General features: G+C 39.0%; 2 protein-coding genes and 2 long non-coding RNA genes across 9 annotated transcripts; 3 read left to right on the forward strand and 1 right to left on the reverse strand.

Moving 5' to 3' along the window:
- The first annotated feature begins 16501 nt into the window (after positions 1–16501).
- On the forward strand, positions 16502–21014 carry LOC129725991 (syntaxin-18). 2 transcript variants are annotated; one of them, XM_055682501.1, is made up of 3 exons: positions 16502–17319; positions 17372–17512; positions 20635–21014. In XM_055682501.1, the coding sequence occupies exons 1-3, from the start codon at positions 16639–16641 to the stop codon at positions 20821–20823; spliced, it is 1011 nt and encodes a 336-aa protein (XP_055538476.1). In that variant the 5' UTR covers positions 16502–16638; the 3' UTR covers positions 20824–21014. The 2 variants fall into 2 exon arrangements, with proteins under 2 accessions (XP_055538476.1, XP_055538477.1); XM_055682502.1 differs by having other exon boundaries at positions 16504–17319; positions 17372–17491.
- On the reverse strand, positions 17902–24684 carry LOC129725994 (uncharacterized). Its single transcript, XR_008728223.1, has 2 exons — positions 21148–24684; positions 17902–18380 (listed from the first exon to the last, which is right to left on the reverse strand). It is a non-coding gene; the product is annotated as an uncharacterized LOC129725994 (long non-coding RNA).
- Positions 24685–27988: 3304 nt separating this feature from the next.
- LOC129723387 (uncharacterized) lies at positions 27989–32235 on the forward strand. 2 transcript variants are annotated; one of them, XR_008727756.1, is made up of 5 exons: positions 27989–29689; positions 29748–29847; positions 29930–30080; positions 30213–30272; positions 30330–32235. It is a non-coding gene; the product is annotated as an uncharacterized LOC129723387 (long non-coding RNA). The 2 variants fall into 2 exon arrangements; XR_008727755.1 differs by having other exon boundaries at positions 27989–29847.
- A 12129-nt stretch (positions 32236–44364) lies between these two features.
- Positions 44365–121530, forward strand: LOC129723870 (serine/threonine-protein phosphatase PP1-gamma catalytic subunit B). 4 transcript variants are annotated; one of them, XM_055678338.1, is made up of 4 exons: positions 44365–44677; positions 44816–44947; positions 64498–64714; positions 121368–121530. In XM_055678338.1, exons 1-4 carry the CDS (start codon positions 44623–44625, stop codon positions 121513–121515), a joined length of 552 nt encoding a protein of 183 aa, XP_055534313.1. In that variant the 5' UTR covers positions 44365–44622; the 3' UTR covers positions 121516–121530. The 4 variants fall into 4 exon arrangements, with proteins under 4 accessions (XP_055534313.1, XP_055534316.1, XP_055534314.1 ...); XM_055678341.1 differs by lacking the exon at positions 121368–121530 and adding an exon at positions 95314–95350 and having other exon boundaries at positions 44367–44677; XM_055678339.1 differs by lacking the exon at positions 121368–121530 and adding an exon at positions 80400–80563 and having other exon boundaries at positions 44367–44677.
- Positions 121531–131226: the final 9696 nt, after the last annotated feature.

Here is a 131226-nt window from a genome sequence, read left to right on the forward strand (position 1 = left end):
AGAAGATGAGGACACCAAAGACACATGTACTGACTCCAACGATGTGACTGTGCTCCCTCCACGACAATCTTCAAATCCACCTAGGTCACAGGTGTTGAGGCGCAGTGGAAGGGAGCACGTGTTTCCAGGCAAGTATAAAGATTTCAACGTTCAGAGCAAAGGTCTTACCGTCAATCCTAATCCCCAGGTCAAACCCGATGTGTTGCTTGAAGTAGATGGTTCCAGTGATGAAGACAACGATCATCATCCCAAACAATGCTTGGCGTTGGATGCTAACCATGGATCAGGCGCAGTCGATGAACCAAAAAACTATAGGGAGGCGATGGCTTCGCCATGCGCAAAGAACTGGAAGCAGGCAATGGCGGAGGAATTGGAGTCGATTAACGCCAATAATACCTGGACGTTGGCTGATCTCCATCCAGGACGAAAAGCTGTAGGATGCAAGTGGGTGTACAAGCTTAAGCGAGACATCAACGGAGAAGTAGTTCGATTCAAAGCTCGTTTGGTTGCCCAAGGCTTTAGCCAACAGTATGGATCTGATTACGACGAAGTATTCGCTCCGGTAGTGCAGCAAACCACTTTCCGGACGTTGATGGCAGTCGCAGCAAAAAAGAACATGGCCGTGAAGCAGTACGATGTCAAGACCGCATTCCTGAATGGCGATCTTGAGGAGGAGATATACATGCGGCAGCCGAGCGGATTTATAAAACAAGGAAACGAGCGAAAGGTTTGCCGACTGCATCGTAGCTTGTATGGGCTGAAACAAGCGGCGAGAGCATGGAACCAACGACTGCATGAAGAGTTGAAGCGGCAGCAATTCCAAAGATTTACATCCGATCCGTGTTTATACCTGAAACAGTTGAATGGGCGTTGGGGTTACGTGCTCGTATACGTTGATGACCTGGTGATGGCGAGTGAAGATCTAAAGATGATTGAAGCACTTGTGAGAAGTCTGAAGGGGTCATTCGAGGTCAGCGAATTGGGTGATATCCGCTTTTACCTAGGGATGGAAATTGAAAAAGACCGTCATGGTAATTATTTTTTGAGACAGCAGAAGTACATACGTGAAGTAGTGGAGTCAAGCGGGCTGACGGATGCCAAGATTTCCAAAACTCCGTTAGATCCCGGATATTTCAAAAATGAAAATGAAGGGACTCCATTGGCAAGCAATACCGAATATCAGAAGTTTATTGGAAAGGTTCTGTATATAGCTGTTAACACACGACCTGACATTTCGACCGCTGTATCAATCTTAAGCAGAAAGACGTGTGGCGCATAATGTTTAAGCCGTGGTAATAAAAAACAGATGTGACATAGCAGCTATGAAACTGCATCGTTGGGTCTCGCAACGTGAGCAATAACACCAAGTTAGATTGCCCATGTGCGAACCGCCAACAATGCAATATTCGTCACTCAGCCACGGCCGTTCTCAAATTACCAGGATTCGACAGTACACGACGGGTTACCAACCGTCATAAAATTCAAGTACATGTTACCAGGTCCCTTTTATTTCTCATTCTCTTTTCTTTCCAAAGGCTCTCGCCTAAATCGTATCGAACACCAATTGTGTCTATAGAGAAATAAACCGATTCATTCGAATGTTGACTGCAAACCAAATTAGTCTCTTTCTTTATATAGATGACAAGCCTACATGGCGACCTGTGCCATATCGGACAGGCAAATATATTTTAACAGTGGAACAATTATGTCGAAATAAGTTACGGAAGTGAATCTTGTTATGTTGCAGTATTCACGTCGAAGCAATATTGTCAAACCAAAAGTGGAAGAACCCTAAACAATATAGTGCCGAACAGAATGCAAAATAGTTCTCGAAACGACTACAATGCGGTTTATTACTCAACCCCAACAATAGTGAGTGCCCATGTACACGTTCTCTACATTGCTATCAACAAATGACTTTAAACAACAAGAGCTAAGTGAAAAAGATGGGAAAAACTAACTCTAAACTAGTGCAAAACAATGGAGATCCACAGGTGAATGTACAAAACACCTTGGATATCCATAGCGAGTTCCATGCAGACCACGCGGTGAAAATCACCTTAATATTGTGCGTGGTAGTTATTCAGTTACTAATCACGGTTTATCAAATATACAAGCGCCACACAAGGGCGCAAACACTGAAAATCGCCAGATCAGTGGCGAATATTAATCAGGTATTAAAACGAAAAAGTAAAGACAAACATACCACCGAGTGACGTTGTGACCAAGTGCTGTGCTAAATAACAATCAGTAATCACTGAGGAGTGCGCGGTTAGCAAATGGAAATACAGCAAGCAGATCGTCGCCAATGCTGATATAAAATCTACCCTACTTATCGGGAGCCGGGTGAAGAAGCAAATCGCCGCCGATAGAAAAAAATTAAATCTACACTACAGAGAGCCGTATCTATATCTATATGGGTGAGACAACGATAAATGTAAGTGACAAATTATTTTAATAATACTTAAATGGGAATAGAGAATGATAGGCTAATAATACAAAATAGTTTAGGAGAATTGAGAAAACTACTGAATAATCTAAAGAGAGCTCCTAATAGGAGATACAGAAAAAACACTATAATCCATAAAATAAATCATTCAAGAAATTTCAAAAATAAAATAGGAGACTTATTAACGCTCAATGAAGAAGAGCTCACAATAAGCGAACTAGAATTTTTAATTAGAGCAACACGGTTAACATACGATGAAACGATACAAATTTTAAATAACAAACTAGCCCTCTCATTAGATTGCCCGAGCAAATTTAAAACAGCAACGTTAGGGATAATTTTTTGTAATAAACTAACCAAATTAACCAAAATAAGAATGCCGGTAGTGGACATAAAGCTGGAAACCGCATTGGTTAATACCTATGACGGTTCACCAGCACAGTTAAATGCGTTCCTCGACGCGGTGGCGTTATTTTCCGACACCTTAGAAACTGAATTTGCTGAGGCGAGCGTGGCACAGAAAGCGACGGCACAAACAACCGTAGTTCGTTTCGTTAGAACAAGGCTAACGGGTACTGCCCAGTCAACATTTTCATACGTTTAATAATGATTCGATTCCAATATCCGCACTCCTATATATCATACAAACTCGCATTTGATGCACAAAAACAGCATATGCGTACTATTTTGGAGGCGATATAGTTATTGAGGAATAGTGGTATGCAATTCATCGATATACGTATTTATATAAGATAATTTCCGATTGAAAGTGATTTGTTTGACACTTTCTTACAATTCCAAGCCCTCAATCGTAAATTGGTTAGACTCCACCATGATATACAATATAAACTGAGTTTCTGCGCATAATAATAAACGTTGTATACGATTTCGACTTCGTTTAGATATATTTGCGATAATTTTTACACATTGATATACGATTTGTGGTTGACTGGGTGCTCGCCAGGCAGCGGGTGAATTGAATTCGGGTTATTCGCGTTGAAAGAGATTTCGAAGGCTGTTCGCACCTACGTGAACTCTCGTATGTAATTGTCAAAATGTGCGTGATGACAAAAGTAAAAATAGTTCCTTCTCTCTTTTTCGCACGCAGAAACCAAACAAATATCAGCAACACAGTCAACGCGAATAACCTCCAGGAAATTGTCAATGCGATAAAAACGCGTTGTACACACTTATTCTCGTTTTAATTGTTCAGTAATTTTTATTACGGTCATGTTCAGTAAATTTGAAAAAATACTGATCATTTTGTAATTTCCTCAAAAATAACTGATGTCGGTTAAAGTTTTTACCGAATTACCGTTATACAAAAGGCACTTGACGAGCTTAGCAAAAAACATTGCTGACCTTTTCTGTGAACTAAAGTATGTACTGCACTTTCATAAAGTTCAGTAAATATTTGACGATCTGTCAGCACCTACCTAGGTGTTGCTGAAAACCCTTCAATTGATTTACTGAACTCTTGATGTTTGCTACTATACTGTTCGGCAATTTTTCTGCATCTGTCAAAACGAAACATCAAAAGCCCGTCATTTTGCAAATATTCAGAGTTTCGTAGTTGAGTTTTTAAAGTGTTTCGCGTATGATTTAAAAAAAAAAATTAAAATGGATATACTTTCAAATCTACAAGAAAACGATGTGGAAGTACACGATCTATTCAGGAAGTTATTATTTATCAAATATGTACGTATTTGTGTATTTTAGTTGAATGTTTTATATCATGGCACATCCGCAATTTCACCCAAGATTCTATCTATTACGATTGAGATAATGCAAATCATTTCAGTCAGCATATGGAAATCTTTCCACCACAGGAGAGCACTAGAAGCCTGCAATAAAAAGCCTATATTCATCGTAACATTAAACGTATCAAGTTTTTACTTGAATATGCTGGGAACACCAGTATAATCGATCCAAACAATCCGAAATCTATCTAAACATATAAAAATGCAGCTCTGTCTGTCTGTCTGTCTGATTCATATAGGCTTGGAAACTACTGAACCGATCGGCGTGAAATTTTGTATATAAGGGTTTTAGGGGCCGGTAAAGGTGACTAAGATAGTTCGAGACCCCTCCCTCTTCTGAAAGGGAGGGGTCCCATACAAATGAAACACAAATTTCTGCACTTCTCGAAAACTAACCAAGCAAATGGAACCAAATTTGGCATGTGGATGTTTTTGAGAGTAGCAAATATGTCCATGTTGATTTGATACCCTTCCCTCTCCTGGAAGGGAGGGGAAGGGTATCAAATCAACATATCAAATACAAATGAAACACAAATTTCTGCACATCTCGAGAACTAAACAAGTAAATAGAACCAAATTTGGTAGGTGGATGTACAAATGAAACACGAATTTCGCACAGCTCGAGAACCAATCAACCAAATACAACCAAATTTGGTATTTGAATGTTTTTAGAGGTAACAAATATGTCCATAGTGGTTCGACTCCCCTCCCTCTTCTGTAAGGGAGCGGTTCATAACAAATGAAACACAAATTTCTGCTTATCTCGAGAACCAACCAACTAAATGGAACCAAATTTGGCAGGTGATTGTTTTAGGGGGTAACAAATATATCCATAATGGTTTGACTCCTCCCTCTCTTCTTCAATGGAGGGGTCCCATACAAATGAAACTCAAATTACGCACAGCTCGAGAACCAATCAAGCAAATATAACCATATTTGGCAGGTGAATGTTTTTAGGTGTAACAAACATGTCCATAATGTTTCGACACCCTTCCTTCTTCTGGCATGTCTCTAAATACCATTTCGAAATCCAAGATAGCGACTTCCCGTTTCTGAAAAACAGCGGCAAATTACCAAATACCACCCAACATGGGTATTTCCGGAATTGTTATGATGCACTGAAGCCACAAATCGACCTCAGACATTTCGAATTGTAAAATGGCGACTTCCGGTGTCTGGAAAACAGCCGAAAATGACCAAATACCACCCAATATGAGTGTTTCTTCAACCAGATTGACGCTCAGAGGCCAAAAATTGTCTCCTAGTGCCATTTTGAAATCCAAGATGGCGGCTTCCGGTTTCTGAAATATAGCGGCAAATTACCAAATACCACCCAATATGGGTATTTCCGGGATTATTATGATGCAATGAAGCCACAAATCGACCTCAGACAACATTTTGAATTGTAAGATTGCGATTTCCGGTGTCTGGAAAACAGCCGGAAATAACCAAATACCACTCAATATAAGTGTTTCTTTAACCAGATTGACGCTCAGAGGCCAGAAATTGTTTACAAATGCCATTTTAAAATCCAAGATGGCGACTTCCGGTGTCTGGAAAACTGCTGAAAATGACCAAATAACACCCAATATGGCTGTTTCTTCAACCAGATTGACGCTCAGAGGCCAAAAATTGTCTTCTAATGCCATTTTGAAATCCAAGATGGCGACTTCCGGTTTCTGAATAACAGCGGCAAATGACCAAATACCACCCAATATGGGTATTTCCGGGATTGTTATGACGCACTGAAGCCACAAATCGACCTCAGACAACATTTTGAATTGTACGATGGCGACTTCCGGTTTCTGGAAAACAGCCCAAAATGACCAAATACCACTCAATATGAGTGTTTCTTGACCTAGATTGACGCTCAGAGGCCAGAAATTGTTTCCAAAAATCATTTTAAAATCCAAGATGGCGACTTCCGGTTTCTGAGAAACAGCGGTAAATTGCCAAATACCACCCAATATGGGTATTATCCGGAATTGATATGAAGCCACAAATCGACCTCAGACAACATTTTGAATTGTATGATGGCAACTTTCGGTGTCCGGGAAACAGCCTAAAGTGACCATATCCCACCCAATATGAGTATCTCTGGAACTAGAATGAAGCTGAAAATTGACCTCAGACACCATTATGGATTGTAAGATGGCAACTTCCGGTTTCTAAAAAACGACCAAAAATGGCCGATTTCCATGAGTATCTTCGGAACCCGAATGAAACACAGGAGTAGAATCGACCACATACACCATTTTGAATTCGAAGATGGTGACATCCGGTTTCTGGAAAACAACCTAATTTGACCAAATAACACCCAACATGGGTGTTTTTTATACAGAATGACGCTCAGGGGCCAGAAATTGTCTTCAATGCCATTTTAAAATCCAATATGGCGACTTACGGTTCCTGAAAAATAGCCCAAAGTGACCAAATACCACCCAATATGAGTATCACCGGATCCAGAATGATGCAAGGAGCTAAAAATTTACCTCAGACACCAGTTTGAATTGAAAAATGGCAACTTCTGGGAAACAGCCGAAAATAACCGAATACTACTACATATGGATATGTCCGTAATCGAAATGATGTAAAGAAGCCAAGCATTGACCCTGGACACCATTTTGAATTAGAAGATCACCACTTTCAGTTTCTACAACGAAATACATACGAAAATAACTGAAATGCACCCAATATATATCCGGAATAGAGGTCATGTACAAAAGCCAAAAGTCAAGGATGTTGTCATTCCGATAAAATCAATCATTTCAAACGATATAAGCCAATCGCAAGGAATCAATGAATTTGAAATGTTTAAAATTATTAAATTAAACACTAAAATAGGCGGGACGAAGTTTGCCGGGTCAGCTAGTACCTTTATAAAATTATTCAACGGTTGTAATAGCAGCTTTCACAATGGTCGTATTTATTTTTCTCTTTTCGCTGTACGTTTACAGAACGCTCGGTAATTTTTGACGAATCGTCAGCTTTGTAAATTTACAAAACGCTCGGTAATTCGTGACGAATAGTCAGCATTGTAAATTCCGACTCATGCAGCAATTTTTGATGAACACTTTGTAAATTTTTACTGAGCTATCTTCTATGTTTGACATTTCAGCGAGAATGAAAAATTACTGAACACTCGTCAAGCAAATAAATTACTGAACAGATTGCTGATGGCTCAGCTGTTGAAAACTCGTAAAAAGATTGCTGTGTTCGGTAAAAGAAACTAAGTGTGTACTAGTGATGGGAAATATCGCCCAAAACGGACATCGATAACAATCGATAATTCCGGGGCATTTATCGATATTATCGATAAGTATCGATAATTTGACAGTTAAAGTTTGCATTAAAAATTTTTTTTTCAGATGGTGATGAAAAAAAAAAACTATTTCAGATGGTGATGAAAAAAAACTATGACAGATAATTGAGTTTGATAAATTTCCCATGGAAGGTTATCATGTTAGCTTCCTCACAAAAAATATTACGTCCTTGCGTGCAGCCTTCCGGCAGTTAACCGGAACATTTGCCATGGCGGACGAAAACATGCGTGTAGCCATGTTGTTAAGCTCTTTCTTCGTTTTTTTTATTAATTCCTCCTCCGTTTTTGTGACAAAATTGTTGGAATAGATCTTGCGCTTCAAGTTTGCCCGGAAATTCTCGATGGGAAGCAGGTGGGGACATTGGGCGGATTCGCCGATTTCGGTACCACATCGATATTCAGCCGCTCCATCTCCTCCAACGATCGCTTCGAGTAGTTGGCCGACGTAAAATCTGGCCAGAACACTGTGTCTTCGCGCTTATGGTATTTCTTGATGAACGACGCAACTTCTGTCAGGCACTTAGTACTATCAATTTTTCCGTTCACGGCCAGCCCGGAGCGAAAAAAGAGCAACTTTGACATCCCTTTTTCGCTGATTGTTAGCCACAGCCGCACCTTCTTGGGGAACTTGGTCTGTGAAATCAACTTTACCTCGGTGCTCACTTCCTTCGTGGGGGAGGTAAAATACGAAGAACCTTGCTAGTCGTTGCCATCCAGGGTGCGATAGGTCTAGTCGTCCAATAGCACTGCCACGTCGCGATTTGCCGGGAAAATCGACTTGACCATCTTATTCAACCGCTGTCGCTGCGTCATTGCCTGCCGCTCCGAGACCAGTGGACGGGACTGCCGCTTCCTGCATATATGTCTATGTTCTCCAGATGCTGTTTCACTGTTTTAGAGCAAGCACCAACCTCTCGGCCAAGTGCACGCAGCGATTTAGCCACCTTTCTCTCGGTCTTCGTCTTCAGCATCCTTTGAAGCTTCTTGTCGCTCAGGGTCGTTGGCCGCCCGGAACCGGGCTTTCTTTCGATGCTCTGATCGTTGTCCAATAGTGTCAAGATGTTGTAGATGCCAGAACCGGCATACCCGGCGTCCACAAAGTGCCGTACGATGTCCGTTTTCGACGCGGCGGGGTACCATTCTTCGAACGCGCACACTTCACTTTTTTCGCCATCCCAGTTAGAGTTTGACTGATAGAGCTGTCAATTTTTTTTTTGCTAACTCATGGGTTACTATGATTGATGACGCATGAGTAGTTTCGTCAGTGCGATTAAAGGAAAACCCATGAAAAATCGGAAATTTTTGTCAATTTTTTTACCGCAAACGTTATTCGACAAATGCAATTTTGCTATATAAATTTGTTAAAAACAGAGACAGTGATGGCCCAAACAGAATGGATACGTTTGCGTTGCGTTGACGTCAATGTGACAGTAAATGTATGGGCTAACTGTCAAATTGCCGCAAACGCAGCCGCAACGTATCCATTGTGTTAAGGCCTTGAATGACAAATCTTACGATACTGCAAATGAAAATTCAAACAACCGGACGAGTTAAACAGTTTGTTTTGGAAAGTCTTCGGGTTTTCCGCCAGGAGTGCTTTCTACAAGTAGTTTCAAGCCGAAGTTCATTTTGAAGGTTGTATAATAAGGGAAATAATTGATGCAGGCAAAATTCTGTCAATTTTTAAATGGCCAAAACTTTACAAAAAATGAATCAATTCTGACAAAACAGGTTTCATTTTACTGGAAAACTGTCCTAGTTTCCCGCTTGGAAGCGAAAACACACAAACACTACGACACGGCCCGCTTTACACTGTATATTGAAATTTGTAAGAGTGTGAATCAAACTCGGTAGTTTTTTATGCTCTCTTTTAGATGACAGTTCTCACAGGTGACAAAAAATTCTTACAGCTAACAAAAAATAAATCGTAAGCATCGCACTAATACAAACGCACCTGAAGAACTCTATGCATGTCCATCACATTATAAGAGTTGGCAAGCCAAAGAAAATGCATTTTATTACAATTTCGTATCATTGCTTTTTATGAGATGGTGCAAAAAGTTTGGATATTTTTTCAAAGTACTCCAGTATTAAGTTGTCGAATTCATCTGTTTTTAGGAAACTAAAAACTATAAATACCTTTTTAGTTACCATTATTTCTCAGAAACTCAGTGACACCCGGGGCGAACCTTTACACCACCCCCAACAATGCTAAATCTTGTCGAATAGCAGCACTCAACAAATACCTAGCGGCAAAAGCAACTCCTGGGGTAGGGTAGGTGAGGTCTCCTTTTTTGGTCTCCTCCAGTAGCCTACCGCACTGACTTGGGCTCACCCTTAAATATCGATTATTATCGTTAACGTCAAAAAATTAGCGATAATATCGATGACCAGCATTTATCGATATAATCGATAAGTATCGATAAGTTTCCCATCACTAGTTTCGTCAGTGCGATTAAAGGTAAACCCATGAAAAATCGGCAATTTTTGTCCATGTTTTTTACCGAAAACGTTATTCGACAAATGCAATTTTGCTATATAAATTTGTTAAAAACAGAGACAGTGAAGGCCCAAACAGAATGGATACGTTTGCGTTGCGTTGACGTCAATTTGACAGTAAATGTATGGGCTAACTGTCAAATTGCCGCAAACGCAGCCGCAACGTATCCATTGTGTTAAGGCCTTGAATGACAAATCTCACGATACTGCGAATGAAAATTCAAACAACCGGACGAGTTACACAGTTTGTTTAGGAAAGTCTTCGGGTTTTACGCCGGGAGTGCTTTCTACGAAATAGTTTCTTGCCGAAGTATATTTTGAAGGTTGCATAATAAGAAAAATAATTGAAGCAGGCAAAATTCTGCCAATTTTTAAATGGCCAAAAGTTTCCGAAAAATGAATCGGATTTCTGAATTAACATGGTTTTTTCACGAGGCATGTATCCCTCGCGTAAGGAAACCTGTGTTTGAACCTTTTTCTTATGAATCAATATATCTTAGTAAAAATTATCTGAACTTTCCTTCAAAAATATAAAAATATGAGTTTAAGATCCTACTCTGAAAAAAATATAATTTTAAAAACAAAAAATGATTTTAGAAAATATCGGTGATCTCAGATTTTTTTGAATGAAGTATTTTAGATAGACAATTTAGTTACCTAAAACGTGCTATGCGCAGCGATGGAAACGAAACGATTATGACCCGATTGTCGTTTTGTCCCAAACTGTACAGATTGCGATGTGTTCAAGTAATGAATAAACTTGAATCCTCTCAGTACGTAACAAAATGTTGATGCATTGCTCACTCGGAAATAATAAATACATAACTAGACTATATACAGCTCTTAGAAGAGAATGATCCGCGCAACTCGTTGTGTTTTTTTCTCCGTACGTGGCTCGTCGCACGAGGAAAAACGATAGCAAAAGAGAATAATAAACTTGACTTGTCCCCTTCGCATATCAGTGACGCAGTAGCAATGATGTGGTACGGTGACGACGGGAGGGAGAGTTATTTTAGGCTATCGGACTACTTGGGCAACGATTGTTTTCAGCAGGTTTGCTACACCAATTAATGAAAAACTGCTGGAGTAGTGTGAAACATGATATTATATAATATTTTTTTGTTTTATTCATTTAAAAAAAAGGCTGCTTAAGCAGGTAATACAGAAATTAATAGGTACCAAACTTTGCTATTATTCAATTAACCGAATTATCCTACGTTTAGCTTGCGGTTATGCCGAAGAATTTATCTACCTCTCGTTTTGGTTTTGGCTTGGTGAATGGAACATTTTCCTCATATTAATTTCAGAGGTAGTGCTAAGAGGAGAGAGAGAAGGTGGCTACCTGATATAAATAAATTTAAAAAACGCAAGGTTGGCATAGTTTGCGTGATTGATAGTAGACATTCAAATGCTTGAACCTATCTCCTAAAACTAAATTTTTTTTAGTCGTATTGAACTAAGATTTTTAGTAAACATAGCAATAATTTTTTTCAAGCAACAATAAGTTTCGGGTACCTACGTGTAATATTTTATTTTTTTATCGTTTCCTTTCGGATTGACTTTTTACAAAGACCCACTGCGTTACTTATTGTTACGTAGGAGGGAGGGAGGGAGGGGGGGGTAGTAGAGACAGTTACGTAACTATCATGTTTGCTCAAAATTGAAAATTTCGGAGAGGAGTCAGACTGATTAGTGGTAAGTAATTTTAGGGGGGGGGAGTCATGTCGAACGCTACCTATCGTTACATAGGAGGGGGGGGGGTCTAAAATCTAGATTTTCAGCGTTACGTAATTTGTAATATAACACGTCGATGTTGCACCACCATGTTTCATATCAGAGCAATTCTATCACAAAACCGGGCAATCAATTTAGTCGACCATTGCAAATACAGTGATCACCCGATTATATCACCCCCTTGATGATGTTTGGAGTGATAAAATAGGGAAAGTGATAAAATCGGGAATTTTTTTTATTATTATTTTGTTATAAAAGATGGTAAACCAATAATTTAACACGTAAAATCAGCGATTTTGATTACTACAAGAAATCAAATCATATGAAAAAGCAGTTCTATCCGTCTGTCTGCTTCTCTGATCCTTATAGACGTGGGAACTACTGTACTAATCGGCGTGAAAATTTTTATGTAGGGGTTTTTGAGGCCGGAAAAGGTTATTAGAGTAGCTCGAGACCCCTTCCTCTTCTTAAAGGGAGGGCTTCCATACAAATATAACACAAACTTCTACGTAACTTAAAAACTAATCAAGCAAATGGAACCAAATTTGACATGGTGAGGTTATTAGGAGTAAGAAATATGTCAATGGTCACTTGACACCCCTCCCTCCTCTGGAAGAGAGAGGGCTCTCATATAAGTAAAACATAAATTTCACTACTAGTTCGTAGGATAGGTACTAGTGTTTGCATAAAGCTGTGAAGTTGTTCTCTTAGTGTCATACATATCTCAAGCAGCTCAAAAAATTAGTTTCAGCTATTTTCTAAGGTTACGGAAGAGGGATCAGAAATGACCCAAAATGTGTTTATGTGGTTTACTGATAGCCCTTTCACAAGATATCTCTTCAATACATTTCAAAACACATGAAAATTGAGACTTTTTGTACTTTTTCTTCATTCACCCAGAAGCAGAAACAAATCGATGACGTACGTAACGTATCTAACAGTCACAATCCCTGGCTTTTTGGACCGATAGGCCTGAGCAAAACTAGAGAGGGGAAAAAATCGATGAAGTAGTTGAAACAACACCAATGATTTTAAAAATAAAAATTAATCGAGGATACTGTCTACAGACATTAAAAGACGAAAGTTTGTATCTTAATTGACAGTGGAACTGGCACTTGTAAATAATTGCGAGATTCGGAGATGGTGGACATACAATGTTATATGATGATAAAATTGGGTGAAAAAGGTGATAAAATCGGGGGCAGATAAAATCGGGTACTGATATATTCGGGTGATTACTGTATTTTCATAGCCAAAAAAAATCGGTTTTCGATGGTTTTTGATGCCAAATGACTTAGAAACGCATAAAACGTCGAGAATTGGTGTCATCTGGAAAAAAATTGCAAAAATCGACTCTCTGGGACTTAATCGTTTTTTCAATTGTGGAAGGCGGAGTTAAAAACATTTAGAATTTATTTAATGAAATTGATTGCTAGTCTCTCGAAATAGCCTGTATAATGATATACACTATAAGTAGCATCGAATACATCATAATTCATAATATAGTGAAAAATGAGTATAAAATAAAAAAGCACTTCGGTTCGTTTGATTGGTGTGACGTTTTCGACAAAGTTGTAGATAATAATTCTGTCTTTCCAAAAAAATACATTTAAAAAATCATTTATTGAAAAATAAAATAAGAAGAAAATTAAAAAACAATTATGTATTCAAATGAGCTCATTTTTTAAAAATCTGATTTTTTAATAAAACCTACAAAAGATTGCCAAAACAATGAAACCAGTCCGACCATTCAGAAGTTAAGAAAAAAAAGTTATCGTTTTTCGAAAAAAAAAAAATTTTTTTTTGAAAAAACAAATTGTTTGAATGGTTTTTTCAAAAGGAATATTTTTCTTTTAGAAGGACAAAATATTATCTACAACTTTGCTGAAGACACTATGTCAATCAAACAAACCGTTTCGTCTGTAGACATATTTTTAATTTCCAATAGAGCACTGTATGAGGAATTAAGAATATTTTTACGGTCAAAAAGGTTTATTTGATTGTCATAGTGTACCTGGCAAAGTTGTAAATAATAACTTTGTACTTCCAAAAAAGATGTACCCCGTGAAAAAAAATAGCTTTCTTTCTGATTCCTCCATGACCGGTTTCGTTGTTCAGGTAATCTTTCGAAGTTTTTATAAAAAAAAATCGATTTTTTCAAATGGGCTGTTTTGGATAATTAATTTTTAATTTTCTTTTAATTTGTTTTCAAAAAATCAATAATATGTTTTTACAGTCTATATTTTTTTAGAAGACAAAACTATAAGTTACAACTTTGCCGAAGACGTCACACCGCTCAAACGAACCGTGTTGGCCCTAAAAGTATTTGTAATCATCAATACCATCATAATAGCATTTTTCAATAGCTTTTCAATATGAGTTGTGTTTCAAAAAATTGAACCTATAGCACAAAAGGGCATTTTTTGCCTATGAAAACGACTATGCAAAGTTTCAGTCAATGGGCACGTTCACGTTCTGATGATGTAAACTTGTCAGAAAAAAATCGTTAAAAATCTGTCCACGTGGTATGTGGACGGCCCCTAAATAAAACGAATAAATTGTCTGGTACAGCATTTGCATAAACAAGTACAAGTGTCCTAGAGAGTATATTTTTCAAACAAAATCAAAAAAACATATTCCATCAGTATCCACCGTTTCATGTACTTTCAAGACACTTGGAATAGAAAACATTATTCAAATTCCATGCACCTCCCGTGTGTGATTTTGTAAATGACATGGAAGCATTCAACATTTTCCGCGAGACACAATCTTAATTTTGGTTGAGTTATATTTTTTTGCACAGAGTAGTTTTTTGAAACATTTTGTAAAATTGTTTTGAAATATCTTGCCATTTTATATGGTATTTTTTTCCAATTCAACATTGCCACCCTAACGACAATGATGTAGCAAATGTTATATTTTCAGGAATTTTTCTATTGGTATTGAGTGAAAAGTGATTTTTTTCTTTTTATATTCATTTTTACATAATATTATAAACCACTCTATGTCAAATAAACGAACCACCCTAATGAAACATAATGTTTTCGATACTAGTTATAGTGTATATCATTATACAGGTTATTTCGAAAGACTAGCGATCAATTTCATTAAATAATTTCTTAATATTTTGAACTCCGCCTTCCGTATCTGAAACCGCCATTCTCTACTGCGAAAACTTGCCGAACTTTTTGCGGATATGTTAAACTTTTCTACCTTTTTGTCCATCCTGACACACGTTTTATACAAGCAAGATCTCTAAACCAACTGGGAACTTGAACCTGCCACCAAAACAATCTCATTATGGGAGTAGGAGACAACACACTTTTTTTTCACTCTCTTTTTGACAAAAATCTCAATCATTGGCTGAATGATCATGAATGATCTTTGTTCATCATATGTACATATTGCGACTAACCCCATATACTCAGCTGTGCACATTTAGATACAGATGTTGTTGTTAGCAGTCACGACAAGAGGCGAATAGTGCGAAGGAAGAGAAAGAGAGTACGCCAGCAGGGATACTATATACATGGTGCTCCTTTGCAATCCTCGTAACTCGTCTTACACATAGATCTGCTTGCAAATGTGAGAAGAGTAAATGTATATCGCACACTGACAGAGATGTTAATGCATCACAAAGGAGATTTATATGTATTCAAAAATCGCTAGAAACGATTTTCTTCCATCGCTGGCTATGCGTTGCAAAAATGTACAATTTGACACACATTCTTGAAATCCGAAACATTTTCGGCGTAGGTTGGTCACATCAAGTTCCCAAGTAATACTAATATAATACTGTTTTCCAGTGAAATGAAACCGGTTATCAAAATTGATTCATTTTTCGTAAAGTTCTGGCCATTTGAAATTCGAGAGAATTTTATTTATCCCAATTATTTTGTCTACCCCCTGTATAAATCACACTTACTACTTTGAACTTAAACAGTTCCAAGTTAAACTAAACAATTACCAGAGAATTACCAATAGACTGACGCTATGCTTGTCCATCATATTATAAGAGTTGGCAAGCCAAAGAAAATGCATTTTATTACAATTTCGTATCATTGCTTTTTATGAGATGATGCAGAAAGTTTGGATATTTTTTTAAAGTTCTCCAGTACTAAGTTGTCGAATTCATCTGTTCTTAGGAAACTAAAAACTATAAATACCTAATTAGTTACCATTATTTCTCAGAAACTAAGTGACACCAGGGGAGAACCTTTACACCACCCCCAACGATGCTATTGTGCATGCAGAGAATAATCGGAAGCGACGAGTCGCTCGCCTGACAAGGATTTTCCAGCGAATCTCGTAGTATTTTAATATAATGTAGTCTTTGATTCAACATAAAATGTCTCGAAATATGCGACTGTAATATTTTCTAATAGTTTTGATTGTTTTCTAGTCGCAAAACTATGTCAATTTAATAAAAGAACAATAAAACTGCATGCGCACAGTACAGCGAGAAATAATCATACAAAATGACATCGCTAGAAATCTTCGCGTCGCTGGACTCACCAGCGAATTGCAGAGTAGTGCTGCATCGACAATAAATCTTGTCGAATAGCAGCACCCAACCATACCTAGCGGCAAAAGCAACTCCTGGGGTAGGGTAGGTGAGGTCTTCTTCTTTTGGGTCTCCTCCAGTAACCAGCCGCACTGACTTGTGCTCACCCTTATAATATCGATAATTATCGTTAACGTCAAAAAATTAACGATAATATCGATGTACAGCATTTACCGATATTATCGATAAGTATCGATAAGTTTCCCATCACTAGTCTTTACTAAACTGTAATTTTGATACTTTTTATATTACTTTTTTGAATCACATTTCTAGGGTGCAAAATCATTAAAAACGTTAGAAACTGATTGTAATGGATATTACAATGCTGTTCAAGGCGTCTGTTAAGACGGTTCGTCTGAAATCTTCAGAAGCTTTTGTGTTGCGTGACAAGTCGAGAATATTACAAAAAAATAATACAAAGCTCACAGAAAAGGCTAAACAAATTCGATTCCAAATCACTGAATTGAAAAATCTATTGATTGAAAACCGTGCAGCGTATATGCAACTTGGTCAACACTTAAAAAGCTCTGAACAGATGTCAAATGATGAACGAGATATTATTGATCAAGAATCAGAAAATATAACAAAAATGTGCATGGCGAAATTGATGGAGTTTAAAGCTGATTGTTGTAACGCAATATTCAGTAAACAAATGGCTGAGTTTATGAATTTGGTCATTGAAACTCTAACTAACTACATGAGCTCAGTTCACCATATTGCAAATGAACAACAGCAGTTTCGTATTCAACAGGAACTTGAAATGTTTGGTCTTTTGAAACTCAATTCGGACTATAAATTATCTTCAATTCCATTGAACGTATTAGGCAGCGATTCATGTGATGAAAAAAAACTGTATCTCAAAAACGTCTCTGATAATGTATACCAAAGTAATCCGCGAGAAACCAAGTTGGGCATAAATTTGCAAGAATCTGATCTGACAAATAACAGTTGGATTTTCGAAAACGAAGGGCTTTGTGCGGAAGATATGCAGGTTTGTTGTATGCAGTATAATTATAAAAAAATATTGTAATACGTATTTTTAGATGTTTGAATCGGAAAATATACAATTATACAGTGAATTAAGAGGACTATCTGAAGAGGTTGAACGAATTGAGAGACATGTGCTTGACATTGCACATTTGCAACAAGTTTTTACTGAAAAAGTATGGCAATTTTATTACCCCGTATGGCTCTTGTTACATATTCATACTTAGCATCTGTTGGGCACACCTCGCAGGTTTACCATTGACTTTCGTCTGTTTTTTCACATATTTTTTATCCATTCCATAGTAATTTATTTTCAATACTCACCGATTAGTGACAACTGCCTAAAACGGGGCGAATAGAAACAGTCTGCGATACATCTTGCAGTGTACAAAAAATACTATAATGTATAGAATGAATATAAAAGTTTTAAAACATGGGTCTTGCCTCCCTTTATTAAGGGTGTAACGTCCATTTTGATAAAATAAGTAATTCATTGTTTTATTGTAAAAAATGTTGCATGTTTCTATTCACCCCGCGATGGGGCAAATAGAAACACTCGTTTACTTGTTCTGATAGAAAATTCTAGTTTTAATTTGAAGAAAACAGAACAAATGCATCTTATTTATTGATATGAGAGGCAAGAAAACGATATAAAATATCAAAATAGTGGAAATGTTCGGTTTATTACTTCATGTTTGTTATCTTTCGAATGAATATGTTCTATTAGAGTCCTTATTAGGAACACAAGGACTCGGGGTTGGGTCAAGCATTTCCACCGGTCTGGTATCTTCCAGTACATTTTGTCTTGGTGGAACTGAAACCTTGATTCATATCTCTCGGGTCAGTCCATGTCGAGCATCATGCAGCAGGTAAATCAGACTCATCACGTTTTTGGAAACTAGCGTGGTTGTCTACTGGATTGAAGTCTAAAGGTAACATCCGATTTATCACAGAGTAGTTGATTCTATATTTCGTAACCGCTTGACAAGGAAACAGTTTTTTTGCGTAAAATCTCAACAGCACTAGCCGGAGCGAATACGTTTGGTAAGTCCTGACCATGATGGGCTGAAAATGCACAAAACATGTTCCAGACATTATTTTACATATAAAACATTATAGCATTTCTCAAATCCACATGTTTTGGTACAAAAAATAGCCGCTACGGCGTTGTTTCTATTCGCCCCGTTGATCTGAGAAGCGCGAGTTTTCCACGTTACCACGTTACCTGTTGGTGATGAATACCTTACGGCAATCCTTTAATTCGCCGTAAAAACTTGAAATGCTTAACTACCGACCCAGTATATCACACGAACAAGTTCTAAGTGAAGCAGAATGGCTTCTACAGACAAAGTCTTTTGGTACTCGGAAACGTTCAGAATTGGAGCCCCCATTTTGCATTTTTTTAAGCAAACCGACAGTAGTGCTGCTAACCCAAAAATGGGTTTGCAGGACTTGTTTACTATTGAAATATCCAAGAAAATATTTGTTGCATGGTTTTAAATGTAATCAAAGACTTAAAATTACATTTTTCAAGTTCGGAAGTTTTGTTTCTATTCGCCCCGTTTTAGGTATCGTTTTTTGGAATTCTTCACAAGGTATACAGTTTTAAAAGATTACACCGGCTTTGTTAAATGTCACTGACCCAGTTTACAGGCAGTGGTGGGCACCATTTCGCTAATTAGCGACGCTAAAATTCAGTTAGCGATTTCGTTAATTTTTGAGCTGATTAGCGAAACTGTGAGCGTCGCTAACATTTTGGCCTTCGAAACGCTAATCGCTAATTCGCTAAATTTTGTAGAGAAGCGACAATAGAAATATTTAGAAAAACTGTGGATTGCTGATGGCGTACGTAAATTGCTTCGAAAGATGAACATACTTTAATGCCAAAGTTACTTTTGTCAGTTTTTTACCCTAGAATGGAGTTCCAGTTATCGTACAAGCCACAGGAGCATTTTGAAGAACAAGCACAAGGTCTAGATTGAATTTTCGGCACACCAAGAACTTTGGTAAATTGCAATGCGCTTGAAATTATGACAACTTTGGTTCTACTTTTTCGATTCAGATAATAATTGAATTTTTATGAAAACATTCCTAAGAGTATCTATTTTCAATGCAAGCTAAATAACTTTTGTTATTCTTGTTTTTACAAAATCAAATATGAATACCGTTTCGTGAACCTCTTACTGTAAATAGCTTTAAAAAGTAATTGTTTTCGTTTGTTTAACCAAAAAAGATCAAAGTGGTCCAAATCTTACAAAACACGAGCAATAAATATAGCGATATGACTATTTACATATTAAAAAGTTAGCGATTAGCGAAAGTTCCGCTAATGTGGGTTTAGCGTTTAGCGATTATCGAGCTAAATTTTCTGGTTAGCGACTTAGCGATTAGCGTCGCTAAATTTTCGATTAGCGGTGCCCACCACTGTTTACAGGTTTATGCTGGATTACATATATGTAGTTACAACTTCGGAAAAACTCATATTGTATATCACGCTCAATTACAACACTTTTCATCCACTCCTAACATTATCACTTTGTTTATTCACATTGCTCGATCGGTACCCTTGTTACATTACCGGTTGGCAAATGAATATGTATCGATTCCCGGACACTCGGTAGATACGGAACGCACCGTGAGCCAGTACAACTTGAATAATACAAAGCAAAGCGAAGAAAATCCAAAAAACTGTTTTCCCATATAAAACTTCATACAAGTTTGAAATGCAATGCGCCAAGCGGAGGCAAAACCAATCGACTTCCGATAAATTTAGGATTGTGGGGTGCCCCAAATAAAACAAAAAACTTGGTTCTGGCTTTCTGCTATAAAGTTTCATTTTTCCATATAACGACGCCCCACTTTTATAGCGAATTTCTTTATTCCACTGGGTCAGTGCCAACTAAAGATGGGCGAACGGCTCACGAGCCGTTCGTATGAACCGGTTCGTAGAAATGAGCGAAAGAACGAACGGCTCACGAAAAAGAGCCACGAATCTTTGAGCGCACCAGCACTCATGGGTTCACGCGAACCCGAAGTTTGCCAGAAAACACGAACCGTCAATGCTCGTGAATCATTGTGAACCATGAGCCGTTCATGAGTCGGTTCGGAATGGTGAAAAAGAGCCGTTTCGCCCACCCCTAGTGCCAAACCACGCAGGAATAGAAAAACGATATTGCGATTTAGGGTGCAAAAAAGAGATGCCAGATAGCTCCAGGTGGGCCATGGGAATAAAGAAATTCGCTATAATACACCTCGAATCTGCGAGTGCCCTATTGGTTGAAAAACATATTTTAAGATGATTTTTTTTATTTACATCTAGATATCCTTACAAAAGGCAGATATCGATAGAATTGCCAACACAATCGTGGGTGCGACTGAAAATGTAAGAGATGCCAATGAACAAATAAAACAAGCAATACAGCGTAACGCTGGTCTCAGAGTTTGGGTACTTTTTTTTCTCATCATTATGTCACTAACTTTACTTTTTTTGGACTGGTATAACGAATGAAAATGTTTCACCGAACGTCTGGCGGTAAGAAATCATTTGAAAAGTGTACATAAATGTATGTAGAACCAATAAAGTAGGCTCGCTTGCAAACTGCGTTTGCAATTACGTAGCATCTAGGGGAAACGAGCTATATTTTTAAACCAAGAGTTAGATAAATAAATGTTATAGATGATAAAAGTATTTTCATGTAACCACACTGTCTTTTGCCTAAAAGATGAAGGTAATTCGTGCTGCTGGTTATTCTCGATGAAGGTTTTGAAGAAAAGAAAGAACTAACAATCGAAACAATAAACCTTTGAATTGCGTACCAGATGTTTTGCTTACGTGTATTTTTTTTAAATTACGCGATTAATTATGTCAAAGATGATCTCTGCATTGAGTGACCGAAGTACCGAACTGATAGCACTGAGAAACAAACTTATCAATGCTGAATGGAATAATCGTAATCGTAGGAATAGAGAAACGATATGACGATTTACGATGCAAGAAAGAGATGCCAGATAGGCACTGGTGGTTGAAAAACATATGTGTTGAGATGATTTTTTTATTTGCATATACAGTAACTGTTCGCTAACTGGGCGAAGAGCACTTCCCAGTTATCGAAATTGGCTCGTTAACTAGTATGTCATTTCAAACGTAAATGAACATCGAGGGGGATTTCGATGAACAGCAGGCTAATGCTTCTTCGCGGCAATTTCATAAAAGATTCAAATTTTCAAGTTGATCGCCAGGCATAATGTTCCATTCGGGTTGTTACTGTTTATGTTGCTATTAGATCCTTAAAACGAGTTATCCGAGATGTCTTTAACAGGACGTTTCTTTTCGTTCGCGGTCACTAGTGTTAACGTTTGTAAGTTTGACCTAAAAGTGAGCTTGCTAAACCGAGCGTCAGCAATCTTTATTTACTTTTCGCCAGCATACCGTGCTGCCAGTATTGTGAATGATATTTACAATTAACAAAGAAGTATACTTAGAGGTGTATACTTTTACTGGGTCATTACAACTCTTACCCCTTAAATGTTTACAATGTACAAATGATTTTTAAAAGTGATATTAAGTTTTTACAATTAGAAAATATTTTAAATAATATTTATGATTAAACATTTCATTGTTTTCTTCGATAGCAAACAAAATTCCTTCTATTTTCGCCTTCCTCAATCGATTCGATCTCCTTAAGGTAGGAGTTTTTATTTCTGCTGCTTCATCTCGATCGCCATCCAATGATCCAGAAAATCTCCGGCATTTGATGACTGGTTCCTCAAATCCTCGACAATTTTCTTCTTCGTAAAAACTCGATGAGCGAAAATCTCGCTTGCGACTGTAGCTTCCTTCAGTGCGAGCCTCATCATGACTGCTAGCGTAAGGGAATAGGATTCCGCTCGCCTTAGCAGTTGTGTTCTTTTGTAGCTTAAGCTGGTTACGATGCGCCATGACGACCACGTTTCCAACAGATACCTGAATCACTATCACTGTCCGTGTCATTCATGCCCGCTTTTAGCCGCTCAAACAAATCAGTTATTTTGTCGTCACCGAAACTCAGGTCCTTCTTGTCGTCTATAAATTTAACAGAGTTCTTCTGCATTCTTTTACGCTTAAAACAAGACCTCTTGATGTGGCCCTTAATGCCACAAAAGTCACAGACTAAATCCGCATAACGCCCAGTCCGCTTCCGTTCCGTACTCCTGCTTCGCCACCTCCGTTTATGAACATTACTACGACTTCTGCTCCTACTATGACTCATATTCCTATCATGTAAATCTCTCCGACCTAAACGGCTTTTAACGGATGCAATTTGGCCACCCTGACGATCATTGATCATTCTAGCCCGAGAACCAGCCAACTCCCAGTTGACAATCATCTTCTCTGCCATTGCCAAACTGAGATTGTCCTCGTTCAAGAGCTTTTCTTGGAGTTTTCCATCGGCAACTCCCATGACCAATTTATCGCGGATAGCTGTTTCCCGAAAATCACCAAAGGCACAGAACTCGGCTTGCAGTTTCACCGCAAGCACAAAGTCCTCTGCCCTTTCGTTAGGTCCTTGCACTTTATTATAAAATTTGTATCTTTGAATAAGGTCTGACTCAACCTTATCAAAGCGCTCTCTAAGTTTTTTTAAAAATATCAGCATAAGAAACTAACTTAATTGTTCCGATTAAAACGGTGCCATTATGGCAAGAATTTTCGTCACTATAAGCCATTATCTAACAAAACCAGAGTGCAATTTTGAGTATAATAAAAAGAATGAAAACGCTTACCAGATAAATCCGTTCCTCACCGACACCGCCTAACGGTGTAAAACAAAATAGCTTCGTCGCACAATCCGTCAGATTCGACCGGACACGCTGACTCGATGCTCAATCCTGCTGGTTATAATTCAATTTTAATAAATCGTCTCAAGGAGCTCTTCCGCTCGACTTGCAAAACTTGGCAAATAAAATGCCCGATATTTCCGACAATCTAGATATTTCACGTACACGCCAACTAGTACACCTTTTTTTTTAACCGTGTAAATTGATGCTAAAGGAAAGATGTATATAAAAGAAAAATTAGCAAAATATAAAAAATGCCAGAATAATTTGTTTGAAATAAAACAAATGAATTTCTTTTATTTTAATCAAAATGACAATAGCTTTTATTCTTTTTACTCATACAATATTTCCACGATGGCGTCCTCAAACCCAAGCCACAAGCAAATGTAAGAAAAATGGCTTCACACAAAGCATCCAAAATGCACAATCCAATGGACGCAACAGCAGCTTTAAAACTACTTACGCAGACCGCAGCTTAAAATTGATGAAAACTCGTCAACCATCCGGTCGCAAAACGCGATAAAAAACCACCGGAGTACTGCCACCAAATTCACCGCACGAAAAACTTTTTACTGAAGACGCTAAGAAACTAACTTAATTGTTCCGATTAAAACGGTGCCATTATGGCAAGAATTTTCGTCACTATAAGCCATTATCTAACAAAACCAGAGTGCAATTTTGAGTATAATAAAAAGAATGAAAACGCTTACCAGATAAATCCGTTCCTCACCGACACCGCCTAACGGTGTAAAACAAAATAGCTTCGTCGCACAATCCGTCAGATTCGACCGGACACGCTGACTCGATGCTCAATCCTGCTGGTTATAATTCAATTTTAATAAATCGTCTCAAGGAGCTCTTCCGCTCGACTTGCAAAACTTGGCAAATAAAATGCCCGATATTTCAGACAATCTAGATATTTCACGTACACGCCAACTAGTACACCTTTTTTTTTAACCGTGTAAATTGATGCTAAAGGAATGATGTATATAAAAGAAAAATTAGCAAAATATAAAAAATGCCAGAATAATTTGTTTGAAATAAAACAAATGAATTTCTTTTATTTTAATCAAAATGACAATAGCTTTTATTCTTTTTACTCATACAATATTTCCACGATGGCGTCCTCAAACCCAAGCCACAAGCAAATGTAAGAAAAATGGCTTCACACAAAGCATCCAAAATGCACAATTCAATGGACGCAACAGCAGCTTTAAAACTACTTACGCAGACCGCAGCTTAAAATTGATGAAAACTCGTCAACCATCCGGTCGCAAAACGCGATAAAAAACCACCGGAGTACTGCCACCAAATTCACCGCACGAAAAACTTTTTACTGAAGACGCTGTTTAATTTTACAACAGCAATCATCAACCACCTTTTTTGGCACTTAATTTACCTCGTCGCCACTAAAACGAGTTATCCGAGATGTCTTTAACATGACGTTTCTTTTCGTTCGCGGTCGCTAGTGTTAACGTTTGTAAGTTTGATCTAAAAGTGAGCTTGCTGAACCGATCGTCAGCAATCTTTACTTTTCGCCAGCATACCGTGCTGCCAGTATTGTGAATGATATTTACAATTAACAAAGAAGTATACTTAGAGGTGTATACTTTTACTGGGTCATTACAATCCTAAACTAGAAAGCTAAACTAGAAAGTTAACCGCGAAACCAACAAGAAGCAGTATCATCCTTTAATGTCAGCTTGTTTTTGCTGCTGCATAATACGGTGTTATTTTGTAGCGTACGCTGTCCAGTCGTGTTTCCAAACTTTTCTCGAGCCAAGGAAACGCCATTCACTGTTTGGGAGATCATTTAAAGGCTGGCGGGCCATAGTTATTTCATCTGCCACACTAACACTTGGATAGCCAATGCTGTTTCAATTGGCATCATTCTTGGCGTGTACTCAGAAATTCTGCTGCCAATTATTCAAAATTCGTTCAAGATCTATGGTACACTACATTGAGTCTTAGAAGTGGCCCCATCGATCAAATTTTCATCCACAGCTTCAAGCCGTTTGTCGACTTTATTAGTTATTTCATCAATATGACTGGTGAGCTTATTTGTAAGTAAGTATCCCAAGCGACTCAGTCATGTTAAAGCATCGTCGAAAAGTGTCGTCACGTGGTTGTTGATTTGTCTCACTACTTTTGTAGGAGAGTTCACTTTTTTAACAGATGAAAGCTCCTTTTTTTAGTAATAAGTACAAAACCCGAACAGTTTTTTTGTGGGACAATGGGCTACACACGATGAGACCAGGAAAAGCCCTGGTTTTGGGAGGGAAGCAAAACCTTGCGATATTCGCTCGGTCAAGTGACCCCCGTTCTAAAATCGTAAGTGCAGCCAACTCCTACCGGCTGTTTACTCGACGCGTCCCATGTTTAGAGCCACATTTTGATGCAGGGCTGGAGCGGGCGGGTGGCGGGTCCGGTAGGTTCTCTTCATTGAACATTGTTAATGTTGGGGTTTTACATCACTTTAGATCAATTACGGAGTGCTGACATCTTGGCTATTCTTGAAGTGTGGAGAACTGATAGTGGCCGGCACCCCCTTGCACCGGCTCTGTATTGACTTGATGGTTCGAGCCGAAACCGGGGGGGGGGGGGTTTGTCTCGATAGGCTGGTATTGAAATGTTAAAAATAATAGAATCTTGACTATATCGTAACCTCTCAAACGAAACCACGTGGTATTTCTTTCTGACTTAAAATTTATTGTCGCCACCAATTCAAAAATGGAGCTTTTGCATTTTAGAAATTTAGAATGTACTGAAAGTGTAACAATAAAAATGTAAAAATTTAAGTGAATTTTTGGCACTTGACAAACGGAAAAGCCACGTGGTTAAGGTCGCAAGGGGGGGGGGGTTGACCAAAAGACCACGAAAGACCACGAGGGGGGGGGGTGTAAAAAGTGATCAAAACATGACCACGTGGTTTAGGAACGGCCCCTAAACAGATAACCATTTACACACTTACGCACACAGAGAGCATTAATCATAAATCAAGATTTTCGTACACATACTTGCATGCACAAACACACTAACACCCTTATCCTGCAAGATAATAATATTATTCTTTTTTTCTTTTCATTCTGCATGATGATCCTGAGACTATGAGCTATTAATAAACGAAAAGTAAAGGTCCGAAGTAAAAAAAAAACAGAACACAACATAGGAAAACTTCGAAAATGAAAACGGAACAGTCCAAGTACAGGAGGCTATACTCATCGCTTGCGCACCAAATTTGGAATAAGGCTCCAGGAACTGAGGAAGATGCTAACCATACGAGAATTCTACGTGCTTTAGTAAAGTTTCAGACCTGAAGAAATACGAAGAGGACTTCCGTGGTTTTACTGACACAAAAGACGAATAAACGCGCCCAGAACATCCGATGATTCTTCGTCGGAAACCGATCCCGAATAACAAAACAATCAAGAACAATTAAAGGACACGTGAGTACGGAAATTCTAACACAATAAAAAGGTGAATAGAAATAATAACAATAACAGATTTATATTAACAAACTACGAATGCGCAATTGACTGGAACCATCCCAGCATAATAGTGAATATTCGGTGTAATTCTCATAATAAATTACCCATCTTAAGCAATATAATACTTTAAATGGCCAATTCAGAGTATTGCAATTATTCGCAATTATGCATTTAATTTTTTCACTATGATTTCAAATTTTCCAAAATATTCTCCAAAACATTTTCAAATGCAATTGAATGACGATGGGGGTGGGATTAATAAGTCAATGTACCAGAACCTGGCCGGACATCGCACCTACCCACGGGAGGACCCGGATACGACCACCCATGTGAGTCTAGAGTATCGCACATGCCGACACGTGCAACGGGAAGGATTAAAATAAGTGTATAGACCAGGGGTTATGATATGCTGACTTAGCGGAAAGCACGGGGTATACATTCAACAATGAATGAAAATAAGCTCAACACCCGAACATTTTTTTGTTAAAATAAATAATTATAAAAATTAGGTTATCGCATAATCAAACCTTAAAAACTGTCAAGCCTTATATGACAAGCAACTATATTGTTGAAAATGGTCAATTTCGATTGGTTTGATTGGCCGATATATGATTGCTTTCCCAAGGTCGGTCGACAGAATTATAGGCCTAGTAATTCGGAATGTATTTTTTTTTAAATTAGGGGGTTTTTTGGTTTATTTCATATGGAATATATATAGGCTTTAAGCCCGTTATCCACACTTAATATTAAAATACAATAAATTAAAGACAAAAATACAATCAATTAACACTCATGAAGTTGTCCTCTTAAATATAAACTTAGTCTGCTTTTAAGGATTGCAGGCGACATGTCGATGTTAACAATATGCTGTAGTTCATTAAATGTTCTCATGAATCGGCATGTAGGCTCATGTTGTGAATAATTCCGAGCTCGTTGCGGAGGGTTAAACACTCTTGGATTCCTTAGCGTAACCGTATTGCTATTACGATGTATTCGGGCTGAAAGGGTTCGACTATCAGTCCTTCCTGCTAATACATTGGTGAAAAATACTATGTCAGCAATCCTATGTCGGCAATGTACTGTGTCAATATTAAGTAATGCACACAAGTCCTGATAGGCAGGTAGTTGATCACCATTGCATCTAACGTTCCGTAAGGCAAAACGCACGAACTTTTTTTGAATTCCTTCAATTCGTTGAATATGTAATACATATTGGGGGCGTCAAACAACGCTCGCAAAGTCCACCTTGCTCCGTACTAGCGCTTTGTAAATGGCTAATATAGAATAAGGGTCTTTGAGATTCCGTCCGTACCGTCTCACAAGAGAAAACAATTTCAAGCTGTCTGTTTATCACAATAGATCAAAATGTCTCTGGTCGCAGTGATGAGTCCACACAGAGAAAAAAAAAGCTGTCTGTAACTACATTGTCAATATGATTTGTAAACGAAAGTTGTCGGTCAAATGTGACGCCTAGGTCGCGAACTTTTTCTTTACGTGGTAACCCAGTTCCATTGGAATGATATTTAAACTCGATAGGAGATATTTTACGAGAAAATGTCATAACTGAACATTTTTCAGCGTTAACGTTTAGACCACTATCCGAGCAGAATTGTCCAAAACTTTGCAAGTCCAGTTGTAATTTAAGACAATCGTCATTTGTTTTGACGGGCAAGAAAATTCTCACATCATCAGCATAAATCAGAATCATAGCATTAGTCAATTTGTCTGGGAGCTTGTTCATCACGAGTACGAATAACAGTGGTCCTAAGTGGCTAGAGAATAAACTCGCAAAGATTCGTGGTAACGGATTTCTTCTTTAAAAATCCGTGTTGCACAGAAGAAATGCGTTCAGCGACTACCTCGTAAAGAGAATCGTACACTAGCCGTTCGAAAAGCTTAGGAGTAGCAGATTGGATTGTTATACCACGATAATTCTCTACATACGAGCGAGATCCTTTTTTATGAACAGGTGTGAAGTGAGAAATTTTCCAAATTAAAGGAAAGTAACCGGAAGCCAGTGACGCGTTGAACAAACTGGAGCGACTAAAAGCTCACCTTGGAACTGTTTGAGGAGGCTGTTAGAGAGAGTGTCAGGGCCAGGCGACGAGTTTGTGTCAAGTTTGTGGATTCCATTTTTGACATCAGTTTCAGATACTTGAAATACTTCCAAGCCACTTTCGAAACAAGGTATACGCACAGTTGAAGGCTGCTCTGCAAAGACACTACGGAAATGTTTGGCGAAAAGGCCAGTCGACGATTGAGTATCTGTAGCGGTTGCGCCTCTGTACCTCATATTTTCTGGGATCCCAGAATGTTTCCTTCGATTATTTACGATGTTCCAGAAGGTTTTAGGATTATTTTTCAAATCATGCTGTATTTTATTCAATTCCTCTTGTGTGCAGCTTTGAACATACGCAGCAGTTGTTTATAGAGAGTTACATTTTCGTTTGATCTCGCACGACGCATTTTCTTCAAAGCAGCTCTTTTGCTCTTCATAAGCTCTATCAGCGCTGGAGAAAACCATTCGGGATATTTGTATCATACTTAACACGTTTCATAATCACAGAAGTATGACGGGAAAGAATACCAAATACTGTGAAATAAAACAGTAAGGTATTGAAATCCACCCAGTTATTAACTTTTGCGATATCGCCAACGTCAACGTCAAAAACGCCAATTGATCGAAGAAAATAAACCATTTCTATCGCCTGCGTCTGGTATACCTCGACATTACAAATAAACATTGCTTCCGATATAAAAATGTTATTCCAGTCAGGCTTTCACGCACGCTCGCGACATTTAATGCTTCCAAGTTCAAACACTTTTTGAGCACCACTGGTTTATACTTATCTGATTCATCTGCCCTAATGGTTAATAACATCGCATTGTGATGAATTTCATTTTTAATCACTGGATCCGTCAAAGCCAATTGACAACTAACTGTGTCAGTAGTGAACACCAAATCGAGAAAACAATTATTTTGATTTGGTAAACTACACACTTGCAGCAGTTCAACAGAAAGAAAACTGTCAACAACAGCTATCTCGGCCTGAGAGTTGATTCGGTTTGGTAAGTAAAAAGTATTATTTGAATCAAAATGTATCTAATTCCAATTCAAATTCGGCAGGTTCAAATCACCGACTACAACCACGTCATCATTTGGTCCTATACATTCTGCAATTGATTCAACGAACGAGCAGAAAGAGCGATAACGATGAACACTAGAGGTAGCTGGAATATATCCGCAACACAAATAGAGCGACCCGGTGGCTGCTGAAAGTTTAACACAAAGCGCTTCATTGTTTTCAGCCACTGCGTGTTCTGTGCTGGCAATATGATTGTGGACTGCAATCAAAACACCACCGCCGGATTTTTTAACGCTATTAGAGATGTTTCTATCGCAGCGATATACGGTAAAGTGCGGAGGAAAAAATGACCTATCTATTACAGTTGAATCAAGGTAAGTTTCTGTGAAAGCGAAAACATCTATATCAAGCTCGATTGCGGCCATGTAGACTGTTTTTTGGCGTTCGCTTCCTTTAATGCTGTTCATATTTTGGTAATACACATCTAATATTCGTTTTTTTTGCAGGTTTTTGAGCAGTCAACAAAGTTGTAGAAGCCAATGAGCACGAAGTTGAAACTGGCGCAGGTAAGTTTCCAGAATATTTATCCGTTACAATATTACATGACCGTTGTACTATTTCAGGTGTTTGATTATTACTGCGTACTGGCAAGCGGTGTAAGAAAGTTGTCAGAAGTGGCCTCACTACCCTTACATTCGGCTCGAAATGGCATCGACATAGGTTCATTCACAAATTCCCGAAAATAAATACCTTTTTGCCAGCTCGAGGGCTGCATCGCCTTTTCTTTATATTGCGAATCGATTCCCACTTTGAACGAGACAAACGTCATCCGATTTAAATCGGCATCTCTACGGACCAGTTTCACAACGTCTATAGGGCCTTCGAGTGAACTAACGTAGAAATTTCATCCACAGTGGCTTGTGGTGAGAATCTAGATAGGAACAGCCAGAATTTTTTTACTCGAGGGACAATGGGTATAACCGGGATAGACAAACCGTGTGCTGGCTCTTGATCCCCGCAAAGCATTTTAGGAGCATTATACTCATCGTGTGGAGGGTCCACCAAAATACGGGGTCGTTTCGATGGCCGTCCCTCAGTTCCTGATATTGATTTCAGGGTTGAAGGTGTTATGAGAATCTTTCGTGTAATTCTGGTAATCATGTTTGCATTGCTTCTAATTTCACTCTTTAACTCTTCAAACAACTGATTTTGTTGATTCAACAAAGCATTAAGTGCATCATTAGCGTTACTCAGAGCCTCACGAAAAGTGACATTGCTCATGAGTTTTCGGCAAGCCTGACACATCCAAAAAATCGCGGCACTTGATTTTACCTCTGCCCATATTGCGGAATTGAGCCTCGAACATCCGACGTGGAAGATAGACTTACAGAAACCTTGACAGGTAACAAAATCAGTGTCAGACAGGATAACATTAGCACAAGCGTTGCAAAGATGCTCCATTGTAAAACTCATTTTCACAGTTTTTAATCACACCTGTGGTTGTACTTCGACTAATCGTTATCGTAGACACTATTAAACAAGTTCCAACACTATCAAAAGTTACGAAAACACTGTTTATATCACTAAAAATCTCAAAAAACTGCGGAGGTCGTTTCCTATACGGGTTTGTTTGTAAACAACAAAGTTAGTAGCTTAAGTATTTATGATAAATATTAGTAAATAATGAGTATGTGTGTCCAATCACAAATGGTGACTTCTCAACACTGTTAGGAAAATTGTAATTTTAACTCTTAGGATTTGTTTGCTTTCGCAATTAGGACTTATCACTCGTAGGGATTTAAACTTACTTGTCAAAAAAGGGAAGTTAACTTACAACTAACTTAATTGCTAACTTATTGGCTATCAGAAGAGCTTATCGTAGCAATTGAGGATTGCAACGATTTTTGTCGATAATTGTTAATTATTTTGTTTGACATAGCTTCTAGTGTTTCAACACCAGTAAGTCTATGTAACTCGGGTGTACTTGACTGATCGGTACAGCAGAAAGCATTTCTGGTCTAAAAATTTGTTTGTAAATCAAAAGTTTATTCTTTAAACAAAGTTTAGAATTCCTGTTAATGAGAGGATATAAAAATCTCGTATATTTAATGCACTCTCAATGTGCTCTTTGAATATAAGTTTTGATCGTAAATTACTCCAAAGTAGTTAACCTTGTCAGACCAACTTAAAATAACCCCATTCATTAGCTTAGCTTAGCTTAGGTAGACTGCCCGTAGTTGCACTCCGTGATTGGTCGAATCAACGAAATTGCAATATGAACCAAATAAATGGCGCTTGGGACTAGCATTACATTATCATTGTGTAATTTTCACTGGTTTACAATACTTTTATCACTGACCAATAACGACACCGGCCACGACCAAAAGGTGGTACTACTTCGGAAGGAAAGGGATGGTGATACTCGTTTTGTTTAGAGACCGCGGGTACCACTGCATCTCTACGAGTATCACGGGATAGGAAATGTATTAAAACACAGCTCTGGTAACTTTCTGGTAAATGATGCTATATTACGCGAAACAAAAATTTGAATTCTAAAGTAGGATAAGGTAAGATAAAATCAGGATTTGCAATGGTAGGCAATGCGATCGAAAATTTGTTTTAGTCTCGCGCGCGGATGTATACCCAAATGTATTCGCATTTTATTAGGCTTTTGGGTTATTTGCACCCATTTTTATGCGTATTATTAACCTGAACCAGTGAAAACATTCAGGTTTACGAAAATTAACGTTGTTTTCACGTGTTCACTTGGTAATGTTTTTTTATTGTTTTTCTTGAATTAAATCACAATCGTTCATCATAAGTAGTTTAAAAAACATCATTTATATTTCGAATGTTAAGTTCCCCAGATCCGCTGTATGAAAATGTTTCGAAAAGTTGTTGAACGGAACACAGTTCATACACTTGCTATGCAGAAACAGTGTAAACCAAAAACATCGATAGTTTTTGCATACCATACTGACCAATAATAAAACTTGACAGTGCGCTAAATAAAATCGACCAATCAGAGAGGGGCTTTCACTTTGACAGAACTTTGGGTGATATTTGGTTTCTCTTGTCACATCCTGTCCTACACGCTCCCTAAAATGAATTCAAAAATGAGTAGAAAACAATTCATTTCCATAAAAAGTGGAACAACACGAAAATTGAGTAACTCTGTTGTTATTCAAAATTGTGTAACCATAGCAAAATTGTGCATAAGCAAATACTATGTATTTATTATTCAGAATGATGTATACAATTGAACTCATTTTTTGTGTTTAATGAAACTCATTTAGCTCGTAAAAAATATCAGTTTATGTGAACAAAATTATCCATTTATTGAATTTAAAACTACTCAGTTTTAAAATTAAAACTTACACAGATTTAGATTTTAAAACTACCAAGTTTTTGAATAGAAAAATATTCATTTTTGAATTTAAAACTAACCATGTCCAGAATTCAAAAATACTCAGTTTAAGAATTGAAAACCACTCTGTTTTTAATGCGATGTTAGCGTAGAGAGGGAGATTTGTGCCGGTAAAAGTCAAAACAAAACAAAACTTAGGTTACATTCAGATAGACTGAACGGTGTCAATTTTGAGTAATTGTAGATTGATTTAATAGTAGGTGTATATCACTAAGTGTAATAATACGTCCAAATTGCTCAACGTTGAGTTCACTCTTTTAAACTTTATCTTGGGTGGTTTGATTCGATTGAATTAATATTATTTGAAAATAGAATTTAATTGAAAAACAATCTATAAAATCTATGTTAATATTTATTCAAGAACCTCCTTCTAATTTGGAATCACTGGCTTCATCAATTTTCCTTATTAGTGCCTCCGCTTCAGCTCCATTCTCACAAATTATTATTAATCTTGTTTTTAATTGACGGCTATTATTAACAAACAGATGCACATAAACCGTTCGTCACTTAAAATCACCAACTCAGTGCCAAAACTATCAATATTCACAAATCTTTGCCATTTTCACGAAATCAATTTCATCACTCGGGTTTTCAATTTTTCAACCAGTTTGATTTTTCATCCAATGTTGGGTTCAAACAATTCAACGTTGGCTTTATATCAAAACACCGCCATTGAGTGAGAGCATGTTTAAAATCTATTGAGTTGAAATGACTCAGCGTTCGCATTGCAAAATTACCCAACACGTAAGTTGTATTATGTTTACATTAGCAATACTCAGAGGGAGAGATATGCGAAGAGAGTGTTGTGAGCCAAACGAACATGTCAAAATTCGAGCCAAACGAACAAGAAAGGTAACACATTGAAAGGTATTGCAAAAAGGTTCAATAACGAATATATTTATTTATACACGTTTTCCATGTTTTATTGCTAAAACATGAATTGAAAATGCTCCAAAGTTGCTTCATCACAGTGATTTTTAACTGGTGGTTCACAAACCCTTTGTGTGGTCTACAGAATAATGATGAAAGTATATAAAATTACACATAAACATAAAATTTAACACCTTCACGGTTTTGTGATGTACTTTATTATTCCCCAGGACTTCCAACGTCACCATCAGTTATACGAGCAGAATAAAAAAGTTAGTGAGCATTGCGCTTTGAGAATAGATCTGGCACCTCTGATATGTAAAACCTCATCGGTTGTTTCATCGCTTATCTCTCCCTCTGAGGATCTCTAGTTTACAGCATTTCAGGTAATTTGTACCCACCGGTTGGGTAGATTTTGTTTTCCGTGTACACGTTTGACAGTAGCCAACATACACGCTCGTAAATAATAACTCTAAAATGAGTTACATTTGACGCATTTTCGTAAAAAGTGGAACAACTCTTAAATTGAGTAACTCCACAAATACTCAAAACTGAGTAACACTAGGCGTCTTTAAAATAAGTCATTATTACTCAAAATGAGAGTACGACATTACTCATTTTTTGGGTACAGTTTAGTTTCATTACTGACTAGAAATCCGCCACGGCCAATAAACGACACCACATGTTCATCAATAATTACCTTGTAATAAAAGTAAACAGTGATAATGCCATCTGAGGCGCACACAATCAAAAAACTTTTGTCACAAACTGAAGCACATCGTAATCATCTTTCAAAATGGACGTCGTTATATGCGACGTTACTCAGAAAGAAGTTATATGAAGGGAACCCAAAAAGTGAGTCAAAGTTACTCAAAATCAAAAAGGACTTCTACTCATTTTTTGACGTCTACGAACATCGTTCTAAACTGAGTCAGAGTTGCTCAGTTCATGAGTTATTATTTACGAGCGTGTATCGCACGCAAAGTCGAAAGTTTTTTAATTGTGTGCGCCTCAGATGGCATTATAACTGTTTACTTTTATTACAAGGTAATTATTGATGAACATGTGGTGTCGTTTATTGGCCGTGGCGGATTTCTAGCCAGTAATGAAACTAAACTGTACCCAAAAAATGAGTAATGTCGTACTCAAATTTTGAGTAATAATGACTCATTCTAAAAACGCCTAGTGTTACTCAGTTTTGAGTATTTGTGGAGTTACTCAATTTAAGAGTTGTTCCACTTTTTACGAAAATGCGTCAAATGTTACTCATTTTAGAGTTATTATTTACGAGCGTGCGGGGCTTTATTTAAAAACTAAGGAGAGACAACTGGGTATAGATTTGCATCCACTTTGGGAACCACTCACTGATTGGCTGAAATTGAAAACCCCGAGTGCGTTAAAATTTATCATCAGGCTTGCTGGCAGTGTTGCTGAGCAACATTGTTCGTTGTTTTGATTTATGTTTTTAATGATGTCACCTGTTACAATCTAAAATAATTTAGAGTGAACATTAAAAAAAAGGTACAAAGCTTACAAATACGGGCGTAGTAAGAGATCCGATATGGATCATTACTAAAATCAATTAAAGTTTTAAACATACCTGTTGAGGCATATTGCTTGTGCGGAGAGTACAATTCAGATGGGCCATTGAATGAATCATAATCATTGATGGATGACCCGTTCGATTTTAAGTATATAAAAGATGCAGATTCTCCGGTAACCCTCAGACGGTAGAACTATCGCCTACAGGAGGAATTGTGCATAATGGTGATAAATAGCATTAAAATATTCAAGTATTTTCCGAGTGAATGGCATCACTTACGAAAAATACAACAGGGATCATCGAGGTGGATGAGGAAGAATAGTAAGAAGCCAGATGTCGCCCCTTAGGGAATTAGCAGCAGAAAAAAACTCGCGAATGACGTTGAAAACGAAAGCATGTAATAAACACCTAAGGTGAGACAACTGGGTATAGATTTGCATCCACTTTGGGAATCACTCGCTGATTGGTTGAAATTGAAAACCCCGAGTGCGTTAAAATTTATCATCAGGCTTGCTGGCATTGTTGCTGAAAAACATGCTTCGTTGTTTTGATTTATGTTTTTTATGATGTCACCTGTTATAATCTAAAATATTTTCAAGTACAGTACAAAGTACAAAGCATACAAATACGGGTGTATTGAGAGATCCGACTTGGATCATCACATATCGATTACCAAAATATCTAAAAGTGCGCAAGGAGATAACACGGTTTTGCGTGAAGCATAAGAACAGTATACCGCTGCTCAATATCGGAAGTAAATAGTGTAGTATAGGATTATTTCTACTTTTGAATCCGTTCTGAATTAAGTTTGGAACATACCTGTTGAGGCATATTGCTTGTGCGGAGAGTACAATTCAGATGGGTCAATGAATGAATCATAATCATTGATGGATGACACGTTAGATTTTAAGTATATTAAAGATGCAGATTATCCGGTAACCCTCAGGCGGTAAAACTATCGCCTCAGGAGAAATGGTACATAATGCTGATAAAAAGCATTGAAAACATTCAAGAATTTTCCGAGTGAATGGCATCACTTACGAAAAATACAACAGAGATAATCGAGGTGAGTAAAAAGAGTAAGAAGCCAGATGTCTCCCCTTAGTTTAAAAATAAAGCCCCGAGGCAGGCGCCCAGCAAAACTTCCATATACTTTTCACTTTAGTCGGGAAGACTCTTCACTCATTCAACATAGATAGAGATAGCATGTTGCCATTCTCCTGTGCGAAACTATCGACATTTTTTGTTTACACTGTTTTTACTTACCAAGTGAATGAACAGCGTTTGGTTCAACAACTTTTCGAAACTATATCATACACTAGAGGTGGGCAATCCGCTCACGAACTGATCTAAAGAGCTGGTTCTTCAAAGTGAGTGAGTGATCTATCGCTCTTTTTTAAAGAGCGGTAACTCACCCCTTACTTCAAGCAAAAAGCTGAAGCTGATTTTGTTGATCAGACACCGCAAGCGAGAGCCATATGAATGTTTTACACCCCAAGCGCAAAGCGGCGTGCGACACTGCAATAGAACTCCCATAAAATAGCTGCCACCGGCTGCCTGCTCTCCTATGCATAACCATCCACTAGCCGCGGGAATAAAAAATAAAATCTACTTGCCACAGTTCACACACAGCACACGGGCTGGCTAACGCCGGGACGCAAACGAAAAGTGGAACGAAAAAAGCGAAAGAACTGGTTCACTGATCTTTTGAATCTATGCAGACAATCCGCTCGCGAGCTGATCAGAAAATCAGTTCTTTAAAAGATCGAAATCTTCTGATCGCGAGCGGATTGCCTGCGAGCTGAACAAAAGAGCCATCGGAAGAACCAGTTCTCCTGAGAGCGAAAGATTTCGCTCATTCAAAGAACTGAATCTTTTGATCAGCCTGCGAGCGGATTGCCAGATCAGTGAATCAGTTCTTTCGTTCTTTTCGTTCCACATCCATTCGTGTGCGTACTCGGCGTTAGCCAACCCGTGTACCTGTGTATGGACTGTTGCAAGTTGTTTTTTGCATGCTCTTGCGGCTGGCTGGTGGCTGGGTGATGAGAAATGCAAGTCATGCTATTGTAATTTTGCGCGCGACCTTGCGCTTGGCAAATCGGGTGCTAAGCTTTCACCTGGCTCTCGCTTGACGTGTCTGATAATTGGCTACACTGATAAAAACCAAGAATTATGTAGGAACGAAAAAAGCGAGTGAGCTGTTAAAAAGAACTAGTTCATCTTAGTGAGCGGAACCGCTCTGAACCGCTCACTATAGTGAACCATTTTTCCCACCTCTATCATACACTAGACTGTGTAATGTCTATGAAAATCAACATTCGAAATATTATTCATGTTTTTGAAACTACGTATGATGAACAACAGCAGATTCATTTCTCGAAAAGCAAAAGGAATCCGAAATGAGTTGAAGTTATGACTAGTTCAAAAAAATTGAACATATATCTTTAAAACAATTGAAGATTTAATGAGCTATAGCATTATCAAATGAATTAATTAAAATTAAAATCCAGAACTTGGAAAATCCATGATATTGATATTTTCCTAATAAACATTTTTTGAAACACTGGCAAGCGTCGTGCTGAAAAATGAAAATGTTTCATGAGGGCAATTTTAAACGGAAATAAGAATGACAGAAGCCACTTGTCACGTACACAGAAAAATAAAACTACCCAAATATACGTATTTTTGACGCAAATCAGCCCTTCCGTGCAGTGATAGCATGAAATCGTGCAAAGCTGAACTAAGTAACACTTTTCCAGATTTGAATCCAACCTGAATCTGCTTCCTCTCGATAGTTTGAGTTTTTTTGCACCGCACACTCCGATGGATTGAGTTTAAATGCGTGCAATGCATGCAGTGCACGATGTATCCAACGATGCAGGCGATGATGCGACGCGATGAGTTTTGTTTTTAGATCGAATTTATGCTTTCAAAGGACAATGCAACAAACTGTTGAAGCAGACGCGGCGCGAATTTCATCGCAATTCGATTTTATGCAATTGTTGTTATGCAGGATTGGCCCTGACACAAGTGAAAGAGATTTTTATGGCTGTTCGCACCTACGCGAATTCTCATTTGCAATTGTCAATTTATGTGTTAAAACAAAAGCAAAAATATTTCCCTCCTTCACTTTCGCAAGTAAAAACCAAACCAAACAGAGTCGTCAGGGCCAATTCAAACTAAAATCAAAAACATCATATCAAGAAGACTGACATCTCTGGATCGATCCCATACCAATGACAAGCGTCGAATCAAACAGCGCACTCCATCTATTAAAGGTGGAAGTTTGCTATGACAGTGCTGGTAATTACATCGCTGCGAAGATAGAGTGTGCGTATGTGGTGGTCCAGTCTGTGCGTTTGGCTTGCACTCGCATCGCCAGCACCCACACTAGCATGCGTCAGTTCCACTTTTACTCAACAGATTGCACTGCCAAAACTGTCGCTCAATTTCAGGCAGTGTTCCCAGTCTTCTTGGTATGCTGTTTTTGCTAAAATCCTAAGACAAGACGTAACAGCTGGTCACCGTTACATTCAACCAATTTGAACCGGCTGCTGATTGGCTGAATTCGATAACGCAATCGTCACGTAGAAAATACAACGAGGTTACTTTTCACTGTAAAGCAGTGATGCTGGAGAGTCATAATTTAGCTATTATAATTGTTCATAAATAATGATGTAAAGTATGCAAGGTACATGATATTACCGAGTAATGTATTTCACTGTTATAACTTTAAAAATGCATTGATTAATCGTTAATTACTATTTCGGTTGAAGTCCAAGAAACTTAGAAAGAAAAAATTTGGGTACCAAGAAACCTAGGAAGAAAAAATTTGATAATAGAAGTATGCTTTATTGAACATAAAACAATAAATAAGAATTGAGTATTATTCGCCTATATATTGCAATTTTAATTTGTTTTATTTTCATTGACCTGCAGAAGTTGTTAAAAATAATCATTCTGGCATCAACGGTATGGAACGTTCAAAAAATTTCGACGGGGATGACGGCCGTTACGAAAAGAAAAATAAGAAGAAGCCATCTGTCGCGTCTTGTCTTAGCTAAAATCTAATTCAAGTGTAATGCACTGTTAGTAGGGTTTACGTGCAAACCGAAAATAAATGTGCAAGCAAGTTTTAAAACTCACTTGGATACGAGTGCAAAGTCACATTGCCTACTCTGGGTAAAAGTGATTTATCTACTTTTGAGTACCTTTACGATAGTCATCATTTAGGTGAAATTGAATACCTTGAATCAATAATATCAATATCAAAAACTCAATACGAATTTTTACCCAAACATAGGTGTTCGCATTTTACTAAGCTGTTGCGTGGTTTTCACCAATTTTTATGCGTGTTGAGGATCTTAATAACGACGCGTGTGTACAGGAGGAAATAAATTTTTATTACTAACTGTGTTGCTAGTTTATTTAATCACAACATATCTCTTATCCTTTAATTGGAAGTTTATGATAAATTTAAGCAGTATATCGAGTAACTAGTCAAGAGAATAATCATCAAAAGGTTTAGGGCGCGACACATCTCTGCGGGGTCGTTGCGGTAACATTGACTCTCCGTTATTCGTAGTTCTAGCTGTCTCGTCGCAATTGCCGAGTTCTGCTGATATTTGTTCATTGGATAGCGGACGTAACAGGTTCTTCACATGGGATGTGTTCCGCTTGACGATTTGTCCATTTTCTGTTTGAAGTGTCACACTGTTTCCATAACGCCCGACCACTGTTGCTGGACTCGGAAGGAATCCTGTGGACACCTTGTTCTGTGGAATCAAGTTTTTCATCAATACTTCGTCTCCGACTACTACTGATGACTCTTTCGCCCCGACTTCCTTGTCTCTCACTGTTTTTGCCTGATATTTACACACCTTATCTCGATCTCGCAGTTGTTCGTCGTCTTTGGCATCAGGCTGAAAATGCGGGATCACGTCCCGAAATCTCCTACCAAACATCAATTGCGCGGGCGCTACTCCTGTTATGTAATGCGGTGTTAGAGAGTACATGTATAAATATTCCTGGAGAGCTTCTTTCCAGTCTCTGCCTTGGTGTTTACTTATTTTGATCACTTTGAGGAAAGACCTGTTCTGACGCTCAACTTCCCCGTTTGCACTTGGCCAATAGGGAGTAGTATGAGTTAGTCTAATACCGTTGTCCACGCAATAATCCTGAAGCTCCAAACTAGAGAAGTTTTTCGCATTATCAAAGGTCAATATATTTGGTATATAGTCCCATTCTAGTGAATATCATTTTTAGAAAACGAATGACATCGCCTGATGTAGTTGATTTCATAGGTTCTGCCTCCACAAAGCGACTATACAAATCGATTAGAACAAATACAAAGAAACCGTCAGGTAGGGGCCCTAGAAAGTCACCAGAGAGGTGATACCAAGCAGTTGTAGGTAATTCACGAACGCGTAGCGGTTCAGGTTTATCGCACTGACCAACAAGCTGACATTCGAAACATTCTTTGCATATTTTCTCGGCTGCTGTATCGATACCGGGCCACCAAACTGCGACTCTCAACCTTCGCTTCATCTTTTCGCGACCAGGATGACCGGTATGTGCCAAGCATAATATCGCATCGCGTAAGCATAGCGGTACACAAATTTTATTTCTACGCAGCAAAATTTCACCGACGACACACAACGCGCTTTGAAACGGTGCGTATCCTTTAATGGTATCATCCCATTTGTTAAGCTGTAGTGCTGCCTTTACTTTCTGAATTTCTTCATCTTCGCCTGAAGTTCGGATAATTTCAGCCATTGCTACTGCCACCGGTCTACTTGCCTCCACTATAGCGCATAACTCAGCTTCTGATTTTCTATCAAAAGTTTTGCTGTCCAAAATTTCCGCCAGTCTCGAAACGGGTCTGCTATGTTGATTTCACCAGGAACGTGACGAATAGTGTAACGAAATGCTTGCATCCTTAACACCCACCGTTCTTGTCGCGGATTGGGAGTTGAAGTCATTTTAAAAATATTAATTAGCGGCTTATGATCTGTGAGTACGACGAAATCTAGAACGGTGAGGTACATTCGGAAGCGTTCCGATGCCCAAGCGATTGCTAATGCCTCCTTATCAAGGGTTGAGTACTTTTTCTCTGTTTTCGACAGGCTCTTGCTAGCGTAGCTGATAACACGAGATATTCCGTTGGAAGTCTGTAATAAAACTGCTCCTAGCCCGTTGTCACTAGCATCTGTAACAAGTGTGGTCCGATGTTTTGGGTTATAGTAACCGAGGTACTGGGGGTTGGACAGGGTAGCTTTAATTTTCTCGAAGCAACGTTTCCTTTCGTTAGTCCAAACAAACTTATTACCTTTAACAGTCATTTCTCGCAGCGGTGCTGATGTGTCTGAAAGCTTTGGGATAAACCTGCCAACATAATTAACTAGGCCTAAAAAGCTGCGCATTTCTACAGAATTCTTGGGAGGCCTAAATGACTGAATAGCGTTCACTTTATCATTTGTTGGTAAAATTCCTTTCTCGGACAAAGTGTGACCCATGAAATCAACGGAAGTTTTACAAAACTCGCATTTTTTCATATTGACTGTCAACCCAGCTGCTCTCAGTCTGTCTAAAACGGATTTGAGCTTTGAATCATGTTCCTCTTTGGATTTAGCGTATACGAGGATGTCATCTATGAAAACTTTAACTCCTCTTAGGTCTTTTAACACCTGCTTAATTTCCCGTTGGAAAATTTCGGCAGCGCAACTCATGCCGAACATGAGTCTTTTGTATCGATAATACGCGTTAGGAGTTACAAACGTAGTAATTTCTCGTGATGCAGAAGCCAGTTCGATTTGATGAAAAGCTTTTACCAAATCTATTTTGCTAAAATACTTGCATCCATCCAAGTGCGGCATTATTTCCTCGAATGTTGGCAACGGATGACGTTCTGGGATGATAGCTTCGTTAGCACGTCTCATGTCGACACACAGGCGTACATTTTTTCCACCTTCTTTTGGTGTTACCACTAAAGGAGATGCCCAAGTAATTTTAAGAGGAGCTGGTTCTATAACATCTTGGTCAATAAGGCCTTCTAATTTCTTCTCTACTAGTTGTTGTAGCGGAATAGGCAATCGTCAGCATGGTTGTTGTACCGGTAAGACACTGTCGTTAAGTTGTACATTTATTTGCACATTTTTCAATTTTCCCACCCGTGGTTCCTTGTCTTTAACGCTAAAAACTTCGCCATGAATTTCAAGAACCCCTAGGTCCATTGATGTTTGCTTACTCAACAAATTATCGCCGTTTTCGCTATCTACCACATAAATTTCCCGTTCAACGCTCTTCGTACGCGTTGCACTAACCGCCTTTATGACTCGGTGAATTTTTATTTTTCTGTCTCCGTACACCCGAAGATGATTTCGTAATTTGGCCACTTCGTGGAACTTGCAACCGTTACGTTTTAAGACTTTCCATGTTTTGCGACTGATGACATTTACGTGTGCACCAGAATCTATCACCCAGTTTATTTTAACTCCGCCTGTGAAGCACGTCATTTTTTCGTGATTCGAGTCCATAGTGTAGATCTGCTTAATGTTATTCTCGCTACTTGAATCATCCGAATCGCTGCTGACATCCGAATCACTGCTTTCCTCTCCAAAACGATGTACTTGCATTACACTCTTTTTGTTTGATTTTGTGGAAAGTTTTGAGCTCGATTTTGTTTTACACATTTTACGAAGGTGTCCGACGATTTTACATTTGTCACAAGATTTGTTTCTCGCGGGACAACTTTTGTCGTTCGCAAAATGACCGGAGTTTCCACAGCGAAAACATACATCCTTTTTTTTCATTGTTTTTCTCACGAAGCTAACAGTGCCATCGTCCGTAGTCACACTACTCTTTTTCATTTCAATTTTGTTTCGCTGTATCGTTTCCAGGATTCTAGCTTCTTCTATGATTTCACTGACCAGCATAAGCTTCTTTTTTAAAATTACCTCACGGAGGTCGTCAGAATGAGAATTGTCGAACACTTGCTCTGTTATTCGCATGTCTAGTGCTGCACCATACTCACACAGACGGCCCTGTTCCCGAAGGCGGCCTACGAACTTTTCTACGTCCTCTTTTTGCTTCAAGTTGCGAAAAACGAAACGGTCGTACGGAACGCTCGCTAAGGGCGCAAAGTAATTATCTAGAAGCTTGACTGCTTCGCGGTAAACATCGGATCCCTGGGGCGGTGCAGCGTCATGATTGTCCAGATCATAGAATATATCTTGGACTTGGGTTCCAGCAAAATGTAGCAGATACGACTTTTTTCGAGAAGGAAGAGCGATGCAGTTAACGTCTAAAAACAGTTCTAATGATCGCTTCCATCTTCGCCAACGGGTGCCGATTGACGAAACATCCGATGTATCGAAAGGTAGCAATGTAGCTTTGTTGTTTTCCATTTATTTGGCCTTTTTACGTCCTACCTCGTGTTGCAAACTTTGAGGTTATGTGCACTCACTGACGTGGTTACTACGTAATTTCCAATGAAAACGACGTTTTATCACCGTATCCCCACAGTTACTGAATGGAACCGTTTCCTCCAGAGCGAATTTAATCTTCCTTTTTGCAGAATTGGTCGAATTTCTATCCTCGTCGCCAAAATGTTGAGGATCTTAATAACGACGCGTGTGTACAGGAGGAAAGAACTTTTTATTACTGACTGTGTTGCTAGTTTATTAATCACAACAATGCGTATTTTCAAAAAATTTACGTTAACGCGGTTTACATAAATTTACGTTGTTTTCACGTGTTCGCTTGGTAATGTTTTCTTTGTGTGTAACACGTTTTGCAGATTAGGCCCTTACAGTGATTCACGCTACAAGTAATCGGTCATCACTAGTGTTGGTACTGTTACTCGAAGTTCCTGTTGTGTAGAAAATAGAACTTGATATTTTTTCCGATAGTACTGAAATACACTTTTTAATCATAGCAGCCCAATTATTTAGAATTCCGATTTATCTCTCTCATGTATATCTCTTAAAGAACAAATTGATTTGGTAACGAAAAAAAGTTAAACGAAAGAACTCAAGGTTAGCGATCGTGAGTGAATTACAAAGCGAATTCTTTCAAAATGTCGGACCCTGATGCGTTAAACATAGACCATTTAATTGCTATGCTGCTGGAAGGTGAAAAAAGCGTTTTATTTCTTCAAGCAATTTGTTCAGATTTTCGACAAATCTAAGCGATAGATATGCGAATTTGGTTTATTTTTGTAACAATATATCTGATTCAATCTACTTTGGACATTTTTATTCTGTTTACAGTGCGCGGCGCACGACCTGGCAAAAATGTTCAACTCTCTGAGAATGAAATTCGAGGATTATGCTTGAAATCTAGAGAAATTTTTCTATCACAGCCAATTTTGTTGGAATTAGAAGCACCATTGAAAATTTGCGGTAAGTACATCAAATGAATCTATCCGATAAAAATAGTCCATCATTTCTAACAGAAATTTAAAAGTTTACCCTAAATTAAATATAAATTAACCCCCTAAATAGGGGTCGATAATTTGAACAAAGATAGTTGCTAGTTTTCATATGATGTTGATGAAAAAGCGCGGTATTTAATGTCTGAAAAATGATTTACGCATATATTACTCTGATTATTTCATATCATTTTTGACAAAGTTCGAAACAACTATCTTTTTAAATGCTTCGCTTTTTGCAGGGGCGACTCGTCAATAGGCGCAACCTGTGCATTGCACACTGGGACGTCAGGCACAAAATATATTTCAGAGACAAATTCAATCAATATTTTATTGGTTTTCAGTTTCACTTTCAAAAAATAGTAGCGACTAGATTGACTTGCGTGATTACGCGGACATGATTGTGCTAACTTCCTCACTTTGCGATTTTCAGAATTTTTAGTTGAACAGGCAGATCCAAAAGCCACGAGTCGCCCCTGGCTTTTTAAGATTGGTAGGTATTTACCTATTTCAAAACTATGTTTTCAAAAATTAAGTTTTTTTTATGAAAATAAGTTTTAAATTATTTGTGTTTCTCCAGTAAAGGCATAGATAAATAGCAATGAAACACGATATAACACAATCAGTCGGCCCGCAGTGGCTAGCCATTTTTTCAATGCGTTTGGTACTATTAAATCTATTACAAATGCTGTTTTTTAAAAACCAGCATTTATAATCGATTAAATAGCACCTAACGCATTGAAAAATGGCTAGTCACTACGGGCCGACTGGTTGTGTTATCTTCTGTGTTATTGTTAGTTTATGAGTAAGATTTAACTATGACAACATCGACAATTCGATGCAGATAGTCAACGCTAATATAAACTCAACTATTCACTTAAAATACGGTAAAAAACTAATCCACACCTTGCTTCTCATACGGAGCCACTGCACAGCACTAAACTATTGACTTTCGTTTAAATTTCATAACATCAATTTTATAATGTTACATTTCCCCTGGGCTTGGTGGCTGAGCTCCTATCTCGGGTTCTCATAGCTTTACGGAATTCCAAGATTGAGCCACAAAGCTATTGTATGAGAGCTTTGACAGCCTAAGGGCGCGTGCTCCCGGATGGCGGATGGGAGCTAAGAGAGATGATGAGAGTCAGATACCTGTGTTGTAGTCTTTCCCTTAGTCTTACTCTGATCTCGGCAATCTCCTATGTGAGAAAGTTTCTTGGCAATATCAATTAACACTAGTTCTAAATAATTTTTCTCACACGTGGACCAGACCACTTAGTGCAAGCTCTTTTCTTGCCTATATCCATAAATGCATTACAGTTCCACATGATATTTAGTCACTTATAAGATAAGCTAAGAAAACCTCATCATATCACAAGTATGTTATTCCCATGTTACGAATAAACACAAAAAGGATGCGAATATTGTAGCATCTTATCAATATAAAAAAATTAAAATGTTCTAATCAAAATAAATATGAGTAAATTACAATTAAACACATTTTCTGTCATGTATGTTCAATTAAAAAGAATTAATACTTTTACTAGTTTTTCTGGCGGTGTGACTCTTGCATTTATGGGTGGACTGCATTTAAACGTCATTTTTTACTATTAGTTATATATGCTAATCTGTAGTATTAATTAGTAAACGTGTACGTGGTTTCTTTATCGACAACATCGTTCATGTATTTTTTTCTCTTTCTTTTTTTTATAATAATTTTCACGATTTTATTCCGTAGGGATGGGCGATACTGCCTGAAGTATCGATACCTGAGTACTCGAATACTTTTGCACAAAGCGATACCAAGTATCGGTATAGAAAGAATCGATGCCAAAATACTCGATGCCTTTAACCAAAGTATCGGTACCGTTGGTATCGATACTGGTATCGTCAATCCCCAATAGAAGGCATCGGTGGTATCGGTATCGTTTCAAAGTATCGTTGGCAAAGCATCGATACCGCTACCCATCGCTAGCAACGAGTATCGATGCCAAAATACTCGATACTTCCGTCCAGTGTAATTTTTTTTAATTTTATTTAACTGGACGTGTTTCTCAACAAAAAATATTTTTGTTCAAAATTCAAGTTAGCAAAAGCGAAGCTAACTGTTTCAATTACTGGTGGGAATTTTAGCAGGAATCAGTTCAAGTCTGATCCTTTTTAGTACATTTAGGTGAAAAAGTCGTATCTTAAATCAGTTTAAAATAAATTTGAATAGTCAGGGAAAAAAAATTAGGAACATCAGGGAAAATCAGGGAATATCAGAGAATTTATTTTTGGAAATTGAGTCGCCACCCTGTCATTGTGTTCTTTTCTGGGTCTTCAATTTTTTGAAAACGAAGCCGTTGTGGTATTGAGAATGTATGTGAGAACCTCATCGAGGTTTGATTCACTGATGTTATTTGGTTCACCCTCTGGAAAACTATATTTTGAATTTAATCGATCAGATCAATTCTCTGCTAGCTTGTTGAGCAGTACAGTAGTTTATTTTCGCTCCGTTCGTTTTGTACGTTCGTTCGTAAGTTTGTGTGTTCGCGTTGGGAACCGACGCTACGGTGAACCCTAATATGGGTAAATCAAAAACCAGTTCCAGTACGGGGAGACGGCCCCGCCCTGACAATACGCCTGATCCCGCGGCTAAAAAGCTTTTGGCCAACAACAGATTCGCTGTCCTAGAAAAAGCCACGGATCCCGAAGTAGTGAAGAAGGAGAAAATTCTGCCTTTTTACGTGAAAGGCTTCCCGGAAGGACTACGTGAAGCAATTGTGTTTTATATCGACAAAGGACTGAAATGCACCATCCGCATGTGCACTGAGGGATATAAACTGATGGTTCCGTCGTTAAATCATTACAAGGCGGTGCAAGACATACTGCAGAAACACGAGGTGGAATATTTCTCCCATGACATCGAAGCAGAAAACCCCTCAAGGTTGTTCTCCGCGGTCTTCCTGACATGGAAGTTGACACCCTGTTAGAGGAACTGAAGGCAAATGAACTCAAACCAATCCAGATCCACAAGATGACGCGGCACAACAAAACTCGGAAGTACCGTGATCAATTATATCTCGTAAACCTGGAGAAAAATTCAACGTGCCTGGCAGAGCTGCAGTCCATCCGAGTACTTTTTCACAGCATCGTAGCCTGGGAGCGACACAAACCAGTGCATCGTGACGTCACCCAATGCACTAACTGCTTGCTGTTTGGACACGGGACTAAAAATTGCTATATGGCGTACCGTTGCATCAAATGTGGCCGAACGCACGCCCCCGATGCCTGCCAGCTGATGGAGACCGCCGATTCGGTGTGCGCCAACTGTGGGGCTGCCCACAAAGCAACCAGTAAAACGTGCCCGAAACGCGCAGAGTTCAGCGAGATTCAAAGCGGGCCTCCACTAACAATCAACCAGGTCGCCGAAAGGTGCCCCCAAACAACACGAAGGAGTTCCCTGCCATTTGCTCCCGACACCCGACAACGGCGTACCGTTGCATCAAATGTGGCCAAACGCACGCCCCCGATGCCTGCCAGCTGATGGAGACCGCCGATCCGGTGTGCGCCAACTGTGAGGCTGCCCACAAAGCAACCAGTAGAACGTGTCCGAAACGCGCAGAGTTCATCGAGATTCAAAGCGGGCCTCCACTAACAATCAACCAGGTCGCCGAAAGGTGCCCCCAATCAACACAAAGGAGTTCCTTGCCATTGGCTCCCGACACCCCATACCTCTGTTCGCCCCGCTGCCGCTGAATCCAACTACCAAACCAGTGACAGCTGCCTCTACGTATGCTGAAGCAACGAGATCCGGTAGCCGTTCACCCCCGCCAGGTTTCCAAGGAAACTCGTCCGCAATGACTTTCTCCCAAGCTGCAACTGGCACAACTGACAACGAACCCATGCTCACCATGGAGCAATACGTTTCACTGGTCGTGGAATGCATCAAAACTTTTCGCACTTGCAAAATTAGAGCTGACCAACTGCAATCTGCGGTGATGATCGCTTCCAAGTATGGACCGTGAAATCATCAAGATAGCTAACTGGAACGCTTGCTCCATCAGGAACAAGAATTACGAGCTTGTTGATTTCCTCAATGTAACAAAATAAACATTGCTATCATCACGGAAACGCATCTCAAACATGAGGTGAACATCTTCCTTCCCGATTTCCGATCTGTACGGCTGGATCGAGCATATTCTGGAGGAAGTGTGGCTATTGCTTTTCGGCGTGAAATAAGCTGTCATCTGCTACCGAGTTTTCAACTCAAGGTCATTGAGGCCGTGGGATTGGAAGTAAACACTGAAGTCGGTCCCATTACCATCATCGCAGCCTACTGTCCCAAGCAAGTCCCAACCTAAGAAGCGACATCATCAAACTGACTCGGAGGCAGGGGCAGTTCATCATTGCGGGTGACCTCAGCCCAAAACACCAAACCTGGGGCAACAGTCGACGCAACCAAAACGGCCTGATCCTCTTCAACGATCTACAAGTAGGCCACTACAACATCCTAGGTCCGGCCGCTCCCTCCCACCCGGTTGAGCAGATCCGGAGCACACGCAACCATCGACCTGTTCATCTCCAAATGGACAACATCACCGACCCGGTTGTTCACCAAGAACTCAGCTCGGACCACTTCCCAGTGGTAGTTGAAGTTGGATCCTCTGCTAACCGATTCCAAGTTTCTCGGCGTAACTACCATCGAGTCGATTGGGCGCGGTTCCAGCGATGTGTGTTCAACGCAATTGACTACAGCGTCCAGCTCGAGTCCTCAGAAAACATCGACCAGTGTCTTCAGTCCATCGATGAGGCATTATCCTTGGCCCGGGATCTACATATGTCGGCTTCTAGTCTGGTGAGTAACTCTCTGAACCTAGACAACACAACCAAACGATATATCCAATTCCGTAACACTCTAAGACGACAGTACCAGCGCTCTAGCCAGCCTCACCTGAAGACCAACATCAATCGTCTCAACAAAATCAACAAAGCCAGGTTGGTGGATTTAAGAAACAAACATTTTTTTCATCATCTTCGCTCCCTCCCAGTCCGTGGAAAGCCGTTCTGGAGACTTACCAATATTTTGAAAACCAAACCGAGACCTATTCCCCCTCTATCACCCCCAACACCAACCCCCGGTAATTTCCTTTTAACAGCATCTGAAAAAGCCAATGCACTTGGTCAGCATTTTGTCAACTCTCACAATTTGGGTCATGGCATAGTTAGCCCGCACGAGCATGCCGTCCAGGAAGTAATAACTAGAGTCGTCGATCTTCCATCAATCATTCCCGATGAATCTAAAACATCTGCTGATGAGGTTGTTCGGTCTGGGGAGAACTCTTGCTATAGCAAAGTGGACTGTATTCGGTGGATCGAGCAAAGGGAGCAAGTGTCAATCAATGGACTCTTGGAAGCTCTGAAAAGAACTGGGGTTTGACTTTGCTCCTTGCCGAGGACGAAAAACTATAGCAGAGTTGAACACAGTTGATATTTCTTAACTACTTTTATTTTCTTCTTCTTCCTACTTCTGATGCTTATAGAACGATGGTTAAAACAAAACTGAAAAACTTCACGATGCGACCGCTGCTTTAATAGCGTCGCGCTGGGGGTGGGGTTTGGTGGTCTTCGCTGATTGGTTGTTCGGTCTTTGTTTGAATGAATATCGATGCCACGTGTGTTGTCAGCAGTAACAACATAGCAGTGAATGATCTGTTTTCGGCGGAGACGGAACAGAAGTGTTAGCTGCTATCAAGCGCACCAAGAACATGAAGGCCACCGGTGTCGATGAGGTCCTCAATCTTGAGTTGAAAAACTTGAGTCGAGAATTTTTTGAACACCTGGCACCGATCTTTAATAAGTGTCTGGAGCTCAGCTGTTTTCCGTCTCGCTGGAAGCTAGCTAAAGTGATCCCCATCCACAAACCCGGTAAGGACCCTACCAACGCTTAAAACTATCGTCCCATCAGCCTATTATCGTGCATCTCGAAGTTGTTCGAAAAGTTGATTCTTAGTCGCTTACTGGAATTCGTAAACAAGAATAACATTTTCCTCCCATATAGGAAATCCACTCTTTCCCTCACCAACAAGCTTGCCGTTCACAAGCAAATAATTTTACCAATTATAGAGTACGCTTTGCCTGTCTGGGAGGGCTGCGCTAAAACCCACCATCTTAAACTTCAGATTGTTCAGAATAAAATATTACGTATGATCCTAAACACCCCTCCAAGGACACGAAAATCTGTGATCCATCGCCTGGCTGATCTTCAGGTGCTGGAGGAACGAAGAACAACAACGTTGACTAGGTTCAGAAAGTCCTGCGCCAGGTCACCTCACCAGATCATTCGTGAGCTGGTACCTTAGTTTTAAGTTCATTTTACGTTAGTTATTCGTAGTTAAGTAGGTTATAAAAAAGTTAATTTTTCAATTAAAAACAAGTCCCATAAAGGATGAACTGTAAAATTCTACACAAATAATGTAAATCTATAGAATAAAGTAATCAGCAAACCTCAAAACAAAGATGCAGAGCCTAAAAAGGCTAAACAATTATCATGTAAACCATATGTAACCATATAAAAATTTAAATAAATATACTTTGAGTTAAAAAAAAGAAAGCGTTCATTCAGTTTTTTATCGCGCAACCATTCACATCGTAGCAGCAGTAGCAGAAGATTTATAAAAAGAGAATAAATAGATAGTAGCATAGCAGCAGAGTTTTTTTCCTGCATTCTTCTTCCTTCGGAGCTGAGCAAAAGGCAATTTCCCCAGTTCTTTTCAGGACTAATAAGAGTTAATTTTTGAGCCGATTGCAAACTCCGTTCCCCTCTGGTGTTTACAGTCCACCACAAGACGTTCCGAGTGCGAACATAGCGTTTTGCGTTAACGGTGTTTAAAGAGATTTTAAAAGCTGTTCGCATCCACGCGAACTTTTATATGTATGGTAAGGTGGGGCAAGATGGGTCGCGGAGCAAGATGGGTCAATGCTGTTTTTAAGTGTGAATTAACTTCTTTTGTGATAACACTAATTTTGCATGATGCGTAATGTATTTTCGACTATGTATTGCGTGTTCATAGTTCATTTTTGCATATTGCTTGTTTTTAATAAATAAAATATTTTTTCGCTAAGTTTCTTACGCGATTCAGACTTTTGAAAAAACGTGTTCTCTCGACGTATGCTATATAATTTGAAGGAAACCTTCATTGGAGAAGCGGTTTTGCTCATGATGTACTAAATAATATGCTTTTTAAATGTAAGATAAACATAAATATCACAATCGAGAACTAAATTAATGATTGGGGCAGTATGGGTCACCGAAGGCAAGGCAGTAGAGATCGCATCTCTATTGTTACCGTTTCAGTTTTGAGGCTAGATTTGATGCAAGCGGTGTTGTCACTCTGGAAAAAAAACTTGTATTCCTCCATTAGCTAACAGTAGAGAAGTTCTCCGAAATGCTGTAGAAAATGTATGTGTGTACTGTAGATGTAAACACCGCGCGTTTGATAGTTGATTTCAAAATCGTTGCTTTTCGTAGTAAAATTCGTTCAATAATCGTAATTTTTGTGTTACTGTGTTATTTAAATCAATTGTGATCATATTGTGCTGTGCGACATTGAAAATTGGATTGATACGCCGCTAAAAATCGACACTGAATTCCGCCAAATGTACTATTTCACTAGCCTCTACTTCAACGTTATTAATTGGTGCGAATCAACCGGCAAAGAAGATGTGCAAACAATGCCAATTGGATGTGAACCAGAATAAACCGATACGCTGTGGTTTTTGTGATGCATACTTCCACATTAGCCAACAATGTTGTGGAATTAACAGTCGTACCCACCGGGACCTTTTCACACAAGGTTTATTTGCACTGATTGCCGGACTGAGCTAAATGGTCGAAGTGTTAGACAGTACCTGGAAGACATTTATAATTCCCAGGGTGGTTCTACTGGTGCTTTTTTTTATTCTCGCTAATTTTCCGTCGGCCTAGTTCCGCCACAGTTGTGGCCAATCACCGACGCCCAGGGAGGCGACTCCACACCCAGGACCCTAACTCACGACCCGTTCATTAACGGACCGGCGCCAACGGCTTTACTTCCTCATGCGATGGAAGGCGTGATTCCAGAGATTTTTCGCCCCAGAAAATCTCCCGGTGTCGACTAGGATGGAATCTAGACCAGTTGGGTTGGTTGTGAGTGGATCACGCCACCTCATAACCATCGACAACACCTATGTCGGCGGTGGGATTCGAACCCAGGCGTCGAGCGTGGTTGGCGGAGACGTTACTAACCACACTAGGCCCCCGCTACAAAGTTCTACTGCTGCTACGGATCCCTCGAGAGATTTATCAAATCAAGACTCGACATCTTTGATAACGGATCGCGGAACAAGATCTATCGACCTCAGTGATCTCTCTATCGGCTCTATAGTTTTGGTTATATTTGTCGGGATTTCAGCCACTTATCTCCTCCGATGACGTGCAAAAAATTGTGGCCCGGTGTCTTGATATTTCTTCGCCGTGCGTCGTGATTCGTTTGGTACCGAAAGGGAAGAATGTCTCGAACATGTCGTTCGTTTCATTCAAAATTGGATTGGACCCGTCATTACAAGAACGAGCTCTACTTGCTCCGACTTGGCTAGAAGGACTAGTGTTCAGGGAGTTTATGGATCAGTCAAAAAACTCTCATCGACCAGCAGCCAAACTTGTGGACAACGACCAGACGCCAATTTAATGTGCTGTACATTGGACGGTGGGAACCAACGGGTTCCAATCACAGGGGAGTACCCGTCTCAAAATTTTCCTTCTCAGCCACTCAATCGTCCTTTGTTGCAGCCCGTCGCCTTTGCCCCCGTTCTCGCCCCCACTGACTGTGTCTGGATCTACACTACCAAAACGTCCGAGGTGTAAGGACTAAAATTGACGACCTGCTCCTGGCTGCCACAGACAGCAACTACGACGTCATCATACTGACTGAGACCGGATTGAGTGACTGCATCGACTCCCTGCAAATCTTCGGTTCATCGTACAATGTTTTCCGTTGTGATCGCAGTCGCATTAATAGTAATAAAACGACTTTTGGTGGCGTTTTGATAGCAGTTCATCGTCGTCACACTTCCACTCTAGTACGTACTCGTCATGGCGAAATATTAGAGCAGGTGTTTGTTATATGGTTGGTTGTAATCGGTTGCTGATTGGGGCTGTCTACATTCCACCTGACCACCAGTTGATGGACGAACATCTGTTAACGAGCTATGTGACCACGCCTCGTTTGCTGACCAGGTGCTGATATGCGGAGATTATAATCAACCTCGTTTGCAGTGGTGTAAATCGACTGACGGTAACGTACTTCTGGCTGACACATCGACTATATCTTCGACAAGTGCTACTTTATTAGACGGAATGGAATATTTGCACATGATTCAGGCTAATTGACATCGTAACGAATATGATCACACTCTTGATCTTGTGTTTTGCTCTTCTAACTGCAAGACAACTGTTGACATTGCTGCTGCACCACTGCTGCCCACTGACCCACCTCATCCGCCGTTGGAAATATCTGTTCCTGTTCCACAAACAAACGGGTTGACGATCGGAATCCATTTTGCAATGAGCGCATTCTGAACTCTGGCAAGATTGATTACGGCGCATTACGTGGTTACCTCTCTACTGTTGACTGGGATTGTCTAAATGCTTGTCAGAATGTCAATGATATGGCTGCCAGTTTCTGTTCTTTTGTTCAGCAATGGTTGCAAATAAACGTTCCATCAAAGAGACGACCTTTTTCGTCTGCCTGGGGTACCCCACTGCTACGTGAACTTAAACGCGAAAGAAATGCTTGTTAACGAAAGCATCGCGTGCTACGATCTTCTTACAGCAAAATTGGTTTCCAGCGCGCCAGCAATGCGTATCGAAAGCTGAACTCGGCTTTATACAAAGCTTATGTCATGAAAATGCAGTTTAACCTCCGACGTAACCCGAAAGGTTTCTGGAAATTCGTTAACAGTAAACGAAAAAACTCTACCGTGCCGTGCAACGTGGGCTTTTTTTTCCTGTATGGACTTCCTCACTGCGACCAGAATCGTTGATCTATTGTGAGATATGCCCGGGTGTCTGCTGTATCCCGCACTTCTATTTTTAGCAATACCGCTATTGAGAAGTGACATGCTTATTATAATTTTTGATCAGTGCTTGTGTGTACTGTACTTCCCCTCGTTTTACACGCTTACTGTTCTTCTATACCGAGCCTCCTTCCTCTTGCCAAATATCGCCAATTATAATTCCCTGGAGAAGTTTCGTCGTGCGTCCTTCTGGCCAATTTTTTTTGATAAGAGGGACTTATTTTTGTTAAGAGGAAGTAACGCAAAGGTATTATAGAATTCAGCGTAAAGCAAGGGTAAGTGGTGGGGAGCCTGAGAATAAACTCATACTTTAAGTCCTTTTTGACATCGAATGGCCTGATTCTACTGAGATTCGAACCCACGACCATCCGCTTGACAAAGCGGACTCTGTAACCTTGCGGCTACGCAGCTCCCCACGTGGTTTTGGATGACGTTGAAGCGAAATCTTCTGCCGAATCTTGCGAGCTCTTCGCTAAATTTTTTGCATCGATGTTCGACGAAACTCCTGCCTCTGAACTCGAAGCTGAGTCTGCTGCATCAGACGTTCCTATGGACTGCTTTCATCTGACATCGTTTGTGGTTACTCCTGCAATGGTTATCTCTGCTGCGAAAAAGCTGAAAAGTACAAAGTCTTCGGGACCTGACGGTGATGTACTGTCGCTGTGCTTTTGATTTTGCTGCGTCACTCGCAGCCATTTTCACCCGCTCCCTCAACGATGGAGTTTTTCCCGGAGTTTGGAAGCAATCGTTCATGTTTCCCGTGTTCAAATCTGGCGACAAGAGAAACGTAAGAAATTATCGAGGAATAACAAGCTTATCGGCAGCGTCAAAGCTATTCGAAATAATCGTCAGTGATGTGATCCGTAGCCAGTCAATGAGCTACATCTCTAATGATCAACACGGTTTCATGCCTGGGAGGTCTGTTACCACGAATTTGTTGGATTTCACCAGCACCTGTATTACTGCAATGGAGAACAAAACTCAAGTGGATGTCATCTACACAGATTTGAAGGCGGCTTTCGACAAATTCGATCACAATATACTGTTGGCCAAACTGTCTCGTCTTGGATCTGATCTAAATCTTGGATTAGATCTTATCTGACTGGTCGTGAACTTCGTGTTAAAGTTGAGTCCAGTGTTCTGCAATTCATCCGGAGTGCCCCAAGGCAGCAACTCGGGTCCGTTGTTGTTTACGTTTTTTTGCAGAACCAATTCTGGAGACCGCTTGCACTGTCCGGAATCCTGTTGATTCGTGCTGGATCGATAGAATTGAAGACGTTCAGCGAAGATTTATCCGACTGGCCTTACGTCACCTTCCATGGCGAAATCCTCTAGCTTATCTTGAATATGAAAACAGATGCAAACTTTTAAACATGGACACACTTGAAAAAAGGCGTAAAATTCAACAGGCGTTGTTCGTTGCGAAGTTGATTAATGGAGAAGTTAACTCCCCTTGACTACTTCCCATGCTAGATTTTCGTGTGGCTCAACGTCCTCTCCGGTACCGGTCACTGCTGCAGGAAAGATTCCACCGTACTGCCTATGCATATGATGCGGCGATACCCTCGATGATTCGGACTTTCATGCTTTTGGAGGATCACACTACGACTTCAGTGAAACTTCTAGTCGTTTTAGAAATAAGATTTCACGTTCGACAATTTTGTAAATTTTTATTTATTCATTAAGACACTACCCATGTCAGATGAAATACAGACAAATACAATTTTATTCACTTCTGTTCGAGCGTTTTGATAGAAAATCTTCACTATACTTCACACTTTTTATTCACTTTCACTATTTAATTCTATCACTTTTCACTTTTCACTTGCATATACGTATTTCAACACTTACATAGTGCCGTCGTCAGTGCTTATTTGGACTGTGGAGAAAATAGCGAAACCCCAAGAATTTTATACCTAAGTAGGTAAACGAACGGGGCAAATTTTAACTCAAAGAACGTAAACAACTTGAGTTAGGTAGAGAAATGTGCGGCCTGGTGATCCATGCCTTGTCGGGGGGTTTTCGGTAGAAATTTAAAAAGCCAAGAGAAATGATTACCCTGATCTCTGTTGAGGAGGGTAGCTGGGTTTTGTTTGAAAATTTCTAAACTTTCTGCGACATCTAATTTCCAAGGGGATGTTACTGATCGAACTAGACTAATGACAAACCGGATGTCTAAATTTATTTTAGTTTGGCCATTGTAAACCTTATCACAATGTGGACATGCAACTTTATAAACACCCGCCCTATGTAATTTGTCAATAGTGTCTTTAGTAGACCCCAACTTTGTTTTAATTTGATTATTTCTACTACTGTAGATAATATCGATACCAAATTTTCTAAATTTTTTACGAAGTTGACGTGTAAAATTGACGTCATATTCAACCACTACTCTTTTCCGAACTTCTGTTAGCGGAGTGAGTGTTGTGTGAGATTTCCTATGTTGGATTCGTTTCTTTTTATCATAAATGGCTTGTATGGTTCTTCTATTATATCCATTCTGCTCACCAATATCAAAAATATATTCCATTTCGTTTTTCTTACCTTCATTACTGAGAGGCAAAGATTCCATACGGTGGATCATATGGTGGAAAGAAGCCATTTTATGCTGGGAGGAGTGGTTAGAAGTGTTAGGTATTACCGGCTTAGTATGTGTGGGTTTCTGAAGATTCAGAATTCAAAGTGGTTGGAGTTTTTAACAACGACTACATCTAAAAATGGAAGCCTGTTGTTTTGTTCAATTTCCAAAGTGAACTGGATATTTTTATGAATACCATTCAAAATTCCCAAAAAAAAACTTTCCAAGTCCCCCTGTTGTAAGATACAAAAAATATCATCAACATACCTCCTACCAACGATCTGGTAAGCAGTCTTTTTCATTTAGTTTATTTTCAAAATGTGCCATAAAAAGCTCACATAAGAAAGGTGAAAGAGGATTCCCCATCGGTGCTCCTTTTATTTGTTTGTAAAATTTCCCACGAAATGAAAAATAATTGTCTTTCATGCAAAGTCGAGTTAACTTCAAGTAACTGCGTACTTTAGTTTTCCAAGAGTTGTCACATTGTTGGGAGAGAAGCCAATCTTCCAAAAGATTTATAGCTTCTTTCACTGGAACACTCGGAAAAAGTGCTGTGACATCAAAAGAAATCATTATCTCGCCAGTGTTGATGCCCCCCGATGATTTTAAATTTTCAACAAAATCTCCTGTGCTCTTAACAGATCGACTAGGAAATTTGTTCGGCATTGATTGAAATTCCTTGACTAACCATTTTGCCAATTTTTCCGTTGGTGCCCCCACCGCAGAAACGATTTCTCTCATTTCATTACCAGGTTTATGTACTTTAGGGAGACCCTTTATTCTAGGAAGAGAAGGGTTCGAAACACGAAGATTTTTCAAAGCGTCACCAAAAATAGGTTGGCATCCTTTGATAGTTTTTTCAAAATTTTTCACCATGTCGGCAAGGGGGTTGACTCTCTGTTGCCTGTATGGGCCATTATTATTTTCTCCAACATTTGTTGATCGTAATCATTTTTGTTCAAAATAACAATTTTATTCCCCTTATCAGCTTTTAAATAGAAGACAGGTTTATTACGCAATTCTTTGATTGTCTGTGCTATTATTTACAAGACTTGGACATTTTTTTAAATTATCCAAGAAGGATGTGCGCACTTTACTAATTTGTGCGGTGGAAAAATTGCAACTACCCATCCCACTTTCAATATCAATGATTGTCTGTTCAAAGTTTGGTTTAGAAGAAACAGCAAAGTTGAGGCCTTTGTTCAAAAGATTTTGTTGCTGTTGTGAAAATTCACACGAAGATCGATTGACCACAATTTTCTATATATTTTACCTTAGTTGTCTTTTTACTACTCTTATTTCGTAACAACAACTGGTTTATCTTTTTTGCACCCAATTTTCGTTTTCTTTCCCCCTCACACTGCTCTGCAACTTTTACTCTGGTTAGGAATTCTGGGCACCCAAAGGGAAACTCTTTGACCAGTTTTAAATGAAGGGAGTAGCACTCTAAAGTGACTGAATTTAATTTACTATAATGAAGTTTTATACTATTTGTTATCCATTCCAATTCCATCTTCCTAATGAGAAAAGGAGGAGTTAAAGTTCTAATTTTAATCTCATGACTTTTGGGAGTCAGTCGATATTTGACACATTGCTTTAGAAAAGCTATGTCTTTATGAATTCTTGCTATTTTCTTCCTCAGTCCAAATAAACACTGACGACGGCACTATGTAAGTGTTGAAATACGTATATGCAAGTGAAAAGTGATAGAATTAAATAGTGAAAGTGAATAAAAAGTGTAAAGTGTAGACAAATACAAATACAAAATAATCGGCGATAAAAATTTAACCCTTTTGGCAGTATAACATGGACGAGATGACCCCATATTGTTGTTATCTATGAAGAGAAGGCATTTTTCTTGCTATCCGTAAAATGTTTATTGATATTTCATCATAATTTTGTGCTATTTGAGAGGGTGACCCATCTTGCCCCGCCTTTTTTACAGTGCAAAAAAATGTTTTTTAAAAATTCTGTAAAAGCACTTGATTTTTGTTATTTTTTACCGTAGTTCTATAACATATACATAACATCAATATTATCATCTGAGAAGTAGACCGAAGCTAACTCCAGCTACGAGATATTGAAAATTTGCCTTAGGTGACCCATCTTGCCCCACCTTATTCTAATTATCAAATTGTGCGTGATGATAAAAGCAAACATATTTTCTTCTTGTTCGCCTGCAAAAACTAAACAAATATCAGAAACACCGTCAACGCGAATATTGAAAAACAGATTACATTGCCTCATGGTTAGCACAGTAGCTGGTAGAGCACGAAATGACGAAATTGTTAATCAGATGTTACTCTGATCGATTCTTTCTACCTCCGTTAAACAAGAGTATATACATATGTATATAATAGCGAGCCTAGGATTAATGCGGTGAAACAGCACAGTAGCACATTGAGCACAAAACAGGATTCCCCAACGAACGATTGCGATAGTTTCATCAGCTAACTTGATCGCTCTGGCATCCTATTTTATCAAGGGAAAATGATAGGAAAGTCGGTGTATTCGGAAGCCGGATATTTACTGCAGTGCAGTTTTTTGCATTTGATAATAATGTATTGACATGCCCTGGACTTAGAAGACATGTTAGGAAATTAAGTTAACCCTCTAGTGCCCAAGTTAATTACTAGATGGGTTTCGGTAAAATCACTATGAACCATTATAAACACTTTTCAAGTATTTATTGAAGCTTTTCAGAACTTCGACTGAAGCCCGCCAAATGGCGGTGTTGGGCACTAGAGGGTTAATAACGCAAGGAGCATCAATACAAGATATGATTGTGTATGTAATTGTGTAGAGTAATTAGATTTGTAGTGTTTTGTTTGGCTACACTGAAACACAAACAGTGAGGTCAAGGCGTTACGTCTGTTGTGGTTTTTCCCTTTATCCCAGCCCTGAATGTGAGTGTGTGTGAGTGATATGTGTGTACAGGATTGAGAATGGTTAGCGGTAGAACAGAAACCCTAGCACAGTCTTTTGTAAACCAGTATCGCGAACGGTCGATATAATCTAAACATATAAAAATGCAGCTCTGTCGGTCTGTCTGTCTGTCTGTCTGATTCATATAGGCTTGGAAACTACCGAACCGATCGGCGTGAAATTTTCTATATAAGGGTTTTAGGGGCCGGGAAAGGTGACTAAGATAGTTCGAGACCCCTCCCTCTCCTGCAAGGGAGGGGTCCTATACAAATGAAACACAAATTTCTGCATATCTCGAAAACTAACCAAGCAAATGGAACCAAATTTGGCATGTGGATGTTTTTAGGAGTAACTAATATGTCCATGTTGATTTGACACCCTTCCCTCTTCTGAAAGGGAGGGGTCCCATACGAATGAAACACAAATTTCTGCACATCTCGAAAATTAACCAAGCAAATGGAACCAAATTTGGCATGTGGATGTTTTTGGGAGCAGCAAATATGTCCATGTTGATTCGACACCCTTCCCTCTTCTGGAAGGGAGGGGTCTCATACTAATGAAACACAAATTTCTGCACATCTCGAGAACTAACCAAGTAAATCGAACCAAATTTAGCAAGTGGATGTTTTAGGAGTAGCAAATATGTCCATGTTGATTCGACACCCCTCCCTCTTCTGGAAGGGCAGGGTCCCATACAAATGAAACACTAATTTCTGCACATCTCGAGAACTAACCAAGTAAATAGAACCAAATTTGGTAGGTGGATGTTTTTAGGGGTAAAAAATATATCCATAATGATTTGACACCCCTCCCTCTTCTATAAGGGAGGGGTCCCATACGAATGAAACTCAAATTTCGCACAGTTCGAGAACCAATCAAGCAAATATAACCAAATTTGGCATGTGAATGTTTTTAGGTGTAACAAACATGTCCATAATGTTTCGACACCCTTCCTTCTTCTGGCATATCTCCAAATACCATTTCGAAATCCAAGATGTCGACTCCCCGTTTCTGAAAAACAGCGGCAAAGACCAAATACCACCCAACATGGGTATTTCCGTAATTGTTATGATGCACTGAAGCCACAAATCGACCTCAGATAACATTTCGAATTGTGAGATGGCGACTTCCGGTGTCTGGAAATCAGCCGAAAATGACCAAATACCACCCAATATGGGTGTTTCTTCAACCAGATTGACGCTCAGAGGCCAGAAATTGTTGACAAATGCCATTTTGAAACCCAAGATGGCGACTTCCGGTTTCTGAAAAATAGCGACAAATGACCAAATACCACCCAATATGGGTATTTTCGGGATTGTTATGACGCAGTGAAGCCACAAATCGACCTCAGACAACATTTTGAATTGTAAGATGGCAACTTCCGGTGTCTGGAAAACAGCCGAAAATGACCAATTACCACCCAGTATGATCTTTTCTTTAACCAGATTGACGCACGGAGGCCAGAAGTTGTTCCCAAATGCCATTTTGAAATGCAAGATGGCGACTTCCGGTTTCCAAAAAATAGCGGCAAATGACCAAATAGCAATCAATATGTGTGTTTTCGGAATTGTTATGATGCACTGAAGCCACAAATCGACCTACCAACCTCAGACAACATTTTGAATTGTAAGAAGGCGACTTCCGGTGTCTGGAAAAAAGCCGAAAATAACAAAATACCACTCAATATGCGTATTTCTGGAATTGTTATGATGCACTGAAGCCACAAATCGACCTACCAACCTCAGACAACATTTTGAATTGTAAGATGGCAACTTCTGGTGTCTGGAAATCAGCCGAGAATGATCAAATACCACTCTATATGAGTATTTCTTTAACCAGATTGACGCACGGAGGCCAGAAATTGTTTCCAAACGCCATTTTGAATCCAAGATGGCGACTTCCGGTTTCCGAAAAACAGCGGCAAATGACCAAACACCACCCAATATGAGTGTTTCTTCAACCAGATTGACGCTCAGAGGCCAAAAATTGTCTCCTAATGCCATTTTGAAATTCAAGATGGCAACTTCTGGTTTCTGAAAAAATGACCAAATACCACCCAATATGGGTATTTCCGGGATTGTTATGACGCACTGAAGCCACAAATCGACCTCAGACAACATTTCGAATTGTAAGATGGCGACTTCCGGTGTCTGGAAAACAGCCGAAAATGACCAAATACCACTCAATATGAGTGTTTCTTGACCCAGATTGATGCTCAGAGGCCAGAAATTGTCTCCAAATGCCATTTCGTAATCCAAGATGGCGACTTCCGGTTTCTGAGAAACAACGACAAACTACCAAATACCACCCGATATGGGTATTTCCGGAATTGCTATGATGCACTGAAGCCACAAATCGACCCAAGCCAAGATGGCGACTTCCGGTTTCTGAGAAACAACGACAAATTACCAAATACCACCCAATATAGGTATTTCCGGAATTGCTATGATGTACTGAAGCCACCAATCGACCTCAGACAACATTTTGAATTGTAAGATGGCGACTTCCGTTGTCCGGAAAACAACCTAAAGTGAGCAAATACTACCCAATATGAGTATCTCTGGAACGAGAATGAAGCCGAAAATTGACCTCAGACACCATTATGAATTGTAAGATGGCGACTTCCGGTTTCTAAAAAACGGGTAAAAATGGCCTCGGAACCAGAATGATACACAGGAGCTAGAAATTGGCCAGAAATTGTCTCCAAATGCCATTTTCAAATCCAAGATGGCGACTTTCGGTTCCTGAAAAATAACCCAAAGTGACCAAATACCACCCAATATGAGTATCACCGGATCCAGAATGATGCAAGGAGCTATAAACATTGACCTCAGACACCAGTTTGAATTGAAAAATGGCAACTTCTGGGAAACAGCCGTAAATAACCGAATACTACTACATATGGATATGTCCGTAATCGAAATGATGTAAAGAAGCCAAGCATTGACCCTGGACACCATTTTGAGTTAGAAGATGACCACTTTCAGTTTCTGGAAAACAACGAAAATAACTGAAATGCACCCAATATATATCCGGAATAGAGGTCATGTACAAGAGCCAGAAGTCGAGGATGTTGTCATTCCGATAAAACCAATCATTTCAAACGATAGAAACCAATCGCAAAGAATCAATGAGTTTGAAATGTTTAAAATTATTAAATTAATCACTAAAATGGGCGGGACGAAGTTTGCCGGGTCAGCTAGTCGATAATAAAAGAGACAAAATGTTACATCAGAAAACCACGTGTTTTGAATTTTAATCACTACAGATTAGAAGAAAAATAGTTGACGAATGACTAGAGGACTATATAATCATAATTGCCAATAAAGTTCTAATAAGTCCTCCTCCCGAGGATCGGCGTTCAAATGACAGACAGTTGTTATTTCAGCCGGCTTATTAAGAATTTACTACGAAACTGCCCTCACGAGTCGGGCCGAGAACCAATCAGCAATGTGCTCCAGCCCAGCCACTCGACAAAGAATACGACTCCAAATCAATCCAGACTGGTTGTAGCCACCAAACAGCAATGCGGGATCGTCCCGGTTTAAACGAGACAAAACAGATCCGATAGATTGGACATGATTTTTAATAGCAATAACATCAGCTCTGCGATCAAGAGGCAAATAGATAACGCTGACACTGATTTTGTAAAGCGGCATTGTAACTTATACCCACAACTGTTATGTATGGAATTCAATCAAAAAACTCTAACGGATAGTATAAAATGCAGAAAATATTCTATAATGTTCAGACTATCATGTACATCATAATCAAGAATCCTGTTACGATTTTTTTTTGTGTCAGCGAATTCCTCGAAATTCGTATATCGTTCTATTTCCTTCTTTGAGATTTTTTTATGTGTAATCTGTATTTATAAAATACCTTTATGAACAGCCGACTTTTCTTCATTCTCTTTCTAGGTGACATCCATGGCCAGTATTACGACCTCTTACGTCTGTTTGAATATGGAGGATTTCCACCAGAATCTAATTATTTATTTCTTGGTGATTACGTTGATAGAGGCAAACAATCGCTTGAAACAATTTGCCTTTTACTCGCTTATAAAATTAAATACCCTGAAAACTTTTTTCTGCTTAGAGGAAATCATGAATGCGCCAGCATTAATAGAATATATGGGTAAGCACTACATTATTGCAAATGAAATTTCAACTATACTAAAAAAACGCTGTATCGCTTTAAATACGAATATTGTATTTTATAGCATATTATAGTAATCAGGGTGGCGACTACCGAAAAATATCAGGGGTTTAAATTTTTGATCTGGAAATATCAAGGAATTTAAAAAGTATGGTAAAAAAGCAAAGCAAAGCCTTGGTGCTACATTCCGTATCGGAACTCGACCTTTTGTTTATTATACACAGACTTCGCAGCCAACTGTTGAGTGTACAGGACAATTGCGGGGCTAGCGCTACGATCCTACTGACACTAACAGTCTCTCCCGAGCCGAGACTCGAACATACGACGACTGGCTTGTTAAGCCAGCATCGTACCAGCTGGGAGAGTATGGTAGGGGAGGGTAATTTCGGCGTACACATGCACAAATAATTTACAAAAAAAAAAAAAACAAATGCCAAAGCGTTTTTTGGTTTAATGACTACAAGTTTTGATAGTTTTATTTCTGGTTTTGGTAAGTTTTACAAAAAAATATTACGTTGCACACTAATTTGATGCAGCATCCAGCTAGGCCGATAAATTAGGAGCTATCGCATACGGAGAATCACCAAGGGGTATAGGTTGAAAACTTCACACACTCATACATGTACACAACGCAGAGTCGCCAGCATATGGTGTTAATAAAACCTTGCTGATATGATTTATTTGCGAGATTTATCATTATCATCACAAAGCATTGCGTCGCGTCGAAAGGTTGTCAGTTGTTCTATAATGACGGAAAAGGATATCAATGAATAGTCGTTATTTTATTTCATTTTTATTTGGCGGTAGATGATGGGGCAGTTGGAAACAAAAATAAATAAATATTGTGAGTGATGCATTGGAACCCAAATATAGGTGAGACAACCTCAAGATTTCTTTATTCTCACAAAGTTCATGACACCTTCCAGTTCGTACGGGATGTCATGCTAGGTAGATCTGAATACCAGCGCTGTTTAACCCTGGAAAGAAAGTCATTTTGACTTTTCACTTTCAACAATATCGCTTGTGTTTTTTTAAAACCCGATCCTGATGCTTTTAATTTATCGATGTGTTTACACTGTAATGACCATTAATTGATAATTTAAAAAGAAAAATTTGCATTTTCAATTATTCAAAAGTCGGAAGTCAATTCGACGCATGATTATCCTTTTATGCACATCAAATAAGATTATCTTTTCATTGTTAAATAAAATAAAATAGGGTGTCGAAAACCTGGAAAATCAGAAAATGTTAGGGAATATCAGGGAAAACTGAAAAATATTCAGGGAATAATTTTTAGCCGAGAGGCGATTTTTTTTTTGAACGACACTAGCGAAAAAACTGATTTTTGTAGCATAAAAGGCTTATTCGGGACCACTATGGTTCGGTTTCATATCCAATTGTATACTTTTCTCATAAAATGTAAAATGTTAGCAAAGGGTTATCGAGTTTACTACTCTCCTCATTGCGCCTTGCCTTGCCTTACACACAGACTCTTGTCTCTACTACTCTGGTAAGGGGCCATCCACATTCCACGTGAAAAATTTTGTGGGGGGGGGGGTCTGTGTAATGTCCACGGTCCATACATTTTTTTTAGAATTTATATGGTCAGTTGTCCACGGAGGGGGAGGGGGTGGGGATCAAAATTGTTGAAAATGTCCACGTGGAATATGGATGGCCCTTTACTACAACTGCACAGAACTCAGAAGTGTGTAATTATCATTTTGTAGAAGAGAACAAAGCTTGCACAATATAGTCTGGTCCACGTGTGAAGCGAATTCACCAAAATTATCCACAATAAATGTTGTCATGAATTCTCCCACAAAGGAAACTGCCGAGATCAGAGTAGGAAGGACTACAACATAGGTATCTAACTCACACGATCTTCCTTAGTTGCCATCCGTCATCCGGGAGCACGCGCCCTAGGGCTGTCAAAGCTGATACAACTTTGTGGCTCCATCTTGAAGGGTTTTGTAAAGCTATAAGAACCCAAGATTGGAGCTCAAATTTGAAAGCATTTTATACGTACCCAAAGGTACCAGGCTATTTAAAAAGTTTAACAGTCAAAACAATGATAATGATGGTCCCATCTCTTAGGGGCCATCCACATACCACGTTGACAGATTTATAACGATTTTGACCCCCCCCTTCCCCTCCGTGGACAACTGTCCATATAAATTCTAAAAAAATTGTATGGACCGTGGACATTAGTCAACCCCCCCCCCCAAAGCTGTCCACGTGGTATGTGGATGGCCCCTTACCCCTACAAAGGTTTGACATAGACGATTTATCTATAAGATATTTATTATAAAACAATTGAACCAAATAAGCTAACAAAACGCACTAGTTTTTATCACATATATAAATTTCGTCACAATTGATCAAATACCTTCAGGCGATTCAAAAAGGAAACAAACCCCGAATTAATCCACCTAGCAGGGAGACCCAGCCTTTCGCATTCGAACTTATTATTTGTTCAAATAAATTTACACGAACACTCCATTTCATAGAATTTAATTAACTTTATTTTTTGAAACAATATTTTTTCGGAAAGACAAAATGGCTATCTACAACTTTGCCAAAGACGTCATACCGATCAAACAAACCGTTTTGGTTCAAATCGGGCAACACTGATTATTTGTTATTGTTACTAATATGTTGTTGGATAGATAAAATGTAGAACAATTTTGTAATATGCTAGTTATCACTCTAATTTCATTGCTAAACGGTAAAATTGATAAAAAGTTTCAATGACAATGTCAATTTATTTTTGCTTCCATGAGCTTAGACTGATATGATGTCTCGAAGGTATAAGTTTTCCGAAAAGTTTGAAACAATCCCCACTCTTGAACAATTTCTAAACCTGCTTTCAGAACCTAATAAAAACTGCAGTCAGAACCTAATAAAAACTTGCAGTGGTACACTTTTGTTCGTACATTTCTATTCGTGTGCAATCGAGGAAAAACTGCAATGATGCTGATGGTGATTGAAAGTTTATCTCATAAATATGGTTACCATAAATTACTCAACAAGAATTGTAAATTTTTGCAACGGATATTTATTCAATTTTATCTTCGATATTCACTAAATAATCGTGACCGGATAGTATCGAAAGAGTAAATTCCCAAACATACACATTTATAAAAAAATAAGAGCCTGCGGATTCCTGTAAATTTTTGGTTTACTAAGTAAGATTCATTCAGAATCTCTGTTTACATTTCAGAATTGTAGGATGATATACTGCCGGTAACCGCAAGTCGGTCCCATCTGTAAAAATATGAAATCGAGAAAACAGCTTCGAAAGATATTTTATTCACGCTCAGTTATCACTTATTTAAGATGATTTAAGATGACCATATTCATGCTAAAATATAGCTTGCATACTAGCCTGCACTAATTACGTTGCAAAAACCACTGCATATGTTGTAAGAACAATAAGTGTTGTTTGTCTGGTCTCGCGTCGCGTCGCGTAATGTGCCACTGCAATCATTGAAAAAACATTGAGTGTGACTAACTTTCCGTTACATTCTACACCGAAGAGAAAAGTAACCGCAAGTCAGTCACACTGTCATGTTGATGCTATAGTGCGTCAATCCTTCGCAGCTCGGAAGTTGGTCCATGAGAACCGTTTAAAAAATGTCGGGGTTGGAAAATCTCATGATGTACGGAACCGATGAAAGTTCATCCGGTGAGGATTTGAATGATGAAAATTGAGCCGAGCAGTTAGTTCATCCGCCAACAAATGTCAAGATTATCAAAATCCGTTTGAAGTTCGAGCATCGAGATATCTTGGAACGATTCCCTGGATTCTGATGAAAGTTTTTTTGATACTGAAGATTTTCCGGATATATCCACGAAGAAGCGAACCATGAAAAAATGGACTTGAATTCGTATTAGCAGGAAATTGCTGCATAGAAATTCATCACCAATTCAAACTGAAAAATAATCCCAATAATTGATAATTGTTACTAGATAACTTAATTTTATATAAACGGTCATATCAAACTTCTCTTTTCCACTCCCCATCCATTTTATTGCAACTATTATGCAGGTTTTTTTCTAATTGACTGACTTTCGGTTATTTTTTCTCGGGACTGTCTTGCGGTTACTCTTCATAATGGGACAATTCGACTTGGTATTGATTTCCACTTTTGTTGAACAAACTACTATTTTTTATCGCTAAATCTGAAAATACACTCAAAGATAGGCCAAAATTCGATGCTAACTCAAAATCGACAAAATTACAGATGGGACCGACTTGCGGTTACCGGCAGTATATCATTATTCTAAGCTTTACCATAATAAACGTATATTAGCGTCTTCGTAATACAACGAATGTAGTTGTAGGCAATTACGGTTATCTTACCAAGGCAAATGAAAAAAAAATTCAAGCAACAAACAAACATGGAATTGTTGATTGCTACGATTTTGCTTAACAAATCTTCTTATGTTTGCCAATTAATGAACCTTTGTGAAGACTTCCATATTATTTTGAAAGAAAGATCCATATTATAGATTTGATTTAATCAGAGTCAAATAAGACAAAACCATTCATTATGATAACGTAAGTATTATTGGATTTGGTTTTTGAGGATATAGAGTTAATTCTGACTTTGACGCATTACGAGAAATTCTTGGTACTTCTTCAACAAGCACGATATGCTTGTGCCTTGTCAAATACATGTTGCACGATTCCGAGTTGTGCTCTCGTCGTGTTCGGTCGCAATTTCATTTTGATCTCGATAGTGCCGACCAGTTAATCGCCTTCAAGGTCACCGTGCATTGTATTGCGTGTGCACTCGTTGCCGTTGCCGTCGTCTATTGAAGACAAAAGAACGCATCATCGCCTATTGCTACCGTACGCCACAGACTGTACGTTGTGTCGCTACTGCGAGAGATCCAGTACCCGGCGTACTGCTGTTTGTCTGTACTGGTGCTGCTGTGTGGCTGGAGCGGCTGCAGCTTTTGCTAACGGACTCTTGTGTGAAGGACTGGAGATTGGCATCGCCCGTGCGCTGATTGCGGTGGAGAGCGGCTGCAGAAGATAAGTAGTATTTTTTTTCTTGGTTTTTTCTACAATATTATTTGTTGATTGGCATTTTGCGTGTGTGGCTTACGCGTCCAACATGGACGACGAACGCGGGGATGAAAACCCGCTCGTTCTACCGCCTAGCCCTCCCGGATACAAAGTTCCAAGGGTTAAGAATGGAACCCCGCAGGAAGCTACCCATCGGCTTAAGCAGTATCCGGAGGGCAAAGTTGGTATTGGGGCTGTATTTTTCCGGCCGAAAGTGAAAGCATTGAACACAATGCAAATATGTAAAAATCTGGCACGGTTTACAGCCGTAACTGAAATTACCAAAGTTCGCCCGAATAAGCTGCGTGTTTTGGTGTCCGACCTCAAGCAAGCAAACGAGATTGCTGCTTGTGAGCTCTTCACGCGGGAGTACCACGTGTACATTCCAGCTCGCGTAGCTGAGATTGACGGTGTTGTCAGCGAATCGAGTCTGACTGTCGAGGACCTGTTGAAGGCTGGAAAAGGCCTTTTCAAGGATTCTAGCCTTGAACCTGCCAAGATACTTGAATGTAAGCAATTACATTCAGTATCGCTCGACAAGGGTGTGAAAACTTACACCCCTTCAGACTCTTTTCGCGTGACTTTCGCCGGGTCTGCTCGGCCGAGCTATGTGCTCGTAGACAAGATGCGTCTGCCCCTGCGCTTGTTTGTACCGCGGGTAATGAATTGCCTCAAGTGCAAACAGTTGGGCCATTCGGCCTCCCACTGTGGCAATAAAGCACGTTGTGGCAAGTGCGGAGAGCAACATGCAGATGACGCCTGAAATAAGGGTGCTGAAAAGTGCCTTTATTGTGGGCAGACTCCGCATGAGCTGTCTGCATGTCCCGCGTACAAACAGCGCCAAGACAAGATCAAGCGGTCTCTGAAAGAGCGCTCTAAGCGCACTTTCGCAGAAATGCTCAGAGGCCGCTGCCACCAAACTTGTTTCCCCGAATCTCTTCGAGGTCTTGCCATCCGATGAGTCTGATTCTGACGATTCAGTTGGGGAATCTTCTTTTGTTGAACCCGGGAAATCTAGGAAGAGGAAAAACCTTTCTTCTCCTAGGCTTCCTAGGAAAGGACAGAGAAGGTCTCCATCCGAAGTGACTTATACTAAGAAACAAAAAAGTGCTGTAGAAAATCCGAAGCAAACTCCTCCGGGATTGGCAAAATTGAATTCAAGTAAGGAGTTTCCGGCACTTCCAGGAACATCAAAAAACCCAACTGTTCCTTCTTTTTCGTCCAAGATTCAGCCAGAATCTGGACTGCTCAAGTTTTCAGATATTGTGGACTGGATTTTTGAAAATTTCAACATAACTGATCCTCTTAAAAGTCTTCTGCTGGCATTTCTACCAACAGTTAAAACGTTTTTGAAGCAGTTGCCTGCTAAATGGCCCCTCCTTGCAGCGATCGTATCCTTCGATGGCTAATTCATCGGCTGAGATGAAGGATTCTATCTCTATTTTACAGTGGAATTGTAGAAGTATCATCCCCAAAATTGATTCATTTAAAGTTTTGATTAATAAGCATAAATGCGATACATTTTCCCTCTGTGAAACTTGGCTCACTTCAAATGTAGATCTTAGCTTCTATGATTTTAATATAATTCGCCTCGACTGAGACACTCTTACTTCTGGGAATTAAGAAGTGCTATTCCTTCTTTCGTATTAACCTCCCCACGGTCCCAGGCGTCGAAGCTGTCGCATGTCAAATGACAATACAAGGTAAAGAGCTTTGTATTGCCTCAATATATATTCCTCCCAGAGCACAGGTTGGGCAACGGCTGCTCTTTGATTTAATAGAACTTCTTACCTCGCCACGTTTGATTTTGGGAGATTTTAACTCTCACGGCGTGGCTTGGGGTTCCCCTTCTAATGATAACTGTTCCTCTTTGATCTATAACCTCTGCGATGACTTCGACATGACAATATTAAACAACGGGGATATGACACGCGTTCCGAAACCTCCAGCGCGCCCCAGTGCTTTAGATTTATCTTTATGTTCAACATCGCTACGGTCGGATTGCATATGGAAGGTAGTTTTTGATCCCCACGGTAGCGATCATTTGCCTATTCAAATTTCAATTGATAATGGTTCAACTCGCACGCGATCAGTTGATATTCCGTATGACCTCACACGGAATATCGATTGGAAATTATACGAGGAAATGATATCAGAAGCTGTCGAGTCGATTCAACATCACCCACCACTTGAAGAATACAACCTCCTCGCGGGCTTGATTCTCGACGCCGCGTTGCAAGCCCAAACGAAGAAATATCCCGGCGTGACGATCAAAGAACGGCCTCCCACTCCGTGGTGGGACAAAGAGTGCTCCGATGTCTACACGGAAAAATCCGACGCGTTTAAGGCCTTCTTTTGGGTGAAAGGTCAACCCGACGACTTTAAGCGGTATTTGGAGCTTGAGACCAAGTTCAAAAGCTTGGTCCGAGCAAAGAAACGTGGATATTGGCGCCGGTTCGTAAACGAAACGTCGAGGGAGACATCGATGAGCACTCTTTGGAACACAGCCCGAAGAATGCGAAATCGTATAACGGTCAACGAAAGCGAGGAGTCTTCAAGTCGGTGGATATTTGATTTTGCCAGGAAAGTATGTCCGGACTCTGTTCCTGCGCAAAACTTTGTTCGCGATACGTCTCCGGGCCACGATGCGATAGAATCACCTTTTACGATGGCAGAATTTTCAGTTGCCCTCCTGTCCTGTAACAATAACGCGCCTGGGTTAGATAGAATCAAATTCAACTTGTTGAAGAATCTACCCGGCAATGCCAAGAGGCGCTTGTTGAACTTGTTCAATAAGTTCCTAGAGCAAAACATTGTACCGCAGGATTGGAGGCAAGTGAAGGTGATCGCCATCCAAAAACCGGGAAAACCAGCTTCTGATCACAACTCTTATAGGCCGATTGCAATGCTATCCTGTATCCGGAAATTGATGGAGAAAATGATACTCTGTCGTTTAGACCATTGGGTCGAATCAAACGGTCTACTATCAGATACTCAATTTGGCTTCCGCCGTGCCAAAGGAACGAATGACTGTCTTGCGTTGCTTTCTACTGATATTCAGCTAGCCTATTCTCGCAAAAAACAAATGGCATCTGTGTTCTTGGACATTAAGGGAGCTTTTGATTCCGTTTCTATTGACATTCTTTCGGGTAAGCTTCACCGACAAGGATTTTCACCAATTTTGAACAATTTTTTGCATAATTTGTTGTCCGAAAAGCATATGCATTTTACGCATGGCGATTTGGCAACTTTTCGTATTAGCTACATGGGTCTTCCCCAGGGCTCATGCTTAAGCCCCCTTCTTTACAATTTTTATGTGAATGACATTGACGCATGTCTGGCAAATTTATGCACGATAAGACAACTTGCAGACGACAGCGTGGTCTCTGTTACAGGAGCCAAAGCTGCCGATTTGCAAGGACCATTGCAAGATACCTTGGACAATTTGTCTGCTTGGGCTTTACAGCTAGGTATCGAATTCTCTCCGGAGAAGACTGAGACAGTAGTTTTTTCTAGGAAGCGTGAGCCTGCTCAGCTTCACTTACAGTTAATGGGTGAAACGATTTCTCAGGTTTTGGTATCTAAATATCTTGGTGTCTGGTTCGATTCGAAAGGCACCTGGAGATGTCACGTTCGGTATTTGATGAAAAAATGTCAACAAAGAGTGAATTTTCTCCGGACAATTACTGGATCATGGTGGGGCGCCCACCCAGGAGACCTCATAAGGCTTTTTAAAACAACGATATTGTCGGTGCTTGAGTACGGGTGTTTCTGCTTCCGCTCCGCTGCAAACACCCATTTAATCAAGCTGGAACGATTGCAGTATCGTTGTTTGCGTATTGCCTTAGGTTGCATGCATTCGACTCATACGATGAGTTTGGAAGTTTTGGCGGGCGTTCTCCCATTGAAAGACCGCTTTTGGGATCTGACTTCTCGTATTCTCATCAAATGTGAGGTTTTGAACCCCTTGGTAATTAAAAATTTCGATAGGCTAGTTGAACTTCATTCTCAAACCCGTTTCATGACTGTGTATTTCAATCACATGTCTCAAAGTATAAATCCTTCCTCATACACCTCCAATCGTGTCAACTTATTAGATACTTCTGTTTCTACTGTGTTTTTCGATACATCCATGATGGAAGAAACTCGTGGAATCCCGGATCATTTACGCGTGCAGCAGATCCCTAAAATATTTTATAACAAATATAAAAACATCAACTGCGACAATGCGTTTTATACTGATGGATCACTCTTCAACGGGTCCACTGGCTTCGGTATCTTCAACAATAATTTTACCGCCTCCTACAAGCTCGATAATCCTGCTTCTGTTAACGTCGCAGAATTGGCTGCAATTCAGTATACCTTAGGGATTATTGAAACAATGCCCACGGACCATTACTTTATCTTTACGGACAGTCTCAGTTCTATTGAGGCTCTCCGATCGATGAAGGATGTAAGGCACTCTCCGTATTTCCTGGGAAAAATACGGGAACATCTGAGTGCTTTATCCGGAAAATCTTCTCAGATTACCTTAGTGTGGGTCCCTTCGCATTGTTCCATTCCGGGCAAAGAGAAGGCGGACACTTTGGCTAAGGTGGGCGCAACAAACGGTGATGATGATGATGGTCCCGCCACATACCCCTACAAAGGTTTGAGCTGGACGATTTATCTATAGATAATTAATATAGTCACATTTAAATCAGTTATACAAAAAAAAACGAACTGATTTTACTCCCAGATATAAACTTCTTCAAAAACTGTTAACTTGATTCACATCGGTAGAAATGTGAAAAGCTATAGAGCTACACAAAACTAGCACAGGGTTTTCATGACCTTCAGCCAGACTAACCACAACTACTTCATGATTTTTCTCTAAGCATTGTTAAAGAATCCATTTATATCTTAATTCCGCGCGCGAGGCTCAAACTTATGTAGTCACTTTCTATTATTTTTTAAAGCTACAACAATATAAAGGAAAAAATCCATCATCACCACCGTGACGAACACAGTAGTTTTTGTTAATTCAATACATATTAAAAAAGATCTAATATAAAAAATGAATAAAATTTTACAACACAATCAGATCCGTTCGTAAAAACTTCGTCAGTTACATGCTTCAATAAAACAATAAATAAATAGATAGGTTCCAAAAATAAATAGTTCATCCAAATCAAATCCGTTGTTTAAACTTCGTCAGATAAACTCTCGTCATTTTATAAAAGTTTTAATTTTCGTTCTGTACAACAGGAACTTTCACGTGTGAAATACATTGTCTCTTGAACTCCGCAAGCGTTGGTGCACGTTTAACATGTCTTAGCATCGAATTGAAAAAAATTATACCTTTATAAAACAATGAATTTTGTGAAGCTTTTGTTAGAAAGAAAGGTGTTTTTATTTCATCCGCGTTTCTAGTGTTATATCTATGAAAAACTCTTCCTCTTTCAATTCGATCACACAAATATTGAGGTAGCAAACCATTAATTATTTTAAAAATGAACACCATAGACAAATAAACAATTCGTTGCTTCACGGATAACCATTGCAAAGCGTTCAACATAAAAGCAGAGGAAGGTAATCTTTCACAATTTAAAATCAAACGCATTATTCTATTCTGCAAACGCTGTAACCTCAATAATTGTGTGTTATTGGCCAAAAACAAAAAGGTAGGGCAAAAATCCAAATGTGGAGAGATGATTGACTTGTATAGCTGTATTTTACTACTAATCGTTAATTCGTTTTTCAAACGGCATAGAATTCCATACTTTTTGGCAATTTTTTTGATGACATTGTCAATGTGAGCGTTGAACTTTAGGTTGTCATCAATAATCATGCCAAGATATTTAATCTCCCGAACGCGACCAATTGCCTCATCATCAATCAAAACAGAGACATCGTCATTTACAACGGTGCGCGAGAAAATCATATATTTAGTTTTATCTATATTTAATTTCAATTGCTTATACTTCAACCATCTGTTTAGAGAACGTAAATCTTCGTTCAAGTGTGAAACGGCTTCTTCTACATTCTTAGCTGCAATGAATAATACGGCGTCGTCGGCAAAAAGATTGATATCACAAAAACGTAAAACTCGTCGCATGTCATTTATATACATAATGAATAAAAAGGGCCCTAATACACTTCCCTGTGGAACTCCAAGATCATTCTCCACGGGACTAGATACCGAATCATTAAAAACAGTCCGTTGAGTTCTGTCAGACAAATAGCTCTCAAACCATCTGAATGCAGTACTCGAAATTCCAAAGCGCTTGATTGTGTTCAACAATAAGGGCCTAGAAATTGTCTCAAAAGCGCGTTTTAGATCCAAAAAAAACAGCAAATATTGTGTCTCTATTCTCTAAGTTGTCTTTCCATTTTGCTAGTACTAAGTTCAACGCGGTTTCACACGAATGGCCTTCCCGGTAGCCAGATTGTTCCGGAATTATTAACGAGTTGCTATTTAAATATTCTAACAGCTGACCTTTAACAACAAGTTCTAATATCTTTCCTAACGTGTGTAACATGTTGATGGGACGAAACTCTTCGGCTTTAATCGTTCCAGCAACCTTTTGAATCGGAACAACCAACGATTCTTTCCACACTTTAGGCACGTGCCCAGTTAGCAATGATTCATTAATAAGGTTCAGCAGAGTGTGACCAATAACATTGAAGCAATCTTGAATGACCCCAGCATTTACATTGTCTACTCCAGCCGTTTTACCTAATGAAAAACAAATATTTTTAAGGTCATCCATTGTGATTGGGTGAAAACCATCAAATCTACTATTAACGTTAGTCGGCTGTTTTATTTCATCCGGTTCATCGACCAGTTCAATTGATTGATTGATCAATGAAACACTATTGATGAAATAATCATTGAACTGACTAGCAATTACTTGTTCTGTTTGTTCTAATGTGCCATCAAAAGTTATGGACCGCGGTTTATTATTGCTAGGTTTTAATAAAGATTTCAAAATTTTCCCTAACTCTTTGCTGTTGTATTGATGCTGAATAATCTTCCTCTGTATATATTCACAACGCGTCTTTTTTAACGTTTGTGAATACTTATTACGCGCGATCGTGTACTCCTTCCAATGATCCTGCCTGTTAGACCTACAAAACTTTTTGTACAATTTATCCCTTTTGCGTTTAAGGCGCAAAAGATCAAAATTGTACCAGCTGTTCGAGTTTTTCAGAGAAACTAATTTGTGTTCAACTAATTGATTCGTACACGTTTTCAAGATGTCTGTAAGAACAGCTGCCGAATCATCTAAATTACGGCCCGCGATTGGAAAATCCAAGCTTCTTTCAACAAGATTCGAAACAGTCTGTTTCGAATATTTTCTCCAGCATTTCAATTTTATTAAATCATTGTTATCATTCATTATATCTAATACATTAATCATTAATGTCTCATGATCGGTTATTTTCATATCGGAATTCGTAACTGAACGAATAGAATCAAAATTGGAATAAACATGATCAATCAAAGTTCTACTTCGCTGGGAAATGCGCGTATATTCGTCAACAATTTGTTTTAAATTGAAAGATTCAACTAAGCGCTTCAAATGATTCGAATTTGCATCATCTCGCCAGTTAATATTGAAATCACCAGCCAATATGTTCAATTTACTAATATCAAGAAATTCCTCAAGCCAGTTTTCCAATATTTCAAGGAAACGCTGGTCACTGGTATTAGGAGAATGATATAAAACACCGAAATTACCCAACTTCATGCCACGAATTACTGTAATGCCCAAGAACCAGTTACCATCCTTAGCTTCATTTCTGCAAAGCTCGAACTGAACCGATTCTCTGACATAAATAGCAACACCGCCAGTTTGTCTAGAGTGTGATAAGCAAGCAGCAACGTTATATCCCGGAATACTATATTGATCAAATGCTTCAATATCGACAATATGTGTCTCTGATAAGAACACTAAAAGTGGACGTTTATCTTCAACAACCTGACGTAATGCAACGTAGTTTGTTGTCAACCCTGCAATATTAAAATACAGAAAATCAATGTGATTCACACTCTTCTTGGAACTTGTTTGCTATTTATTGAAACGCAAGCTGCTTTTCTTTTGATTAAAAAGTCTTTTATAAATCACTCACTCTGAACTGAATGCGGCATGGTTGACGTCCAAGTTCATTTTACGCTCTCTATTCATTTTTGAACAATTAACGCATTTCAATACAGTAGACGTGCACTCAGATGTCTTGTGCTTTTGGCTACACCTAGAGCATGTATCACAATTTTTGCAATTGCTTTGTATTAGAAATATTGGCTCTAAATTTCAATTTAATACAGTGTATACTGATTTGAAAGCTGCTTTTGATACGGTCAATCATTCCATTCTTTTGACCAAGTTAAAGAAACTTAGCTGCACTGTGCGCTTCTGTAAATGGATTGGAAACTGTAATTCTCCTTTATTTTCGAATAGTTCAGGAGTATCGCAGGGCAGTAATCTTGGGCCACTGTTATTTTCCATCTTTATTAATGATGTGGCACCACTGATAAATTCCAAGAGTAAATTTTTTTTGCTGACGACTTGAAATTACCCTTAGTTGTCAGGTGCCATGAGGACTGCAAAGAGTTACAAAACTATTGAACTTGTTTAGTGACTGGTGCTCTTGAAACTACTTGTTATTGAGTATTGAGAAATGCTTTGTTATTAGCTACCATCGTACAAAAAATGCTTTGTCCTACGATTACGTGATATCTGGTATAAAACTAAAAAGAGTTGAACAAGTGAATGATCTAGATGTAATACTGTATGAAAAACTCTCATTCAAGCCCCAAATCTCTGTTACTATTGACAAAGTAAATCGTCAGCTGGGTTTTGTATTTAAAATCGCTCGTGGCTTAGTAGACCCGCTCTGCTTCAAATCGTTGTACTGTGCCCTTGTTCGTTAAACGTTGGAATTCGCCAGTATTGTGTGGTGGCCATATCAACAGATTGAATAAACAGGCTAGAAAGAGTCCAAGAAAGAGATATGCTTTGCGAAATCTTGTTTGAAATAGCCCACTGAGTTTGCCTTCTTACGAAGACCGCTGCCACCCGTTGAGGATAAAAATCCTGAATCAACGTCATCGTGTGTCACAAGCCATATTTGTCTGCAAGTTGGTAATTGCTGAATTTGATACTCCTGACCTTTTAGCAGGAATCGGATTCTATGCATCATGTACGTTACGACCCAGAGCTATGCTACAGGAGAATTCCAACCAACACAGTACTCTGCAAACTCGCCAATCACATCGATGATTCGCCAATTCAACGACTTCAGCGATTTAACAATACGTTTATTTGACACGGCACAATACATATAATGTACAACGGAGCCAACTAAATCTTATTTTTTCTAAACTAAATCTAAAGTTTTTATCCCCGCAGCCGACTAGCATGGTTTTTTGGTGGTTCAAAGTGCTGGTATTGCATGTTTTAATGTTCTGCTGAGTCAGGATATCACAAACTGGGACATAGGGTTGTATTACTCGGGCCCTGAGAGAGTCCAAAAGTAGGCTCTTACGCCACAGAATTCAGCACACACCCAAACTACGTCATCAATGTCACGATACCCCAATCCACAAACGCAATGATTACTACTAGTGAGCCCAATACGCAGTAGATGTGCGTCTAACCCGTAGTAGTTGGATATAATCCGAGACATCACGCGAATAAAGTCTCGTCCTACATCCAACCCCCGAAACGAAGGTTTGGTAGATGATACTGTGTAACCACCTTCCCAATCTGCAAGTTTACAAGCGTACTCTGACGTGAAAATTGCAAAAACTCATTGTAGGCAATTGGTCTATCGTAAATATCACCGTTTGTTGCGCCCACCTTAGCCAAAGTATCCGCTTTCTTACTGCCCGGAATGGAACAATGAGAAAGGACTCACACTAAGGTAATCTGAGTAGATTTTTCGGATAAAGCACTCAAATGTTCCCGTATTCAGAAAATACGGAGAGTGCTTTGCATTTTTCATCGATCGGAGAGCCTCAATAGAACTGAGACTGCCCGTAAAGATGAAATAATGATCCGTGGGTATTTTTTCTTTAATCCCTAGGGTGTATTGAATTGCAGCCAATTTTACGACGTAAACAGAAGCAGGATTATCGAGCTTATAAGAGACGGTTAAATTGTTATTAAAGATACCGAAGTTAGTGGACCCGCTATAGAGTTCAATAGTAAACAAGTCATCTAAATTTATTTATGGGTTAAAAAATATAAAAATAGAGGCTCGAGTTCAGGTGCCAAGAAATTTTGCCTATGGAAGCCATTTTGCTCCACTTTGAGCTTGTTCATGTGCTGTACTGGGTCGGTAGTAAAGTATTTAAAGTTTTCATAGTAAATTTGAGGATTGTCCTAAGGTATTTATCAACCTTTTACTTATGTTTCGTGGAAAACTCCCGGTTTACAAATTTACGGGGTAAATAGAAACAACGTCATAGCGAATATGCTTATACAAAAACAAGAAGATTTGAGAAATGCAATCACATTTTCCATGTAAAATGATGCCTGAAACATTTTTGTACATTCTCTCCCCATTTTGGCCACGACTTACGGACAAAACGGTCCAACACAGGAACCAAAACCGGATCCACTCCGTTTGATGCAAGCCGCAAGAATGTCATGTAGTCCCTTCGTCAAGCTGCCACGGAATATGGAATCAATTTTCTCAACTACCATCAGAAGCCAATCCAGCAGACAACCAAGTAATTAGCCCAACAACAAAAGTCTGATTTATTTGCTGAGTGATGCCTGACATGAATCGACAAAGACATTAACAATCCGAAAGAAACGGACCATGTTTCCAGTTCTACCAGCACAAAGTGTTATTAGACGCCGTTTCTAGACGAAGTACAAAAAGACCCTGAATCGGTAGAAATGTTTGACTGAACCCCGAATTCTTCCGTTACTAATGAGGATTCTGTTGGGACATATTTTTTTATGTCGAAGATAGTTGCTTTCTGCTTCCCCGTAATAATGCAGCCCTCGAGAAATTGTTTCCCCTTTTACACTCGATGCCTCCGTCTCATAACCACACCTCCATGAACTTTCGAAACGTCTTATTGGACTCGAAGATTGAAATTGCTTGTTTCACTGAAACATGGCTTAATTCTAATACGAACGATTGCAGTATTGATGTATCCGGTTACTCCATTATAAGAAACGATAGAGTGTATAAGCGCGGTGGCGGGATCGCAGTCTACTATCGAAAGCATCTCACTTGCTCTAAGGTTTTTGGTACGATGCTAACTGAGAGTTCCACGGACAAAACTGAGTGTCTTGCGTTAGAGTTTCGAGTGGGTGACAATAAGGTTCTACTAATGGCCATCTACAATCCTCCGGAGAATGATTGCTCATCTTTCTTGGCTGAGAAGTTGGCTAACATTGCAGTACGCTACGAACATGTATTTCTGGTGCGCAACTTCAATACTGACTTACTACGTTCAAATACTAAACGTACACTTTTCGATGCGATGTTCAACTCTTTTTCCTTGTCATCCGTTAGTGAAGAACCAACATTTTTCCACGATGGAGGGTGCTCTCAGTTAGATCTGTTCCTAACCAACAGTAATGAGAAAGTGTTACGGTTTGGGCAGGTCGGTTTTCCAGCGTTATCTCAGCATGACTTGATATTTGTATCAGTGGATTTTGACATCATTCGACCTACCAACCTGCATTCTTACCGAGACTATGTAAATTTTGACCCACACGTTTTGGCAGATGCTATTCTGTCTATCCCCTGGCATCAGTTTTATGCCATGGAAGACCCTAATGATTCCATAGAATTTTTCAATGCACACCTCAAAAGAGTGCATGATTCTTGCATCCCTCTTCGTTTCAGTAACAGTCACCGTCGGTACAATCCATGGTTCACCGAAAACGTCCATCAATCCCTGCTAGAACGTGACCTAGCGTACAAGGACTGGTTTCAAGCTCCACCAGATTTGAAAAACAATAAGCGTCAACGGTACAAGGAGCTGAGAAATCGCGCCAACACGAAATTCAACCAAGCCAAACAGCAATATCTAAACCGTTTCTTGGATATCAAAATCCCATCAAAAATCCTATGGCGACGCGTTGAAAGTCTTGGTGTTGGAAAAAACAAGCAGTCTCGGCCTTGCGAGTTTGATCCAGATGATGTAAATCGTACTTTCTCAGAAAACTTCACGAACAGTACCCGACAAGCAGCAACCATTTTGGGACCAGCATCGCCGTATAACTTTTGCTTCCAACGTGTGCGCTACTGGGAAATTGTAAACGCCATCTACAATATCAAATCAAATGCTGTTGGGATGGATGGTTTGTCGATTAGCTTTGTTAAGATCATCCTACCGTTAGTTGTGCAACACATTACGCATCTTTTTAACATGTTCATCGAGACTTCAACTATCCCTGATTCCTGGAAGCACGCGAAAGTTTTGTCATTAAAGAAAAAGGCCCATTTAAACAGCATAAACAATCTGCGCCCTATCAGCATACTCTGCGCGTTGTTGAAAGCTTTCGAAAAAAATCTTATAAAACAGATAACTTCCTACATTGAAGCCAATGGTTTGTTGACCGACTGCCAAGCTGGATAACTGGCATTTCAGCTGGCATTCTTAGAACGCTGTACTGCTGTACCTCCTCGGCGCCAACAGCCACCAAACTAACTCTGTTCAAGGCTTTGATCTTACCGCATTTCTTATTTGGTGATGTCCTCCAAGTTCGGCCTAGCGCAAGCTCCTTTGACCGGATACGTGTGGCATTAAACTGTTGTGTGAGGTACGTCTACGGTTTGAGTCGTTACGATCACGTGAGTTACCTGCAAAAAAACCTCGTTGGATGTCCCTTAGAGAATTTCTATGCGCATCGATCATGTGTTTTCCTGTGGAATCTTTTGCGAACGGAATCTCCTGTAATACTGTTCCGTAAGCTTATCCACGGCCGTGGACGTCGGTTGCAAAACCTAGTGATCCCAACCAACAACACGGCTTGTTACGCCAGTTCGATGTTCGTTCGAGGTGTGGTAAACTGGAATTCGTTGCCTACCGCTGTTAAGCGTTCTTCAACAACAATATCGCACGCTAGCCTGGGGGGCTAATGCGGTCTCGATCAACTAGATTAGTTGAGAGAATTCGTTATCGATATTGTTTTCGGCACATTTTGCATGTTGTAGGATAAGTACAACGATACACCGTGCCCCAGTAAATTTCCAGCTCGAAAAGTTCCTCGACCTGATCGGGAATCGAACCCGACCGTGTGGGAAAGCTAGCCGACCAACATCGCTCACCACAGAACCCCGGGGACCACGTTCTTCGTCGGAAGCAAATTTCAAGAGTGGCTGCATCAACTTTTGGAAGCGTGTAATCTAAAGTTTTTACATATTATTAGATTGAGTAGGCTAAGAACAAGTTAAGAATGAGTTTTTTATGCTTAGTTCATACGCATGGTGAAAACGGAGGTAGCAAATTTTTTAAAAGATGTATAATCTTACGCTACTGGACAATAAACAAATATCCATACAATAAGATAAGATACATGAAGTAATAAACCGAACATGTTCGCTATTTGAATACTTTTAACTTTTTTTTGCATTTCATATCAATAAAAAAATTATGTTATTTTTCTTTTTTCTTCGGAGTAAAATTCAAATTTTTCATCAGAACAAGAAAAACGCAGTTGACTGATGAGTGTTTCTATTCGCCCCTTTGTGAACAGAAAACATACAACATTTATTTCAATGAGGAATGGATTATTTATTTATCAAAATGGTAGTTACACCCTTGATAGAGGTAGCCTGGACCCATGTTTTAACCCTTTATAAGGCCGCGGAAACTGCGCTAGGAACCGACAAAAGCTCGGTGTTCGATGCACGGAGAACGAAACCATGTTTTTGTAGCAGACTGGTCAGTGCAGCTCAACTGCAAATGATTTATTTTAGGTTTGGATTAATTTTAAATGTTTCATGATTAACTTACAAATATCAAGTCTCCTTTTCCACTATCTCTTGTATGCACTTTCCTTCCTTCTATCAATCATTCCTATATTAAATTCAACATTATGAATTCTCTACTATCGTATTACATTAGTTTATTACTCACGAGAATTATGTGTTATTTCTATATACTGCTGAAATCGAACTACTAGGTCACAAACTGGCTCACAAAGGATTATTTAATTGTCACGCGTACTGACTTCGACTGTTTCAATTTAACTAGTCATCTCATCTGACGGTTCTGTCTTGATGGTTGGGAGACAGAAGAGAGTGTTAAGTTATTGGTGTAGAGACTGGCAATTTTGTTGTTGTCGCTTGTCATTTAGACTGGAGTAGCTTCAACATTCTCCCCCCGGTGCATCTTGCGGCCCGTCGAGATTGCACTTTCTTCTATATCTAGCAATGCCAGTTTCGTCATTGGGCGTCGTAGTGGACCTTTGGAGGTGCGCACAATTGCCTGTCGAACTCTTCCTTCGCTGTCCTTTATCACCTGAATTATTCGGCCTCGTATCCACTCATTGCGTTTTGCCTCATCGGCAATCAAGACTAGGTTCCCTTCTCTGGCTGGACGAGTCTCGTCGAACCACTTTGTTTGTCTGCGAATTACTGGCAGATACTCGACCAACCAGCGGTTCCAGAAGGTGGTAAGTAGGTTTTGAATTTGCTCCCACATAATCGATAAGAGCTTTGGTTTAGAAATCCCGGTAATAGATACGGGATGTTTCACTCCGCCTGAGCACCCGAGTAGGAAGTGGTTCGGAGTGAGAGCTTCGGACTCTTCAGAATCTAACGGTAGGTAAGTCAGAGGCCGTGAATTCACCAAGCTCTCCGCCTCCACGACTAAAGTCTGCAGCCCTTCATCCAGCTTTCCATCCGAATACGCTTCTGGCATTGCAGTTTTAACCGAGCGAACTAAGCGCTCCCACGCGCCACCCATTTGCGGTGCTCCCGGTGGATTAAACGTCCACTTAGTTGTCGCATTTGTGAAAGTTGCCGAAAGTCCAGTGTTTATCTGTTCGCGAAGCAAACGTTCAGCGCCTTGGAAGTTCGTACCATTGTCACTAAAGAATTCTACTGACGATCCATGGCGACTGACGAATCTCACGACGAAATGCAGGAGGCTGTGGACAGGTCATATGCAATTTCCAAATGCACTGCGCGCACGATGAGGCAGGTAAACAGGGCAACCCATCGTTCAACGCTTGATCGTCTTATTTTCACCGAGAGCGGGCCAAAATAGTCTATTCCGACGTAGCTGAACGGACGAACATGGTAAGCCAACCGAGCTGTCGGTAGCGGAGCCATTATCGGCATTAGTGGTTTGCTTTTGCGGATTTTACAATGCTGACACATCCTAGATACAGTTTTCACTACCGCGCGAAGTCGCGGAATCATGTAAATTTGTCGCATTTCATTAACGACTGTCTCTGAGTTAGCATGGCGATGAATGCGATGATAGTAATCGACTAATAAGATTGTTACCAAGAGATCTTTTGGCAGAAGTATGGGGTATTTTATATCGAACGGCAAACTTTTCGCCTTTCCTGCTCGGCTACTTTGTCGTAGTACGCCGTGCTCATCCATAACTGGCATGAACTGGTAGAGACTACTGTCTTTGTAAATCGGTATGCGTTGGTTTAGCGGTACAGATTCGTTTTGGTTTAGAAGCATTACTTCCTCCGTATATGCTTCATACTGCACTAGCTTGAATATCGTATTCTTGGCCTTTTTTAGTTCGTTTTGCTGAAGATGTTCCGAAAGCTTCAAGCGATCGGACCGAGTGTTGTTCAAAAATCGGAGCGCGTAGCCTATGGCTCTGTGCATCCTCTCCCAGCGACTGAATCGTTCATAGCGGATAACAGAGAAAATCGCTGTGTGAAGCATAACGAACGCTCTTGATTCTTCCGTCGTGGCTATGGAAGAATCCACGGTGTGTGGCCACCTTTCTTCAGGCAGTCGCAGAAAATCTGGCCCCGAAAACTTTTCCTTAGAGCGATTTGCAGCGCTCCTCGGCACGGCCCCATAAGCTAAACTTGAAACTTTACACGCGATTATCTCGGAATAGTGTTTTCCGAAAAATGACTTTGCCGTGATCCTGATTGCGGGAAAACTACTGAACCGATTTCCTTCATCTTTTTTTTTTTTTTTAATTTTCGTTATTAAATTCGCCGGTCCTTGAACGATCGCTTTTTGAAACATCCAGTTACATTCTGCCGCAAAAAACTTTTTAATGCAATTTTTGGCGCTCAAAACGTGCATTTTTTGAAAAAAAAACGTTCGCGTTTGCACTGAAAACAAAATACTCATAAAAGCGATCGTTCAAAGACACGGCACACTTCTAAACTAATGAAATACGGTCTGCCGAGGTGAGATTAAGCCACGGGGGTGAGATTGAGCCAAAACGGGAAATGTTTGTAAGTTAAATTACTTGAGATTCCTAGAACCTAATACCTCAAATTCAATACATTATGAAACGTGACATATTTATTCACAACTTCAAATAAAATATAGATAATATCAGTGAACTGTTTCACTTAAATAATGTTTCAAAGCACAGGGTGAAAAACATGCGCAAATAAAGTTATCCAAAAATGTCCAAGACAAACCAACCCGTTCAAGAAATCTCATCAACTTACTGCTCAGTTGGTACGTTAGGATGTCTTGAATGTGTTGAGGAAATATTATGCATTAAATTTGTGTTGGCTCAGAAAATAACATTTTTCCAAACTGTACACTTTTCTAGCCCTTTTGGGGTGAGATTGTGCCAAGCTTCGATGGACGGTACAATGTACGGAATTCATATTTACGACAAAATTATATCAGTATACACCAAAACACTTGCATTGTTTACATAGGGTGTGTTGTCTAGCCAATGTATTATTTGAAATAATGACTAAAAGCTTGAGAACAGTAAGCTAACAACAACAAATTTACACTGACTGATATTACTTATGGAATGTAACAAAATTTTGTACACCGATTCTAAACGGTGACAAAAAAGTCCGGTCACACTTTTTTGGGGTCGCCTGTAGCCTACACGTTGCCCCTCTCTGGTGCCATCTATATGTCAAATGAAAGAGTTAACTTTGCTACCCAAAGTGGCAGAGTTTCGTTTCTGTGCAGTTTGTTTAGAGTGTTAAGAGCAGCTGTTATCGCTGAATATATGAAAGGGTACAAACCCGGACACATATTCAAACACCTAAAACCGTTCGGAATCAACCGGAAATTCGTGTACCGGACCATAAATCGGTACCTAGAGACCGGAGGCACCAAGGACAAGGCACGATCTGGACGACCAAGGTCTGTGAGAACTCCAAGGCTGAAAAAGATTATACGAGACCGGATTCGCCGAAGTCCCGCCCAATCTGCACGGAAGCTGGCTAGGAACCTTAAAATGAACCGAGAATCAATCCGCCTGCTTCTACGCAAGGATTTAAAACTTACGCCGTACAAAAAACAGGTGGTTCATGGGGTTACCAAAGCTACAAAGGACAAGAGGTACCAACGGTCGCGGGAGTTGCTCGGTTGGCACGCAGATGACGAGATTATTTTTTCGGACGAAAAGCTGTTCGTTTTGGAGCAAACAGTCAATCGCCAAAATGATCGAGTTTGGAGTGTGAGCCTCCAGCAAGCTCCTGCGGACAAGCTGAACGTTTCCCGGTTCCAAAATAAGACGTCAGTGATGGTTTGGGGAGCCATTTGCAAGAGAGGTAAACTGCCTCTTATTTTTATCGATAAAGGGGTCAAAATCAACGCAGCGTACTACCTGGACACGGTTTTGAATAAAAATGTTCTGCCTCAAGCTGAACTTTTGTTTGAAGACGATTACTACTGCTTCCAGCAAGATGGCGCCCCATCCCACACCGCAAAGGTTGTTCAGGCGTGGTGTGAGGAAAACTTGACCGATTTCATTTCGAAGAATGAATGCCCTCCGTCGTCTCCAGATCTAAATCCACTGGATTATTTCGTGTGGGAATACATGATGTCGAAGCTGAACGACTATAAAATAACAAATTTGGAGCAATTCAAGCGAGTTATCACGAAAATCTGGGACGAGATGCCGATGGAGACGACTTTCCGAGACGTCTGAAGCTGGTTCGATCAGAGAAAGGTGGTGTAATTCCGAGTTATCGTCTGTGAAGCATCTTTATGAGTTACTGAATAAAGCTTTGAAAGCCAGATTCAGATTTTCTTCTTATTCTTTGAAATATTGAGATTTTCCTGTGTGACCGGCAGAGGCGACGCGTGACCAAGTGGGCTACCTGTTCAATCAACATTTGCAACACTGAAACGACAGTATCGTGATAACAGTTTCGAAAACTTTTATCTCTCTACATTTATCCGTATGGCAAAGAAATTCTACGGTCTATTATGACCGTGAGTTTTCCGATAATTTTCTCGTAGAATAATGATATCTGCATCATTTCATAGAGTAAAACTTTATCCACATTTATCACATCATAATTCTCAATGATCGGTTTTAGTCGTAAAAAACTCTGGATCCGTCGAAGAACTAGAAAAGTTCGCTCGACGGATGGCGTTGTGATATGCAATGTCAGTATCATTCAGGTTTTGTCCAACGATAATTAAAATTATGTTTATGATCTATTTGCCATGAGTAAAAAACCTATCTTTGTTCAATGCTAAAGCGTTTCCTTTGACGATGTTAAAATTTTAAACTAAATGAAAGCAGCGCGTAAGAAGACAAACGTATACTATGCGGACTATGCGAGGTTCAAGTTTTCGAATGAACACAATGGGTGTAGAGGTTTGAATGAAACTATACATCGACGGAAGAAATCCACCACATTGACAGAAATAATGAATTTATTTGCTCGTTTTTCATTTGCACTACGAAAGCTCTGAAGATGGATCTGCGAACTCTCGCGGCCACGTGGTCTCTCTCAAATTTTAATGACGTCGAGAGAAGAAACAGAAAGGCATAACGAAACAGATTACCAGACACTAAAGAGAGGTGGTGTGTAATGAATGTTTTCTCTCGCTGACATCGGTTTTGTTCAGCAGAAAGTTTGAACCAAAAATGTCATTTTTACGCGAGGCGTCGCATTAGTAGTGGTGAGCATCAATGACTGCGTCTACCCTGCCGCACTTGAAGGTGCAGAGAAGTGTTGAACGACGGTTAGTTCAGGTGAAAGGTCACTATGTAGAAAATAAAATAAGGATGTTCGGGATAACATTGAAATTACAAATAAATTACTCCGATGATTTTTCATCCACTCTCAAATGTGAAAAAATCACTTTTTTTCTGAGATTGTCTACCTGTCCTATGACAACAGGTTGAACAGGTGGACGAGACGCCTCTGGTGACCGGACTTTTTTGTCACCCTGTATATTAACTGATGACTTTTCCAGCGAGGAAGGAGGGTTGTGGGTACGTTTCCAGTGGTTTTGAGATCTCCAATGAAATATACAGTGGTTAATGACATATGATAATTGAAACGAAAAGTCTTCTCAGGCCTTATGTCCTAACGTTTTCTCTTTCTAAGCTACCTGGAGACGCCACTATGTGTATAGAGACTGTCTATAAGCCACGTTCTTATAACTGGCTACTCCAGATATCGATTCAATCCAGTCATACATTTTTCTACAATTCATATGAAACGTAGTTTCTGGTCAACCCCCTGCAGCCCCTTAATAGTCCACGTTGTTTATGGTCGACCCTATATTTACTGTTTTGTCATGTTATTTATGTGAATTATTCGTAGATACAATACTATTCATTTTTCAGGTGTTGAAGTCAACTTTTTGTTTTTGGCACAATCTCACCCCATAGAAGGGGTGAGATTAGGCCAAAGTTCAGTTAATTTTAACAAAATTATAGTTTATTGTAACTTAACCATATTTGCGGCAGTCGTTAACTAATCATTCAAGTGTGCATTGACGTGATTTTGATCAAACTAATTGCCTAAATGTGTACATTACAAGCTAAGGAACAAATGTATCCTTTTTGGCACAATCTCACCCCGGCAGACGGTAACATGAGTTTTTTGATTTCGGTTGACCCGCTGAGTCTCTATCAGGATCACCGCAAGCCTCTGCAAAAAACGGCCATTACTCCAATAACAATTGGTATATCTCAAAATCAAACATAGTTTTTTGTTGTTGATAAACTGCACTTTCAGAAAAATATCACTTTGATGCAATGAAAATGGTGCTATGCACTGAAAAATGAATTTAAACTTCCCTCATTTTTCTCGACCAAAAAGTGTATATAACCCCTTAAGCAAAGTTTATTAACAATATTCTTGGTGCAGCAAAAAAAAATGGTTTTCGTTTGTGGCAATATAGTTGCCATTGCCTTCTAAAAGGTTAAGTTCTATTCATTACGGTACGTTTTGTACACTGCCAAATATAGACTGTCTCTATTCGCCCCGTTTCACGATACTAGAAAATATTTTGGGGATCTGCTGCACGCGTAAATAATTCGGGATTCCACGGGTTTCTTCCATCATGAATGTATCGAAAAAGACAGTAGAATTAGAAGTATCTATTAAGTTGAAATCCAATCGTGATATGGAGGAAGGATTTATACTTTGTGACATGTGATTAAAATACACAGTCATAGAACGGGTTTGAGAATGAAGTTCAACAAGCCTATCGAAATCTTCAATTACCAAGCGGTTCAAAACCTCACCTCTGATTAGAATACGAGTAGTCAGATCCCAGAAGCGGTCTTTTAATGGGAGAACGCCCGCCAAAACTTCCAAACTCATCGTATGGGTCGAATGCGTGCAACCTAAGGCGATACGTAAACAACGCTACAGCTTGATTGAATCGGTGTTTGTAGCGACGCAGGGGAGCAAAAAAACTTGTACTCAAGCACCGACAATATCGTTGTTTGGTAAAGCCTTATAAGGTATCCTGAGTGGGCTCCTCACCATAATCCAGTTATCGTCCGGAGAAAATTCACTCTTTGTTGGTGTTTTTTTATCAGATACCTAATATGACAGCCCCAGGTGCCTGTTAAGTCGAACCAGACGCCGAGATATTTTTATACCAAAACCTGAGAAATCGTTTCACCCATCTGTAAGCGAAGCTGAGCTGGTTCGTGCTTGCTAGAAAAAAACTACTATCTCAGTCTTCTCCGCAGATAATTCGATACCTAGCTGTAGAGCCCAAGCAGACAAATTGTCCAAAGTATCCTGCAGCGGTCCTTGCAAATCGACAGCTCTGGCTCCTGAGATAGAAACCACACTGTCATCTGCAAGTTGCCTTATCGTGCATGAATTTGCAAAACAATCATCGATGTCATTCGCATAAAAATTGTAAAGAGGGGATTTGAGCACGAGCCCCGGGAAAGATTCATATAGCTTATTCGAAATGTTGTCAAATCACCATGCGAAAAATGCATGTGTTTTTCTGACAACAAATTGTGCAAACAATTGTTCAAAATTGGGGAAAATCCTTGTCGGTGAATTTTTTCCCGAAAGGATGTCACTAGAAACGGAATCAAAAGCCCCCTTAATATCCAAGAACGCAGATGCCATTTGTTCTTTGCTGGTATACGCCAGCTGAATTTCTGTTAAAAGCAAGACAATCGTTCCTCTCTTTGGCTCGGCGGAAACCTTTTCCTCACCCAGCATTCATGGAGACCCATATCGTTCTGATGATTAATAAATAAATAAAATATATGCAATCATCAATATCTTCTAGGGTGGTTTACCGGTATAACAAAAACCGGTATATAATAAACACATTTAGACAGAAGCAACAATGAATATCAATTTACCCTTACCAATTTATCAATTTTTGTTTCCTTCTTGTTTGTTCTGCTTGGGTTCAGACGATGTGTTTTTGTGTATCGATAATATGTCAAAAAACCTAAATTAATCCACCTAACGGTGAGACCCAGCCTTTCTCCTTCGAACTTATAATTTGTTAAAATAGATTTACTCCAACACTCAAAAAATACACCTTGATTATTTCTGCTGGACTTGTTATTCATTCTAAACAACAAATTTTTGATAGCCAACAGCACATCTATACCAAACATTTAAAATTTAACATATCATCGGCTTCGTGCAACACTGGCACAACTCAAAATTTTGAATTTTTGAGTTCTTGACGGCAAACGATGCCAAATACTGTTAAGTTTCATCACACGAAATCCCATTTCGAAAATCACAAAAGTTCCAGAGTTATGAGTAGAAGTGCCTTTGCTGCACAAATCGAAATTTCTCCATAAAGTTAGTAAAAATAGAGTTTTAACTTGGACAACGTGAGCACGTAATATGTGCATAGTAGACCCAAAGGTGTTAAATAAGGATTGGTAATCTTAAACTTCAAAGTTTTCTTGAAAATCGAAAAATACTCTTTCGACGCAAATTTTCAAACGCGTTTTTCTCGAAACTATGTTTTTTGAGTTGTGCCAGTGTTGCACGAAACCGACAATATGAATATAAATTAACACATATACATGCAAATAACATTTAATTCTTTCAACTATATGATGCGATCTTGTTTTTGATTGTGGTATAATCGATTTGTACTCATATACTGCTTATAAATATCCAGATTCTTCAAGTCAACGTTAGTTAGTACATTTCAAATAATGTATAATTCAAAGTTGTTTTTTATATATTATTTGAATGATCTTATCAGTGAAATTAAAATTCTTTAACGCAGTTGATATTACTGATCGTTTCTGAGAGGCATCCAATGAATGGCCAAATACCAATCCATATTGGTTCTTGAAACCTGAATTATACCCAGTGGCCAGAATCCGACCTAAAACCCAATTTTCAATCTAGATGACCACTTCTGGTTGCCCGATAATCATAAAATCATAAAATCCATCATAAAATTGCCGAACTGCCTAATCTGGGTATTTCTATGGCAAAGATGGCGACAGTTTCCGATCAACAGCCTAAAGTGACAAATATCATCCAATACGATTTGAAGAAGCGGTTTGATACCCTGAAGCCAGAAATCATCTTCAGACGCCATTATAAATTTCTAGACAGTAGCTTCCGGTTTCTACCAGTCTAAAAGAGACAAACATTACCCAATGTGAGTTTTTCAGTACCCGGGATGATGCTCAGAGACCAGGAATCAGCTTCATACCTTATTTTGAAATCCGAATTTGCGACACCTGTTTTCTTTAAATAAGTCGTGTGATCTTTGAAAGAAGAGATTTTCAATATTTTTACAATTTGACACATAATGGATAAAATAAAAGTCCGATTGCACTGGTCAACACAAGTGTTGCCCCGAAGGTCAAACTAAGAAAAAATGGAAAATCATAGCTTTTCCTGTGATTTTTTTTCTTTCTAGGGCAACTATTATGAGCTTTAGAGCAGCATTTTTTTCGATTTTGTCAACCAGTGTTATAATCAAATTTAATGGGTACCAATAAAGCAACTAAACCTCCAATTTAAAACAAAGATTGTTGAAATCAGTGATGCCATCTTTGGCAAAACGAGTGAATTTGATAAAGTTTTCTGAACACGTTTCTTTTCATAACCTTCGAACTACATGTTCAATCATCATAAAATTCGTTATTTAGGGGTTTTAAAGACAGCCCGTTCATTTGATACCTATTTTGTTTAAATCGGTTGTGTAGTTTCTGAGATAATGGAGTTTCATATTTTACATTTTGATACATAACAGACAAAGTTACAGTCCGATTATAGTAAAATTCAATAGGGTTTTAATCAGGCACCTGGACCTTTCTATTGCAACTAATTTTGTAAAAATCGGTCCATCCATCTCTGAGAAAAGTGGGTGAGTTCAAACAGTCTTAGAAACATATTTCTTGTCATAGCCTGATTTTATATTATTATACATAACGGACAAAGTTAAAGTCCAATAACAATAAAATTCAATAGGGTCTTATGGGGCAACAAGACCTTCCATATGACACTAATTTTGTGAAAATCGGTCCAGCCATCTCTGAGAAAAGTGAGTGAGTTTGAACAGTGTTTGAAACACGTTTCTTTGCATAACTTTTGAACTACATGTCCAATCATTATAAAATTATTTCACAAATGGTTCAAACACAAGCCCGTTCTTTTGATACCAATTTTGTTCAAATCGGTTTTGTAGTTTCTGAGATAATGAAGTTTTGTGATTTTCACATTTTGATACATAACCTCGAAACTAAAAATTCGATTACAATAAAATTCAATAGGGTCTTATGGGGCAACTAGACCTTTCATTTGCAATTAGTTTCATGAAAATCGGTCCAGCCATCTCTGAGAAAATCGAGTGAGATTGGGAGACCGTTACATACATACACACACACATACAGAAAATGCTCAGCTCGTCGAACTAAGTCGATTGATATACGAGATTCGACCCTTTGGAGCACTTTTATACCTTTGGTTTTTTCAGTGATTGCTATACCTTTCTAGGAGAAAGGCAAAACTTTATATCAATCAAGCAAAACATTTATTTTCTAAGTAGAACAGCTAATCTCTTTACACACTTAGACTTACAAAGGCAACTCGTGGGTTTTGAATAGGGGTGTGCGAAACTGGCTTTTCTGGTGTCGAAACGAAACGAAACGAAATTAACCCTTAATTTCGGTTTCGCCAAATTAGTCGAAACGAAATCAAGATGGATTTCGAGTTCTCGAGACGAAACGAAATTGGTCTCTAAATTTCGCGAAATTTCGCGAAATTCCGAAAAATAAAATAATTGTTTCTGAAACATAGCATTACAATGATTTGAAACGTTGGAGCGTACGCTAACGAAGTACCCTTCAGCAGCTGATCGCAAGGTGCTTGCTTACCTGGTCGACGAAAAGTAACGTAGGTATTCAGATATCGATAAACCAACAATGACGAGAAAATCAAAAATGTTAAAAACTAAAATCTTGATGCATTCATTTATTTGTATTGCAGGTAATAGTAGCGCGATAGATACAAATGATAGAAAGGTCAAACTCGAAATGTCTTTGTAAATAATAATTTAATAAACTTCTGAACTGATTATTTTGGTTTGAATGCAACTATGTTTAAAATAGTAATCCTTCTTCATAGCACTTTCATCATTCAAAATCTAAGTTTTGTCCTAGAGCTCGAACTGGAAAACATAAGAGATGGTAGGTAGGTTTTCAACCCTTCCTGTGAAGGTGTCCCTAGCAAAGATAACTTTTCCAAAGAGTTTTTCCCTATGCAAACGTAAAAGCGACGAATCCGATAAGCAATTCCTCGGCGGCCTTCTGATGCATTTCTGCATTCTCTAAAAGCAGCAAAATTCACAGGAATGGTTAAAAAGCTGTAAAACCTTTGGAGGGCAACCATTTTGAGCTTAAGGGCCACTTTTTTCGCTTTTGTCGACCAGTGTTATTGAATTTTTTTTAACACCGTTTAGTCAGACTAGACTAAGTGACATCTTTATCAATTCGAGAAAAACAAAATTTAAGTTAACTATTTTGTAAACTTTGAAGTTTTCAATATGTTTGCACATTTTTTAATATAACTTAGAATTACTTTTTAACTGAGCAGTTCCACAAAAAATGTCCTACTTTCAATGTTTTTTGTCATTTTAGATTTGGCTTAAACTTTGCATAAACGTTTCTATAGGCTGAGAAGCTATTCTGGGAGGATTATTGTGATGATAAATATTTTCGGAGCCAAAAGTTTTTTGATCAGTGTGACGTCTCTGGAAAAGTTTTAGATAGTAATTTTATCTTTCCGATAAAAAAAACTCAAAAAACTCATTTTTTAATGTAAAAGAAACATTAAAATTAATATAAAAAAGCTTATTTTCAAAAATCTTATTTTTTTGTATAAAAATTACAAAAAAAAATACGGAAGCGATGAAGAAATAAAAAAAAAAGTTATATTTTTTCAAAAAAAAAAAAAAAATATTCCAACATGTTTATTTTTGGACGGACAATATTTTTATCTACAACTTTGCCAAAGGCACTATGCCAATCAAACCAACGGTTTCGATTATAAAAATATATCAATTACCCACAGAGTGCCCAATTGGAGATTAAATTATTTTTTCAGCTAAATCGGTTTGTTTGACTGGCATAACTAGTGTCTCTGGTAAGGTTGTAGAGAATAAATTTGTCCTAAAAAACATGCCCTGTGAGTTTCTGCGACACCAAAAATAATAAAATGCATTTGAGACCATTCCTTTTTTTTCTGTGTGGACTCATCACTGCGACCAGAGCTTAGATCTATTGTGATATTGCCCAGGTGTTTTCTGTACTCCGCACTTCATATTATTAGCAGTAACACTATTGAAGTAAGTGATACGCTTATCATTCATATCAGTGCTTGTGTGTAATTACCTTTCTGTTTCAAGCTTACTGCTCTACTATACCGAGCCTCTGTCCATCCTAACAATATCGCCTAGTTATAATTCCCTGGAGAGAACTTTCATATGTTACTCACACCAGTTTTATGATAATAGGGACTTATTTCTGTTAGGAGGAGAGTCAACAGGGGTACTGTAGAATCCAGATTGAAGGAAGGGTACGTGGTGGGGAGCCTGAGAATAAACCCATGCCTAAAGTCCTTTGCCAACCAAATGGCCTGATTCTACTAAGATTCGAACCAACGACCACCCGCTTACCAAAGCGGACTCTGTAACCTTGCGGCTACCTTAAGTACGTGGTCATATTTCGATCCCTTTTATACCCTCCTACCCCCCCGTGGTCTTCCGTGGTCTTTTGTATTGTGATCTTTTTCTGCAAATATATGTACAATAAAGTATGAAAAATTTATAAAAAAAATGAAGGTTTAAGAAAACTGATTATTAGTTATTGCGCAAATTGTAAATAGAATTTTCAGTAATATCATTTTCTCAAACCCAAAATAACAAATAGATAATGGTTGTTTAATTTTTAATAATATTTCATTGTCTTTAACAAATATACTAATTTCTTTACCTGAAAGTAATTTCAAATACGCTATTCTGTTGAGTATATTCAAAATGATTTTTAATTTGTTGTTGAGTATCAAAATAAATAAAATTTGTTTAAGCAGTTTGATCATCTACGATAAATTTTTCGCTTACAGTTATGGTAAATTGTATACTCATCTAGAAATCATCTAGAAAAATATTTAGTTGATAATAAGTGAAACCTTACTTTTAGTGATTTTCAGGTATCGTATTTGTAACTTAGTTTATTTTTAATAAATTACAAAGTTTTTGAATGTCGAACAAAATAAAAACATCTTTCTTTCTTCCTTTAGTTCACGAACATCCAGGTCTTATATATTGTTTTTAAGACCAAAACGTTGATTTTTTTTACCGGTCGATGAGTATTGAAATACACTTCCAGGAAAAATGTCATAAATCCCGACGCATTGCGAAATTAAAATTAAATTAATCTAAAGAAGCAAATGCCATATAAGGCAAAGCCTGTTTTAAACAAAAAAAAATTTTCTTCGTTCGGATAAATTTGAAATATGTTTCAAAAATTTGATTACAGTTAATTGCTGACAACTCTCATACTTTCTGTGATCAAGTCGTGTCAAATAAATTTATTAATTAAAAAATTGCAATAATGAATTATAAGTCAGAAAAAAGACTACGTGGTCTATTCGTTAACCCCCACACCCCCCGCGTGATTTTTCGTGGTCTTTTGACAACCCCTTCTCCCCCCGTCTCCCTCTATATGACTACGTGCTTTGAAATAAACCAAAAATTATTTTTCTTTCAACCAATCAACAGTAAGAATGGAATGTTGTAATGCAACAAACAGATAGTTTTCTTTTTACTCAATTAAGTTATTCGTAATCATCCTCGTTCTCTCGTTCTTTCTAACCTTTCTTTTCTACTACCTTGTAAATTCAGAATCACTTCTATGCTATAATCTCAACTTGTTTTTGACATTGTAAAATTTTGTGTCCCCTAAAACAAGAGTAACATTTCTCAGTTATGTGTTCAACGAGAGCGAACCATGTACTTTTCATTCATTCATTGATAAAGTATATTTTTTTTGGTAACACGTTTAAAATATTTTTGATAAGGTACCTGGCAATTTTGAAACCTATGCTGACTTTGAAGTCAGAGTGAATTCAGGCAATTACAACTGCTTGACACTCTGTCTGCACACTATAAGGCATGATATCTGGTCAGCCTAGTGATAGCAATGAACTATCTGAAAAAACACATTTAAATACACCACGGTGTGCGAAGAGGAGTCTTCTAACACAGAGAAATCCGAAAAAACGCTTGAAAATTTTTACATGTCGAGTAGCATAGAGCATTTGGCCTGTAAGATAGAGCTTCAGAGCAATAGTTTTGACAGAAATTGTTATGCCCCCCTAAACGAAAGACAAAAAGTGACCTCTTTAACCATGTGCGCTGCAAATATAACCACATTTTGATGTACGTAAAAGATGCGTAAAATTTATTCCTACAAACAAATTACTAGATACCTTGTAGCGCATTTGGACGGCTTCATATTGCTCTAATATGACTTCAGTGATGACATGAATTTTATGCTTTGCGTGAATAAAAAATACCTCCCGCATGATGTTACGGTTTTGTCTTTAAAAACAAAAATTACCGGCTGAGAGTTTATTCTTCTATGTCTGACTTAGTAAACCAGATACCTGTTGAGATATATTCAATTTAATTTATAGTCGCAATGAGCACAAACCAAAATAATGTAATAATGTGCATCGGAAATTTGGTTCGAAATTTCGCGAAATTTCGTAATTGCCGAAATTGGAAGTTTAATTTCGCGAAATTTTAGGCGGAATTTAGCGAAATTCAACGAAATTTTTCATCAATTTCGCGAAACCGAAATTTCGCGAAATTTCGGGAAATTTCGAGTTTTGCGAAATTATACGAAATCATTCGAAATCTCGCACAGCCTTAGTTTTGAATTCTGAAAATCATAATTTGGGCAGTAATCACAATCATGTCCGCGAAAATACGCAAGTCATTATTCGTTTTGTACTATTTAAAAGTAAAACTAAAAAAATAATATATAAATATGTTGTCTCCGTGTGCATTACACAGGTTACACCTAGTTATGGACAAATTGCTTTTGACTCAAAGTGTTTACGGGATGAAATAATCAATCAATAAAGAATTTCATCCTAGAAATTACTGATTCTTATCTTGAAAAAGTGAAATTCAAATAGCTGCAGCATGCTCAAAGCTTTCACTAGCAATAACTCTAGCTGAGAAAAATTCTTTCTCAGGTTCAACTGAATTTGGACGAACTGTTTAAGCATAGAACAGAATATAGAAGTATTTACCTTCGATTCCTTCGGATTAGTAAAATGTAAATTCTTGTCTGATCACAATTTTATTTTCTTCTTCATTCATTCACTCTTCTTAACAGTTCCAAACATTGTTTCTCTAAGAATTTTAGAGTTATTCATTAATACAGAACTAAGATTTGCGATGTGAAAGAAAATTGAAATAAACATCTGCATATTTTTTGTTAATATGAGTTTCGAAATTATGTTCTTCGTAATCATATCACTGGATCCATGCATTGAAGTTTTCCAAACACTTAAATTTATCCAGTGGTGTATCTAGATCGTTTACCACAAGAGATCAAAACAATGGTTGCAGTGGTACAAATCTTACAAAAAAATCGTAATGAAGCATAGGTACTAATAAATGCAAAAACATATTTATGCAGCGACACGTCCATAGATGCAACCTGAGACGCTAGGCAAAAAATACATTTCAAATTCGAATTTATGCATATATTTAATTATTTTTCAGTTTTATTTTTAATTTTTATGATTTTCAGAGTTTTGTAGTTGAACAAGTAGGTTCAAAGACCACGAGTCGCCCCTGGTTTGTATTAATCCGAAAAAAATAAAAATACCGGTTTTACCGGTTTTTATTTTTATGAATATGAATACTGAAATACCCACCCTAATATCTTCTCATTATAGCATTTTTAAATAGCTTCCCAAAAATATGTCATGTTCCATAAAATTAAACCAATAGCACAAAATAGCAAGGCAACTCCTGCCTATAAACGTTTATACAAAGTCTCAAGCAAATCAGAAATGATAATTAAAACAAGATATTAAAACTAAGACATTTTTTGGGACTGCTCACGATAAAAAGAATTTCGCGTCATGTATTTGAAACATAGTTATTTCATGTTTTTTGCTTGTGTATGTGTAATTGTATGTTACCCCGGGGTTACCCTACCAGGAATTGTGATATTTTGTATGAAGGAATCTACACCGAACCACGAATTCCTGTACGCACGGTCACACGACCGTGCGGAATCTCTTATACTTAGCGATTAATTTGTGGTTTACATTAGAACTTACGGCTAACCCTAGAGTGTATTTCGCGAGAGACAATTTCCCCTCGCGAAATCACTACCTGTCTTCATTACCCTAATGGCCTTTTCTCGGCCTGTCTCTATTTTGGATCACTTAATTTCAATTCTACTGAGAGTGGGGCGCCGTGCGCTCGTCACGTTTGCTTACGGGTGTCGGTTTTCGTCACCCAAGCCAAGCGGAAGACTTGGCTTCAACAGTAAGCAAGCTCTGACCTACTTTCGCGCACAGCTGAAGGCTGCGCCAACGTCGATAAGAATGCGGTAGGAAACCGGCTTCTTTCCGGGGTTCTAAGTATGTCACCTGATGTGACGGAACTCTGTAGGCATCTACGGGACGCGTGGGGGCCGTTACATCTGCCCCGCCTCCGATGATAGAGCTCCCGTGAAGCGTTGAGCTCTACCGGTAGGTATCGCGGGTTGGCTACTTTTACATACATATATGAGTGGAGTTCGAATTTACATGAATTAACATTATCTCTCGTCACAATTCTTCATAATAGAACTTTCATATCGGCTGCGTGCTGGTGCTGCGTATCGGTGCTCGCTGCTTGGTTGCCGTATTTGGACCTGGGGGGGGGGTGTCCGGCGGTGGAGGTATTCGTCGCCTGGTGATATCGTCATCTGTGTAGTCGGTTGAATACCCGGAGCGCCGTGCGTGCCGTCATAGTGTAGGCTCGCCCGGTCCGCCGCGTTCGAGTTTGTGTTTGTGTGAACTCCTTTGGCGGGGGTTCCGCCCTGCATTTGCCGCGTTTGCTTTCCCACTTGCGCACTCTCCATACTGCGCATGCGGCTGGGTGCCTGGTTGATGCTATTTTACGTTGGGTTGCCCCTGCTATATTATTACGGGGGTCAATAACTCTAGGTAATCCTTACTTGACGTAAATTCAAAGCTTGGCCAGTGGACTCTTTGGGAGCAGTAGAATGTCGGCTGATTTCGTAAGCTTGACCTACTTTTGTCTCAGGGTAGTGTACCTTGCATTGTTTTGCTTGCAAAGTTTCCACTTGTTTTTTCCGTTTGTTTGATGTGTAATGCAAACATGAATTTTGCAATTCAAATGGGGTCGGCCAGGATATTGTCCCCTTGATTTCCGTTGGTGATTTTACTTCGATTGGCAATCTCCCCATGAAGTTTTCTTAGGAAGTTTTCTAATGCGTAACTGATGCTGTCTCGATTAGTCTGAGCTAAACCAGATCGATAACTGATGTCTGGTTAGCTCTCGCCCATTTTTCTTTTTGTTGTCTGGGATCTGTGTTGAATTGGCGGCTTCGCCGCGTTCGCGATTCCTCCCTTGGTCTAGAAACTGGAGGCTGGTGGTTGTTCTCTCCTCGATACGGCTCGAAATACCTCACCCGCCATCGACTCCCACCATCCGGTCTCCTCTTAGCGCCAACTGCTGTTTCTGGCGACTCGGTGGTATCTCCTTGTGGTCTGTAGAGTCCGCAATCGTTATTTCGCTCATCTCGTCGTTTGGCTGCTTGGTGTCTTTTTTTTTATCTTACGTGCTAACCCTGCTAAGCAAGTGGTGCATTTATTTTTTTGCTATCATTTCATCAATTCTTTTTTTTGGTTTGTTACTTCCTTTCCACTTGCTGTCTAAAATTACTTTTCACTCGCGTACGGGCCTCTTGCATTTTATTTTCTGTTCTATGCTTCTACTTACAATCTATGCCCGTAATTTTCTCGATTTTTTTGACAATAAGGTTACCGTCTTCCCCTACTGAATGTGTACAATATTTTCTGATGTGTATATTCTGTTCATCTGGTTTTACAAGAAAAAATAATATTCAAAGGTGCATTCGTTGTTACATTGTTTTGACATCGTTTATGTAAATATTATTATTTTTTTTTTTGGCTTTTTACATTGGATGCTCCGTGGCTCCATTACAATAGTGTTCTTTGTTTTTTTTCTTTTGAAATCGCAAATTCTTCCTATTATTTGCATCTTTATGTTACAATCTCGTGTAACTTGACTTACGGGAACTGGATATATATCTATTTTTTTTTTCTCATAACTCTTTCCAGTATATAACATCAATAACCTTTTTTTTTAATAATATAAGTCTTTTTGCACATAACCAATTATTCTTTCGTCCTGCTATCCTTGTTTCATCATCTTTTCATTAAATGAACCGCATCGGTTAAATATTCATCATTTTTCTTTTTCATATCGACTCTCTTCGTTTTCATGAAAACTTTTTAAACTTGAAATTTAAACTTGGAATATCTTCTCACCATTCATGGTGATAAAACTTTCTTTTCTAATAACTTTGGGTTTTTGACTGACCTCTTTTGTTTTTTCAATTATCAACTCAATTTTCAATTTTCGACTGACCTCTTTTTTTTTCAATTACCGACTTAATTTTCTTAATTCATTCATATAAGCCTTTTTTTCGTCTTTTTTTATACCGTCATACTTACATTTACTCACACTTCTCCTGATATGCAGTAGTCTGCATAATACCTCCCCCCCTTCCGTCCGAAGGTGCGACCGCCCGCTTTAGAGATTCCTGAAAGATAAGAAGGTTAGGAAATAAAAGAAAAATTTCGCACTTCCATTCATACTGGGTCGACTACTCCCTTGTCCGTTCACCTGATACGCATTCATCTCAATCGTTCCGGGTAGTCACTCCCGTTGTTTCCACTCGCCCGATCTTAACTTACAATAGATAGGTGGAACCTTTTAACGCCAGTAGTCCCCTCGTCTGGAAGGTTTAGCCTTCTTGTCCAAAGTCTCTCCTAGTTTTATTGTCGTTCGTTATTTAGGTCATCTCCAATACTTCATTAATCGGTTTTCTTCTCTCATTGGGCCATTAGCCATTTTTAATTAATCAAACCCCGTTCTAATATTCACTATATATTTTTAACATGTTAATATTTGCATTTTACAAAACAAAAAAAAAAACAAATGCTGTTCTAAATTCTTTCAACTCCTTACAATCGCCCTCATTGTTATTTCCCGTTCGTCTTTTATCGGGCCATTGGCCATTTTTTCCTACGTCTGCCTCGCACTAACGAGGTCATCTGTACTCTGTCCATTTATCCCATGCTAAATTCGCATTTTATATAAAAACGTTCCCTGTGTATTATTTACTTCTGTTTTCCGTGTTCCCACACGATAGGTCATTTTTTTGTCTATAAATTCAACCACGTCTTTCCCCAAGTAAACGTCACGCCCTTTTGACACTTGTCCATCAAAGGCTTTTCATAATTTCGGCGACTATTCATATTTCTTCACGCCATTTTATTTCAGTATACTTTTTCATACAGCTTAAAGTGCTTGCTACTATAACTTATTTTATTTCATTTTATTTTATAGCATAGTTTAAGTTCATATAATCAGTCATAATAACGTTTAAGCCGGTTATTATGAACTTTTTCTAAACGATTGCCGTTTCTAATTACTGTGGTCATTTCGCTTGGGAATTCCACTACTTCATAAGGTCCTCTCCACATATTCTGGAGCTTTTGACCTGGTCCACTAAAACTAAATCGCCATACATGGGCTGCCATTCATTTGCCTTTCTGTCATAAACTTGCTTGCGCCTTTCTTTTGAATCCTTTAGGTTGGCCTTCGCGTTTGCGTGGAGGTCAAAAAATATTTTTTTCATCTCTTGTGTATATGTTTCATATGTCAAATTGTCCACTCCATTCCACTTGTAAATGGAGGTGGGAATGCGTGCTGTACGTCCATACAACAATTCGAAAGGGGTGTACCCCGTTGATGAGTTTACTGAAGTATTATACTCAAACGTAAAAAATGGGAGTAATTTATCCCACGTGTGCGGTTTTCCGCCAATAAATTGCCTTAGGTAAGTTTTTAACTTACAATTGATCTTCCCACCAAGTTAGCCTGTGGGTAATATGGGCTAGTGATAATTTTCTTGATCTTCAAAATCTTGCACACATCTTTCATTAGTGTGCTCACAAAATTTGCACCATTATCCGTAACTCATTCTAACGGTGCCCCAAATTTGCATATATAATTTTCCACAAAAGTTTCAGCTACTGTGTAGCTCTCTTGATTCGGCATTGGTGCCGCGATCAAGTATCTAGTCAAATCGTCCTGCATGACTAATCCATATTTGTTCCCGCTATCAGACTCGGGTAACACAACTATATCCATATAAAGTTTATCAAATGGTTCCAAAGCAGTTGTCGTAATCTGCATTGGAATCCTATTGGACTTACAAATTTTGTTCTTCTGGCAGGACTCACACTGCCGCACATAATTCTCAATATCTCGCTTCATAGTGGCCCACGTAAATAGTGTGCCAATTCTTTGGCGCATTCGTCGCGCTCCAAAATCCCCTCCTAAGGGTGCATCGTGAAATTCTTTCAAAATTGTTTCTATCTGATCCGGCGCAACCAGCGTACGCTCGCTATCAGCATTATACAGTATGATTTGCTTCTTTAGCTTACCCGCTATAAATTGAATCATTTGTAGAATCTCCCGTTGTTTGATTTTTCTAAATGATATTAAATGAATTACCCCAGCAGCTTTCACAGCCATGGGACTCCTATTGAAACTTTCTAAAAACAGTGAAAAGAATTTCCGGCAGTCGATTAGTGAATTTCCGCTGCCGTCTAATATAAAACCGCCTACCTTTTTGTCTTTTAATTTGAGTACACCATTTTCTACGTATTCTTTCAGTCCTTTTGACAGCTGATACAGTGTCTGAAGTTCTCTGTATGCCGTCCGATTGTTAAAAATGACAAGACGAGCTTCGATATTCCTCTCATCCAATATCCTCTTCGAGACCTCCATCGTTTCGCTCGGTATCAGGTCATCTGATAATGCCTGTGAAAAATCATCATACGAAATATTGACGAGTTGTTGCTCATCCTCGTCCTCAGCGATGTCCGCAATGTCTATGGCACTCAAATCTTGTGTTGTGCCCTGTGATTCATCTGAAGTGTTTTTCTGCTGCTCTAGCAGGCGTTTCTGCTGGCGCGTAATCATTGCTATCTGCCTGTGGGGAGCACTTTCTTGCCCCTGACATGTCCCATCTGACAAACGTGACAAAAAATCTGCGACTACATTCTCGCTCCCTTGTTTGTACCTGATGCTGCATTCCAAACCCTGCAACTTCAGTCTCAATCTTGTCAGCGTTGGAGATGTCTCTTTGAGCCTCCAAATCGCTATAAGTGGTCTGTGGTCCGTGTAAACGATAAACTTTTGACCAAAAATGTAATGTTTGAAATATTCTATGGCCCATACAATTGCCAGTAGTTCCTATTCTATAATATGGTATCTTGTTTCTGCACCTACAAGTGCACGACTCGCGAATGCGATCGGCCGGTGCATGGATTTTTCGTTTGACAGGACGGCCCCAATAGCATAATTGCAAGCGTCCGTCGTAATAACAAAAGTGTCCTTATAATCTGGACGTACTAAAACAGGCTCTGTAATCAGCGCGTCTCTAAGGAATTCGAACGCTTCTTGGCATTCTTTTCCCCACACAAATTTAACGTCTTTCTTCAACAAATCATTCAGCGGCTTGCGCTTCTCCGCGATGTTGGGGATAAATTTCCCGTAAAAATTCACTGTACCCAAAAACGATCTTATACCTTTCACGTTAGTGGGTGGCTTAAGGCTCTGTATGGCCTGTATATTTGCATTAGTGGGTTTGATGCCGTTCTCGTTAACGACATGTCCCAAGTATTCTAATTCTCTTTTCAGAAATTGGCATTTCGCTGGTTCAATTTTCAAGTTATGCTTACGTAGAGCCCGTAATACTTTACGCAAGTTGTCATTATGCTCGCCGATGGTGTCGCCGAAAACTATAATATCATCGAGGTAAACGAATGCTTTCACATCCCCGATCTCAAACAGAACTGTATTCATCAACTTCTGAGAGGTTGAAGGACTTTTCTTCAACCCCATTGGCATTCGCGTAAATTCAAAATGGCCTTTTGGTGTAGAAAACGCCGTTTTAGCCGCATCTCGGCGATCAATCGGGACTTGGTAAAAGCCCGATTTCAAATCAATGGAGGAAAAATATTTTGCGTTGCCCACATTGCTCAATATCTCATTTATAAGAGGTATTGGGTAAAAAAATGGTCTTGTGACTTCGTTTAACGACCTGAAGTCTACCACAATTCTGTATCTTTTATTACCATCAGCATTTGGTTTCTTCGGTACACATAATACCGGCGCATTCCAGGGACTCGTACTGGGTTTTATAATACCCTGCGCCCTCATTTCATCTATTTCTTTATTTATATGCCTTTTTGTGGCCTCGGGAAACCTGTATTGCCTTTTATTAATAGGCACATCTGATGAAGTTTCGATAGTGTGTACGGCGGCGTCAGTCGTAGTTAATCTGTCGCCTTCGAAAAAGAAAATGTCAGCAAAGCTTTCAACTATATTTTTCATTGTCTTAAATTCCATATCAGGCAAGTGGGCCAAATTTAACACTTGCCGTAGTTTTTCAATTCTTGCAATACCTTTTGACTCTGGTGTCAGCTTGTGCTCCAACAGGTCATAGTCAAGCCTCGAGTCTAGATCTAACTCGGGCATTATTTTTTTTTTTTTGAGTCAAGAAATATGTTCTCCGGCTCTTTATTCTAATATGTTTTTTGCTCCCTATTTGTTTCGTTTTTGTCCACGTCAGCCTCATTGCGGGCTGTGTTGCTAGTATCTCGCAACTCGTTCTGCACAATGACTCTATTTCTGGCTGCCATATAAACATGTCGACTAAGGACTTCCTCTTTGGGCATGCTCCATGGACTCAAGTCGTCCGGACCTCTATTGCCGTGTTTCTTGAACACGATGTAATCAAAATTATTCCCAATTTGAAGCGTATGCTTCTTTAAAAATTCTGCTCCGATTATTCCGTCGCTTGGCAGATTTTCTAATATGTGAAATTGTGTCGGGATTAGGAAGTCTCCGACTATTAAATCCAACGTAATTGTACCTGACGTTCGCACAATGTTGCGGCCGATACCTCCAAGAGTAGTTACATTCTGTGTATTTACCGGTACATTCAAAAGGTTTACAATGCGTGCATTAATTATATTCGTACATGCACCTGTATCTAAGATTAAGTTTAACGTAAATTGGACATTCTGCCTAGCCAGCAGCGTTAACATTAAGCACCCTTTGACATCGTAATAGACGCGCTTAGCCACACAAGCGCTGTTATCTCTTATGTGATTGCTTGCGGTCTCCCAATCTGATATTTTAATGTTGCTGGGTTCATCTGTGCACATACGCCAGTCGACGTCCTGACACAATTCTGCGAAGTCATCGCTGAAATACTCTTGTGCAAACGGATCTTTTATACCTTACGGAGCGTCGTGATTGTTGTAACTGGGCCGATTCCCGCTTTATCTTTCATAATTTATAGTCCTGCGACTGACATGCTTATCTGGTGTGGTTGATTGCGAAAATATTTCTGCTTCTGATACAATGCTTGGGCGCGCCGTCCGGTTTTTGAGCAATTCTAAGCCACGCCATCGCTTTTCAATATCAGAGATATGTTTGATCTCCTGTTCATAATTTTCTAAGTTATTCAGCAGCTCCTCTAAATTCAGCATTTCTCTACCTCCAGCGGCTTCTTTCAATAAGCTATCGTGCAGCCCTGCTATGCAATGTAACCGGAGACTCACTATCATACAAGACTTCCCACTTTTGTTTTCGTATGAGTCGATTTGTCTCTTAATTTCAATTACTCTTCTTTTGTATTCAGGGAAGGTCTCATACACTCCCTGCCTCAACGTTTCTACCTGAATAATTACCGCTCCTATAGACATATTTTCTCCAAATTCCTTGTAAAGATTCTGCTTGACCTGTTGCCAAGTATCTGCTCTTATTTCATGTAATGCGGCAGCTGCTTTGCCTTTCAATTTCAATAAAATTATATAAATCAGAGAAGTGTGTGGCACTCCCTCAGGTATTTTTAGGGCAAAATGCTCAATATGGTAAATGAACGCTTCTAGTTCGTCTACCGATTCGTCATATTCTGGGATGCACCGCATGGCATCTCTTTCTGGGAACGTGTACTACATTTTACAATAAATATTACTCTTCCTGATAAAAGAGATTCTAAAGTTTCCTTAAAATAATAATTACAATTATTGTAAATTATTTCCAAACACTAATAATAAGGATTCCATACTGCTTTAAAATATTATAAAAAAAATTAATAGCACTGTAAAAAATATCCGTCTGTAAAGACAACTGTGAAGGCTCATGTGGCCTTCTTTCTCTTTTTCCTATGTATCACTATCGCTTCTATTAACCAGATGTGATACCAGTGCGCGATCGATTTAAATTTTATTGACGCTATTTCAAAGAATTTGAGTGCCAAGGTGCGAACCATTTGGCGCCGAAACTTCAATGTTTATTTTTAATCATTAAATAAATAGATTCGTTGTTTTGCTTTCGTCTCGATTAGACGCAAATTGTTTATCTCCTTTTGAGTTCGCAAAATAACAATACACGAGTTATCGTACGGGTGTTTTTTTTTGTCGATTAGTTCTTGTGCTGCGCGATAACAATAGCCTGTTATATATCGGCAGAAACATCTGCACACTGGTAGGGGCAGGCTACCCCGCCAGTGATTCGATACGCAGCTGATATATCAGCAAGAATAATTCTCCCGCACCGCTGTTACCCCGCTAGCAGCACGGACCATCATACGATCGAGCGAGTGGAAGTCAACTACAAGTGGCATCTACAAGGTCGCGTGTAGGACACGGCCACTGTGTCACAACACGAAGCTGGATCGTCATTGTTTGTTCTGCGGAGACGCTCGATTAATCCTACTATCAGCCGTGAGGTCGTGACTTAGACGTTCGGTGAAGTATTACCTTTAGAATTTTTACTATTATTATCAATATTATTACTATGTTATAATATTATTATTAATATTATTATTGATATTATTATTGTTATTATTATTATTATCACTATAATTATTATTATTATTATCACTATAATTATTATTATTATTATCACTATAATTATTATTATTATTATTATTATTATTACTATTGTTATTAGTATTAGTATTACTGTCTTTTTTTTTTATTTGATCCATTGTAGATTGAAAAATTGTTTTTAAAATTTAATATCAACTACTTGAACCCCCCCCCCCCATATTCGAATATTTATCGTTTGTGTGCGGTAGAGCGTAACGCTCCCGCAAAATGGACGACATGCAGGTGCAACTTTTCCTGGAAGTGGAAACAAACGGGGAAGAAATTGAAATTTCTCCCATCAGCTCATCCCCACCTTCCCCTGTGCCCTCCCCTTTGCCAAGTCCTGTACCAAGAGTACCGGAAGTACGGGTAAAAGCTTACCCAGATGCCGCTGGCGGTCCCCACGTTGTTTATTTCCGGCCCATAAAGAAGCCATTGAATATTATTCAAATTGGCAAGGACCTGGCAAAACATTTTTCGGCCGTAACCGAGATTACGAGGGTGAGGCCGAACAAACTGCGAGTTGTCGTGAGTAGCTTGAAGCAAGCAAACGAAATTGCTGGCTACGAGCTCTTCACGAGAGAGTATCGCGTGTACATCCCTGCCAAGGATGTAGAAATCGACGGTGTGGTTACCGAGGGGAATCTCACTGTCGATGACATTTTGCGTCATGGAGTTGGCTGTTTTAAAAACCCCTTGATGCAGAGTGTAAAGATACTGGATTGCAGGCAATTGCATTCAGTATCCATTGAAGAAGGGAAGAAGAAATTCCTCCCTTCGGATTCCTTCCGAGTAACATTCGCCGGATCCGCGCTGCCGAACTACGTCCGCTTGGACAGGGTTCGTCTACCTGTACGCCTGTTCGTACCGCGGGTCATGCATTGCCAAAACTGTAAGCAGTTAGGTCACACAGCCACCTACTGCTGCAACAAGGCACGCTGTAGCAAGTGCGTAGGCAATCATGCTGAGAACGCTTGCAGTGGGGATACTGAAAAGTGTCTTTATTGCGAGGAAACTCGGCATGACCTTCCGGCATGTCCCGCGTACAAACAGCGCGAGGAAAAAATTAAGCGTTCCCTCAAGGAACGATCAAAGCGCTCTATTGCAGAAATGCTTAAGAGGGCTGAGCCACCCTCGACAGGAAACATCTTTTCCTTTTTGCCAACCGATGAGGGTACATCTGACGATCCCGTCGAAGGGTGTTCTTATGCCTTGCCAGAGGGATCTAGGAAGAGGAGAATGCTCAACTCTCCTAATCTTTCTCGTAAAGGTCGTAAGATAACCCCTAGCGGAATGACCAATAAGACAACACAAAAAGGAAGCGGTGAAGAAAAACCGAAGCAAGTACCCCCCGGTTTTAATTTCAAATCAAACCAGGAGTACCCACCGCTTCCTGGGGCACCAAAAACCCCTCGTGCACCCATTTCTCGATCAGAAGACATAAAAGAAACAGGGTTCATAAAATTCTCTGATATTGTGGACTGGATATTTAAAACATTCAACATACCAGATCCCCTTCAAAACATTCTTCTTGCCCTTCTCTCTACAGTGAAAACCTTTTTGAAGCAACTCACAGCAACTTGGCCCCTCATTTCAGCTATCGTATCTTTCGATGACTAATACGTCGAAAGAGGTTAGGAATTTTGTCACTGTGTTACAGTGGAACTGCAGAAGTATCATCCCCAAATTTGATTTATTTTCACATTTGATAAACACATACAATTGTGATGCGTCCGCGCTTTGTGAAACTTTTCTCAATTCAAATGACCAACTTAATTTCCACGATTTCAACATCATTCGTCGAGATCGAGACTCACACGGTGGAGGGGTACTTTTAGGGATCAAAAAGTGCTATTCTTTTTTCAGAATCGACCTCCCCTCGATCTCGAATATTGAAGTTGTTGCCATTCAAACGAATATGAATGGAAAAGACCTTTGCCTTGTTTCGTTATATATTCCCCCATCCGCGCGGATTGAACAGAAGCAACTCCTTGATATAGCAGAATTGCTTCCCGCACCTTTTTTGATTTTGGGAGATTTTAACTCTCACTGTTCGCTATGGGGGTCGCTGTACGACGACAACCGATCTTCTTTAATTTGTAACTTGATCGACGACTTCAATATGACACTTTTGAATACTGGGGAAGCGACACGTGTACCTAATCCTCCAGCACGTGAAAGCGTGCTTGACCTATCCCTCTGCTCGACATCACTAGCGTTAGATTGCCAGTGGAAAGTAATCAACGACCCCCACGGTAGTGATCATCTTCCAATCGTTATATCAATTGCTAATGGTTCAACTCCCCCGAACCCAATCAATATTTCCTACGACCTTACACGTAATATTGATTGGAAGCGCTATGAGTCTATTATAGCGGAATCTATCGAGACTCACGAGGAACTTCCTCCGGAGGAAGAATACACGTTCTTAGCTGGCTTGATTATCGACGCCGCGACGCAAGCTCAGACGAAACCGATACCCGGGGTAACGATTAGACAACGCCCTCCCAACAAATGGTGGGACAAAGAGTGCTCTGAGCTGTACGCGCGAAGGTCCGCGGCGTATGAGGACTACTGGGAGTACGGCACTGTCAACCTACTACGAAAGTACGAGGCACTGGGCAGGCAGATGAAGAGCTTAGTAAAGGCGAAAAAACGCGGGTACTGGCGGCGGTTCGTAAACGCGTTGTCGAGGGAAATAGCGATGAGCACTCTTTGGGATACCGCCAGGCGCATGCGGAACCGTGACGTTTCGAATGAGAGTGAGGAGTATTCAGATCGCTGGATACTTGATTTTGCCAAAAAGGTCTGTCCGGACTCTGTACCGGAACAGAAAACCTTTCGCGACGCGTTTATAGTAACTACGGAAGAGCCTCCATTTTCGATGATTGAATTTTCAATGGCTCTCCTGTCGTGCAACAATAAGGCTCCAGGGTTAGATAGAATAAAATTCAACCTGTTGAAGAATCTACCCGACTCTGCAAAAAGACGCTTGTTGAATTTGTTCAACAAGTTTCTTGAGCTAAATATTGTTCCGCATGACTGGAGGGAGGTAAAAGTCATTGCTATTCGGAAACCCGGGAAACCTGCCTCTGATCACAATTCATATAGGCCGATTGCGATGCTCTCTTGCCTCCGGAAATTAATGGAGAAAATGATCCTCTTACGGTTAGACAAATGGATCGAAACAAACGGTTTACTTTCAGATACTCATTTGGCTTTCGCCGGGGCAAAGGGACGAACGATTGCCTAGCGTTGCTTTCTACTGAAATTCAACTCGCATTTGCTCGAAAAGAGCAAATGGCTTCTGCGTTCTTGGATATTAAGGGGGCTTTTGACTCTGTCTCTGTAGAAGTTTTATGCGCGAAACTTCATTCGCAGGGACTTTCACCAAATTTGAATAACTTTTTGCTCAATTTGTTGTCAGAAAAGCATATGTATTTCTCACATGGCGATTCGACAACTTCCCGAATTAGTTACATGGGCCTTCCCCAGGGCTCATGTTTAAGTCCTCTCTTATATAATTTTTACGTCAATGACATCGATGAATGTCTTGCAAATTCATGCACGCTAAGGCAACTTGCAGACGATAGCGTTGTATCCATTACTGGTAGCGAGGCTAGCGATCTGCAAGGACCATTGCAAGAAACCTTAGACAATTTGTCTGATTGGGCTCTTAAGCTGGGTATCGAATTCTCTCCGGAGAAAACTGAGTTGGTCGTTTTTTCTAGGAAGCATAACCCAGCTCAGCTGCAGCTCCTACTAACGGGTAAAACGATCTCTCAGGTTTTAGTCGCTAAATATCTCGGGGTCTGGTTCGACTCTAAATGCACCTGGGCTTGTCATATTAGGTATCTGACACGAAAATGCCAACAGAGGATTAATTTTCTTCGTACGATTACCGGAACCTGGTGGGGAGCCCACCCAGGAGACCTTCTAAGGCTTTACCAAACAACGATATTGTCAGTTCTTGAGTACGGCTGTTTCTGCTTTCGCTCCGCCGCGAACACGCACATTATAAAATTAGAGAGAATACAATATCGTTGTTTGCGTATTGCCTTGGGTTGCATGCAGTCGACCCATACGATGAGTCTTGAAGTGTTAGCGGGTATTTTTCTGTTGAAACATCGTTTTTGGAATCTCTCTTACCGGTTGCTAATTCGATGCACAGTTATGAACCCATTAGTAATTGAAAATTTCGAGAGGTTGGTCGACCTTCAATCTCAATCCAGATTTATGACTTTATATTTTGACTATATGGCTCAAGATATTAATCCTTCTTCATACGATTCCTCCAATGTCGCACTTTTAGGTACTTCTAATAATGCTATATTCTTCGACACCACCATGAAACAAGACATTTCTGGTATCCCGGATCAATTGCGACCCCAAGAGATCCCTGAGATTTTTTCCAATAAGTTTAAACATGTTAGTTATGATAAAAGGTTTTACACTGACGGATCTAATCTGGATGAGTCCACTGGCTTCGGTGTTTTCCACGAAAATTTTACCGCCTCCTACAAACTCGATGCTCCTGCTTCCGTGTACGTCGCAGAACTTGCTGCATTTGCATTATATAGCATTTTGCGTCAGAGAACACTCAACAGTTGGCAATCATCATGGAACTCAGATGAACTGGGACTGGGACGGACATTCCATTTTTCCCAAGGTATCGACGAAAGCATGGTTCAAGGGGTTGGCTGTCGGTCGGGACTTCATTCGCGTGATGTCCAGACTTATGTCCAATCACTACACGTTAAACACGCATCTCTTTCGTATAGGGCTTGTAGACAGTAATCACTGCGTTTGTGGCGATGGCTACCATGACATCGAGCATGTTGTTTGGTCGTGTACCGAATACTGTGGTGTTAGGTCCGAGCTTATAGATTCCCTTCGGGCCCGAGGAAAACAACCGAACGTACCCGTTAGAGACATTCTGGGAAGCGGTGATCTCCAGTACATGACACAGCTATACTGCTTTCTGAAAAACGCTGACATTAAAATTTAAAATTTTCTTTGTCTATTTGTCAGATTAAGGATACAAATATGCTATGCTGAAGACACGGAAACGAAGAGCCCGCATCTATGCTTACACAAATATTTTGAACCCACAACAAACAAGAATACAATTGCTCTACCAGTTGAAAAACAAAGTTCCAAAATAGTTTTAAGTCAAAATTGTATCTCCCCTCCTCTCACCTTAAATCCCCACTAGCTCGTAGTCGGCCGCGAGAATAAAAAAAAGGCCTCCCTCTTTTTCCTGCTAACGTAGAATTAATACGAATTGTACTTGGCTCAGTAAAACAGAAAATGTATCGTGCCGTGTCAAATAAACTAATTTAAACCATTAAATAAATAATTTTAGGTTTTAATAGTAATCAAATGACTATTGAAATAATCATTATTATTTAGTGTAATTAAACCCATTTTACAACTAATCAAAAGTTGTAAATGTTTACATCAGACGGCGTATGGTGCCATTCCTTATTCATGAAATCATATTTTAACCTAGTAGGCTAAAATTCAACCCGCTTGCCATGCACCGTAGCCTTGACCGTGAATTTGCACAGCTGATCACAATACCTAGAGACCTGCCTCAATGTACATACGTGACGTCATCCCCCAGACAATAACGAGCCATGGAAAGAAAAGAGACAGTTTAATAAAACCAAATTAGTACAACTGTCCAAAGTTAATCGTACTTATTGATATCTCACGAGCGCGCTATTCGCTCTCCCGCTCTTATACGGGGTTCTCGCGATCTTCTGTGCACTGCGTTATAATATGCACAACAGGTGACAAATACCTATGCACGTACAAATGCTCTACGGCGACTTTGCATACGTCATAACCGCAGCCATTAAAATAATTAATACAAATATACCCGAGTTATCATGCTCGCGAGAATTCTCGCGCAACCGAAAATGCGACACCTGATCGTGTCTAAGTACCCACTCTCTGAAATGGTACTCGATCGATGCCTCCGGTGTGCCAACCGGTTTGTGATAGGTAAATTTTGCCTTCCGTGTGTGGATCTTTTTAAATTATACCACTGAGCGCGGGCGAAATATCGTTTAAATTAAATGCGCCAGCATACACTCGTTCGGAAGAGATTACCTAACGCTCCTAGTGACGCAAAATTATGCTTCATGAAGCGCCCCAACGATGTAATCAACAAAAATCAAGGTAGAACTCTAAACAAACCAAAGTGGAGAACCGCCGGGGGGAAAAAGAAAACGCCGATGCGCATACTTACTGTATCTTCTCTTCCTGAAAAGAAAAACTTACTACTCACCTACCTCGTTTGACAAATCTCGTAATCTGTTTCTACTTTTCTTCCTGTCTCATTCCTCGATACCAAGGTGACATATTAATATTTTTTTCAAAGTGCCCGTGTAACTTTCAATGTCGACACTCTTTTTTTCATTATTATTCCCTCATTCATTTTTTATTCCAACGATAAATCCTTTCTTTTTTTTTATTTAACGTATATTATTTTTTGGAATAATACTCTTATTTTTTTATTTATTATTATTATTATTTTTTAGTACTTAATTTTTTTTTCCTTTATAAAAATCCTTTCCGCTCCTTTTTTTTTCTTTTCTGGGCTTGTTCAAATTTTTTTTTCCACCTATACCTTTTTTTTGTATCATAAGAGGAAATGTGACACAACGAAAAGAAAATTCTCTAGTTGACCCTTGTACATCCAGACCGTTCCTCCTGAAAACACTTAGGATCGACTACGCGCGAAAAAGACCATGCTTCCGCAAGCATCTATCCTAACGCGTTCTCGGTAATGACTGACGGATTTTTCTCCCTACTAGGCAACCCAGGATATCTCAGCATCGGGCATTTTTCTTTTATGCATAATTTAAAATTTCGTAAGTTACTGTGATGGATCATTCACCGAAAAACTTACACTTTTAACAATTCTAGATTTTTCCGTAAATTGTCGTGATGGATGCATTCATCACAAAAACAAAAACTTTCGCGTTATATCATCCGCATGTTATTCAGAATACAAAGGTAACTTACCCTAGCAGCATACTCATCCTGAAAGTTGTTTTTTTTTTTCGAGTCGTACTACTTTAGTCTTCAAAAGTGCCTTCTAAAGCACGATCCCACTCACTTCACCGTTGTTTAGCTGAGTTCTGTTGAACAGCAAATTACGATCTTGGATTACACCACAGACGAGTTTTTTTTTGTCTCTGCTTCACTTGAGCTTCTTCTTGTCAGCTGTTCCGCTAATCTTCTTTCTTCCAACACACTCCACGCACTACTATACTGCAGAGGGAGAAATTGCAGTTCTAAGCTGAACCGACTTCCACTACTGTTTCTGGCCACTTCTAACTAGTTCCGGGTGTTACAAATATCACACGCGCAATGCGCAGCACTTCCGTGATAAAATATAAGCAGAAACTTCCGCTCGAAACTTTTAAAACACGATTTTCTCCTCAGATAGAATCGAATGATGAATTCGTACAACTTTTGCTTTGTTAGGAATTTTCTCCAGATATATTTTTTTCTTTTATTTTTTTGTTTTGCCTTCTTACCCAACTTCTTTTTTTTTTAAGGGGGGGATTTGTCAGTAGCTTAAGTATTTATGATAAATATTAGTAAATAATGAGTTGTGTGTCCAGTCACAAATGGTGACTTCTCAACACTGTTAGAAATTTGTAATTTTAATTGTTAGGATTTGTTTGCTTTCGCAATTAGGACTTATCATTCGTAGGGATTTAAACCTACTTGTCAGAAAAGGGGAAATAAACTTACAACTAACTTAATTGCTAACTTATTGGCTATATAGAGAGCTTATCGTAGCAATTGAGGATTGCAACGATTTTTGTCGAAAATTGTTAATAATTTTATTTGACATAGCTTCTAATGGTTCAACACCAGTGAGTCTATGTAATTTGAGTGTACTAAACCAAGGAGGACGCTTCAAAATCATTTTCAGAATTTTATTCTGAATCCTTTGGAGCGTTTTCTTCCTTGTTGAACAGCAACTTGACCAGATCGGTACAGCATAAAGCATTGCTGGTCTAAAAATTTGTTTTTAAATCAAAAGTTTGTTCTTTAAACAAAGTTTAGAATTCCTGTTAATGAGAGGATATAAACATCTCGTATATTTGATGCACTTGGCTTGTATACTCTCAATGTGCTCTTTGAAAATAAGTTTTTTATCATAAATTAGTCCCAAGTACTTAACCTTGTCGGACCAACTTAAAATAACCCCATTCATCTTGACAACGTGATTATTGTTTGGCTTGAGGAAAGAAGCCCTAGGCTTATGGGGAAAAATTATTATTTGAGTTTTAGAAGCATTGGGAGAGATTTTCCACTTTTGTAAGTAGGAAGAAAAAATATCTAAACTTCTCTGCAATCGACTGCATATGACACGAAGACTTTTTCCTTTTACGGAAATGCTTGTGTCATCGCAGAACAATGACTTTGTGCATCCTGGAGGCAAATCAGGAAGATCTGAAGTGAATATGTTGTACAGGACTGGACCCAAGACTGAACCTTGAGGTACACCTGCTCTGACAGGAAATCTATCAGATTTTGAATTCTGATAGACAACCTGCAGAGTTCGATCAGTAAGATAATTTTTCAAAATTTTGATTAGGAAAATTGGAAAATTAAAAGTTTGCAATTTCGCAATCAAACCTTTATGTCGAATGCTTTTTCTATGTCTAAAAGAGCAGCTCCAGTGGAATAACCTTCAGATTTGTTAGCTCGTATCATATTAGTAACTCTGAGCAATTGATGACTTGTGGAATGCCCATGGCGAAATCCAAACTGTTCATTTGCAAAAATTGAATTTTCGTTGATGTGTGACATCATTCTGTTAAGAATAATTCTCTCAAACAGTTTACTTATTGAAGAAAGCAAACTGATTGGTCGATAATTTGAAACTTCAGCTGGGTTCTTATCCGGTTTTAAAATGGGAGTAATTTTTGCATTTTTCCATAATTTGGGAAAATATGCAATTTCGAAGCAGCAATTGAAAATTTTCACTAAAAATTCCAATGTGCTCTCAGGGAGATGTTTGATTAGTATATTGAAAATTCCATCGTCACCAGGTGCTTTCAATTTTTGAAATTTTTAATAATTAATTTAATCTCATTCAAGTTAGTTTCAATTATTTCTGCAGGTAAAAAATTCTGGGAAGAAATTAAATCAAATTGACGTGTGACTTCATTTTCAATTGGACTCACAAAATTCAAATTTGAGTTATGAACACTCTCAAACTGCTGAGCAAGTCTTTGAGCCTTTTGTTCATTGGATACAAGGAAACGTTCACCATCTTTTAAAACTGGAATAGGCTTTGAAGGTTTCTTAAGAATCTTCGACAGCTTCCAAAAAGGTTTTGAATATGGTTTCAATTTTTCAACTTTAGTCTCAAAATTTTGATTTCTCAGCAGAGTAAATCTATGTTTAATCTCTTTCTGTAAATCTTTATAAATAGTTTTAAAAACAGGGTCACGAGAACGTTGATATTGACGTCTGCGGACATTTTTCAAACGAATTAGAAGTTGAAGATTTTCGCCAATTATTGGTGAACCAAATTTCACTTGAGCCTTTGGAACAGAATAATTCCTGGCATCAACAATTGCACATTTTAATGCTTCCAAAGCGGAATCAATATTCACTTCGTTTTGCAAATCAAGCTTATTATTGAAATTTCTCTCAATATGAGTTTTGTATCTTTCCCAATTAGCCTTGTTATAATTAAACAGAGCTCATAGGGTTTAAAACTGATTCATGTGATAAAGAAAAAGTTATTGGAAGATGGTCAGAATCAAAGTCAGCATGTGTGATCAAATCACTACATACATGACTTTGATCTGTAAGCACCAAATCAATTGTTGAAGGGTTTCTTACAGAAGAAAAGCATGTAGTCTATTCGGAGACAAAATAGAATAGTATCCTGAAGAACAATCATTGAATAAAATTTTGCCATTGGAATTACTTTGAGAATTATTCCATGAACGATGTTTAGCGTTAAAATCGTCGATTATAAAAAATTTCGAACGATTTCTGGTGAGTTTTTGTAAATCACCTTTAAAATAATTTTTGTGCTCGCGTGTGCATTGAAATGGTAAATATGCTGCGGCAATAAATAAAATCCCAAGTTCAGTTTGAACTTCAATTCCCAAAGTTTCAATAACTTTCGTCTCAAGATGGGGAAGAGCACGATGTTTGATTCGGCGATGAATAACAATTGCAACTCCACCGGAACCCTGAATCCTATCATATCTATGAACCACGTAATTGGGATAATATTTTAATTTAATGTTAGGTTTCAAAAATTTTTCAGTAATAATTGCAATATGCACATTATTTACTGTTAAAAAATAAAAAGCTCATTCTAATTGGCCTTCAATGAGCGAGCGTTCCAATTTAATATTTTAATTGTTTTATTTGTAATCATTGCTAAATTTTAAATTAGAAACAATTTTAATAGTAAAATTTGTGCCTATTTGAATGGCTTCAAACATTGATTTTGCCTGCAACATGGCGTTCTTAAGATCGAACATTGCCTGTTGCAAAAAAGAAAGTTTACCTGTCGTAATAGGCCCCAGGCAGTTGACATTAGAAAAAATATTTTCGGCAGCAATATTAGCTGGAGTGATAGGTGTACAATTATTTTCTAGCGTGTTTTGCTTACCCATATTAACGGTCATTTTCGAACTACCAACACTAGGCGGTATAATGTTCGAACTACCTGTAACCTGTGCATAAGTTAAACGGGTATGCAAAGGAGTAGGTAAACTATGCGTCACTGGTACGCTTGGAGAATTTTGTTTTGAAGTTGGTTTTAATTGAGAAATTGAATTTTGTTTACCTTGCCTTGCCTTAATTGCTAAACGGACTGGGCATTGATAAAAAATTTACATATGGTTGCCGTTACAATTCGCACAGCGAAAATTTTTACTCTCTTTCACAGGACATGTGTCCATTTTGTGAGAAGAGTCTCCACAATTAAGACATTTTTGGTCCATGTTACAGAATTTGGAACCATGGCCATAACGTTGGCAAGTACGGCATTGGGTGATATGCTTTTCACCTCCGCCATACTTCCTATAAATTTCCCACTTTACACGCACATTATACAAAGCATGTGCTTTTTCAAAAAATTTTAAGTTGTTAACCTCATTGCGGTTTTTTTTTTTTTTTGTTAGGGAATTAGAATTACGTTGTCCATTGATGTGAACTTTTGTAATAATTTGCGGTTAAAATGAATTAAATAATTAACAAGGGAAATTCCAGTTCTCTGATTGTTATCGCCTCGTGATTTTTGTTTCATTAGAATTACTTGGGTAGGGGCTATGCCAAGTAATTCTGTTAAAGTAAGTTTGATCTCATCAACGGTTTGATCGTTGGTGAGACCTTTCAATACGACCTTGAACGGCTTGGCGCTCTTGGTGTCATATGTAAAAAATTTATGCATCTTTTCAGTTAGATACTGAATAAGACGATTACGACCCTTTATAGAGTCGGCTAATAAGCGGCATTCGCCTCTACGACCAATTTGATAGGTAACTTACACGTCAGAAACAAACGTTGATAGTTCCTTTTTTGAAAATATTGAATTCAGAAGAAATAGTTACCACAATAGGTGGAACTTTTTCCTTTTTTGAAGAATTGACCTTTTGTATAGTTTCATTACTCATAACTTCCATTTCACCAGCTTCTTGCTCAGGCAAAATATCAAAAGGATTGTCACTACAGATACTCGAAGTGTCAGAAAGAGATGCCTCTCTTTTCCTCCCCGCAGCGATGCGAGGTTTCTTTTTCCGTCCAGCCATTTCAGGTGATACGAAAAAAGTTAAAACAAATGTTAAATTCAAAAGTAGGTAGTTTTGAGAAAGACTGATGGGAAATAACTTTCAGGTAGTCTTTAAAAGACACCCTGACAAAACACAAACTTTGAAGCTATAGGCAGTCAAAGACCAGTCCACAAGCAACCGAAAAAACGTCTGATCTGTAGGACAGTTCAAGACGCACTGATTACCCAACTTCTTTATATTTCACTACACTCTAGCCTCTTCTAGGCTGCTGTCCTGACAATCTCCCCGTTTATCCGTTAAAGGTTATTTGAAAAGCACGCCGGACGCAACAGGCTTCACCTGGTGACGATTTTTTCTCGTAGAGTGTGATAAATCATTGGCTTTGTAGCTTTTACAAAACTACTATTTTCACTAACACTTTACACTCGCAACAATCACCGGCCGCATTGGGCAAAACCGTAACCGTTTTTTTCGATTTCCGCTTTTTCTTATTTCTTCCCTTCTCTCACTAGCAGCACTACTTTCCAAGCTTCTGAAGCCTTGAGAAATTGTTAATTACTTTTTACTTTTTTTTCAATTCTTTTTTTAAATAGCACTGTTTTTCCTCCGCGAGCACTACGCCACGATAGAAGCAATCGTGAATGTATCCGTCGCCTGCCAGGATTACACAAAATAACACACTTTTGCCTAAAAAAAAATTTCTGCTGCTTAACACTACTTGTGTTCTACTGCCACTACTGACAAACGGGACCTCAAGATGAATGAAAATTTTCCAAGCAGTTTAAGTCTGGTCCTTTTTAGTTTTTACTTTCGAGATTTAGGTGGTAAAACCTATGATAGTCGTAACTTAAATCAGTTTAAAATAAATGTGAACAGTCAGGGAAAAAAATTGTAACATCAGGAAAAATCAGGGAATATCATGGAATTTATTTTTGGAAATTGGATCGCCACCCTGCAAGAAATTAGCGATCTTGGACATCGTTTACACCCCTGACGTTAAAAAGCCGATACCCTATATAAATATGAAATTTCCTAACGCAGTTGCTCTCATTGATATAATTCCCTTTGTTTCTGAGGTGCAACCATTCAATAGGGGTCAGCGGGGTAAGACCGCCCCCTTAAGCAATTTTGTTTATAGAAAAAAAGTCGCGGCTGCAATTTCATTTTTTCTTCTCTAAGAGGTTCTTCTATTCAATACTCGCATTCAAAAAATAAGAACTCAAATATTTTTGTTTATTTTCTGCTTTATTTTTCAATTTTAAAAAATCATTGGAAATGTGCAGATCTTTTTCGTGCGGGGTAAGCCCGCCCATCAGCGAGGTAAGGTCGCCCACCATTTTTTGAGGATAAAAAATATTTTTAGGGCCATAACAGTTGATTTTATTGATATAGTGTCTTTGACAAAGTTGTAGATGGTATGTTTTCCTTTTGAATAAAATATACACTGTGAAAAATCTGAAAAAAAAATTTTTTTCTAAGTTTTAACTTATTTTGTTTTTTGATTATCCAAGTTCAAATCAATGTTTAGGTAACATTTTGTGGTTTTCAAAATAAATAGATTTTTCAGAATTGGGGTTTTTAAGATATTCAATTTATAATACACCTGTCTTTAAGCTAAAAATAAAAGCTCATTAAACCTGTCTGTATGATTTTTTTGAAGACTTATTATGTATAGAGTAATAATAAAAATTATTAATTTTTTTATTTATATTTTTAAGTTTTTTATGTTTTTTTTTTGAAGAACAAAATTACCAACGACTCTATACATCAAACAAAACGCCCAAAAAAAAATTCTTCACAAAATTTCAGCTCTTAATATTTCTATTACTTCATGATCCAATAACCATCAAATTTTAGCTTACCTTTTGTATATTTTGCAGGCATGTTTTTTTTTAAATTTGAACAAAAAAAAAATATTTTTAACCCTATTTTTATATCCTTTCTTCAATTTTTTCACAGTGTGTACTTTTTTCGGAAGTAAAAAACTACTTTTTTCAACTCTGCCGAAGACGTCACACCGATCAAACAAACCGTCCTGGCTCTAAAATTATTTTTGTTCATTAAAACCATTTTTACACAAGTGTACTTTTTCAAAAATTAGTCTTGTTAAAATATTAAAATATTACTACAAAATATTAAAATATTACTAGAAAAGCTTCAACCAAATCGAAAATAGTCGATTAACATCGATGTCTTATATGGCTCGAAATTGCTTTACTGATCCTGTAAATATCCCCTTTGTAGTTTTGAGGCATTTGGGTTCTGAAGTAAAACAACAACCATTTGTACTCGTGGCGGTTTTACCCCATGTATAGTGGGCGGCTTTACCCCCAGTGGAACATTTTCATATTTCACTGAAAAAGTAGTCAAAATTACAAGATTACTTACGGTCTTCGATATTTCCGAAAGAAGACAGATTCAGGCAAGCGATTGAACGTATATTCACGAACAAAACACTAGATTTTTAGACAGAAAAACCTTAAGTCCTGTTGCCGCAAAACAATAGCGCATTGACTGGTTGCCAGCTGAAAGGTTGTTTTTGATTATTTCTGTGACCGTTCCGCACTATCAAAACAGAAAGGGGTGCAAAATGTTATGTAGTTATACTGTAATAGACACGTTAATTTTTTTTTTCAATTATATAACTTGATAGTCAAACTAGGGTGGGCGGTCTTATCGTTTATACCCTTATGGGTTTTTAAAACCAGGATCTTACCCAGAAGCCAGAATATTAATGTTGTATTTGAAGTATAAACTGTGACATTTGACGTAATATTTGTGTTCAAGAAAAAGCGAAATAAAAAAATGACTCTTAATTTCGAACACTTTAATCACGAGCAATACCGGAAACGATCAAATAGTACAACACCAAATTTGAATAATATTGAAGCCACATATTTTGATCAATCAATTCCTCTCCGAAACTTTTGAACCACGTATCAAATTGCTATGAAATTTGTTAAATGTAAGTTTGAGAGACAGCTCGTAGTTATGTTCAAATAAGTCATGTACAATATCATACTACAAGAGTTCTAAATAATGGACGCAGTAGTATGATTCCACAACAGAAAAAAATCATGTAATATTTGAGATAATAGATTGTTGTTTGAGGCTTAGATTGTTGATATTAGTCCAGCCATCTTTGGGTAAACGAGTTAACGAGCCCATTCATGTGATACCAATATTGTCCAAATCGGTTGTATAGTTTCTGAGATAATAAAGTTTCATGATTTTCATATTTTGATACATTACAAACAAAGTTACAGTCCGATTGGAATGTGTTGTGAGGCAGTTAGACTTTTCATTTGATACTAATTTTGTGAAAATCGGTTCAGCCATCTCTAAGAAAAGTGAGCGAGTTTAAGTAGTCTTCGGAATATGTTTCTTTTCATAGCTGGATTTCCAGCCATGAGAAACATGAGTGAGATTGATGGGTTATATACCTTTACAGTTTTCGAGAAATCGAGAACAAATTTTTTGAATTATCTTTAGGTAAAACTTCTTGGATTTGTGAAAATGTTACAAATTTCCATAAGGATCTGAGTTAAAGGGAGGAAGTTAGAGTGTTTTGAAGTGCGTCTCGTCCCGGCCGCATAATCTAAACTTGAAACGTTTATCTCGGAATAGTGTTTCTTAAAAAATGATTTTGCCGTGTTTACGATTACGGTAAAACTACTGAACCAATTTTCTTCATCTTTGCCCCATAAGAATTTTATTGTAATCGGATTTTTGGTTTAGAGGTTATGTATCAAAATGTGAAAATCACGAAACATAATTATTTAGAAAACTACACAACCGATTTGAACAAAGTTGGTCTCAAATGAACGGGCTACCTCAAAAAACCTTAATTTTTAAATTTTATTGAGATTGGATATGTGGTTTGAAAGTTATTGAAAGAAACGTGCACTCATGTTTCTCAGAGATGGCTGACCCGATTTTCATAAAATCAGTGTCAAATGGAACGTCTAGTTGCCCCATAAGATCCTATTGATTTGTTTTGCAATCGGACTCTTACTTTGCCTGTTATGTTTAAAAATGTGAAATCTAGCTAGAAAAGAAATATATTCCGAAGAACACTTAAACTCACTCACTTTGCTCAGAGATGGCTGAACCGATTTTCATAAAACTAATGTCAAATAAAAGGTCTAGCTACCTCACAACATCCTATTGAATTTCATTGTAATCGGACTGTAACTTCGTCTGTAATGTATCAAAACCACACAACCGATTCAAACAATATTTATATCAAATTAACGGGCTAGGTCAAGGTTAACTAAAGAATTTTATAATGATTAGGCATGTGATGCAAAAGTTGTGAAAAGAAACATGTTCCAATTAATCAAAAGAAATAGTTATCGTTTTCCGTTATACTCTACTAGAAAACTAGTTTTCTAGTAGAGTATAACGGAAAACGATAACTATTTCTTTGATTTCTCAATCACTCTGCTAAGACGCTCGGTATAGATTTTCTAAATGTTCCAATTACTTTTCAAATTCATTCGTTTTCCCAAAGATGGCTGGATTATTTGAAACAATCTTAGTTTGGTTTGAAATTAGTTTATTTGACACGGCACGATACATTTTCTGTTTTACTGAGCCAAGTACAATTCGTATTAATTCTACGTTAGCAGGGAAAAGAGGGAGGCCTTTTTTTTATTCTCGCGGCCGACTACGAGCTAGTGGGGATTTAAGGTGAGAGGAAGGGAGATACAATTTTGACTTAATACTATTTTGGAACTTTGTTTTTCAACTGGTAGAGCAATTGTATTCTTGTTTGTTGTGGGTTCAAAATATTTGTGTAAGCATAGATGCGGGCTCTTCGTTTCCGTGTCTTCAGCATAGCATATTTGTATCCTTAATCTGACAAATAGACAAAGAAAATTTTAAATTTTAATGTCAGCGTTTTTCAAAAAGCAGTATAGCTGTGTCATGTACTGGAGATCACCGCTTCCCAGAATGTCTCTAACGGGTACGTTCGGTTGTTTTCCTCGGGCCCGAAGGGAATCTATAAGCTCGGACCTAACACCACAGTATTCGGTACACGACCAAACAACATGCTCGATGTCATGGTAGCCATCGCCACAAACGCAGTGATTACTGTCTACAAGCCCTATACGGAAGAGATGCGTGTTTAACGTGTAGTGATTGGACATAAGTCTGGACATCACGCGAATGAAGTCCCGACCGACATCCAACCCCTTGAACCATGCTTTCGTCGATACCTTAGGAAAAATGGAATGTTCGTCCCAGTCCCAGTTCATCTGAGTTCCATGATGATTGCCAACTGTTGAGTGTTCTCTGACGCAAAATGCTATAAAATTCATCATAAGTAATTGGTCTTTCATAAATATCGCCATCAATAGCACCCACCTTAGCTGAAGAGTCAGCCTTTTCATTACCCGGAATCGAGCAATGAGAAGGGACCCACGCTAAGGTAACCCGGTAAATTTTATCTGTTAAAGCACTTAAAAACCGCCGTATTTTCCCCAGGAAATACGGGGTGTGCTTCACAGGCTTCATCGATCGCAGAGCCTCAATGGCACTGAGACTATCTGTGAAGATGAAGTAGTGGTCTATGGGCAGGGTTTCGATGATTCCAAGAGAGTACTGAATAGCAGCAAGTACTGCGACGTACACGGAAGCAGGAGCATCGAGTTTGTAGGAGGCGGTAAAATTTTCGTGGAAAACACCGAAGCCAGTGGACTCATCCAGATTAGATCCGTCAGTGTAAAACCTTTTATCATAACCAACATGTTTAAACTTATTGGAAAAAATCTTAGGGATCTCTTGGGGTCGCAATTGATCCGGGATACCAGAAATGTCTTGTTTCATGGTGGTGTCGAAGAATATAGCATTATTAGAAATATCTAAAAGTGCGACATTGGAGGAATTGAATTGAGTATCTGAAAGTAAACCGTTTGTTTCGACCCATTTGTCTAACCGTAAGAGGATCATTTTCTCCATTAATTTCCGGAGGCAAGAGAGCATCGCAATCGGCCTATATGAATTGTGATCAGAGGCAGGTTTCCCGGGTTTCCGAATAGCAATGACTTTTACCTCCCTCCAGTCATGCGGAACAATATTTAGCTCAAGAAACTTGTTGAACAAATTCAACAAGCGTCTTTTTGCAGAGTCGGGTAGATTCTTCAACAGGTTGAATTTTTTTCTATCTAACCCTGGAGCCTTATTGTTGCACGACAGGAGAGCCATTGAAAATTCCAACATCGAAAATGGAGGCTCTTCCGTAGTTACTAATAACGCGTCGCGAAAGGTTTTCTGTTCCGGTACAGAGTCCGGACAGACCTTTTTGGCAAAATCGAGTATCCAGCGATCTGAATACTCCTCACTCTCATTCGAAACGTCACGGTTCCGCATGCGCCTGGCGGTATCCCAAAGAGTGCTCATCGCTGTTTCCCTCGACAACGCGTTTACGAACCGCCGCCAGTACCCGCGTTTTTTCGCCTTTACCAAGCTCTTCATCTGCCTGCCCAGTGCCTCGTACTTTCGAAGTAGGTTGACAGTGCCGTACTCCCGGTAGTCCTTATACGCCGCGGACCTTCGCGCGTACAGCTCAGAGCACTCTTTGTCCCACCATACGTTGGGAGGGCGCTGTCTAATCGTTACCCAGGGTATCGGTTTCGTCTGAGCTTGAGTCGCGGCGTCGATTATCAAGCCAGCTAAGAACGCGTATTCCTCCTCCGGAGGAAGTTCCTCGTGGGTCTCGATAGATTCCGCTATAATAGACTCATAACGCTTCCAATCAATATTACGTGTAAGGTCGTAGGAAATATTGATTGGGTTCGGGGGAGTTGAACCATTAGCAATGATATAACGATTGGAAGATGATCACTACCGTGGGGATCGTTGATTACTTTCCACTGGCAATCTAACGCTATCTAACGTGTCGCTTCCCCGGTATTCAAAAGTGTCATATTGAAGTCGTCGATGAGGTTACAAATTAAAGAAGATCGGTTGTCGTCGTACAGCGACCCCCATAGCGAACAGTGAGAGTTAAAATCTCCCAAAATCAAATAAGGTGCGGGAAGCAATTCTGCTATATCAAGGAGTTGCTTCTGTTCAATCCGCGCGGATGGGGGAATATATAACGAAACAATGCATAGGTCTTTTCCATTCATATTTGTTTGAATAGCAACAACTTCAATATTCGAGATCGAGGGGAGGTCGATTCTGAAAAAAGAATAGCACTTTTTGATCCCTAAAAGTACCCCTCCACCGTGTGAGTCTCGATCTCGACGAATGATGTTGAAATCGTGGAAATTAAGTTGGTCATTTGAATTGAGAAAAGTTTCACAAAGCGCGGACGCATCACAATTGTATGTGTTTATCAAATGTGAAAATAAATCAAATTTGGGGATGATACTTCTGCAGTTCCACTGTAACACAGTGACAAAATTCCTAACCTCTTTCGACGTATTAGTCATCGAAAGATACGATAGCTGAAATGAGGGGCCAAGTTGCTGTGAGTTGCTTCAAAAAGGTTTTCACTGTAGGGAGAAGGGCAAGAAGAATGTTTTGAAGGGGATCTGGTATGTTGAATGTTTTAAATATCCAGTCCACAATATCAGAGAATTTTATGAACCCTATTTCTTTTATGTCTTCTGATCGAGAAATGGGTGCACGAGGGGTTTTTGGTGCCCCAGGAAGCGGTGGATACTCCTGGTTTGATTTGAAATTAAAACCGGGGGGTACTTGCTTCGGTTTTTCTTCACCGCTTCCTTTTTGTGTTGTCTTATTAGTCATTCCGCTAGGGGTTATCTTACAACCTTCGCGAGAAAGATTAGGAGAGTTGAGCATTCTCCTCTTCCTAGATCCCTCTGGCAAGGCATAAGAACACCCTTCGACGGGATCGTCAGATGTACCCTCATCGGTTGGCAAAAAGAAAAAGATGTTTCCTGTCGAGGGTGGCTCAGCCCTCTTGAGCATTTCTGCAAAAGAGCGCTTTGATCGTTCCTTAAGGGAACGCTTAATTTTATCCTCGCGCTGTTTGTACGCGGGACACGCCGAAAGGTCATGCCGAGTTCCCTCGCAGTAAAGACACTTTTCAGTATCCTCACTACAAGCGGTCTCAGCATGATTGCCTCCGCACTTGCTGCAGCGTGCCTTGTTGCAGCAGTAGGTGGCTGTATGGCCTAACTGTTTGCAATTTTGGCAATGCATGACCCGCGGTACAAACAGGCGTACAGGCAGACGAACCCTGTCCAAAGCTATGTAGCTCGGCAGTGCGGATCCAGCGAGTGTCACCCGGAAGGAATCCGAAGGGAGGAATTTCTTCTTCCCTTCTTCGATGGATACTGAATGCAATTGCTTGATATCCAGTATCTTTACATTTTGAATCAGGGGGTTCTTGAAACAGCCAACTCCGTGACGCAAAATGTCATCGACCGTGAGGCTTCCTTCGGTAACCACACCGTCGATCTCCACGTCCTTGGCAGGGATGTAGATGCGGTACTCCCTTGTAAAGAGCTCGTAGCTAGCAATTTCGTTTGCTTGCTTCAAGCTACTCACGACAACTCGCAGTTTGTTCAGCCTCACCTTCGTAATCTCGGTTACGGCCGGAAACTGTTTTGCCAGGTCTTTGCCTATTTGAATTATATTCAAAGGTTTTTTATGGGCCGGAAGTAAACAACGTAGGGACCGCTAGCGGCATCTGGGTAAGCTTTTACCCGTATTTCCGGTACCTTTGGTACAGGGCTAGGTAAAGTGGATGGTACAGGGGAAGGTAAGGGAGAACTGCTGGGGGAAATTTCAATTTCTTCCCCATTTGTTTCCACATCCAGGAAAAGTTGCACCTGCATGTCGTCTATTTTGCGGGAGCACTACACTCTACCGCACACAAACGATAAATATTCGAATGTGTGGGGGGGGGGATCAAATAGTTGGTATTAAATTTTAAAAACAATATTTCAAACTACATTTCAAAGACAGTAGTACTAATAATAATAACAAAAGTAATAATACTAATACTAATAATAATAATAATAACAATAGTAATAATAATAATAATAATAATTATAATACTAATAACAACAACAATATTAATAATTATAATATTGATGGTAATAATATTAATAATGATAATAATTCTAAAGTGAATACTTCACCGAACGTCTAAGTCACGACCTCTCGGCTGCTAGTAGGATCAATCTGGAAGTGTGTCTCCGCAGAACAAACAATGACGGTCCAGCTTCGTGTTGTAACACAGTGGCCGTGGTCTTGTAGATGCCACTTGTTGTTGATTTCCACTCGCTCGATCGTATGGTGGTCCGTGCTGCTAGCGGGGTAACAGCGGTGCGGGGGAATTATTCTTGCTGATATATCAGCTGCGTATCAGATCACTGGCGGGGTAGCCTGCCCCTATCAGTGTGCAGAAGATGTTTCTGCCGATATACTGCAGCCTATTGTTATCGCACTGCACAAGAACTAACCGACAAAAAATACACCCGTACGATAACTCGTGTATTGTTATTTTGCGAATTAAGCAGAGCTGAACAATTTGCGTCTAATCGAGACGAAAGCAAAACAACGAATGAAACAATCTTAGTGTCAAATGAAAGGTTTGGTTGCCATTTCATCTAATTATAATAGGACTTTTATTTCAACAGTTATGTAATATTTTCTGAAAACAACGAAAGTCTATTAACTCAAAGATTACACGACTTATTTGAACATAACTCAAACGTACAAATAACAAATTTCGCAACAATTTGATACGTGGTTCAAAAGTTGATTTTTTGTTATTTTTTTATAAAGAAACTTGACATTAATACGCAACTTTTGAAAAAAAAACTCTAGGATGGAGAAATGAAAAATAACTTTTTTATGGTAGATTAATTTTTTTATAAAAATTCTAATTCAAACATTTTTCAAAATGTTTGTATTCTGACAGTTTTAAAAGATGCAGAGAGTCATTTTTAATCAGAAAGCCATTGATAGTTACCATTCTAAAGGCATCGGTTTTCGAGTTATTTCTAATTTAAGCTCGAAAAATTATAATTATTTAGAAAAATACACGTTTTTCTTAATTCGTCCGTGGTTCTCAAGCAAAAACCCTACGTTCATTGGAATGCTTGATCAAAAATATACAATTCGTTTTTTGACAACAAGACGATTGGGCGAACGGTTCTCAAGAAGAGTTAAAATGTTTCAAGTGATATATATATATATATATATATATATATATATATATATATATATATATATATATATATATATATATATATATATATATATATATATATATATATATATATATATATATATATATATATATATATATATATATATATATATATATATATATATATATATATTACTAAAACTTGAGATGTTATTCACAAAACTACGTTAAACATGCAAAATTATGACTTTTTATGTTGAATTTGCCTCTAAATCAAAACTCGAAGCGATGCAATGTGGTTATTTTTCCATTAA

This window comes from Wyeomyia smithii, chromosome 2, assembly GCF_029784165.1.
Source record: "Wyeomyia smithii strain HCP4-BCI-WySm-NY-G18 chromosome 2, ASM2978416v1, whole genome shotgun sequence".
Classification (NCBI taxonomy): domain Eukaryota; kingdom Metazoa; phylum Arthropoda; class Insecta; order Diptera; family Culicidae; genus Wyeomyia; species Wyeomyia smithii.

Coding starts and splice junctions, on each gene's coding strand:
- LOC129725991 (XM_055682501.1), top strand. CDS start 16,639: ATGGATATTACAATGCTGTTCAAGGCGTCTGTTAAGACGGTTCGTCTG. Junction 17,320..17,371: donor TTTGTGCGGAAGATATGCAG/GTTTGTTGTATG, acceptor ACGTATTTTTAG/ATGTTTGAATCGGAAAATAT. Junction 17,513..20,634: donor TATGGCAATTTTATTACCCC/GTATGGCTCTTG, acceptor ATTTACATCTAG/ATATCCTTACAAAAGGCAGA.
- LOC129723870 (XM_055678338.1), top strand. CDS start 44,623: ATGTCGGACCCTGATGCGTTAAACATAGACCATTTAATTGCTATGCTG. Junction 44,678..44,815: donor AATTGCTATGCTGCTGGAAG/GTGAAAAAAGCG, acceptor TTCTGTTTACAG/TGCGCGGCGCACGACCTGGC. Junction 64,715..121,367: donor AGCATTAATAGAATATATGG/GTAAGCACTACA, acceptor TTTTTTAAATAG/CACTGTTTTTCCTCCGCGAG.